Source organism: Pogoniulus pusillus, chromosome 18, assembly GCF_015220805.1.
Source record: "Pogoniulus pusillus isolate bPogPus1 chromosome 18, bPogPus1.pri, whole genome shotgun sequence".
NCBI lineage: Eukaryota > Metazoa > Chordata > Aves > Piciformes > Lybiidae > Pogoniulus > Pogoniulus pusillus.
In genome coordinates, this window is record NC_087281.1 from 14,139,170 (window position 1) to 14,254,820 (window position 115,651).

Below are 115,651 nucleotides of genomic sequence, written 5' to 3' on the forward strand. Positions count from 1 at the left end.
TGTGCTATCTTTCCATCAGACTCAGTTGCAGAGTTTTCAGGAACAGGGCTGTGTATTTTTCACCCTATACATCAACAACTGTTTTAATTAAATGACTGAATAGTACAATAATTGTGCTCGTTTGAGCTGAGCTGGGATATTTTGCTGAGAAGAATTAGATGATAGGCTGTGAGAAGGAAACAATGGTGATGTCTACTTCACTCATAGGCTTGCTGAGATGTATAAGAACAAGAGCACAAACATAGATAACAGAGTCTGTCTCTGGCTTTTTGGGGGCTGCACTTTTCTCTTTAGCTTGCTGTCTGACTAATCCTTCCGCTTCCTAACTCCCCTGGCCGACCCTCCAAACTCACCTTGAATGTATGGCAAAGTCTGGGGTAAGGTAGAGGGGTGGGGAGAAGGTAGAAGGGTGGTTGGGAGCCCCTCCTGGGCACTCTGGTTTCTGGGAGGGCTGTTGTGTTTCTGTATGACCTTTTTAACTTGTCTATTTCTGTCTATAGCTGTAGATATTGTAAATATCTGCTTGTATGTTTATTGTGCTAAGCTGTAAATATAGCTTCATTCAATCAATTTCCAGATCATCTGAGCCTAGTCTGAGTGATTTTACTTAAGTAAAATCTTGATCTAGGGTAGGGTGTCCCTGCCCATGGCAGAGGGGTTGGAACTGGATGATCCTTGTGATCCCTTCCAACCCTGACTGATTCTGTGATTCTAAGTGCATCTTTATGCACGCTCAGAGACTACATGATGTGTATGGTAGAGGTGGGTAAGATATGTAACTCACTGACCTAATTGTAGGTGTTATTAATATTATACAACTTCATCATAAGTTGCTATTTCCTAATGTTCTGGCACAACAAGCTGAGGATGAGTAGGTGAACAAATTACTGTGAGGCCAGTAAGGGTGGGGATTTACATTGCCTCATCTGCCTTGCTGGGTCTTTGTGGTGTGTGTGAGGTTGTGCACTGTGCTTTATTTGAGAGGCAAGTTCAGTCTCTTGCCTTTGTTGTGGTTATGATAAAAGCATTTATCTCCAGTCTATCACAACTACCACAATGGGAGCCTGAGCAATCAACATTTACACTCTCTCTTGTAGCAACTTGCTTCGTGCTGGTCTGCTTGTAAATCTACTTTGGTGTCCTTGTGCCTTGCCAGAACAGTGCAGATGTGCCAGGAGGTAGGCAAAAAATGGGCAAATCTTTTCTGCAATGGCGGTTTGTCTGTCTTTACAGGCCTGGACTGCCGTGCATGTTGAATTAAAACAATGCAGAATTTAACACTTTGCTTTCACATCAGACAACTTGATTTTCCCTCAATCAGAAAACATGAAGGAAAAGAGGTAGCCTGAGCCTCTATCTGCCCAGCCTCCAGCAGGATCTGCAGTTTCCAAGTGCTATTTTTATAACAGGACAGCACTGCATGTTTTGTGCAGTTTAAATGACTGCACTGATTTCTACATGTGCCCAGCAGGATGATTCAGTATGATATTACTGAGTGGTATTTGAACAGTTAGAGTGGTAAATTAAAGTCTGTCAAAGCCTTGAAATGCTACTAAGAAGGCAAAATAAGGCATACGCACATACTGTACCAGGAATCTGTAGTGTATGCCCATTTGTAGAGGATTATATCAGCTAAGAGTTGTGTTGAAATTCCAGATAGCAGTGCCCTTGCCTTCCTGGGTCGCTCTGTAATGGTTATTGTCCCCTCCTTAAGTGGTGGTGAAAGTCCCTGGTGCTGTGCCTGTCTGCAGCACTGGAAGGCAAACTGTGGATGTTTCATTGTGAGCACATACACAGTTTTGTGCAAAAAGGAGAGGGGTAGATATAAATTGCCTTTTAAATGTTGCTTAGACAGAGGTTTTAGAACCAGTTACAGAAACAGTGTTGGGCCGCCAAGGAAGTTCCTCAGAGACTCAATGACTATTGACGTTGAGTCCAGCATCAGTAAGTTTGCAGATGACACCAAGCTAGGAGCAGCTGTCAATCTGTTGGAGGGTAGGAGAGCCCTGCAGAGGGACCTTGCCAGGCTGGATGGGTGGGCAGAGGCCAATGGGATGAGATTTAAGAAAGCCAAGTGCAGGGTTCTACACTTTGGCGACAACAACCCCAAGCAGCACTACAGGCTGGGGACAGAATGGCTGAGAGCAGCCAGGCAGACAGGGACCTGGGGATACTGGTAGAGAGTAGCTGAAGATGAGCCAGCAGTGTGCCCAGGTGGCCAGAAGAGCCAGTGGCATCCTGGCCTGGATCAGGAACAGTGTGGCCAGTAGGACAAGGGAGGTTATTCTTCTCCTGTACTCAGCACTGCTCAGGCCACACCTTGAGTGCTGTGTCCAGTTCTGTGCTCCTCAATTCAAGAGAGATGTTGAGGTGCTGGAACGTGTCCAGAGAAGGGTGACAAAGTGGGTGAGGGGCCTGGAACACAGCTCTGTGAGGAGAGGCTGAGGGAGCTGGGGCTGTTTAGCCTGGAGAAAAGGAGGCTCAGGGCTGACCTCATTGCTGTCTACAACTACCTGAAGGGAGGCTGTAGCCAGGTGGGAGTTGGTCTCTTCTGCCAGGCAACCAGCAACAGAACAAGGGGACACAGTCTCAAGTTGTGTCAGGAGGAAATACAGGCTGGATGTTAGGAGGAAGTTGTTGTCAGAGAGAGTGATTGGCATTGGAATGGGCTGCCCAGGGAGGTGGTGGAGTCACCATCCCTGGAGGTGTTGAAGAAAAGCCTGGCTGAGGCGCTTAGTGCCATGGTCTAGTTGACTGGCTAGGGCTGGGTGCTAGGTTGGACTGGATGAGCTTGGAGGTCTCTTCCAGCATGGTTGATTCTATGATTCTGTGACACCGCTAGAGAGATGCTGATTTTCAAGAGGCAAGAACTTGATCTCTGCTGTGGCTGCTGAGGTGTTTGGACCTCTGCTTCATCACATCTTTAATGACATTTTCTGGATCTGGATGGTTGAATCCTGTAGGAACAATAAATCCTTGCTTGCACTACTGTGCTCTGAGGTTTGCAGAGCAGAGTGGCCGTGTGTGCTTTTGTGTAAAAATCCTGTCCTCCCTGCGGTGCAGGGGGCAGGCTGCCACTAACATCAGTTGCATGAGGATTTGCTTTGCTCTGCCCAGGCTCTGGAGATCACTCTCTGCACAAATTAATTAAAAGATGCCTTAGGTAGGTGTCCAGCCGGCACAGAAGGATCCCAGCTCTGTTACCAGTCTGCAATCCTCAGTTTTCCAGCTGTCACTATGTAATACGGTCTCCCCCTCACGTAATTCCTTCCTGTAGTCCAATAGAAGTCCTTTAAAGAAGAAAAAAAGAAAGACAGAGGAACAACAAGCAAGTAATCCTGTCATACGATCTGCCTCAGTAGTTTGGGGCCTGTTTCTCTTTCAGGGGCTGTGAGCATGCTTTGAGGTGCACAATAGAGATGCCTTCTCCATTGACTGTGGAGCTCAATGAGGCAAACTGGGCAGCAGCCCCAGTAACAGCAGCAGCAGCAGCAGTGGTGCAGCGCAGTAATGGGCCCAACTGTTAACTGATTTAACACTCTGCCAGCTGCAGTCCCTGAGCTCAGAGAGGAGCGGCATGCCTTTGAATATTACCTTTCAGCCAATTAGACATATGTCACTTTCATAAAACCTTTGGTGTGTGCTCCTGTCCGGGGGAGGATCTGCTGAGGAGAAGGAAGCAACGGCATTACCTGCCTGCCTCCCGCCCTCCTGGATGCCTGGTCCCTCCCTCAAGCAGCAATTTCTTCTTGCTTCTGCTATTATTTTCTGCACTGCTGCAAGTGCCTGGAGTGGGTTATGAGAGAAAGAGAAGTTCCAGGGGTGGGGTTTTTTGACAGTGTTTTAGGCTGCATGGGCTAGGAAGACTTTGACAGAAATGGTGGGGTTGAGTCAGTAGATTGAAATGAGATTTCTTTCATTACCTAAGCATAGAAGGTTAACATCATCATCGTCATCATCATCTCAATTGGCCTGAGTTTGTTTCACGTGTGAAAAAAACACTCAGAGGAACACTGGATCCAGGTGAAGTAAATGAGTATTCAGGTGCCAGAGGACAAAAGCCAAATGTGAATGTAAGGTACAAGTGACACTGTCAGTAGTCAGCTGCAGGTCAGGGAGAGCACCACGAGCTTTCTCCAAAGGACCAGCAGCAGCAGCAGCTGCAGCACTGATCTGGGCTAACCCCCACAGCTGCTCCACAGTCAGTGCCTTTAGGAGTGGGAGGTATGCAGGAAATGGATGTCGTGGATGCTTATTCTCAGAACGAGTGTAGAAGGAGAAAGTGTTTATACTGGGCATAGAAGAGATGTGCTACTTTTTATTCCTTCAGATGGAAGATTTTTATTTCAGTAAGACTTAAAATCTTACTTTAGTCATGTCAGTTTCTTTAGGCTTTTCATATTAAAAAAACACATTATTAAAAAGCATATTAAATCATCAGCTGTATCACGAACAGTGTGGCCAGTTGGACAAGGGAGTTTATTTTGCCCCTGTACTCAACACTGGTCAGGCCACACCTTGAGTGCTGTGTCCAGTTCTGGGCTCCTCAATTCAAGAGAGATGTTGAGATACTGGAAGGTGTCCAGAGAAGGGCAATGAAGCTGGTGAGAGGCCTGGAACCCAATCTAGTTCATTGCACGACTGTGCAAAACCTTGTGTAAGTTGGCAGGACATGGTGTCACCAAGGATGGAATTGAACAGCTGGGTCAGGGAGAGAGTAGGACCACTTATTTTCTATGTTAACACTACTTTATTGTCTCCACTGAAGTCTGTTGCCCATTTTTAGCAGCTGGATCACCTGCTAAAAGAAGCTGCTTGAGAAGATCTCACAAAGTACAAGTGTCTTGTCCAGCCAACAGCCAGTGAGCTAAGATCAGGCATTTCTCTTGCTGATAGTTCTTGTGTCAGATTTCTTAGAAAACTCCTTGCAGGTTTTGCTAACTCTAGGCTTTGGATCTGGTAACTTTCTCAGTGGGGTAGTTCAGTGTTGCTAAGCATGGTTTTGATGATGATCTTCTTTTTATCTGAATACATAGTTCATGGGTAAAAAAAGAGACTCTGAACACAAGTTCATGGAACTGGTTGTGCTAGTCTGAGCCTAGCTGGGATATTTTAGTGAGAGGAATTGGATTATAGGCTGTGAAAATGAAACAGTGGTGATGTCTGCTTCGCTCATAGGCTTGCTGAGATGTATAAGAACAAGAGCACAAACATAGATAACACAGTTGCTCTTTGGCTGCCTTCCTTCTCTCTCTCTAACCTGCTGTCTGTGTTACTAATCTTTCTGCTTCCTCCCCCCCATGGCCAATTCCCCAAACTCACCTTGAACATAAGGCGAAGTCTGGGATAAGGTAGAAGAGTGGGAAGAAGGTGGAAGAGTGGTTGGGAGCCCTCCCTGGGGACTCTGGTTTCTGGGAGGGCTGTTGTGTTTCTGTATTACCTTTTAACTTGTCTATTTCTGCATATAGCTGTAGATATTGTAAATATCTGCTTGTATATTCTGCTAAGCTGTGAATGGAAAGCTTCATTCTTAGTTTTCAGCTCGGCTGAGTCTAGTCTGGGTGATTTTCTTAAGTGGGAGGGGGGTGGGAGTGGGTAACACCCAAACCATCACACTGGTAAGTTTAAATACACCATTAAGAAACAACACAATATTTTTTCCCTGTGGAAGCATGTCACATACTTCCTTCACAGGTCTTGTATAACATTGTCTTTTTCATCCTTCTCTGCCAAATCTTCACTGAAGTGATCTTGCAAACTGTGTTGTTTTCCATCATCAGTCATTTAGTTGGTATGGTTTGGAACTTCCATGTGTTCTTGCATTCAAATCCATTACAAATACACAAGTATCCATCAGTTTGGCAGGAATGGATATTACACATCTGTAACTCATAAGCTTCAAGACAAGTTTTGGGTGATGATGACTCAGGCATCCACTGAATGTCCAAATTCCCTTTGGCATCAGTTGTTGAGCCATTACTTGTTGGATCTGGCATAGTGGGTTTACATTGCAGGAATCGTCTCCAAATTTCTGATGAACAGCCTGCATGCAGTTCTTGCTGGAATAAGCAATCTTTGCATGGGGGAAGCTGTCTGGAGTCAATTACATCCCTTTTGGCAAAGAGTGGTTGATAATGGCATCAGTTGTTGCACTTTTAGGGACAAACAGATGGCATGTGAATTCTTGTCATTACTGAAAGAAGCCTGATGAAAGCTCCTGGGGTTGTCCAAACACTGAAAACTTCTATTGGTAATGGCATTTTCTTCACATGAATTCTAGAGCTCCCAGTTTTCCTATGTCTGAAAACAGCAACAACAACAACAACAACAACAGAAACACTAAGAGCAGTGCATCCCAAAAAGTCTTGCAGATCAGTGGGTACTCTGCATGCACTGTCTCCAGGGGAATACACTGTTGTGTTGCCATCACTGAGTGATGTTTTGTGTCTCATGCATTAGCCAAGATCTATGTTACTGTTGGATTTTACTCATCATTTGAGCATGCAGTGTAGCATGCATCTTCTGGGCTGCTCAATTCAAGAGAGATGTTGAGATACTGGAGTGTGTCCAGAGAAGGGAGACAAAGCTGGTGAGAGACCTGGAACACAAACCCTATGAGGAGAGGCTGAGGGAGATGGGGATGTTTAGCCTGGAAAAGAGGAGGCTCAGGGCTGACCTCATTGCTGTCTACAACTACCTGAAGGGAGGCTGTAGCCAGGTGGGGGTTGGTCTCTTCTGCCAGGCAACCAGCAACAGAACAGGGGGACACAGTCTCAAGTTGTGCTGGGGGAGGTCTAGACTGGATGTTGGCAGAGAGAGTAATTGGCATTGGAATGGGCTGCCCAGGGAGGTGGTAGAGTCACCATCCCTGGAAGTGTTGAAGAAAAGCCTGGCTGAGGCACTTAGTGCCATGCTCTAGTTGACCGGACAGGGCTGTGTGCTAGGTTGGACTGGATGATGTTGGAGGTCTCTTCCAACCTGACCAATTCTATGATTCTATGATTCCTTCTTTAATTGTGCTCTGAAAAGTCCCATTTTCTTATGACAATCTTTGGTTAGTAGGAAAGAGAGAATCACAATAAAATAGAGATGTGATATACTTTACCTCTGTGATTTACACACCCATGCACACCATCTTTTAAGCAAGACTTAGATGAAGTTTGGCTTGCTGGTAGAACAAGAGAAAAATCTGTCTTTTATTTGGATGCTGTGGCCTGCAGTGGTGTCCTGGAAGTAAATGCTGGTAGTGGATCCTCTTGTATTTCTCTCCACGTTTGGTTGGTACTGTCTGGTAAATGTTTAACAGTGTATTAACTTTTTGACTTTCCACACCTTTGTTTGGTTCAGATGACCAGAGATGCCTTGTTAACACCACTCAGCCTTTGCACCAGTCTTTGTTAATAACACAGGCAGATGGGATAGTGATGATCTTAGGGGGGGCTCTGGTAGACTTTTTTTTTCCCCCATCTGACTAAATAAACTAAGTCTTAGTCAAAGAGGTTTATCCGTTGCTCTGTTCCTGCTGATGGGCTTAAGTCTTCCTTCTATCCTGCTAGCATTGTATGAAGAGGCCATGTGCATTTGACTTAATTCAGTTCTGAGGAGTGAAAAGGCTGCAGCTTACTCTCACTGCCTATTTTTGATGTCTGTTGTCCTCTGTAAAACTCCTCTGCACAGCACCACTCAGATTCTTATTGATTTTTCACTTGCTTGCTTTCAGCTCTGTGTTCAGCACTAAATTATCTTTGGCAAGCATATCCATCAACAAGTTGTCTGGATACATGGTCTGTTTTCTCCTTGTCCTGCTGGCTGATATGTAACCCAGTGTTGCCTTCAAAGCTGGTCTCCTGGACTCCAAAGGCTTTATTTCTCAGTGGAAATATTATTTAGTGGTTCACATTTTTTCTTGCTTTGAAATAAAATATTCCATCATAGCTGGATTAACAAAGACACTTTCTGATGAAGGTAAAGGACACTTGATATATACAGAGTGTTTCTGTGCAGAATATTCTGTCTTATATTCTTTGGTGCTGTTATTTTGTCTGTCTTTAAAGTACAAATAGAAACACCACCAGTAATTCAGCCAGTTTCTCTACAGCTGTTTCTTTGCTGTATTCCTTACTTGCTCCTCAGCACGTGGTGTATTACATCTTGCAAGCAATTACTAGTGCTTTGTCTTTACAAGCATTTGCTGGGGAGCTTCTTTGCTGTAAGGGTCACAGAGCAGTGGAACAGGCTCCCAGAGAGATTGTGGGGTCTCCTTCTATGAAGATTTTCAAGGCCTGTCTGGATGTGTTCCTCTGTGATCTGTGTTTGTATTGTCCTGCTCTGGCAGTGGGGTTGGACTTGATGATCTCCTTGGTTCCCTTCCAACCCCTAACATCCTGTGAGCCTGTGATATGGTTTGAGGGCTACAGGTTTTAAGTTTTGGGCTTTTTTTTCTGGTAGCAGGCACATTTGTACTCCTTGGATCCATGTCCTTTGTTTTCCTAGAAGTTTCTCCCTTCTCCTTTGATCTAATGACATTGCAAAATATGTATTTTTGGCTGTGGCTCCTCTTAATTCTGAATCTGTGATGCTTTGGTTTTGTTCAAGCCTTTAGTCACACCCTGAATCATAGAATCATAGAATCAACCAGGTTGGAAAAGAACTCATCCAGTCCAACCTAGCACCCAGCCCTATCCAATCAACTAGACCATGGCACTAAGTGCCTCAGCCAGGCTTTTCTTCAACACCTCCAGGGATGGCAACTCCACCACCTCCCTGGGCAACCCATTCCAATGCCAATAACTCTCTCTGTCAAGAACTTCCTCCTAACATCCAGCCTAGACCTCCCCCAGCACAACTTGAGACTGTGTCCCCTTGTTCTGTTGCTGGTTGCCTGGCAGAAGAGACCAACCCCTACCTGGCTATAGCCTCCCTTCAGGTAGTTGTAGACAGCAGTGAGGTCCCCCTGAGCCTCCTCTTCTCCAGGCTAAACATCCCCAGCTCCCTCAGCCTCTCCTCACAGAGCACTTAGTGCCATGGTTTAGTTAATTAGCAGGGTTAGGTGTGAGGTTGGACTCGATGATCCTAGAGGACCCTTTTCCAACGTGGTTAAACAGGGCACAAGTGAAACCACCATCCTCACTGCAGATGTGCATTTTCACAAGATGTGCAGGAATTTAGCATCTTGAAAATAGAACTTCCACCTTCATCAAACCTTGTTGAAACTGCCAAGTTAACTCAGAGGCCATTAAGAGAGCTGGGCATATGTAAAGATAGGGAAATGTGCACAAAATTGTCAAGCAATCCTTTTTTCAGTGAACTTGGTTTAAAACTGAGGTCAAACATAAAGCTCTTATCTCTGTGCAGTACTATCCCATCAACTCCCAATGACTTTGCTGCAGTTGTGAATCCTTGATGCTTTGGACACTTTCTTATATGCTGATAAGTGTATTTAGGAACCTGATGTGGAGGTCACTTTTTCTGTCCTTTGAAAATGTGAGGTACAATGAATATGGACCTAGTGTGAGGTACAATGAATATGGACCTAGCTCTTCAAATGCAAGATATTGTCCCATTTAAAACAGGCACTGCATGCTTGAACTAATTGGTTCTTCTTGCCCTTACTTCCTTTTATTTGTTTGGTTTGGTTTTAATGCCTTGGAAAACCTGAGAGCCAAACATAGGCACCCTGCCTTGTCTTTGAGCAGGATAATCAAGGTAATTAGCCAAGACAACTACTCAGTCTGTGCAAAGCAGAGCTGAGGAAAACAGGAGAAATTTCTCCTGTGAAAGAGATAGTTGAAGTTAGCTCCAGCTTCTCAGTGACTGCTGTCAGCTTGAGAATTCAGCCGCCGTGCAAACGAGAAAGGACAAAGCCAAAGCGAGAGGAAAAAGGAAAACAAGACACTTAAGGCTATCCCAGTGGGGATTAGATGAAGATCCCTTTACAGGAACTCTTGACACTCCAGACGCAAGCTTAAGAGACTCTCCTGAATTAGACGTGTCAGAAAGCAGAGCTAACAATAGCTGCTGGACCCAGCAGGCTGAGCCATGCTCCCCAGAGCCTGCACTGCCTGACAGAAATTAGTTACTGGGGCAGAAGAGGTGAAAGAAGGGGAGAGTCAGAAACAACCACCCTGCTCCTCTCAGGCCCTGTGAGCTACATGAGCAGGATGCACTCCTTGTGGGTAGCTGTGATAACTCCCATTTAGAACAGTGCTGTATGACAACTGCTGCCAGTAAGAGGTGCAGCAGTGTTTAAGATCTTATCTGCCACAAGCAAGTACAGATTTTCCACCTGAACTAAGTCATCTGAGGTGCTTACAGATGGTGGAATAAACACCAAAATGGTTTGGCTGTAGAGGAGAGCTGTGGCAACAGTGAAGAGTTAACATCCCTAACAAGGTGGCATTTTGTATTTCCATTGCAGTGGCATATTTCAGACCGTGGCAGCACACGTTGGTGCCACACATGCTTGTCGCTTTCATGGCAGCCAAAGGCTGATGGACCATGGGTGCCATAGCTGTTTGGCCTCACTGCTGTTGCATCTTGGAGGACGTGTTGGGTAGGAGTGCTCCAAGCACTTCCATCATTGCTGGTGGAAGCATTCTCTAATGTATGGTCTCCAGGGGATTCCTGCACACAGTGTATCGTAGCAGCACTTGTAAAAGTGTTTCAGTTTCAACCTGTATCAAGAAATGAAGGAATGGTTTGGAGCTGTGTATCTTCCAGAAGCATTAGTTCTTAGTTCCAGAAAAGAAGAGGAGGCTCAGGGCTGACCTCATTGCTGTCTACAACTACCTGAAGGGAGGCCGTAGCCAGGTAGGGTTGGTCTCTTCTGCCAGGCAACCAGCAACAGAACAAGGGGACACAGTCTCAAGCTGTGCTGGGGGAGGTCTAGGCTGGATGTTAGGAGGAAGCTGTTGGCAGAGAGAGTGATTGGCATTGGAATGGGCTGCCCAGGGAGGTGTTGGAGTCACTGTCCCTGGAAGTGTTCAAGCAAGGCCTGGCTGAGGCACTTAGTGCCATGGTCTAGTTGATTGGCTATGGCTGCGTACTGGGTTGGACTGGATGATGTTGGAGGCCTCTTCCAACCTGGTTGATTCTGTGATTCTAAGTGTGCTGTCATGTATTGATATTCAGCAGTGTGTACAGCTGAGAGGATCCACACAGGGAGGCTAGGGCAGGAATCCTGGCAAAAGAAGACTGCAAAATGTGTAATTCAAGACGTTAATGCCATTGTGTTCAACTTCATCTATTCTGTAGAGTGTTTTATGATGCTCCTCTAAAGCACACCAGGATTTAACATTCATGACCCCTTGTCATTAACTCCATCAGCTACTGTTTTTCCAACGCTTCCCTTCATGTGAGTGTCAGATTTTTCACTTGCAAATATTTCCAGAACAACCCTTCTCATCCAGAGGAAGCAAAAGGTAATTGCTCTCCTTAATGAGTGTGGACTAAAAGAGGAGGAAACCTTCCTGTCCTCTGTGAACACAGTTCAGGTCCATCATGGGTACTGTTTGATGTGCCTGAACTTCTTCAAATGAACTGTAAAGCCTGGGTCCTGCCTCTGCTTTTTGAATGTCTCCTTTCACAGCTATCAAGTGCCAACTTGCCCATTGCAGCTAAATTCCAGTTTGGAGTAATTGGACTAGTTTGTCCATATTTTGTCCTAAACTGATGGCTAGCACTTTTTATGCAAACCTGCTTTCTTGTGCCCCAGAAGCCAAGGGCAACCTCATTTAAACAGCTGTGTTTTGCATGGCATTACCTACAGGCTGAATCCAAAGGAGTCCTTACTCCAGCTGGTGTTCCTCTTAATTTCATTCAGTGTTAATGTTGTGAGGAGAAGATTTAAGTAAGGACTGTGAATCCTAAGTATAAATTAAAGCAGGCTCTGGTGCTAGTATTGAATTTCATCCCTTCTCTTCAGATTTGGGACACCAAAAAGGCTATTGTGTCAGCACCCAGGTGCAGCAGTGGGGTTTTGGTCTGTGTGTTCCTCAGATAGAAGAGTGTTGTGGAATTCCCAGGGTTAAAATACTTTGTATAATGATATTTTCATTGTTGTGCAATATCTTTAATAGGCTAACAGCAAGGCTAGTGATAAAAGTGCCATGGTTTGGGGTTTCTTTGATTACCAATAGGTAAACATACTTAAAAATTAGTTTCAAAGGTTTCAGTAAGAGTCCTGAGAACAAGGAAGCTTCTGAGAACTAAAGTGTGAAGCTGTAAAGTCTTCATATGCTAAAAAAAGAGGAATCTTAGCACTTGAGCATTTGTCATTTATTCATCTGTCTTTTAAGGGTCGCTTCAAATGCAGCAAAAGCTGAAAAGAGACAGCCTCTCAACAGTGCTTTTCCCCCCTTTACCTTTCTTTTCTTTCTTCTCCTTTGTTTTCTTTCTTCTTTCCCTCTTTCTCTTCTTTCTCTCTTTCTTTTCTGTTTAATAAACACACACTAGATACAAATTTAGCCAACAAAAGGTTGGTGTAGAGTGCATGTATGTATAATGTATATGCAAAAGGCTTATTCAAAATACAAAGCAACCCCAAGATCACTCAGTCCAACCTATCACCCAGCCCTGTCCAATCAACTAGACCATGGCACTAAGTGCCTCACCCAGTCTTTCCTTGAACATAGAATCATAGAATCAGTCAGGGTTGGAAGGGACCACAAGGATTATCTAGTTCCAATCCCCCTGCCATGGGCAGGGACACCCTACCCTAGAGCAGGCTGCCCACAGCCTCATCCAGCCTGGCCTTAAACACCTCCAGGGATGGAGCCTCAACCACCTCCCTGGGCAGCCCAGTCCAGGCTCTCACCACTCATGCTGAACAGCTTCCTCCTCACGTCCAGCCTGAACCTACCCACCTCCAGCTTTGCTCCATTCCCCCTAGTCCTGTTACTCCTTGATAGCATAAAAAGTCCCTCCCCAGCTTTTTTGTAGACCCCCTTCAGATCCTGGAAGGCCACAAGTAGGTCACTTGGGAGCCTCCTCTTCTCCAGACCAAAAAGCCTCAACTCTTTCAGTCTGTCCTCATAGCAGAGCTGCTCCAGCCCTCTGATCATCCCAGTGGCCCTTCTCTGGACATGCTCCAGCATCTCCACATCCTTCTTGTAATGAGGGCTCCAGAACTGGATGCAGTACTCCAGGTGGGGTCTCACTAAATCGGAGTAGAGGGGGAGAATCACCTCCCTCGACCTGCTGGCCACACTTCTGATGCAGCCCAGGCTCTGGTTGGCTTTCTAGGCTGCAAGTGCACACTGTTTCCTAGATTTCATCTTGCCTGTCACAGCCAATTAATCAAAGTTTATTATATGCAAGTGCAAGCGCATCACGAAATATCACGTGGTGGCTATAATGGTATCTAAACACCTCCAGGAAGTGTTAGTGAAACAGATAAAAAAACCTCCTGGTCTTTCATTTGCTTCCTTGTCATGCTTTGCTACAAAAATAACTTTTCCCATCTAGATTGACAGAACAACCTTGTGATACATGCTGAAGACATATGCATGTCTGCACATACATGTCTGAAAGCATGCATATGATGCATTGCACCTCTAAGTCCTGCAATCAAACAAAGCCTGAGACTTATCCTCATATAGGGTAGGGTGTCCCTGCCTATGGCAGGGGGGTTGGAACTAGATGATCCTTGTGGTCCCTTCCAACCCTGACTGATTCTATGATTCTATGACCCCCGCAGTGCACAAAATCCTCTTGTGATTCTAATATATACATAGAGCAGACAACTAGAACTTCTTCCCCACAAAGATTTCCAGTGCCTCTCCATTTACCTGTTTTCTGAGAAGCAAGCAGAGGTGAAATCCATGTTACCAGGAGGCATGCTGGTTTCTCACGTCTGATTGAGGGGATTGCCTTTGGCTTCCCCTGCAAAACCCACCAGCCAAACACAAAGCAGTTTCTAAGCATTTTTCACCCCTAAGCTCTTCAGCAGCCTGAGACACCTTTCCTTGGGGCAGCAGTTCTGCTTGCAAAAAGCCAATCATCTCATCAAAGCCCCACACTCTGGAGAACGTGGGCTGTGCCACCATGGGGCTGCTTTTCAAGGAGGCATCTGTGCTTAGCATATGGCAACTATTTATTATAGCTGTTGCATTGAGAAACAACAATTCCCATGATAATTGTTTCTCGTATATCAAGATGCTTCAATCTCTGTTTCCCACAACATTCTGCTTGTCTGGTATGTGTGTGCCAATGTCACCACAGTCCTAGCAGACAGTTGTCTATGTTTTGTCATTACTGAGGGTAAACAGACATGACTTGAGTGGGAAGGAGAGCGGGGGAAGTGGACTGCTAATTTAGTCTGGCTTTAATACTGCTCTGTGAAAGAAGAACTGAATGATTTGTGGGCGATATTTACAAACCTCCCCTCCCTCAACCCACCCATCCTTTTTCTTCAAGCACACATTGTTTAAGGGCATTAATGCTTATTATTTGCCAGAATGCAGTGCAGACACTGCTTGGTTTTGCAAAGGGATAGGGAAATTTTCTGCCCCTGCCACCAGCTAGTGGCTCTGTTCATTATTCCAGAAGAAATACCCTTGTGTTCACTTGAAAATATATAACTTGTATGGACATTTGCTCACACATGCATCCCTACACTTTCTGCACCTATATACAATATATACCTTTCCTCCTTTTGCATGTGGTAATTACATACATACCCTTCATATGAGGGGTGTCAAAATCCCTACCTGAAAAAGAAATAGAGAAAAGAGAAAAGAGAAAGAAAGGAAAAAGGAAAGGGAAAGGAAAAAGGGAAAGGGGAAGGGGAAAGGAAAGAGGGAAAGAGGAAGGGGAAAAGAAAAAGGGAAAGAGCAAGGGGAAGAGGAAAGGAAAAAGGGAAAGGGGAAGAGGAAAGAAAAAAGGGAAAGAGGAAGGGGAATAAGAAGAGGAGAGGGAGAGGAGCGGGAGAGGGAAAGGAGACACACTATACAGTAGCTTCCCACTCTCGTCACCAGCATGACCTCAACTTTTTCCTGTCTGACCTGGCTATGATGTTCCTTTTTACTTTGAGTTTAGAAAACGTTGCAGGCTCACAGGATGTTAGAGGTTGGAAGGGACCCAAGGAGATCATTGAGTCCAACCCCCCAATAACATTACAGGGACCAGTTCTGAAAACAGGTATGCCATTGCAGCAGTTCAGTGTCCAGGCTCATTGTTTGCACCAATCTGCAACTCTATAGACTTCCAGCACCAGTGGTTTGTCCTGTGCCAGGTGAGATTTGCATACATGACATTTGATAATGCTTCCTCTTACAATTTTCTTGTTTTGTGGTTTTTTTGGAAGAGAGAAGGGAAAGGATGTACCTTTTAGTAATTAATGAAAGCACCTGGAAATGGCTGAGCAAAAGCAACAGCTAACCATTTCCACAGACAGCCAGATCCAGTCCTGAGAATCTGTAAGCACTGAAAAGCATTATTCAATTCAATTAAATAACCCCCAGGATATAAATTAAAAGCTAGCATTTAAGTTTCATGAAGCAATCAAGGATTAGGTAGGAAGGTTGTTAACTCCTATGGTATTTTACCATAGCTCATGCTGCAGCAAAGCTCAGGCATAGCCAGGATTCAACCTCAGCCCATTCTGTGTGTGCTTGAAGCAGAAAGAAGAGCCTGTTAGCTTTTGAGAAAGTAGGTTCTGTTCAAAACACAGCATTACTCCCTTAAAAAGGACCCCACCTCTTCATGCCATGGTGAGAGCTTCAATGACACTCAGCGTTTGTAAATCTGACTTTTGTCCATTTGTGCAGCACTGATGTAGTTACATTAACCAGAAGACATTCTTCTGTGCCATGTTACTGTGTTAAGTTCATCTGAGTTGAGCCAACTTGTCTGCTTTCATGCTAAAACCTGGGATCAAACGATTTTGCTTGTGCGTTGAGGTGGCGCAGCTCTTAGTGACGTTATGTGACTTCTGCTTCCTACCCTGCTAACTGGGTCTTGTATTTGCATGTAAAAGTCTGACTTCATAATGCTGCTTTATTTCTGGCTTTGTGCAAGCTGTTTCTAGTTGAATCAATAGCAAAACGGCTCCTTAAGGCAGATAAATATGTAATTAGTAGAAATAATGGAGCAGTAGTCAGTCAGCTGCAAAACTGATGCTTCGTCTAAACGTGTGTAAGGCACTTTATTTAGTTGGCATGTTGCTAACATCTATTAAGTTAAATTATGAGAAGTGTTTTGAGGCCTTTCACACAGAATGTGAAGCTTTTCATTCCTTATTTACATGTGTGAATATATATGCGTGGAGATTTCAACCCCTGAATTAACTCCGGAGGAAAACAAACCACCAAATAAACACAAAGCCTGGGTTTGTGTTTGGGTTTATTTTTTTTTTCTCCCCCCCCCCCCCCCACCTTTAGAAAGCAAAGAAGCATCCTTACAGAATTTTCTGATTAATTTATTCAAAGGACTTAATTGATGTATCACAACACAGTGGTATAATTTACATGGCATTAAAAGATGGAATCGCTGAGTTCTATGTGCTGACAGCAACTGAGAGAGCAGAGAGAAGTCAGTCTTTGATGGTCATTTTTATGACACTGAAAATGTGCTTTTTGTGTAAACCTCATCTCAGGCTCTTGGGTGTTCTGGCTGTTGAACAATTATGCAGTGTTTTGTTAATACACTGGCTGCTCTGATCTGAGCAGGTGGAGAGGCAGATAGACAGACAGGTAGGTAGATAGATAGATAGACAGGCAGGGATTTACTTGGGGCAATTAATGAGGCACTGAAGTGATTCTGTGATTCTATGATCCTTCAGGTTTTGGATCTGGGCACATCTACATCTCTACAAGAGGGCTAAACAGCGTAATGTGGGGACAGCTGAGACATGCCCAAGACCTATGCAATGTCATCTCTCTATGCTCTGCAGCCCAAGGCCCTTCTCTACTAGCTACTCTGCCAGGAACTGAGGGAGATGAGAGGTGAGAGGACAATAAATGGCTGAGAGGAAAATATCTCTATTCTGGACAGACTGAGAGCTGGGCACAGAGGAACCAGATGCAGTTCAACAAGGACAAATGCAGAGTCCTGCATCTGGGGAGGAATAACAAACTCCACCAGTACCGGCTGGGAGGTGATCTGCTGGAGAGCAGTCCTGTGGAGTGGGGTCTGGAAGTCCTGGTAGGTAACAAGTTAACCATGGCACAGCAATGTGCCTTTGTGGCCAAGAAGGCCAATGGGATCCTGGGGTGTATTAGGAAGAGTGTGTTCAGCAGATCAAGGGAGGTTATCCTCTCCCTCTACTCTGCCCTACTGAGACCCCATCTTGAATACTGCGATCAGTTTTGGGCTCCCCAGTTTAAGAGGGACAGGGATCTGCTGGAGACAGTCCAGCAGAGGGCTAAGAAGATGATTAGGAGACTGGAGGGCATGGCTTATGAGGAGAGGCTGAGGGATCTGGGGCTTTTTAGTCTGGAAAAGAGAAGACTGAGAGTGAATATAATAAGTGTTTATAAATATCTGAGAGCTGGCCAGGAGCAGGGGTGGGGGGGCAGAACACAGGCTCTGCTCACTTGCTGCCTGGGATAGGACAAGGAGCAATGGGTGTAAGTTGCAGCACAAGAGGTTCTGCCCCAACACATGGGGGAACTTCTTTACTGTAAGGGTCACAGAGCACTGAACAGGCTCTCCAGAGAGGTTGTGGAGTCTCCTTATCAGGAGGCTTTCAAAGCCTGTCGGGATGTGTTCCTCTGCAATCTGGGCTAGATTGTGTGGTCCTGCTCTGGCAAGGGGGTTGGACTCAATGATCTCTTTGGGTCCCTTCCAAACCCCTAACATCCTGTGAGCCTGTGTTCTATGTATGAGAGTATTTCACTAGCAGCATCAGAAAAGTTGGAAAAGAATATAGCTCTTTGGTCTTCCACTTCTCTTAAAAACACACAGTACTGTGTCACACTGTCTCATAAAGATGCTTTTAGCACTTGAAACTTCCTATGCCTTCAAAGAACAACAAGGATTTGAGACAGATAAGTGGGAATTTACTTAGCCAAGTATTGCAGGTTTTGTTCAGTGATCTGTAAACCACAGACTCTGAAATGAGCAAGGTGTTGTGTGGATGTTCCATATAAGTATTTGTTTTAATTTTCTTTAGCAGAAGCTGTCAAGTACAGCATCTCCTACCCTTCAGAGCTTGTGCTCCTGCAAGCCAGGGATTTGCTCAGTACTCTTTAACTTAGCCTTTGCCTATTATAATGGTGCAAAACACAAGTTGGTTTTACTCTGGGAATTAAATTTTGCTGCATTCTATTCTTGGTTAGCATCAGTTGCTTCCTAGTATCAGCAAAGATTCTCATGAAATGTGTGTGTCTGGTTCAGGAAAAGGTTGGTAGATTTAACAAGGAACATTAAACACTGATTTAATAGAGCAGTAGGCTGGACTTCAGTATGCAGTGTAATTTCAGCATTGCTCCAGGGTAAGTATTCAAATATTACTTCTTCCCCCTTCACCCCCCCCCATTCCAAACTAAATGAAACAGATGCCTCTCAATGCACTTCTTTGGTAAACACACTCTGAGAATTTTCCACCCGATTTTAAGTGAGTATTATGGCTAAAAATACAGAGTGTAATGGAGAAAACAGATGCGGTTATAATTATCCCAGTGCCCTGCATATCAAACATTAACTACTGATGGTTCAGATCAAAACAAAGTGGAGTTTGATGCAGCTGATCAGACTACCAGTTCAGGTTTCTTGACATAGAATCATGGAATCATAGAAACAACCAGGTTGGAAGAGACTTCCAAGATCATCCAGTCCAACCTAGCACACAGCCCTACCCAATCAACTAGACCATGGCACTAAGTGCCTCATCCAGGCTTTGCTTGAACACCTCCAGGGATGGCAACTCCACCACCTCCCTGGGCAGCCCATTCCAATGGCAAATCACCCTCCCTCTGTCAAGAACTTCCTCCTAACATCCAGCCTAGACCTCCCCCAGCGCAACTTGAGACTGTGTCCCCTTGTTTGTTGCTGGTTGCCTGGCAGAAGAGACCAACCCCACCTGGCTACAGCCTCCCTTCAGGTAGTTGTAGACAGCAATGAGGTCCCCCCTGAGCCTCCTCTTCTCCAGGCTGCACACCCCCAGCTCCCTCAGCCTCTCCTCACAGGGCTGTGCTCCAGGCCCCTCATCAGCTTTGTCACCCTTCTCTGGACACCTTCCAGTATCTCAACATCTCTCTTGAATTGAGGAGCCCAGGAGTCAAAGTGTGGCCTGACCAGTGTTGAGTACAGGGCAGAATAACCTCCCTTGTACCACTGGCCACACTGTTCTTCATCCAGACCAGGATGCCATTGGTTCTCCTGGCCACCTGGGCTCACTGCTTCATCTTCAGATATGGAGTGAGCTTGCTAATTTCTAAGGCAATCACAAATGCTTATCATAACATCACAAAGAATGTGTAGTGTTTCTTACATTCACTACTGCTTGTTTGCATGTGACTCTTGCTAGGCAGGCATGGAACTCAAAGGGTCTTGGGGCATCTATCTTTAATTGTTTGAGTATTTTAAATCTATAGCCTGAATTGTCCATGTAGTTTTGCTGCCCACAAAAGAAGTAGCCAGATGTACTCTGTCTTCAGTAATATAGGAATTGAAATGCCTTGAGAGGAAGTTTGAGGTAAGATCACTGAAATAAGTCTTGCCTGTGGCTGTTGTGGGAAATTCCACGTGGAAGCTTATGATCTGATCTTCCAAGATGCTGGTGTATATAGCAAAAGCCAGAGTACCTAGTGTGTATCCAAGGTCTTAGCCCAGGATGGAAGGCTCAGTCCATTGCAGCTGCCTCTGATTGCTCTTGTTTTGCCAACACACAGCTGGAGATAATTCCATTTTAAAATATAAGTGTCTGATAAATGCCTGCATTATCATCTAATCTCCTCTGCTATTTTTTTCCTTCTTCTCTTCAGCTGGAGTTTCACTCCTGAAAATGTGAAACTGAACAAAGTATTTGTACCACAATCCTGTCAACTAACTGGAGGTATCTAACCTGCAGTGTCTTTGGATGTTCACCCAGCATTAGCTGTTTGAAAGCTAGGCTGCTGCAGATCCAAACTGCTAGGTCTATCTTCCTTTGCTTGTCAGTCAGGACACAAGAGATATTTTCAGAGAGCAATTCAGTCCCTGGGGGAAAAAATGGTGGGAAAATTGTTTCCCATATGTGTCTTTTTTGCCTCTGACTGAAAACAGAACCTACAGTGCTAACTTAATCTAGAAGCCTGACTTTTGGTGCCTTGGTCATCTAAGTTGTGTGTTACCCGAGTTAGCCATATAGTTCCCTTTGCTTCTACTCAAGGTAGACTAAAGACATTCTCTCCAGAGGGTAATTCAGTTCATCTGAATTTAAGGGTTTTGCCCTTAAGAAGTGCTGTTTTAATTTTGACTATTAGATTTAGGCAACTCAGCATTAGGATGAAAAATATTGTCTTGCTGCAGCCTTAGTCTAGAGGAGAGGGAGAGAGAACTTGTTGCAGAGCCCCAGAGCTTTGCCTGCTCATTGGAAATCTCTGTGGGACCTGTAGTTCTTCCGAATAATGAAGTCTGTGTTACCATCTGTGGAGCACAAAGCTCCTTACCAAAGAGTTCTCTTCATGGAGTGAAAATACAGGCTGTGTTGATTAGGAAATAGTCTGCTGTGACATCTCAAAGCAGGCTCCCATGCCTGTGGACTTAACAAAGCGAGCTGCTTCAATGTTGAAAACTAGATATAATAGTAAGTAGTCACTTGCCAACACACTCTTGCATGCAAGTGGCCTTGCTCACAATAACCCTAGTCACATTAACACAAGTTAGGTGTCCCACCATCCTCCCATGTATGGATGAATGTGCTCGTCTCATTCAGTTGTCCTAAAGGTTTGGGACCTATGATCAAGATGCTGTGCTTGGCCTGTTACTTCCTCCTCAGCTGGTTTGGCTTGGACCAGAAGCACACTTGTAAGATAAACTCACTCATTTGGAGAAGTGTGACACTAAGACAAGGTAGCCAGAGGATAGTGGATAAAATAGGCAACTAAAGTAAACTGCTTTTCATTGCCAGGTAGGTAAGGTTTGGAAACTGGGCAAACTCACCTGTGTGAAATGTATGAGAGATAGGCCAGGGCCATGCTGCCTGTTTACCTGCTTTCCATCTCCACCAAGGCACAGCAGTTTATCATCTTTCCAAAGTGAGAGCTCTGCTCAGTACAGATAAATGGGCTTAAATTTAATGGCCAAGAATGCTTAAGAACACACATGCTCAGGTCAGAAAAATGTAATGGGCTTTCTTTGGAGGTCTCTGCCAACCTGGTTGATTCTACGATTCTATGATTCTAGGTTTGAAATATATCTGTCTAGATACAGCTTTTCCCATGGTGTTTGGCCATCATTTTATATATGTCAAATGTACTTATGGGATGGTATTCTAAGAGTTGTGGAGGGAGGCAGAAAAGGTTTGCTTTTGTGCAAACTCCTTCAGAAGTGGGATATAATACTTTGTGTGATGGTTTGGGTGTTACCCACTCCTCCACACTTAAGAAACTCACCCAGACTAGACTCAGCTGAGCTTTATATTTACGTCTTAGCACAATATACAAGCAGGTATTTACAATATCTACAGCTATATGCAGCAAGTTAAAAAGTAATACAGAAACACAACAGCCCTCCCAGAAACCAGAGTCCTGTGAGTTTGGAGAATCAGCCAGGGGGGTTAGGAAGCAGAAGGATTAGTCACACAGACAGCTGGTTAGAGGGAGAGAAGTGCAGCCCAAAGCCAGAGAGCAAACTGTGTTATCTATGTTTGTGTTCTTGCTCTTATACATCTCAGCAAGCCTATGAGTGAAGTAGGCATCACCATTGTTTCCTTTTCACAGCCTATAGTCTAATTCCTCTCACTAAAATATGCCAGCTAGGCTCAAACTAGCACATACTTCAAACTATGCTGTAAGTGTGCTCATCCAGGAGAAAAGTGCAACATGTTAATATGAAAAGCCATGTGCTCTGTTCCTGTTATAGGAGAAAGACATGAGTGAGAGAGGCTATTGGAAGATGAAGGAAGCTCCCAGGGCACAGTTGAGACCAGGTCAGACTGGACCCGAACACCAGACCCTTCACTTCATTCTCCAGCACTCCGCAGCAGCAGCAGCAGCAGCAGCAGGAGCAGCCACTGTTTTCTTTCAGCAGTAATCACTGGGCTAGCCTTTCATTAGCGGCTGACACTAATTAATCTGCCATGTGCTCCTCCATGCACACCAGATAAGTAATCACAGATTTTGCTAGGCATATGGCAACTTTCATTACTTGACCAAATTTTCTGATCTTCTGTTAGATACCTCACCCCTTGCACAGCTCTGAAGCCGTGTCATAGCAGGCTGCTGAGTGTTCCCAGCCACAAACAAGAAGGATTCTCTTTGGGTTTGAAAGTTGTGGTGTGCATAAAAATCCATTGCTGTTTTCTGATCCATCTTCTACTGACATCAACTTTCTGTCTGGATTTTGAGCAAACACAGTCAGAAGAACAGGCTGCAGGTTTAGTCTCATAATGGGCAGCAAATTTCCTCCCTCATCTTAGAAGCCTTTTGTTTCTCTGCAACTTCGCAGCATCTTTTAGGTCTCAGGAGGGGAATTACAAGTTGTAAATTTCTTTACTTCTTGTCCCTTTCACACTTCCAGGAGTGAAAAATAAAATGCTGCCCAACTAGGCCATCCCTCTGTCTCTGAGTAAACATTTGTGTGAGGGCTCCCACTCTTGCCAAGGTGTTAGGATAACATTCTCATGCTGATTCCTCTGCCCTCCTTCAGCATCACAGTGGTGGAGATCCATTTCCGAGGCTTTGAAATGGCTGTGCTCTCACCTCATCTCATACACATGGAAATCAGGTCACCAGAAGGAGCCAGCTTGAAAATCCCAGGGAGAAGCCAACAGGCCAGGTTAGGAAAGTATCACCTTCACTGTATTTATTAATGGTGAAGAGCTTCAGGCAGCCAGAGGCCACAATGAAAAACATAGAAGTACAGAATGCTTTGGGCTGGAAGGGAACTTTAAAGATCATCTGGTCCAATCTCTCTGCAGTAAGCAGGAGCACCTTTAACTAGATCATCTTGCACAGAGCCCAGTCCAACCTGACCTTGAATGTTTCCAGGGATGTGGTTTCTACTACTTCTCTGGGCAGTCTGTGCCAGTGCTTCACCACCCTCATTTTATATCTCTATCTATATCTATATATTTATATAGAAATCTTTTATCTAATCTAAATCTGCCCTCTCTTAGTTTCAAACAACCCTTGTTCTGTCACAATAGAATCACAGAATCAGTCAGGGTTGGAAGGCACCACAAGGATCATCTGGTTCCAACCACCCTGCCACAAGAAGGCACCTCCTCTTCTCCAGACTGAGCAGCTCCAACTCTTTCAGCCTGTCCTCATAGCAGAGCTGCTCCAGCCCTCTGAGCATCCTTGTGGCCCTTCTCTGGACACGCTCCATCATCTCCACATCCTTCCTGTAATGGGGGCTCCAGAAATGGATGCAGTTAGACTCTGGTGAAAAGATTGTCCCCATCTTTTTTATAGGCCTCCTGTAAGTACCAAAAGGCTGCTAAAAGGTCTCCATGGAGCCTTCTCTTCTCCAGGATAAACAACTCCAACTCTCTCAAGCTTTCTTCCTAACAGAAGTAGAGTTGGATGGTGGCTGAGGGCTTGGGTCTCTTTCCTTCAAACTCTGCTGACCATTTTGGCATTGTTTCAGCAAAAGCCAGTGCTAAGTATTTAATACTTCTAACTCTTTGTTTATTTTATACACCGAGGACAAAGAATCTCTTATCAGCAACTGTGTGATGGTTTGGGTGTTATCCACCCTTCCACACACTTAATAAATCACCCAGACTACACTCAGCCCAGCTTGGAAATTAGAATGGAGCTTTATATTTACAGCTTAGCAGAATGTACAAGCAGATATTCACAATATATACATCTATAGACAGAAATAGACAAGTTAAAAGGCAATACAGAAACACAACAGCCCTCCCAGAAACCAGAGTCCCCAGGGAGGGCTCCCAACCACCCTTCCACCTTCTTCCCACTCTTCTACCTTATCCCAGACTTTGCCTTACATTTGAGGTGAGTTTGGAGAGTTGTCCAGGGGGGTTAGAAAGCAGAAGGATTAGTTAGGTGGCAAGTTAGAGGGAGAGAAGTGCATGCAGCCAGAGCCCGAGAGCAACTCTGTCATCTGTATCTGTGTTCTTGTTCTTATACATCTCAGCAAGCCTATGAGTGCAGCAGACATCACCATTGTTTCCTTTTCACAGCCTATAATCTAATTCTTCTCACTAAAATATCCCAGCTAGGCTCAAACTAGCACAAACTGTTTCTGCAAGGGCTCAGAAACAACAGCCGACAGGGGACCTGAGTCTCATGGAGCAGCACACATGCCCAGACTGCCCTTGTCAGATGAGAGACGAAGGGCTCCACGGCATACAAGTCATGTGGGTATTACAGCAACACATTTGTGGCAAGACAGGCCAGTGCCATTAACCACACCAGGGATTTGTCTCCATAGTTGTTTTGTAAGACACAGAGGAGGCTGATGTGGTGTACAAGTATCTCTTGCTTCTGCTGCTTCTAATGAAACAGAGGAATATGCTGCCTTGTTGTGTGTCATGGAGGCAGCCAGCTCCTGTGGCTGCACAGCAAGGAGAACAAGGCTTCAGAGGGCATCCTGGAATAGTTATTCCCCAAACCATGCTGGCAAGCCTTCCAGCTACCAACTGTCATATTCTGCCTCTACTATTGAGCCTGCTTATTTTCTAAGCTAAATTAGCAATGAATCATTCTGCTGATTTAATTGTACTTAAATAGGGGGCAAATTCATTTTGGCAGGAGAAGGAACAACTCATGGCTGCCACAGCTGGTCTGAGAGGAGCTTCCAGTGCAGACCCGGGAGCAGGTCTGCAGGTTAGGAGGGTTATGTCAGTCCTTAAGTTTCACAGCTGGGATTCAGAAACTCTTTTTCTCTTCATTACCTAATTGCACAAGCAGCTTAATCTGGGGAGGCAACCCTTCTTTTGTTTTTTTTTGTTCCACTTGTGTACTCCTGCCATGTCCAGGGAAGTATATAGGCTTGGGTTTGGTTGCACTGTCCGTGTCACTGTTTTGTTCTCTGTAAAGGTGAAGCAGTTCAGCAGGAGCTTGTGTGTGAAGTGTTGAGTGTGTCACTAAACCCACATCTCTGAAAGCAAAACTGAACACTTCTGTTCACTCCTGATCTGTAAGCCAGCGCAACTTGGGTTAGATTTGAAGTTCCTCTGTAGTGACAGAAGATAAGGTCTGCGCTGCTTGTTTAGGCTAAGGCAAATTAGGTACAGTGAAAGCCCTGAGGGGAAGGAGGAAAAACTACTGCGAGAAAGGCAATACCTTCAGTATTGTTCTATCTCTGCAAAAGAGAAAGGAGGCAGCGACCAAAGCCCTGATCTAGATTAGATCCAGAGGTCTTGTTGGGACTGCAATAAGATTATCTTCAAAGCTTAAGTGTAGCTTAAATATTTGTTTTCTGATCTTGGGTAGAAGCTGGTTTGGCTTAAAGATATTGCTTCAGGCACATCTTGAATACAAAATACCATGAAATTCATATTTACCTGTGATCAAAGGAGCAGAGAGAAGTGGTTTTAAAGATGAGAACTTTAACACTGAATGAAGTTATGCAGAAATCCCAAGATTAGTCAAGTAGGATATCTTAGTCTATTCCAGCACGTTTAAATGCCTACTAGCCTGGGCCTTTTGAGCAAGTATCCATTGATTCATTAGAAAGAATCATCAAAACAATGGTCCTCATGGCTCTTCAGAAGCTCCTGTGTTTAAAAAACTGAAGTAAGAGTTGGATTTCTGCCTGAAATCTTCTATTACAGACACTCTTGCCCAGGTGAAACCCATGGTAAAACACATAATTGTGCTATACCTCAGCCCTTTATTGTCATTAATTATTTGTTTAGAGGTATCTGATGAATTCTAAGTAACTTTCTCATAACGGGGGGGGGGACACAGCACATGCAATAGCTCTCAGAATGGGGAAGTTCCTCATTCTGTGTGAGCTGTCACACTCCCGAGGGGTGCCTGGTTTGGGCTGGGGGGTTTTGCTAATTTGTGTTTGTAGAGCTGCCTTACATCAAAAGGGAAAAAAAAGGGGACAAACTCTTTAAACTCTTCTCTTGCCTCTGCCACTGCCGTGAAATATGCTTCCAAGAATGAGAGCAGGTCAAATTAAGCAGCGTTGGTCTAGAAGTGCTGTGGGGTGGGTTACAAGGGCATTTCCATTATTTGCTGTGGTTGTTTGGTGGTTGTGACATTTAGAGGGTACTTTGAAGAAAACAGCCCAGCCACTAAATGACAGCAGAGAAAGGGGAAGGGAAGCAAATGGAGAGGAGGGAAGTTTCACAGTGGTTTCCTGACAAGATGAAAGGGCAAAGAAAACCCTGTGAGTTCATATTCAAAAAGCATTTTGGTGGGCTCCGTTTGAATGAGGAAACCATTCCTTGTCGTGCTTCACTGCTCGGTCCTGTCCAGGAGTACACTTCACCCAGCATGTGTTTAACTGTGTTGAGTGCTGTGTTTAACACCACAGTCGATTTTGTAATGTGTGATGAGGATTATTTTTACAGCTGAGCTTCTTAAGGGGCCCAGATGTGGTGTGTAAATCCTGGTGGGTGCAGCCTCACTTGTACTGAAGAGTGAAATGCTAATCTTCACCAGGGTTAATAAGCTACACAAAGATATCAGCATCCAGTGTTTAAGCATAAAAAAAGCAGCCTGGGAGCCTGGTGTCCTCTACAGGAAACCAATGTGAGCATGTGGAGGGGTGGCAATGACAAGAAGACGATTCTCAGCACAGTTCTGGTCATGTCATCTTTCCTGTATAGCCTCCAATGTCACAGCCTGCAGAGGAGACAAAATAGTGACTGCTACTCCAGATGTACACTGTGAGAATTCAGTGTTCGTGCACAGCTTTAACAGATTGGGAAGCCTCAGGGCTCTGGGATGGGATAATGGCATATATATTGTGAAGTACTTAGCTAAGAATGATGAGACTGAAGATAAAGTATTAGTCTGGCATGAGAGGGAGTCTTGAGGGAGAGCACATTCCTATTTTGAGTGCAGCCTTGGGAAAATTACTTAACCTGTCCTCTGCATCTTTATTGCCCAGCTCTAAACCCAAGCTGATGTGTTACTGTCTTTTTACAGGACTGCATGAGCAAATCAATCAAGCCTCTGAGAAGCACTCAGATTCTACAGTGCTATAAATAGAGCTGGACAGGAAACTTCACAAATCCTTCAACTTTAATGCACATATATAGAACTGACATTCATTATTTCTATGGTAAGTGTGCTGCTGTGGGATGAGGCTTCACATCCAAATTGCCATTAACTCATTTCGTGGAGAGGCTTTCCTTTCCTGGAAAACTGCTCAGAGCTGGGGTGCTTGGTTAGAAAAAGCCATTCATGTTCAAAATATAAAACCAAATCTGACAGTCTCTGAGCATAGTAACAACAGGAGGAACATGATGCAAAATTTAAATATGGACTGATCCTTGTAGAGAATGAAAGGCACAAGAGGAGGAGAAAAGAAGGGGGGGGGGAGGTTAAAAAGAAAGAGAATCTTAAAAGGCCTGCATATCTATCACCAAATGAGTCCTTTCCAAAGCATATGGAAAAAAGCATCACATAGAGCACAACACAGCAGGCTAGGTGTAGACTGACTACATAAACCCATCCCCAAAGCGCTGAATGCTGCAACCATGTGGGATGGTGAGGTGTGAAACAGCAAATTTAGAGAAAGGAGAGCTATGGCAGCAGCAGCATCAAAAAGTAGAGACTAACAGAGCTGTGTTTAAGAGAAATTAGAGGCTGGGAGAGAGGGGAGGGAGAAAGTGTTGATCCACTATAAGATTATCACACATTTCTAAAGAGGTCTGAAAGAGCTGACTTCCTGCTGTGGGGTGCCTCTCATACTGGTGTGAACAAGCATCATGCTATCACCTGCAAAGTCTTTAAGTGCAAGTGGTGACACTTCAGTATTCACAGCCTGCCTCAGAAAATCCAAGGGAAGCAAAAGAAAGATGAAAACCATGCAAGTCAAAAGAGTGCTGCTGCTCCCATTGTTCCCCTTACTGCTTGGTTAACTGGCAATCCCTTTGAGCATCAGAGGGGTCACATCTCACCAGATGTGATCTGCCTGCATTCCGGGGCAGAACAGGACTGCCAGTGTGGAAGCAGCTCCCCACGCACACCTTTCATGAAAACAGTGCAAGGAAATCACCTTACTAGACAGGACCTGAGAGCTCTCATGATGAAAGTGTGGTTTTAGCAGAATATATACCTGTGAGCACAGCTGCCAGCAGAAATGATGATGCTGTGATATGGCTGAACAGCTCCTTTTACAGAATAGGCGAGGACTGACACCACTTGAGAACATCTTGAGCGGAGTTAGAACTTTATAGGCACCTGAGACTAGGTCTGAGTTACCAATGGGCTGGGTGATAGGTTGGATTTGGATGACCTTGGACGTCTCTTCCAACCAGGTTGATTCTATGACTCTATGAGTGGTAAGAATGGCACATCTAGACCCTTTACAACTAGGGCCTTGAGGATGTAGGTCTAAACCTCCCCATGAGCTCCTGCTGGCCCCAGCCCATTGGCTTAAGAACTGAAATTGCTGTCAAGTACATGAAGAACCAAAGCTAAAGGTAGCCACTGTAGCTGTGACAGGAAGGAGCAGAAAAGACAAGACTGGATGAGGCAGTCTATTTGACCAGATAGGGCTGGGTGCTAGGTTGGACTGGGTGATCTTGGAGGTCTCTTCCAACCTGGTTGATTCTATGATTCACAAACAAGTATAATAATTACTATTATGAACAGGTCATGCAGCAGAAACTGAGAAGAAATGAAAATTAGCCTGAGTTTTTGACTCCAGATAAGAGAGTTGATAAACAGGTTCAGCTGTTGATCCTCAACATAGAACAGTGCTGAACTCAGGAAAGATGTTACTCATGTTCATGTGCTTTGCTGCATGCATTTCTTGCCTCCTAGATGGTGTTGCACCACTGAGCTCTCCCAAAGGCAGTCTTGGGCTTCCAAGGCATACTTTGCTATCTCTAGCATGAAGCAATGGGTTGCTAGTGCAGCCTTGTTATTGCACTGTGTTACAAATGTGCCCCCAGAATCTGGAACAATCAGGGCCAAAGTCTTTTATTTAGGTGATGCAACAGGCATAACAAAGCCTGTATTATTTCCCAGAATGTGATGTATAGAATCATAGAATCATAGAATCAACCAGGTTGGAAGAGACCTCCAAGATCATCCAGTCCAACCTAGCACCCAGCCCTATCCAATCAACTAGACCATGGCACTAAGTGCCTCATCCAGGCTTTTCTTGAAGACCCCCAGGGACGGTGCCTCCACCACCTCCCTGGGCAGCCCATTCCAATGGGAAATCACTCTCTCTGTGAAGAACTTCTTCCTAAGGAGGATACGCTTTGAGCATGTGCTTGTCTAGTTTTAATACTTATTTCTGATTTGGATAACCAGTCCTATGAAAGACAGAAGGAAGGATAAAAGCTAACTTTGTGATTTGCAGATTTGCAGCCCTACAATATCCTACACCTGTTTTCAGCAATAAAGAAGCTCATTTATTTGTGGGAGACAAGACAGTGTCCATAATCACCAGCAAAAAAAACCAAAACCAGCAAACAAACCAACCCCACAACCCTCCCAAATAAACCAACCAACCAAAAAAAAACCAAACCCCAGCACCAAAAAAAGAAAAAACAAAACAAACCCAAACAAACAGGGAAAAAAAAAAAAACAAACAAAACCCCCCAAACTGCAACAACGAAACAACTAAAAAACCCCAACCAAACAACAACAACAACAAAAAAAAAAACCCTCAGGCAAACTGCAAACGCTTTTTACCAGCAAGTCAAGCTATTTATCTTTTGAAACAGTGAGATAGTGTAATTGGCTGATACTTTCCTGAGAGCTGTTTGAGGTTGTCCTCCCCTGCATTTCAAGGGGAAAAAAAAAAGGGTTTATTCCTCCTTTAAATGAAAACTGGGTTTTTTTTTTTCAGTCCTCATTTATTCATTTATTTTTTTTAAGCTTCCCATCTCTGCTAACTGTGGGAAAAAAGGCTTCACTTTGCCGGGGTACAGCATGCATTGTAAAAGTAATTCAATTTTACACCATACCAATGACATGATCAAGGGAACTCTGAGCAGGCTTTGTGACCAAGAGCATTTAACAAGTACGTGAAAAGCTTCCAAAGAGCCTTCATGAGAGAAAGAAAGGTAATAACAATAGGAGAAGTAGTTTGATAGTGGTAAATTAAGAGTCATAGGAGTGCCTCTAATCAGGGTAGACTTTTAAGAAAGAGAAGCACTTTTATATCTCTTGAGTATAGGCCTGAGTGCATTAAGAACTGTTGGATTTGTGTTGCCAAGCACACAAATCATTGTGGCACTCAGCACTTGCTCCTCCTTAGACTGACAAATTCAGCCCTGCAAAGGCAAAGACTTTATGGGTAAAATAAGCAAAACTGCAGATCTGGACCATTTGGGAAAAGAATAGTGCATCTTTGTAGGTTTTAATCAGTAGCTAGATCCTTTCAGAGGCTGTTACCCTCCCTTCTGCTCAGTGTGGAAACTTCCTGGCAGCTCCAGTGCAAGCATAGAAACAGTTTTGTGTGCAAAAGCAACAATCAACCATTCACTCATCTTACTAGCTTGTGAGTCATCTTACTAGCTTGTGAGTTCTGTGCAGTCTGAGACAGATTCTCTCCTGAGCTATACCTCACTGAAGTACATGGGGTCATTAAATGGTTTGAGTTGGAAAGGACCTTAAAAATCATCTAGTTCCAGCCTCTCTGCCATGGGCATGAACACTCTCCAGTAGACCAGGTTGCTCAAGGCTTCATCCAACCTGGCCTTGAACACTTTTGAAGAGGGGGCATCCACGACCTCTCTGGGCAACCTGTTCCAGTGTCTTACCACCCTTACTGTAAAGAATTTCTTCCTAATAGCCAGTCTTAATCTACCCTCCTCAAGCTTCAATCCATTCCTTCTCATCCTATCACTGCAAGCCTTTGTAAAAAGTCCCTTCCTAGTTTTCTACCCTAGAGCAGGCTGCCCACAGCCCCATCCAGCCTGGCCTTAAACACCTCCAGGGATGGGGCCTCAACCACATCCCTGGGAAACCCATTCCAGGCTCTCACCACTCTCATGCTCAACAACTTCCTCCTCACATCCAGTCTGAACCTACCCATCTCCAGCTTTGCTCCATTCCTCCTGGTCCTGTCACTCCCCGATGGCCTCAAAAGTCCCTTCCCAGCTTTTTTTTAAGACCCCCTTCAGATACTGGAAGGCCACAAGAAGGTCACCTCAGATCCTCTTCTGCAGACTGAACAGCCCCAACTCTTTCAGTCTGTCCTCCTAGCAGAGATGCTCCAGCCCTGTTAGGGCTAATTTTGTTGTTTCTCATACGTGGCTTAATCCACACCATTTATGTATCTGTTCCTATGAGAAATGATCAGAGTTTGTTTTGCCTAGGAACAAAAAGGTTATAACTTGTCTTTGTTAGCAAAAGGGGAAAAAAGAAAAAGGAATTCAAGTTGAGCCTGACTCACTTTTGCAATCGACAGGGACACCTGCAGGAAGACAAAATTAACACATTGGCATATTGGGTGCTTTCTGCTTTATTTGTTCACAGCTTGAGCCTATTACCTAATAGAGACACAAGAAAATGGCCCATCTGTTTGCAGTGGGCAAATGTGTGCGTGCTGCTCTCTGGGGCTGCGTGGGAGAAGGCTTGCTTTTCAAGAACGTATTTACTTTATGCTCTGTTTTCTCAACGGTGTGTATAACTCAATATGAAAAGGCTAATTTGTTTAAGAAAACCCAACCTGACTTCTCCAGTTAATTGCTTACAGAAAAGCTGAAGGTGTCACATAGATTCTGCGTGCCTCGCTGAGTGAGCTGGAGTGGCCTCTGCTGTGTGACCGGCAACGAACCGAAGGAACCAGCTCGATGGCAGCAAACCGCTCATTGTTCAGCTCTGCTCGCTCTGGTGGGGCTGCAGCTCTTGGAAAAGATCAAGGATGTGTAAGGAGTGGGGAGAGAGATGAAAAGCTGTCTATCAAGGAGTGGGGGTGAGGCAGCTGGGAGGGAAAGGCTGCTCAGGGGCATGTGGGGTTTGAGATATGATTAATGTTTTGGCAACAGGTTAACAAGAACAGGATCTGGGGACAGGGAGGAAATGCCTATGTGTTCGTTTGCAACCAGCTTCCAGCTGGAACAGAAGCCTATGCTCATGCCAAAGTGAATCTAAGCTTTTGCATGTACATGAGTGGCAACAAGCTGTAATAGATCCAGGTGAAATTTGGAGACCCACATTCTTGTTCCACCAGTGGGAGCTGCTGTGACTGTTTAGTAGGTTCTTTTGTGAGAAGATGGCCAGGGATCATTTTGGTAAGAAGCAGCACACTTCACTTAGAATCAAAACCACTGAACCAAAGGAGCCAGCTCGATGGCAGCAAACCACTCATTGTTCAGCTCTGCTCGCTCTGGTGGGGCTGCAGCTCTTGGAAAAGATCAAGGATGTGTAAGGAGTGGGGAGAGAGATGAAAAGCTGTCTATCAAGGAATGGGGATGAGGCAGCTGAGAGGGAAAGTCTGCTCAGGGGCGTGCAGGGCTTGCAGCCAGCTTCCAGCTGGAACAGAAGCCTATGCTCATGCCAAAGTGAATCTAAGCTTTTGCATGTACGTGAGTGGAAACAAGCTGTAATAGGTCAATGTGAAATTTGGAGCCCCACATTCTGCTGAGCTTGTTCCACCAGTGGGAGCTGCTGTGTCTGTTTTGTAGGTCCTTTTATGAGAAGATGGCCAGGGATCATTTTGATAAGAAGCAGCACACTCCAAAGAGCATCAGCAGTTGCTGCATTTTCTCTCCAGTTCCTTTGCAGCTCAGGCTTTTCAAACAGTTTTTAGTACTCCTAGAGTCAAACCCACTGATGACAGAGGTAGTCTTTACTTCTCTGTAGTCTGCAGGGACAGAACTGCTTGAAGGTATTAGCTATGCTAAGCCTCTTAAATAACTATTAAACACATAAAACTCTTAAATCCTGTGTAACAAATGGCAAACAATAAGGAAAAGCTGATCAACCATTAAACAGCAATTTAATCTGTGCAATTTGCATGATTTTCTCTAACAGAAGGAGGCTGTAGCAGAACAGCTTTCTGAAGAAAAGCAAAACAACTGCACAAAACAGGTAAACAATTTGGACTGAGAAGTTTGCTGGTCTTTGGCAAAATCTTGGCATACGGATGAAGAGTGTGTGATATAATTGCAAGGGATGTGATGTAGAGGGACCCGAAGAGACCAAAGGCAAATTGAGAGTGTTTGTGTCCAGCAGATCAAGGGAGGTTCTTCCTTGCTCCTTTTCCTCTACTCTGCCCTACTGAGACCCCATCTTGAATACTTCCTTCAGTTTTGGGCTGCCCAGTTTAAGAGGGACAGGGATCTGCTGAGAGAGCCCAGCAGAGGGCTACGAGGATGATGAGGGGACTGGAGGGCATGGCTTATGAGGAGAGGCTGAGGACCTGGGGCTGGTTTAGTCTGGAGAAGAGAAGGCCGAGAGGGGATTTAATAAATGTTTATAAACATCTGAGGGCTGATCAGGATGAGGGGACAGGCTCTGCTCACTGCTCCCTGTGATAGGACAAGGAGCAGTGGGTGCAAGTTGCAGCACAAGAGGTTTCACCTCAACACAAGGGGGAACTTCTTCACTGTAAGGGTCACAGAGCACTGGAACAGGCTCCCCAGAGAGGTTGTGGAGTCTCCTTCCCTGGAGACTTTCAAGGCCTGCCTGGTTGTGTTCCTCTGTGATCTGTGCTAGATTGTGTGGTCCTGCTCTGGCAGGGGGCTTGGACTCAATGATCTCCTTGGGTCCTTTCCAACTCCTAACATCCTGTGAGAGCATGATAAAAAGTCAGTTTTGTGATCAGACTACAAACTCCATCCCTCTCTATCATTTCAATAGACATATGTGTTAGCATCCTGTACCTGAGCTATAGTCCTAGTAACTATGACAGCCAAACTGCAGCTACCCATGTGTGTAACACCTTCACATTTTGAGAGATCAAAGGGTGTTGACTTCTGAGCAGCCTGTTTTACAGATGGCCGCAAGGCAAAAGAGCCACCAGTTTCCAGGGCTCAGGGCCACTCCACCCAATAGCCTCTGCCTCCTCTGGTGCTCCTCCAGAAGCTGTTTTCTCTGGTTTACATTCTGAAATGTGGGGTTGTACTTCTGGAAATATGCCCAGTGCATTGTGGACTCTGTGATGCTAATCTAAGCTCACATAATGAGCATGTAGACATCCCAGGGACAGTAGCTCTACAACTTACTCATAAGTAGGTAACTGAGTGCTGTTTGGCACTACAGAGCCACCTGCTTAGGTACAGCCCCTGCACACGATGAATTTACACCAAGACCTCATTAACAACTTAGTGGTTGGCTGCAAAATACCTTCTCCTTTTTTTTTCCCCTCTCTTTTAAAGGAATGCCTCTATTATGTTCCCAGCAATCTGGTAGCCATCAACACCTTGCTGATAAACTGGAAATCTTCACCTTCTTCCATCCTCACCTCTCAAATGACCCATGAAAGAGTCTTGGAGATCAAAGAAATCCTCTTCCATCCTTATCCTTCTGAAAGAGAGACTGATGGGATTTAGCACCGGTATGAGAATATGAGCATTTCTAATTGGGGAGTGGTAGGAATGGAAAATGATTAGGACTGATGGTGGTGGTGGTGGAAAAGCTCAGATGAATTAGCTGAGGAGAAGGTGCATACTGAATTGTGGTCTTCATAGGAAGTGTGAGAAGACCAGAGAGAAATTACTTCCTCTGCCCCAAATAAAGATTGAGGAGTATTTGCATTCAAAGGAGTTGGGGTTTGCACGTATCTCATCTTTTCAGCCACTTTCTTTTAACTAGAAATCCTCACTAATTAATTGTTCTGCAAGTTCTGCTCCTGCACATCACCTGTCTGAAGGGCTTGCTGGTTTTCCTTGACCTTGCATTTTGCTGTCCAAAGCCAAATAAAATGTATACAGAAGTTAGATGAGAGGACTAGAGGATTCTAAGAGGTTTTTCAAAGATCCTGCAATTCAAGTGTAGTCCTGTGTGCTACAGAAAGCCAAACAAAATGTCCAGTAAGAGTTATCCCCCCCCCTCTTTTTTTTTTTTTGCCCCAGCAATTTTAGGCTTTATCTTGAATTCATATTAGCAAACAGCAACCTGGGGGGGGGGGGGGGGGGGGGGGAGTTCATAGCACCTTAGGCAGACTGAAGTGGAGCTGATGAATAATCAGTGATGGAACAGCTGTTATCCAGAGATAACAGAAGACTTCAGGCTGCAGATGTGCATGGGTCAAGGGAGACAATGTTGTGCATGAAAAAGTCATACAATGGAGTTCTGTGTATTTTCTTCAGATCTGAAGAACAAAGAAGGAACGACCTTTTGTCTGCTGCTGTCATTCCCTGCTTCACCATTTTAAGGTAGTTTTCTCTCTCCCCTCCCCACCCCCACCCCCTTTTTTTTTATCTCTCTTTTTTTTTTTTTTTTCCTTTTAATGGGAGGTATTCTAAAAAAGAGCCCTGCCAATCATGCCCTGAAATAGATGAGCCTTTCCATGGGCAGAATCCTTTTAAAAAAGCTTAAATATTCTGAAAGTCCAAGCATTTGGCAGTCAGTGTAATATAGTGCTTTGGACACCTGTGATTTGGATGTATTTGTTTCAAAGATGGGTTCATTTTTAATCACTGAGTATGACAAGTTTCAAAGGACAAAAGAAAAAACTAAAGAAAATGAGGTTCTTGGGTTCAGTAAAAGCTCTTTGCAGCCTCCATCAGTGGTCAGTAGTGCTGGGTAAGCAATAGGGCTAGCAAAGGGAGACTCAAATGTTTCAGTGTATCCTCCTGGCGTTTGTCAGTCTGTGATTTAAGGACTTGTGTGTTGCAGCTGTGTCTGTGTTTTGTGTTGAATTGCATTCATGGACTATTCTTAACTACATTTGGGGGGATTTTTTTAATTGTTTTTTGTGGGGTTTTGGGGGGGTTGCTGGGTTTTGTTTATTTTTCTCTTGTTAATCAATCCAAAGTTTCACAGTTGATAGAGGCACCTCTGCTTGCTTTGGCTTTGCTGTCACATCGTTTCAGGTGATGCCCGTTATTGTTTGTGTTCTGAGAAGCAGTGAGTAACTGGACCCTGTTGTCTCTCCGTAGCTGTCAAAATGTCACTGTTGTTGCTCAATTAGAGACACTGCCTGCTTAATCTCTCCTTCTTCAAAAACCATCTCCTGCTTTTAAGTATCTATCTTTGCATGATATTTTGCTCGACATCCAGCACAGCCAGGGGAGCACGCGTGGAGCAAGGGTTGGTTTGTGTCATCGTTCTCCAGCACATGCTGAGCTTGCTTTGGTTGTGGGGAGATCTTGGCATGGCATCTGGAAGGGAGCAGGCAGCTCCTCCCAGGCCCTGCTGCAGAAGTGCCCAAACCTCTGGAATATAACACCGTGCCAGGGGAAGGCAAGCGGGGACACTTGTGTAACGGTGTACTGTGGAGTCAGGTTGCCCAGGAAGTCAACAAGCCTCGCCTGAGGTTAAGCATAAACCTCTCTCTTCCTCTGGCAGGAGTACAGCTGTGAGAAGATGGGAGCCCCAGAGCAGAGCTCTGTGCCAGCTCTGTGCCCCGGAGCAGGGCTTGCTGCCACCTGCAACCACCACAGCCCTAATTTCTCCCCTGGAGCTGGCTGCAGCCAACAGGCTGTGTGTTTGGCTGTGAGTCCCTGTCCCAAATGCCCCCCACCCTGCTATGGTGCTATTATTTATTCCTTTCCTGAGAGCCTTAATGAAAGGAATACATTCCAACAGCTGGGATTTTTTTTAAGGAAGCTGAGTGCCCACAGATCACCTCTTCAGCTAGGCAGGGGTGTACTCATCCTCTGCGGAGCACCCCTCATCTTTTAAAGAGAGAGAGTAATGTTGGACTGAGTTGAGAAATGTGAAAGCAACAGCAGTTATGCCCAGCTGAGCTTGTTATATTTTATGGTTCCCATCCTCAACAGATGGCAATGGCTTCTGTTGCTCTTACTGTCCATGGGAAGCCAGTGTTTGGAAGTACACTCCCAAGACTTCTATTTGGTTTTTGTCTGTTAGAGTCTTTGGTAGGTAGGATTTTAGGGGTTTTTGTTTGGTTGTTTGTTTTTGGTTTGTTTGGGGGCTGGGGGGGAGGGTATTGGTTTTGATTTTTTGGTTTTTCTGTTATTGTTGGTTGGTTGTTGGGGTTTTTTCAACTGTTTTCCTCCACAATTCACTTTGGGCTCACCTATTTTCACACTGCCGTCACCCCTTTTGCTTTCTAGCACCACACTAACACAACACAGACCCAAAGGATGTTTTCTTCCTGGCAGGATGCTTCCCATGCCCATTGAATGCATTCAATAGGAACACTTTGCTCTCTCTTTTCTACCACAGAAGAGTGTTGTTACTTCTGTGCTACTCACATAATTGAAACTGGCCAGTCCATCATACTTAAACTGCCCAAGTTTGATTTCTTGACTGTTTTCAGATCCTAGGATGACTGATCTTCCTCTCTGCTTGACAGAGAAAGTTCATCCACAAAGTACTAAATAAATACTTTTCAACAAAAAGTTTATTCATCCACCTACAAATCTGATCTCCTTTCTCCTACCCTTGCCATTTTGTTTGGTGGAATTGATTTTTTTTTCAAGGCTGAAACTTGATAAAAAATCAGTTCATTCCCAATTATCCACAAAAGAGGCAAACTAGAATGACATGGTATGAATGGTTGGTTGAGCCTAGCTGGGATATTTTGGTGAGAAGAATTAGATGATAGGCTGTGAAAAGGAAACAATGGTGATATCTGCTTTACTCATAGGCTTGCTGAGATGTATAAGAGCCAGAACACAAACATAGATAACAGAGTTGCTCTCTGGGCTCTGGGGCTGTATGAACTTCTCTCTCTAACCTAGCTTGCTGCCTGACTAATCCTTTTGCTTCCTAACCCCCTTGGCTGACCCTCCAAACTCACCTTGAACGTAAGGCAAAGTCTGGGGTAAGGTAGAGGGATGGGAAGAAGGTGGAAGGGTGGTTGAGAGCCCCTCCTGAGGACTCAGGTTTCTGGGAGGGCTGTTGTGTTTCTGCATTACTTTTTAACTTGTCTATTTCTGTCTATAGCTTTGGATATTGTAAATATCTGCTTTTATATTGTGCTAAGCTGTAAGTACAAAGCTTCATTCTTTAATTTCCAGTGGCTAAGTCTAGCTTGGGTGATTTTTTTAAGTGTGGGGGAGTGGGTAACATCCAAACTGTCACAATTGGTTACAACAGTCATCTGCTGAAAGGAGGGACAAGAGCCATCACTTGGTGAGGTGCAGAGCATGGCAACTGCCACTGTTTCTAGTAGGAGAATAGGCTGCTGAGCTCCTGTCAGGAATGTACTGCTTTAAATTCTTCTTGAGTTATTTTTTCTCTTGTTAAAGGGCTCACCTCTTAGGGCAGTGACTCCCAAAGTGAGTAACAGCGTGCACACACAAGATAAGTTTGCTCTTGTAGCTCAGCTGTTTTGACTTAGAGTATGACCACCATTAAGCTACTGTGGTGACACATGTCACTACTGCTTGTGGAGAGTCATAGAATCATAGAATGGTTTAGGTTGGAAGGGACCTCAAAGATGATCTAGTTCCAACCCCTGGCCGTAGGCAGGGACACTCCCCACTAGAACAGGTCACTCAAGGTGACCTTTAAATCATGCTCCAACTTGTCCTTTCCAGTTCCAAGAGATTCTGTTCATCTCCTGTGGTGAAATGTCCTTGTTTTTTTCCTGAACTATACAGCCTACCACAAATTTTATGAAGACAAAAGTCTGATCAGGTTGGAGCAGGACTTCCCAAACTGTAATGGACCATGTCAAGTAGTCTGCAAAGACGTATTAACACAACACATTGACATTCTCTCTCTCTAATGTTTCAGTTAAAAGTGCTTTGAGAAGGAGTGCAACAGGCTGCAGGAAACACCAAGGTGCTCTGTGGCTCCAGAGGAGATGGGGACCATCAAACTGACAGGTCAGGTTTGCTCTCAGAGCATGTTTCTGTTGGTCCCCACTCTTGGGTGACCAGTGCTTTCTGCACTCCAGACTCCCTGTTTCTTGCCTTTCCACATCTGCACTTCACCTGTAGAGCAACTTCACAGGCATCAAAGCAACCTCAAAACCTGTTTTCCTGAGGAGCTGGTCATGTCATACTGTGCACAAAATAGACGCCTCCAAAGACTCCAGTTCCAAGAGCCTCTCACAGCCATTGACTCAAAACCAATCTCCCCAAGAAAAGATCCTACTGATGAGATGTCTTCTCTTTCATTGCTGGTAGACAAGGATAAAATGGAACACATCAAACATGTCTAATTTCCAAAGACAAGGCTGTAAAATGTCACACAAAAGATATATATATATATCCATTACTTTTACCACTTTTATTACCTCTCTTTCTTGTCTTTTCTTTGCTCTTTATTCAGCTCTTGGAGGAGCCATTGTGTAGGAGAATCAAGAGCACATTTCTGTGGTAGGAAGTAAAGGAAAATACCTTCCCTGTTTTATTTCACGATGTACTATGCTCATCCCTTGCCACAAAACTTCTTATGAGGATACTGTTCCTCATGTGAAACACTTTTCTTCCCTGCAAATGATCAGCTTTGTATTTGTTTTAAATCATTATTTGTCAAAATGCCATCAAACCCCCTTGGTGTAACATCCCTCCCCCCTTAAAGCCCACCTCTATAGAAGTACTTGCTTGGATGGCTCTAGCATGGGGCTTCAATGTGGTTCAGAGCTTGAAAAGAAAAACAAACCAAGAAAAATGAAGCACCAAACAGAACAAAAGACACTCCTGTGCTTGGACTTTAAGGAAAAATGTTGACTACACACAAGTATTAGTAACTATTCTAACCGAGAGATAAGAAGGTATTGATCTGCTATTGATGGGCTATAGGAGAACTGCTTGCAAAAGGTAAATAGAGGAGGCCTGGAATTCCTCAGACATGACCAAGCAGTTGTTTAGAAATAATGCTTACAAAATACTGCAATCAAGGAAGAGCAGAAGCACACAGGAAAGGCTGCAGCTGAGATGAGTGACTGCTGACCAAGGCATGGAATAATAGAATCAGTCAGGGTTGGAAGGCACCACAAAGATCATCCAGTTCCAACCTCCCTGCCGTGGGCAGGGATGCCCTACCCTAGAGCAGGCTGCCCACAGCCTCAACTGGCCTTGGCCTTAAACACCGTCAGGGACGGGGCCTCAACCACCTCCCTGGGCAACCCAGTCCAGGCTCTCACCACTCTCATGCTCAACAACTTCCTCCTCATATCCAGTCTGACTCTCCCTACCTCCAGCTTTGCTCCATTCCCCCATGTCCTGTCACTCCCTGGTAGCCTGAAAAGTCTCTCCCAGCTTCTTTGTAGACCCCCTTCAGATACTGGAGGGCAGCAAGAAGGTCACCTGGGAGCCTCCTCTTCTGCAGACTGAACAGCCCCAACTCTTTCAGTCTGTCTTCATAGCAGAGCTGCTCCAGCCCTCTGAGCATCCCAGTGGCCCTTCTCTGGACACGCTCCAGCATCTCCACATCCCTCTTGTAATAGGGGCTCCAGAACTGGATGCAGTACTCAAGTCGACAACCAGGTGATCAAGAGCAGCAATGTCAAGTAGGCTCTTCTGGATTAGAGCCTCTTCCCAGCGGGAATTTGGCCTAGACTTCCTGTAGCCCTGCAGAAGAGTTGACAACTCTGGACTGGCGAAGCTTAATCAAGGAGACACCAAAGGCATCAAGGAGTGACAGGACTAGGGGGAATGGAGCAAAGCTGGAGGTGGGGAGATTCAGACTGGACGTGAGGAGGAAGTTCTTCAGTGTGAGAGTGGTGAGAGCCTGAACTGGGTTGCCCAGGGAGGTGGTTGAGGCCCCATCCCTGGAGGTGTTTAAGGCCAGGCTGGATGAGGCTGTGGGCAGCCTGCTCTAGGGTAGGTGTCCCTGCCCATGGCAGGGGGGTTGGAACTAGATGATCCTTGTGATCCCTTCCAACCCTGACTGATTCTATGAGTCTATGCTTCTAACCCTCCCCAGGGGTGGGGAAGGCAATCCTTCCTTCTCCTTCAGTTTCTCAAGCAAAACAAAAAACAAGGCTTACTCTTTTTAAGGGTTATTCAGGAGCTCACTGAGGCAGCCAACTCCATAGCGTCTGGCACTGTAAACTAGTCAAGGAAAAATTAGGAACTTCAAAAGTAAGGCAGCAGCTAAGTTTCTGGTTTAGGTTGGAGCTTTTCAGTCATTACTTTGAATTTATTTTTTTTCACAAGTGCCCAGTCCTGTTCAGTATCTTTATTGATGATCTGGATGAGGGGATTGAGTCCATCATCAGTAAGTTTGCAGATGACATCAAGCTAGGAGCAGGGAGGTGGTGAAGTCACTGTCCCTGGAGGTGTTCAAAAAAAGCCTGGCTGAGGCACTTAGTGCCATGGTCTAGTTGATTGGACAGGGCTGTGTGCTAGGTTGAACTGGATGATCTTGGAGCTCTCTTCCATCCTGGTTGATTCTGTGATTCTATGATTCTATTTTCACTAAGTCAAAACAGTTGATATCTCTCCCATATTCCAAACAGAATGTAATAAATTGAAGCTGGCTCAAAATACCTGTGAGATACTGGCTCAAATGCCATTAAAACTCCATGTCTTCTGTGGAGATGAAGCTGGCTCAAAATACCTGTGAGATACTGGCTCAAATGCCATTAAGACTCCATGTCTTCTGTGGAGATGAAGCTGGCTCAAAATACCTGTGAGATACTGGCTCAAATGCCATTAAAACTCCATGTCTTCTGTGGCAAATCGACTTCAAGGCTGAAACATATCTATTTTGTGGGATGCTCTGGGCTAGTAGTTGATGGGTGGATGTATCCATGGGCATGCAGCTGCAAGGTCAGTGTGAATCTTCAACTAAGCAAGTTTACCTTTATCCAGAAGAGCTCCTGCTTTCAGCAGTGAAGGCAGATTATATATTGTGAAACTGTTAGAGAAAACCCAAAACCTAGATTTTTTTTCTATAATAAAACCTAAGTTTGAAAATGCACTAAGCCCACAGCAGCATAGATGGCATAGAGCAGCAGCAAATGAGTGCAATAGAGGGAGTTCAGTTCTCAACTGTGCAATTATTCAGAGGACAAAAGTCTTCTCTTTCAGAAAGGATGAAGGTTTCTGATTATTTTAAGACCAAATCTGATTTTACTTAATCTGTTTCATCACAAATTCACTTTTTTTTTTGGCACCTATTTGTAGCATATATCTGGCATGCCGATTAGAAGAGACAGCTGTGCTGGAGAAACCAAGCTGCAAAATAACCGTGTCTGCTGTTTAACACCAAGCACAAGGGACAGGCATGACAGCTTGTTTCTGAGCTTATCCTAAATCCTTTGCTCCTCCCTTAGTGTCAGGGGGGCTCACAGGCAAACTGTGCTCCCTCCAGGTAAGGGAGGGTATTGGGGTACAAGGCTATCTCAGCCAGCTCCCCAGTGTTCGCCTCTGTGAGTGAGAGGTCTGCAGTGACCCTGCCCCACACGCAAGGGAGGGGGCTGCGAGCCAAGCCTCAGTGCCTGCGGGTCCATGGCTGCGCAGCAGTACTCTGCACATCCGATGTGATCAGCTTTGTTTGCGAGTGCCGCTGCGGAGATTTGTCACCCGCTTCTTCAGCGCATCGTCACGCTGCCGTCCTCCCCTCTGCTCCCTGCCCTCCATCCCCTTATCGGTGCCCCCCTCCACCTTCCCCCTACTCGATTGCACTCAACAAGACAGTCTGAATTTTCAATATCTACTTTTTCCCCCCCCCTTCTTTTCCTCCTTCTTTTGTCTTCTGGTAACAGCGTTTGGCATTTCCCGGACAGCCCGTACTCCATAAGGCCTCAGTGTCTGAATGCGAGGACGGCTTGAATGTTGCCTGCTGAGACTGAAGAAGAACTTGAGTGAAAATAATCCTCTCTTTTGTTCCGCTTGGGTTGCTTTTTGTTTGCCTGACAGATGTTCAGCCCCTGTGCGTGTGCACGGAGCGGCTCCTCCGCCAGGCCCTCTGATCCGCCAGCTTATTGATTTCTGCCTATCTGTGCGGCTTGTCTCCAGCCCTTACAGATGCAAGGGCTGTGGCCCGGGCAGCAGCCTCTCTCCTTTGCACACAAATGGGGTGATCCTCTATTGTGAGGGGCCGGCAGAGGAGAGCTGGCCTTCGCTGCCGCCTTCAGCCCTTGTGACAAAGTCGGGCCGGTTCTGGAGGGCAGAAGCGAGACGCACATCTAGCACCAAGCTACGATGCTGCCCTTTGGCATCTGACACGCTAATCCTGCCCGAGCAAACGGGAAGGGAGAGGAGGCTTCAGGCTGAAAGGCCTGGGAGCCCTGCACTGTGCCTGGGTGTTATTGCAAGTTCGTATTTCAGTCGCCTGGCTGATGGACACAGGGATCAAAGCGGTCACCTTGCAAACCTTGCTGTTGCCCTGCTCCTCCACCATGGTGTTGCTGTCCACCGTTTCACCATCTGACATAACCACACAGTTGCTGCTTCCCAGACTTTCAGATGGTGATTAGTGACCTTGTAAGCCACTTGTGATGCTTTTCTTCCATCTTGCTTTTTCTGTTTTGGCTTGATTCTCTGTCTGCTGAGTAGTGGTGCAAAGACTGTTAGCAGAAAGGTATCAGGGTGCTGTACAAGGGAGGCACACTGCAGACCTGCTAGATTCATTTTGCTTTTGACAGCAGTTTGGCTTTTCTTTAACCCCTGACATATGCCTGTAGAGGTCTGAACTGCCGCTGGTATAAGTGCTCTGGATGAGTGTAGAAGAGGAGGAGAATGTTTGGTTATGCTTGGTATAGAAAAGGAGGCAGACGTTTGGCTATGCTCAGTATAGAAGAGGAGGCAGACGTTTGGCTATGCTCAGCTGTCTCCCCTCTGTAAGTCCATGCCCCTAGAAAGCAGACACTGCGTTGCCTGCCACATCCTGTGACTGCAGCTCTTCACTGATGTCTGTAACGCATGTGTGGAGTGGATGCACCCTCAAGGTGTATCCCTTTCTACGAGGCCAGGGCAAGGGCTTGTAAAGGGCAGCTCCAGGGTGTGTCTTTCATCCTGCCAACCCATTATATGCCTTGCACCAGCAGTGAACTTGCTGGCTGCAGACCAGCTTTACTGCTTTCTACCACATCATCCCACCTTGCCTTCCCTTTCCTAAAGCATATTGCATATTGCTGCGCCTATCAGAGCCTCCAGAGCTACGGCTGCACGCTGTCTAGGAGAAGGATGTCCTTGGATTTCACTGGTGCTACTGGACACTAGGTTGTCATTGAATGCCACAGTAATTGAGGGCACCAGTTTATTGAAAACTAGCTAGCTATGTGTAAATAATTGTTGCTTGACAGAATGTTTTACCTGCAGAAACAAATACAGGCACTTTTGTAGTGCTACCCAGCTCTCCTCCTGAAGAGCTACTCTTTGTTGTCAAGAGCTGGTGTAACTTGTTAAGGCAAAGTGCCCTGTGACATGTCGTAATCTGCTGGATCTTCCTGTCAGATATGTTTTACATGGTGTCAAGTGATTTATACTAACATGAAAGCCAGGGGTTTGCAGCCTGTAGTGACCTGTGTGGCAACTCCAGATGTGTTAAAGTTAGTGGGTCTGAAACTGACACCACAGTACAGTGCCTCTCAGTCCTCAGTGGATGCTTCCCACCAACTGCTTGCTGGGACAAGGCTCAGCCAGAGCTGATGGCAAAGGAGGTGCCTCTGTGTAATACTCCTCTAAATAATGTCTAGCAGTAGGCTGGGAAGAGAGACCTTGACAGCATCCCCAGGGCAGCACATGTTCCACACACACATGTGAGCCCTTGCTGACTGTATCATGCCATGGTCTAGTTGATTGGACAGGGCTTGGTAATAGGTTGGACTGGGTGATCTCAGAGCTCTCTTCCAACCTGGTTGATTCTATGATTCTATCTCAGTGTACTTTGGCAGCACTAGAGGGGTCTCTTTTACTCCTGTGAGTAAGACAAATGAGTGCTCCTCTCAGCACCAGCTCAGGTTTTGAGATACCCTTCTCCGATGCATGTGTAACACAGTTCAGGCAGGGTCTTTAATGTAGGGGGGAAAAAACACTGACAAAGCCACAGCAGTGTCAGTAGCCAACAACTTAATTTTGGATCTTCCTTTCACATAGGTAAAAATGAGGAAAGGGGGCTCATTTGAAAAGGTGAAAAGCTTTGTACAATGCTCCCTGGTTTGACAAGTGGGGTCCCACCAAGCCTGCTGGACCTTCTATTTGGCATTTCTTTCAGTCAGCAGGCAAGGACTGTAACTGCTGAGAATTCATTCCATGCACACCCTACAAAGAGAATTTTTGCCTTGGGAATATCATCCAAGTTCTTTATTAGCTGTTTTGTGGCTTGGTAGCCTTTAAGCTGCAGGTCTCAACCTGCTACAAACAAGGGGCTTGGGGCTAAGCATTCACCTGTAGCAAGCTGTGGGGCTGGACAAACTCCTAGTTCAAACCAGGAGGGGCAGCAGGTGATGTGTGAATGATTCACAACTGGAGGATGAAGAGGAGATAAAATTCCAAAATGTAGATCCATTTGCCCTCTGAAATCCAGAGACTGGGTGACAAAAACTTCCTCTGGCTTCCGGGAAATGCCTCACTGATGTGGGAGGATCCACGAACACAGCTTTGTGCATCGGTCAGTATCCGTAGGACAATGTAATGTGCAGCCTGAAACGAGTGATTTTGTACCTCCAGGTTTTTGCAAAGGCCACGTTTTAACTCTCTGTTGGCACTGTTAGACCAATGTGGTGGCAGTTATGTAAAGCAGTTACAGTGCATAGGTGGTACCTGAAACCCAAGCTGTGCCCACGTTGAGTGTTAGAAAACGAGAACCAGTATTTGGACTAATTCCTTTGTCTTGTTTCTGCCTTTATCCTTGCAGCCCTTCTTGCTCTGCACAGCCTGTGGGGGATGTTGTTGTTTTTAAGGCTGTGTGAGAGCTATTCTGTGACTTTTCTTTTAAAGCAGTGCTTTGAAATTCTGCTGCTTCTGTAGTGCGGTTTGAGCGCAGTTGCGTCACTGTTGTGATGGTCTGTCAAGCCACCTAATTGGGTTGTCTCATTAAAACTTGCCGTCAGCGCTTACAAGGCAGCAGACCTGTAGTCCAACACTGTAGTTAGAGCCACACTGGCTGACCAGGAGCCTGCACATGGGTTGGGATGTGGATGCGTAAGTCAAGGAAAAACTGCCACTCTCGTGAACACATTCCGCAGCTTCTAACTCAAATGTAGCAGACAACCTCCAAATTTACTTTCTCTAATGATACTAACTGGAGCAATTGAATTAAAATCAACAACTAAGTGGCTTTTAGGCTCCAGTTCAAAGCCATGACTACTTCTAGGATGTCAAACCGTACACTTACGGACCATCCACTAGTCCTTATTGGATAGCTCAACCTCAGCGTTCTTTATGTTAGCAGGAGTGTGAGGAGGAAATGATGCAAGAAAAGGACAAAGTTGTGCTCTCTTTAATAGAAATTGAATCCTTGTGTGCTAATTTGTGCCTAGCTGGAATATTTTGGTGAGAAGAATTAGATGACAGGCTGTGAAAAGGAAACAATGGTGATGTCTGCTACACTCATAGGCTTGCTGAGATATATAAAAACAAGAACATAAATATAGATAAGGGAGTTGCTCTCTGGCTTTTGGGATGCATGCACTTCTCTCCTAACTTGCTGCCTAACTAATCCATTTGCTTCCTAACCCCCCTGGCCGACTCTCCAAACTCACCTTGAATGTAAGGCGGAGTCTGGGGTAAGGTAGAGGGGTGGGAAGAAGGTGGAAGGATGGTTGGGAGCCCCTCCTGGGCACTCTGGTTTCTGGGAGGGCTGTTGTGTTTCTGCAATAATTTTAACTTGTCTATTTCTGTCTATAGCTGTAGATATTGTAAATATCTGCTTGTACATTGTGCTAAGCTGTAAGTATGAAGCTTCATTCTTTAATTTCCAGTGGCTGAGTCTAGTTTGGGTGCTTTTTCTTCACAAGTGTGGAGGGAGCAGGTAACATCCAAACCTTGGAGTAGCTCCAAAATGCATTTTGACTTTGAGTGCAAACAGTTAATGATAAAAGCCTTTACCTGTGCAGGTCAAAATATTAAATTACTACAAGAGCATTCTCCTACAAGAAGTCTATTTATTCTTTCATTTTAATCTCAGCCAGGTAGGTAAAATGACTGCACTTACTTCAGGAGTCTGATTCACTGTCCTTTGTATATTTTAACTGTAATTCTGATTTCTGACATCATAGTTATATTTATCTGAGAGCATGAATTGTAGCTCTGAACTCCAGGAATGCACAAGGACTGAAAATGAATGAAGCTTTTCTGCTAACAAAGGGTTTAAATTAAAGTCTCTTAAATGTTTGTGCAGCAGTATTATGGGTTAAATTAGGCATGTCAATACCTGCATAGAGATGCTGCTTTGGCCACTCTGACTCCCCAGCTGCTCAGAGAAGAGCATCTTGCCTGTTCATTGCTTCACTGAGTTTGATGGAGAGTATCCTTTGATAGAGAAGCATATTAACAGAGATGAAGGGCACTACAGCCACTGACTTTAAAGGCTGCAGGGCCCAGCAAAACACATCTGAAGGTTTAGAGGTAATAGCCTGTACTGAATGATGAACCTGTCTACTCACAGCTCTAAGCTCAACAGCTCTGCACTGAGGGCCTGGAGAGAGGAAGGGGGAAACTGAGTCCTCGTGTTTCTGCAGGAACACTTCAACCATGACCACGTGCACATTCTGGCTGAAATGAACAGCTTCCAGGAGATATTGGCCTCCCAAATGATGTCTTCTGAAAGGTAAGGAGGGCAGATGAAGCTTTGTTATACATCAGTCTAACAAATGTGTAGCTCAAGCAGAGTCACGTATCACACTGGTTTTCACGTGAGCTTGTGTGAATGCTGCTCAGAATCACTTAGCATGCTACAGGGTGTAGGCAGTGAGGTTTTCCTTCCCCTCCTTCATCCAGCCATCCCCATGCTGGAGCTATATGTGAAATCTCCACATTTGGGTGCATCTTTTAAAGAGCAACTTAATGCAAAAGCCCCACTATGTACAAACTGGACACACTTTGAATCATCTTTTAAAATGGTTTTACTTCAACTTTTGTGGGTTAGCTCAGGGTGAGTACTTCTCTTGGCTTTTGTGAAAGGAAAGTTCATTTAAACATGAGGAGGAATTTTTTTCACTGTGAGGGTGACAGAACACTGGAACAGGCTGCCCAGAGGAGTTGTGGAGTCTGCCTCTCTGGAGATACTCAAAACCCACCTGAACATGTTCCCGTGTGATCTAGTATAGGTGATCCTGCTCTGTCGAGGGGGTGGGGTGGGTTGGACTCGATGATTTTTCAAGGTCCCTTCCAGCCCCTGACATTCTGTGATTCTGTGAAAAGCTGTAAAACCCCTGACTTTGGGAACTATTTTAAATCACAGAGTGAAACCACACTGCATGGCTCTTCCAGAGACAAATTATCTTTCATTTCAAAAACTCTCATCTAATTGTCATTAATCAAGCCATTCCCTGCACTAATAAGACAAAGGCAGGGACTGGAATGCCATTCCAGCTCAGGCAGCTGTTGCACACGTCAACCAGTTTCAAAATGCTTGCCAAAAGTTGTAAATGCAGTTCTAATGAGATTGACTTGTCTGCAACTAGCAAACAAATACCAGCCGCACCAAAATGTTTGTTTGCCGTGGGACTTAGTGGAGATTGTGTTAACCATCCATACGTGTCAAGAAAAGTTCAGATGGAGCATAAGGTGGTGACACTGGAATGCAGCTTTCTCCAAAATGATTGCTTATATAAAACCTGAGGAAAAATCTCCTCCTTCTCTTTACTTCCCATCCTCTCCATCCCTCATCAGGACCCTTACCTTTCTGGTATTTCAGGGCACGAGGTTCTTTGCAAAGGCTGAAGAAGCAAGTTACGAATATGTTTTCTACTTGAACATCTGAGGATGTGCTCCCAGTAGGGGACAGAGTCCCAAGGCACTCACAGTGCCTCAGCCACAGTACCTCACCTCACAGTACTCGCACCTCCCAGGTACACCCATCTGAGTATGGTTCCACCGGCAGCCCAGGTGGGTTGTGAAGAAGAGGAGATAGCTACCCAAGTCACCCAAAGTCTGCAGTATGACAGCACAGCATCAAAAGACCAACAAACAGCTAGATCACCCACCAGGTCTGACTGCCAAGCTGATTACAGCCATTTGTACAAAGCCTGCTTAAACAGGCACTGGGTGAGAGGGGCTGGAACCCTGCTCAGCTAAGCCATCGCAGTGGGCCGGGCACTGCAGATGTCCTGTACTTACACATGGGTGAGCACCCAGGTGAATCAGCACATTGGTGGCTTCTTGTAGAACCACCAAGGACATCACTGAACTTGTGTGGCTGGAGAAAGCTAAGCAATAAAAAAAAATCTACATGTTAGAGAAGGCAGCTCTTAGGTAAGCCCAAAAGCACTGTGAAGTATCTGTCACACTGCAGCACAACTTGCAATCTTCTACATCTTAGAATCATAGAATCAACCAGGTTGGAAGAGACCTCCAAGATTCATCCAGTCCAACCTAGCACCCAGCCCTAGCCAGTCAACTAGAATGGCACTAAGTGTCTCATCCAAGCTCTTCTGGAATACCTCCAGGGATGGCAGCTCCACCACCTCCCTGGGCAGCCCATTCCAATGGCAAATCACTCTCTCTGTCAAGAACTTCCTCCTAACATCCAGTCTAGACCTCCCCTGGCACAACTTGAGACTGTATCCCCTTGTTCTCTTGCTGGTTGCCTGGCAGAAGAGACCAACTCCCACCTGGCTACAGCCTCCTTTCAGGTAGTTGTAGACACCAATGACGTCACCCCTGAGCCTCCTCTTCTCCTCAGTAAAAATGGGAACCCAGATTTAACACTCCTTTTATGATTCATTGATCTGCAGTGTAAAAGCCTGATTGATTTTTTGGTATTGTGACTACTCCCTTACAAGTATCCTTTTATTCTGTGTTTTGTGCCAAATAATATTAGTTATTGCAGGCTCCAGCAAAGTCCATCCCTACCCCCACTTGAGCCTCTGAAATGAACAGTGAAGTTTGAACTTTACCAGCAACTGTTAGGAAAAGGGCCAAGAACAGCCTAACAGGAAAGATACTGAGCATTGTTTGTTTGTTTTTTCTGCTAAAGCATGTTTGTGTAATTATGAATACGTTGCTGGAATTGCTTGGAAAAGGAAGCACAGATAAAATGGTCCATACAGTTTAACTGCATGGTAGAGCTGAACGAAGAGAGAAGCCTGGTCTCACTCTGTTGCACTCACAGGGACAAAACCCCTTCTCAAAAGGAATTTGGTTTGAGCAGGCAGATCAGGAGAGAAATCTTTAGTTAACTTCAGGCCCATGTGTCATATTGTCTGGTTTACAACTGCCCCAAATGGCCTAAAAGCGAAGGACATTCACGCTGAACAAAAGCAACGGCTGAAAGAAGTTGAATGTTAGAATTTCCAAATCCCTCTAGTCAAAAGTTGGTTCCTAACACTGGATCAAGAGCCCTGAACAAGGCAGCAATTACTTTATGCTCCTAAAACTATCTCCTACAAGACTAGAGAGAGACAGGACTAACATATTTCACTCAGATTTACATGAATGCTTCTTTAATCATTCCTCACTTCTCTCCAAGATTGGATTGGTAAAATCCAGAATCACCAAATTAAGATCACTTGCCAGGGCAGCTTTCTCTTGCTTTTCAGGATGGATGATTTTAGGGTATCAAAAAACCAGTTGATTCAAGTGTTGGAAATCACAACTCTGTCCTCAGAAGTAGATAAATGAAGGAGTGAGTTGCAGTAGGACAACTTCAAACTGCTATATTTCAAATGATGTTTTATGATTCCCATGGAAATAGCTTAATCTAGGAAAATAGCAAGGAAAAAAGAAGCAGCAGCCTGCTGCTTACTCCCATCACTCTGAGGCATATGTAGTGTTACAGGCATATCTCACTGTAAGTGAAAAACATCATTCTAGAGTGAGAAAGCTCAAAATGTTGTTTTATTAAATCCAATACTATGCTTCAGCCTTAAGAATACCTTAGGTTTAGTTAAAGGAAAATAGAACTTATCCTTGACTGAAAGAGTGAATGATACAAGAGATGAAACATTTATAGTGCATTTGCACTGTTTATTTCCTGTCAAGCACTTTCATTTTCCATAGCAAACAAGCTCCCTCCCCGTGCACAAAATGGGTTTAACTCAAAACAATATTGATGACAACAACATCCAAAAATACAGCAAGCTCTACTTTATTCCAAACCTAGTTTTCAAGGTAAATTCTGACCTTGTACTGTCCGCTATGGAAGCAACGATATGCTTCCATTTGGCTGAGGTCAAAAGAAAGCCTCCCAACTCCTCAATAAACAGTACCACAAAGCACATTAGAGTGGGAAGCTGGTAAAGGATGTGTAAAGGACTATTTTTACCCGTAGCGTGTGTAAGCGCCTGGGAGCCTGCGCTAGCAGCTAACTACTGCCATCGTCCGGTGGCTCTTAGTATTGCTGTAGATGACGTCCAGCTGTAACTGCTATTCTTGCTGTACACCCGGGTTGGCGCTTGAGAGTTCTTGAACAAAGTGCTTAGAAAAGCTCATCCAAATTAGTCAGATCCAACAACACAGCTCTCTTTTTGAAAAGACATAAAGTGTTTAACACTAAGAAAAGGCACTGGGGCTGTTCAGTCTGGAGAAGAGTAGGCTCCCAGGTGACCTTATTTTGGCCTTTCGGTATTTGAAGGGGGGCTACAAAAATGCTGGAGAGGAATGTTTTAGGCTATCAGGCAGTGACAGGACTAAGGGGAATGGAGCAAAGCTGGAGGTGGGTAGGTTCAGACTGGACATGAGAAGGAAGTTGTTCACCATGAGAATGATGAGAGCCTGGCCTGGGTTGCCGAAAGAGGTGGTTGAGGCCCCATCCCTGGAGGTGTTTAAAGCCAGCCTAGATGAGGCTGTGGCCAGCCTGATCTAGGGTAGGGTGTCCCAAGGAGGACACTCCTGGGTTGCCCAAGGAGGTGGTGGAGTCACCATCCCTGGAGGCATTCAAGCCAAGCCTGGATGAGGCACTTAGTGCTAGTCTAGTTGATTGGACAAGGCTGTATGCTGGGTTGGACTGGATGACCTTGGAGGTCTCTTCCAACCTGGTTGATTCTGTGATTCTTACTCTGCCCAACAGTGGCACCCAGCGGTCAAGTGTTTCCATGAACACTTTGCAAATCAGCTGTTCAAGTTCCCACTCACCGATTTCCTAAACACGACTAGACTGTTCAAATGCACTATAGCTGTCTCAATTACCGAGGTTCAAATGCTACCTACTATTTAAACAGTCTAGAAAGTCTAAGACCACCATTGCTGGTGAAGAACCAGCAGGAGACAGAAAAAATGTGCAGCACCCAAAATGCCACAGAGAAGGCAACAACTCTCTCACCAGGAGACAGGGTAGGGTGAAACCATCAGTGAAATTTATCTTTGAGAAAACAAGTATGCCATCTCAAGCTGCTAGATATTTTATATCTCCTTTTCTAACTTGCTACAGGCTGTAAGAGGATTCCTTGACAAGAGAAGACTATTTTCTTCTTAAGGATGCAGCTCTGCTTTCTACAAGGTCCTAGCACCCAAGCCATTTTCCCAGGAGTTTGATACAGTGCACCAGACACTTTTGAAACAGTTTTCCAAGAATCAAAAGCAGTAGTAGGACTGAAAACCAAACCAAAACCAACCCAGAAATTAAAAGGCATCCATGACTCCATACCAAGTTATTTTCCATCAGTAGCCAGAAAAGGACAGTGCTTCAGATTTTAAGCACTCCCTCTACAGAAGCACACAGAGGTAAGCCCAGGTTTAAACTTTGAAAGATTCAATTTAACATCTGTTCCTTTTAAACAGAGAACCTGAATTTTGGGTGACTCATATTTATAGCCTCTGTAAGTAAGTACAGAGGTCAAATGTCAGGACAGCATGTCAGAGAGACCAAGGAGAAGATACAAAAAGCAAGCTATGAAGCATGAACACAACAAATGCTTTTCTCATTAAACAGAGGCTGAACAGAAAGCACTATCACAAAAGTCTCTGGGCCTAAGTTTTAATGAATTTAAACTTCCCCAAAGGGGATTAAACTGACACTGGAATGAGACTGATCAATAGATTACAATGAGACAAACGAAACAGTTGTAACTCTTAGCTGCTTCTTTACCATGAACTGCTCTGGTTTCTAAATAACCCACTATGATTTCTGACAAAGACAGAAAATATTCAGTATTACAATAGTTGGACTTCTTGAAAAAGATTTAATAAGACAAACATCTTCACAATACAGGTAAATTGTACATTATAGATTATGGGTTTGCAAGTGAACTGAATTAGTCTTTTCGTAATTGGACGCTTTCCTCTTTAATGCCATCTTTTGTGACAATGCAAATCTTAATTGCATCCCCAGTGTACACATCTCTCTCAGCAGCAGAAATAAAGACGTCTTTAACCAGCTGCAAAGCCTTTTCCAAGGTCAGAGGTACGTGTTCCACGTTCTGCATGTTCTTGAAGCCAATCTATGAAAAGATGAAGGTGTATTTTAAAGGCAGTATGATCTATCTAGCATGAAAGCTGTTTCAGTCTCTGAACTAGAATGAACAGATTTAGACAAAGTGGTCTTAGATTGGTCTTAGAAACCTAAAGCTGCCAAAAGTTATTCCTCTACACAGTTTACATCTGCATGGATCAGAACTTGCCGTTCTTAGGAATGTTATGAGCAGCAGATCCAGTACACAGCCTGCTGATTCAACATATAAAAGATCAAAATGAACATTCAGATGTGATACAGATCTGCAAAAAAAAATTCTCATTGGGTAGTATCAGAACTGTGCACATTTGTAGTGAGGAACATTTCTTTAAAAGCAAATGTTCTGAAACATAACTAGAATCCTAAAATAACAGCTTATATTGGAGCATAACAGGTCCTATTCAACAGTGCATTTTAGCTGATAAGCTTAAGTGTCTAGTCAAGTACTGTTAACAGGTGAGGGAGGGGAAGAGTCACTTAAACTCATAAGCAGTAAAAAGCTATTTATGAAAAAATTGTTTCTGCAGAAGGCTTTTTATTTGCTTCATATTTAGTTCAAAACTAACTCAAAGCTGGGAATTTGGAAGTTCTATAAACAAAAAAAAAGAAGGAAAGCTTTTATTCTTTCTCAGCTGCAAAGAACTAAGAGCTCTAATTGCTTTTATAAACACTAAAGCTCTGTTGACATCAGGCATAACTGACAAAACCAACACTCAGCTCAGAAAATAAGTAAAACATGCTTTAGTATTTCTCTCATAAATGAGTAAAATATGCTTTAGTATTTATCTCATAAATGAGTAAAACATGCTTTAGTATTTCTCTCAGTCAACAATTAACAGTTTCCACTAAATAAGAAAATACTCTTCATGTATTTTTAGACACATTAACTTGCCAGCAGTTCTATGCAAGAAAATGGTGTCCAAGTTGTTTGAAAGTCTTAAGTTTTGTACCAGCATATGTAAAGTAGTAATATGTACTATATATACTTACTAATTCTATCTTCTTACTTTAGCATTATTTTACGCCATGTAACAGGCACATTTTTGTTATCGGCCAGGGAAAAAACCCAAACAAACAACAGAAAAGCCTCAAACAGCTTCTACAGGGAATATAATTCCCCAATTCAAATATTGATCTCTATTTTAAACAGGCAGTCCACTGTTTGCAGCACACTAAAAATCGGAATAGATTCTAAAGCAAAACATTGATTTCTCCTGAGAAGGCAAAGCCATACAGTTCAGAAACTTATGGATTAACAGTCCTACACATAACGCATTTAAAACTTCTCTCAGAAGCAGTACTTCCCAGAAGTAAAATTGTATTTACTTTGAATGTCACAAATCTCTACTGAGAAAATGAGGGAGGATCCAAAGGAAAAAAAAAAGAGAGAGAACTGTTTTACCTGGTTATCAAGCAAGGGCTGCAACATGGCACTTGCTGATCCAGCTGCTTTGAAAGAATCTCTCTGGTATGAACCCACTGGATCAAAGCTATATACTGCTCCCTTCCCTGAAAAAGAAACCCAAATGTATTTAATCATAATCCAGAGTGATGTTCCATACTGGTAAGCATTTACATGAAACACCCTCCCCCCACCATAAGCAGTCTCTAGAGTACCACAGATCCCAGCAAACTTTCACCAAGTAACTGTAGCATGTTCAAATGATGCTTTGTAGAGTAGGCTCATTATGGTCGTGGTCTCGTACTATATGCAAGGTTACTTTCAATATTTAAGCTATAACTGTGCTCTTACAGATATTTTCTACTTGTCACAGGAAAAGTGCTGATGCAGAATAATGCAAGCAGGAGAATCCAAGCTGCGCCAGGGGAAATTTAGGCTCGAGGTGAGGAGAAAGTTCTTCACTGAGAGAGTCACTGGACACTGGAATGGGCTGCCTGGGAAGGTGGTGGAGTCGCCGTCCCTGGGGCTGTTCAAGGCAGGATTGGACGTGGCACTTGGTGCCATGGTCTAGCCTTAAGCTCTGTGGTAAAGGGTTGGACTTGATGATCTATGAGGTCTCTTCCAACCTTGGTGATACTGTGATACTATAACATGCTAGAGTACATCAAGAGCTTTGCTGGTGCTAAAGCTATCACAGAGAGGCAGTTCAGGCATTGTTCTTGAATTAGCTCCAGAAATCATGCTTGCATGCCTTTTCATCACCTTGTTCTGTTCTCTGACATGCTTCCTTCTGGAGTCAGGCCAGGCTGTATAAAGCTTGTTAGCTTGTGCCAACATCAGAGATGGAGACACACCATAGCTCTGAATCATGCAGATTTGATGAAGATACGCTAGTCAAAACACAGCACCTGGTAAAGCCCTGTTCAGACATGCTGCACTCAATTTAGTAAACTGGCCAGTGTACTTGTCAGCACAGCACAGGTAGCTGAACAGCTCTGATAAAGCCAGCACACATCAGGAAGTAATGCTAAATCACAACAAATTAAGCCCATGCATGCAAAACTGCACTCTGACTCTTAACTGCTATAGAAGCACCATAATCTGAGATTTAGCACTACGCAGGGCAGACTAATCCCTTTCCAGATTCCACATATCATAGACATGTCTTAACAAAACTGGGAAAGCAGTATAACTTAATGGCAACAACAAACTGTGGGGAATAAAAGGCCACTTCTGAGCTCTTGCTCAAAGACAGAGAACACAGTACCTCACAAACTCAAGTCCAGTAAGTACACAAAGGGCTGGACATCAAACTGCAGAAGTCATGACTTTCATTAGAGGTTATTTAACCCTTTAAAATATCACTGTAGAAACTTCTGGAGTAAATCTTCAAATTTAATAACCTCTACCACACTCAGAGGCCCAAGTGAAACATACACATTCCACTCCTTACATTTACATGTTAGTGGTATATAAAAGGATATACAGGTTAGGGGAAAACCTGCTGGAAAGCAGCTCTGGAAAAAGACTTGGGAATCCTGGTGGACAACAGTATGATCACAAGCCAACAAAGTGCTCTACTAGCCAAGAAGGCCAATGGCATCCTAGAGTGCATCAAGAAGAGTACATCAATCAGGTCAAGGGAGGAACCCTGCCTACTTTGCCCTGGTGAGGCCTCATTTGGAGCAGTGTGTCCAGTTCTGCCCCCCCCCCCCCCCAGTTCAAAAGCAACAGTCAACTGCTTGAGCGGGTAAGGCAGAGGGCTATAAAGATGATCAGGGAACTAGAATATATCTCTTACAAAGAAAGGTTGAGGGACTTGGAGGTTTTTAGTCTTGAGAGAAGACTGAGGGGACCTTACCAATGCTTATGAACACTTTAACTGTGGGTGTCAGGAGGATAGGGCCATTTTTTTCCAGTGGTGCCCAGTGATAGGACAAGAGATAACAGGCACACGCTTGAACACAGAAGTTCCATCTAAACATGAGGAGGAGTTTCTTCACTTTGAAGGTGGTGGAGCACTAGAATGGGGTGCCCACAGAGGTGGTAGTCACCATCTCTGAAGTCATTCAAAACCTACCTGGATGCCATCCTGTGCAACCTGCTCCAGGTGAACCTGTTCTGGCAGGGTATTTGGACTAGAAGATGTCTAGGGGCCCCTTCCAATCCCTATCATGCTATGATTCTGTGATCTCCTTTGAAGACATAATTAAGAAATGCAGCAAAGCTCTTATATAGTGTTCCAATCTCAAGTAATGAGATGTACATGATATGACAGATTTCACTTGTAACCAAGTTATAATATAGCTTTTAGACTTTCAGACCCCTAAAATTGGAAGATCAAGTTAGTTAGTAATGGTAAGTAGGAAACAAGTGAGATGCATACTATGAATGTGACCTGTGTGAGCACAGAAATGTCTACAGGCAGGTATAAGGAACAGGAACACAAGCTTTCTTGTTCCATCAGTACACTTGAGATGTAAGAGGACAGCTATTCACCCACAGACATTTAGCTACTCTCTTTTTCCCTTCTTTATCTGAAGTCTTACCTTCTTCATCAAGTCCACCAATGATGTTGTAAACATAGTAAGGAAAGAAACGCCGAGAATACAGAATTGTAGAGAGCATTGCTGCAATAGCCCCAGTAGTCATGGTCTTGTTATTGGAATGCTTGTACATCTGCAAGTGGAACAGCACATCCAAGAAGAAAATCATTGTGTTTTACACTTCTCCATTCTTTAAATTTGTGATGTCACACTTTGTAAGAACACACCATCAATTTCCTAATCGATTGCTTGATTTTTCACTAGCAACAGTTACATTACTAACACTTGAAGAAAACCAGTAAAAATTGTATTTGCAACATGTATTATTGGTCTCCAACATGATATTAAGAATCTAAGTTCTAAAGATAGTAAGATAGCTACCTTTAATCTTGCTTCAATAATTTTAGTAAGGGTAAGGCAGTCACCATGAAAACCAGTGCATCCAATGATCGTTTTCTCTGTTCTGTAAAGGTAAAATCAGAATTAGTATGAACTATGCCACTTTCTTACACAGCAGATTACAGAATCATAGAATCAACCAGGTTGGAAAAGACCTCCAAGATCATCCAGTCCAATGAATCACCCAGCCCTGTCCAATCAACTAGACCACGGCACTAAGTGCCTCATCCAGGCTTTGCCTGAACATCTCCAGGGATGGTGACTCCATCACCTCCCTGGGCAGCCCATTCCAATGCCAATCACTCTCTCTGACAAGAACTTCCTCCTATCATCCAGCCTAGACCTTTCCTGGTACAACTTGAGACTCTGTCCCCTTGTTCTGTTGCTGGTTGCCTGGCAGAAGAGGCCAACCCCAACCTGGCTACAGCCTCCCTTCAGGTAGTTGTAGACAGCAATGAGGTCACCTCTGAGACTCCTCTTCTCCAGACTAAACAATCCCAGCTGCCTCAGCCTCTCCTTATAGGTTTTGTGTTCCAGGCCTCTCACCAGCTTCATCACCCTTCTCCACATGACTCCAACAATCAATTTTGCTACTATCCTTTTCTCTGAGAATACTGCTTTAAGAAAGTGATGGATCATTCCACGTGTGTGACATACTCAGCAATACAAAATATCTTTCATCTGCTTCAATTCTTGTAAGATCCAGACTTACAGCTTGTAGCATTTTGGACTGTCTCGGCAGTGAATTTCATAACCTTCGCTCAGTCGTGTGTCAGAGGCAACGATAGAAAAGTCTTCTCCAGCAACTGCCAACACAGTCCTTCAAGAGAGAATTCATATAACCGTGACTTACAACACAGATATTTTCCCAGGCAACACAGCAGTCCTATATTCAGACTCACAACTCGTCAAGGGGCTTATACTCCTTTCTGTGTTTCCAACTATGCACATTCCTACACGTGACTTAAGCCTGGAGGAAGAAGATACTAGACATACTGAAAACATACTTGTAACAGTTAGGACAAGGCTGCTTTCAACCCAGTTACAGATTTAAAAGCTGGTGATATGCCCGTTACATGAGGTTCCTGATTTACTCTAAAGAAATAGCCTGTCAGCAATTGGAAGATACTCATTTTGTCCCACAGAAGTCCCGGGAATCCAAGTGCGCCAAAAGCGACATGGACATGCAAGAATACTCCCAAAAAGTTGCAAGTGCCTTCGGGGTGCTCGGTCCAAGGCAAAGTCGTGCCCAGGGCCTCGCTTTCCCCCGAGCTCCTCCGCTTTCTCTAGAAACAGGCGCTGGCAGGGGTAAACAAACTCTCCCAAGGGCCCGGAGGAGACAAGAGTAACACAATACCGAGCCCTACCACTGCCCTCCTCAGAGCCACGCACACCCCCACCACGCCTGCGCCTCCTCACCCTCCGTTAAAGGTGTAAGGCGAGAAGCGGTACTGCTTGGGCGCGCCGAACTCGTAGCCCATCTCTGGCCTGACGTCCACAAACCCAGCGGCAGACAACATCGCAGCGGCCCAGAGCAGTGCTGTCTCACGGCAAAATGGCGGCACCGGAGCCGGAAGTGACGACTCACCGCTCTAGGAGGGAGCAGCCTCCTCTTGTCTGCTCTGGAGGACCTCGAGCCCTGCGTGGGCGGGCGCCGGATCGGTTGGGCCCCGCGCGGGCGGGTGCGCAGCGTCCACCGGCACTCTGCCCTCCCGTGCTCCCCGGTGGTGGGCCCGCCATGGGCTCGGTGAGTGCCTGTCCCCCGCGGCCTTTCTCAGCCTGAGCATGGAAAGTCCCACCGCTGTCAGCGCCCCTGTGTTCTGAGTGCCTGGTCGAGGAAGCAAGCAGGTTGATGGCAGCTGTGGTGAGGTGATCTAATGGTCCCTTGTGCTTGGGCAGATGAAGAGCAGGGTGACTCCTGCTCTGGAGAAGCAGAGGATACCTTGAGAAGCACTGTAGCGTAAGGGTCAGAGCACACAGGGTCCCTGAGTTGAGTCATGGGGTGTGACGCACCGCAGCTAGAGCAGAAATCGGGAACGACTGGTGCAGCATGGCAAAGATGCCATGGGAGAAGAGTGCGGGAACAGGGGGATGTAGAGAACATGTCCCTCTAGAAGGGAAGAGTGCCCTTCTATTCTGGGAGAACCAGAGTACCTCCTTTCTGAGTAGGACGGGCTGAGAGAGCTGGGGGTGTTCCGGCCTGGAGAAGGCTCTTCGGGGACCCTATAGTGGCCTTCCGGTACTTCAAGGGAGCCTACAGAAAGATGAGGAGCGTTTTGTTAGGGTCTACATAGGATGAAAGGCAATGGTTTGAGAGGGCAGACTTGAGTGGGAAATTCTTTGCTGTTAAGGGCGGTGAGACACTGACAGGTTACCCAGAGAAGTGACGGATGTCCCCATGAAGTGTTCAGACAGGTTGCATGGGGCTTTGAGAAACCAATTGTGGCAGAAGGCAGGAACTAGGCGATCTTTAAGGCCTCCTCAAACAAACCAGTCTACGATTCCAGGAACCATTGCTGAAATCCATGTGTGGGAGCTGTGCAGAGTGAACCCCGTGGCGGTAGCCCTGCAGGTTGTGCGACTTTGCGGCAATGAGCAAAGGTATTGTGATTTGTACAGCCAGGAAACATGGAGCAACCTTCCAGCACAGGAACCCGTGGCTAGGCCTGACACAGGCGTCCCGCGTACTGCCGCGGAGCACTGTTATTGGGCACCCCTGGCCGCCGAGGCAGGGTGCCGGCCCGGGGACGTGCGGGCTCCGCTCCAGCGGTCGCCTCTCTCCTCGCCACCACCGAAGATGGCCGCGGGGCAGGCGGCGCGCGCGGAGCGGCAGTGGCGTCACAGGGATGCGCCGGCGGCGCGGGCGCAGCCTGTCTCCCGCGGGCGCCGTGAGGCGGTGGGGTGGCGCCGGGAGCCGAGGTACTGTCCGCGCCGCGCCCGCCTTGCTCCCGCTCCGCCGCTCGGGGAGGGGGCCAGGGTTGCTAGCACCGATGGGGCCGCGCTGGCGCGGCCCAGGGCTGGAGGATGGGGGCGGTGCGCGGGGCCGAGCTCGCTCCGCGCCTTCTCGTAGCCTAGGGCCCCCCGGGCCGGCCTGAGCCGCGGAGGACGGTGCGGGAAGGGGGAAGGGGACCCAGCGGTGAGGAGGCGGCGGCGGCAGGGCCCCCCTCGCGAGGGTGCGGCGCATCTCGGGGGCGAGCGGCAGGCGTTGGTATGGAGGGCGGCATGGCCGCAGGCGCTGCGTGGTCACCCTTTCTGCCTGTGTGGTCGCGGGTGGGGTGCAGTGGCAGTGGCGCGGCCCTACCGGCGGCAGCAGCTGAGGGCTTCTGGGACCGGTCTTTGGGCGGGTGAGCGGCCTGGACGGCGCAGGTCTCTTCACGCCGGAGCTGGCGGTGTGTTGGGGAGCGAACCTAAAAGGGGGCTCGGAGTCTTCTCTGGGATGTGTCTTTTGGCCGTGGACGCTTCTCTCGACAAAAGCGTTCTCCAGCGTTTGTAGGGGAGAATGTTTCTCTGCGTAGGTGGTGTCCTAACTGCAGGTTCTAGCATGCCTGGTATCTAGGCTTTTTACTAAATATCTGGGCTGCCGAGGAGTTAACTTTCGTTTCTTCTAGGGTAATGTTTAGGCTTCTGATAGACTCCTGTCTTCAGGTTGTAAAACCTGGATGCTCTGCTTGATCCCCTTGGTGAGGATAAAGAAGATAATATCTTATGAGGAAAAAGAGTAATGCCCTTTCAGCTGCAGTATAAACAGTAACGCAATTCTGAGCTCTCATACCTTAAAGGGCGGGGGGGGGAAGGAAGAAGAAAAAAAAATACTGAATAGGCATTCTTCAGATGTTGAGGTGATCTACCTCTTGCCCTTGAGTATTTCTGGGCAATAGGTAGCCAGTTAAGAAAATTAAATTAATGGAAAAAAAATTGTCAGGATGTAACATTTAAAATTCCTACATGTGTTGTTTATTTCCATAACACAGCAACAGAGGTAGGTTTAAACATTGTGCATACTTTTCACTTGTGTACCCGAAATTGGCTTTGATATATTTCACAGGAAGAGCATGCATGCTATTTGAAATAGCTTAGTGCTTTATTTGCATGGAATCAAGTGGAAGAGGATTTCCTAGTTTTGATTTGACCAACAGTACTTTTATGATAGAAGAAAAAAAAAAACATTTTTGGAAGAACCAAGCCTTGAAAGTGCTAAAAAGTTACTGACAAATAATGTGTCAGTAAGCCTGTGAGTTAGTAGTCAGGGGAGTTAAATTTTCAAAAATCAGTGTTTTTGCAGCTGAAGCAAAGCTTGGAGTAGATTGAGCATTAACAGCTTAAATTGTTGGTGCAGGAGCATTCAGTTAGATAGAAGCCTGCTCATGTGAGTCACGTTATCTGCCAGGGACTTCAACAGAAGTATGTTGTAAAACTTCCATAGAATGTGTCCAAAAAAGGTGATTTTTATGGGTTGTGTACATCTATGAATGTTGTTATATGTATTCATATGTGGCTGTCTCTTATCTAACTGGGCAGATGATAGGTTTGCTTTTGCCTTTCTGTTTAGATACTATTCTTAAAATACTACTTCTTCTCTTTTCAGGCTTTGATTAGTATTTTAGACACCTAGCACACGTTTCTCTGGAGCTGATGTTTTGCTAACACTTTCAGCTTGGCCTAAAAAGCTGCTTTGCTGCAATGTTTTAAAGGGTTCAAACCCTCTAGGTTTTGAAGTTAGTTAATTGAAAGAAATACTTCTGACCTCACCAAAGAAATAACTGGAATCATGGATCAGAACAACAGCTTGCCACCGTACGCTCAAGGATTAGCCTCCCCTCAGGTAAGAACAGGATAATACACAACTATCATCTGGGTTTCTTTGTGAAAATGTTTTCCATTTCTTGCATATAACTTCAGGTTTTCTGTTTGATCTGCAAAATTCTGCTAGGTATTGAATAATGGTAGTATAAAGCAGAATTTTAAACCCGCCAACATGTATAGCCAGAGGTATAAGAAACATGCATATTTGATTCTTTTAAGTTGAAACAAGACTGACAAGTTAGAAATATTAATCTTGGTGGTTGCTCTTTAACATCCATAATGAACCTTTGCAGTGCTATGAATGCATTTGGTATGATGGGTATTGATGCATTTTTTGACTTCTCCTGAAACTTTCTGTTAAAATGGAGTCAAACAGATTTTGTGGTTTCTGCTTCATGCTTATAGGGTGCGATGACTCCAGGAATTCCAATTTTTAGCCCAATGATGCCATACGGCACAGGACTGACACCACAGCCTGTCCAGAGTACCAACAGTCTGTCTATCCTAGAGGAACAGCAGCGGCAGCAGCAGCAGCAGCAACAACAAGCAGCACAGCAATCCACATCACAGCAAGCAACACAGGGAACATCTGGTCAAACACCCCAGCTCTTTCACTCACAGACTCTTACCACAGCCCCTTTACCAGGAACCACACCTCTCTACCCCTCTCCAATGACTCCAATGACTCCAATAACTCCTGCAACACCAGCATCTGAGAGCTCTGGAATAGTACCACAGCTACAGTGAGTGTGCTGTGTGTTAGTGCAGTATGTCCTTTCTCAAACAGTCCTTTAAAGATGTGGAACCAAAGCTGCATTAAGAATTGGGTATTGCATTTTTGTGGGAAGGAAGGTCATGACAATTTATGGGTCTCTAATGATATGAGTACTTTTCACTTGTATTTTTAGTTTAGCTTTGTTACCACTTAATATAAGCAGCTTTTTGGTGATTTGTCAAACATATATCTTTTAAGCATAAAAATGGAGGATGTCATATATATCTTCATTTAGCAGCTCTGCAACATTTAACTGTGGACTTTATAGCTAAAGCATGATGAACTTCTAAAGTAGTTTTGAAATACCAGATTACCAACTTGGATATATATACCTGGAAACATTCTTATTTATAATTGTCTGGATATTTGTGACCTGTTCACAGAATGTAGGTCTACTTTGCAAACTTCATTGTGTATAGAACTTTGTTAGTGAAATATTAAAGTAGAATACAGCTGAAAGAAAATCAGAAGGGTGGAGGTGAAGAAACTAGTGGCTAGTGTAGGAGCTAGAGCTGAGCTGTACTTAATATTCCACATTATTTTTTCTTGTTCATGTTCATGGCCACAGCTGAGTTTGTAGTAAAGGGACAACATCTAGAACTAGTTTTAGGTTTAGGTATGAAAACATTTTTGCTGAACTTTACTTTTAAAGAGACTTGCAGTAATTTATGTAAGGCTTAAAGAGATTACATGATTTTTGCACTGAAAGAGTACTTCTTTTTTGCCTTGCTGAGGACCTTTAGATTTCAGAGTTTTCCCAGGAAAAAAAAGTTTCTAGGGAAATTCTACATCTAAGAGCTTCTTTTAAACTTTCTAGAAATGTGCTATCTTACTGTCTGGCAATGGATTTACCTCCTGGTTCGTTCCCACTCTAGTCCTCCTTCAGGGGCCTACCATAGAGAATTTCAGGCAGTACTATGACAATCTTACTTTCTCCTGGTTGCAGTAGCTTCCATGATAGTGGTAGGGGCTTTTGCCATCAGAATTTTTTCCTCCAAACTGAAATAGCAATTCTTAATCAGAAGACACTTTTCATAATAGCTGGCAGGTAAAGAGGAATCAGCAATTTGGCCATAGGAGCTACTGCCCTACAGAAGTAGGCTTCTGATCTGAAACACTACTTGGGACTCCTGTCAGGAGAAAAAAAATGTCATTTAAATTCACTTTAAGAAACACTTTTTTATTATTAATAAAATAGTAAAAAATTAAGCTGGGTTAAAAATGAATGAGACATACAAGTTCTTTATTTGTCTTTTTAATACATTTCTTTGAAATGTCTTCAGGAATATTGTATCCACGGTGAATCTTGGTTGCAAGCTTGACCTGAAAACCATTGCGCTTCGTGCTCGAAATGCTGAATATAATCCCAAGGTAAGAGAAATGTATTAGAGCTCATCTTGTAACAGACAATGGCAAAGGCACAGGTTGTGGGTGTAGTTTGCTCTAACAGATTGAAAAACCTTCTGCTATAAATGCAGTTTTATACTATAGTTAAAAAGTAACTTTAATAGACTTAGTTTATTAAACTATTTTATACTACATATAGTTAAAAAATATACACTATATATGTAACTCTATATAAAGTTAAAAAATAACTTTAAGAAACTCAGAATATTCTGTCAAATTAGTAAAAGGCTTTTTTTTTAATGCTGATGTAGTTGTGTTTTACACCAGGTTGTAATTTGGTAGATTTAGGAAGAACCTAACCCCCAGGGAGGTGGTGGAGTCGCCATCCCTGGAGCTCTTCAAGAAGAGACTTGATGAGGCACTTAGTGCCATGGTCCAGTTGACTGGATATGGCTGGGGGATAGGTTGGACTGGATGATCTTGGAGGTCTCTTCCAACCTGTTTGATTCTATGATTCCTATGATTCTTTTAATGATTCCTAACAGCGTAAGCCACTGGCCAAGTTTTCCATTGTAGAGGTGGCCTCTGCTACTGTTCGTATGGGTGTGCTCATAGTGCTCTGAAAGTTCCTTTTGCCTATTACTGTGAAATGATGAGGTCTTGTTCTTGTATCTCCCAAAAAAGAGAAAGGAAGGAATAATTCAACTCCTGGGCTTCTGCCAGAGCCACACTTGTTCTGTATACAAAATGGCTTCCTCCACCTGGCTGCTCCCCTAAAATTCTGGTGGTTGCAGCACAGTAGCTTGTTTTTACCGTCTTGCTTTGTCTCTGAGCTCTGTTCCTTCATGTCGTCTCTCAGTACTCCTGTTATCTCCTTGCTTCCAGTGACTAGGTTTGGTGTCAGCAAAATGGAAGTGATTTATTTTTTCTTTTTGCATGTCAAGTTCACAGTTGCCAGGCGTTTCTGTACAGCAATCTATTAAACCATGGAATTCTTTTAGCTCAGGACCTGGAGCATCCAATCAGGAAAATTATATTGCTTCATTTTTCTTTCAGGTTGTTTATCTTGGATATAATATCTTTGCAACTATGGTAGTTGGATAGTATTTCTCGTAAAGGTTTAAATGGTGTGTAGTTGAACTGACCTGGGAAGGCTACATTTTTCCTGGGTATGGAAAACCCAAAAGGTTTCACCTGGGTTGTTTATTTTGGTATTTGGGATTTTGTGGCAGTTTACTTGAACTCTGATCTCAGATGAAAGCACACATGCAGGCATATGAGATAAGTAAGTGCTGGTCTCTTTTGTATCAGTGATGTTGTTACATATGCATAAGATATTAATGCACCAAAAATTTAAGCGTGCCATGATGACTCTTAAAGTAGGGTAGGTGGCTGTGTAAAACTTGCAGGCTAGAATAATCAATATAAAATGCTTGTTTGCTGCAGCAGAGAGAAAGAAGGGTTATGTAACACACTCCTGACTTTTAGTCAGTACATTCATCTAGCAAAGAAAGATGTTGGTTGGCTGTATTATTTAAGCCATATTTTGACAAATGTGCTATTAGGTAACTCACGCTACTGCCTTTGTTATGTCAGCAGAACTGTCTTTGAGACTGTGTGGTGAGGTACCCCAAGTTAAACAAAACAGGCAAATGGGATTTTGTGTTTTTTGGTATGTCCACTTCAGTTTCCAGTATCTCTTGCTTCAAAGAGTTTGAAGAATATTTTGAAATGCAGCCAGAGATGTTGCAGTACTTAAAATAAAATGCCAGAGCTAACCAGGCTGCTCTGTTCTACTGTGGTGATTGAGGTGATTTCTGTTTACACAGACTTTGATCTCTAGCTGTTTGCTAGACACAGAAACAAAATAGATCATGAAATTTTCACCCTGGTTATACCAGATTAAATTTCAAGATGTATTAAAGAATTACCTTTTAAATTGTATCTTTTTTGCTGTGTTTCAAGTGTGTTGTTTACATGTTGCACATGCAATAATGAGATGAACTTAGGAAAATAGGAAAATATTAGTAAATGTCCTTCCTGACGCTATGTGTTGCGATGGTTTGGGTGTTACCTGCCCCCCCACACTTAAGAAAATCACCCAGACTAGACTCAGCAGAGCTGGAAATTATTATGGAGCTTTATATTTACAGCTTAGCACAATATACAACCAGGTATTTACGATATATACAGCTATAGACAGAAATAGACAAGTTAAAAGGTAATACAGAAACACAACAGCCCTCCCAGAAATCAGAGTCCCCAGGAGGGGCTCTCAACCATCCTTTCACCCCCTTTCCTCCCCTCTACCTTATCCCAGACTTTTCCTTACATTCAAGGTGAGTTTGGAGAATCAGCAAGGGGGGTTAGGAAGCAGAAGGATTAGTTACACAGACAGCAGGTTAGGGAGAGAAAGGAGGCAGCCAATGCCAGAGAGCAACTGTGTTATCTAAGTTTGTGTACTTGTTTTTATACATCACAGCAAGCCTATGAGTGCAGTAGACATCACCATTGTTTCCTTTTCACAGCCTATAATCTAATTATTCTCACCAAGACATTCCAATTAGCTTAAAAGTAGCACAGCTGTGTATTTTGAATTTTAACCATTTAAACATTTCAGGTAAAGTGAATGATCCATAAGGATGTTTGAACTTAGTATTTCTTTGCAGTACAGTGTAACTTATTACTTAGAATATGCAAATTAGGTTTTAATGTCATTATTACAGCACTGTATAACTAATAAACTCAACACTCCCATTTCAGCGTTTTGCTGCTGTTATTATGAGAATAAGAGAACCACGTACTACCGCACTTATATTCAGCTCTGGAAAAATGGTGTGCACAGGAGCAAAAAGGTATGTACAGGCATTACAAGCAAACTAATTCAGGCTGTCTTTTCTCTTGCACCATGATGCTTTAGAAGTACTATTACTTGTATACAGTGTTTGTATATATACAGCAAAGAGGTATAAGTAAGTTGTTTCCCAGTGTGGTGGTTTGGCTGTAACCCACCCCCACACACTTTAGAAATTGCCCCAGCTAACTCAGATGGACTCTGGGAATATAAATGGAAGTATTTATTTACAGCAGCACAATATACAGGCAGATATTTACAATATATACAGTTATATACAGAAATATACAAAGGAAAAGTAATACAGAAGCACAACTCCCCTCCCAGAAACCCGAGTCCCCAGGAGGGGTTCTCAACCACCCCAGCCCCTCTCAACCTTACCCCAATCTTGAGAAAGAATAGAGGTGCAGCCAAGAGGTTAAGGAGCAAGGTTAGTGGCAGTGAGGTTAAGGAGATATGGCTCAGTCTGAAGGCAAAAGCAGAGTGAGAGCAAAATGGAGAATGTTATCTAATGTTTACTTCTTGTTCCCACAGTTCTCAGCGGGACTGTGAGAGAAGAGACACAGCCATGTTTTCCTTTCGTAGCCAATTATCTACTCTCTCTCACCAAAACATTCTAGCCTGCTTCAAACTAGCACACCCAGTTATTTCAAATAGAACTGATAAACATTTCTGCAAGGTGTACTTTCATGACTGAAAGGACTTCCCTATACAAAGAGAAATGGAGAAGGCTTAGGAGTGATCTCATTGCTGTCTACAACTACCTGAAGGGAAGCTGTAGCCAGGTCTCTTCTCCCAGACAACCAGCAACAGAACAAGGGGACACAGTCTCAAGTGCCTAGGGAGGTATAGGCTGAATGTTAGGAGGAAGTTCTTCAGAGAGAGTGATTGGCAGTGGAATGGGCTGCCCAGGGAGGTGGTGGAGTCACTGTCCCTGGAGGTGTTAAAAAAAAACCTGGCTGAGGCACATAGTGCCATGGTCTAGTTGATTGGATAGGGCTGGGTGCTAGGTTGGACTGAATGAGCTTGCAGGTCTCTTCAAACCTGTTTGATTCTATGATTCTGTTTCTGAAGTTTTTTCATACAGTTTGATTAATTGTTTTTCAAGATTATTACAATCATATTTTTGGCTTTGCCAGTATCTGGTTTTCTTTCTAATAATTAAAAAAAAAAAAAAAAAACTACTATGCACTGGAACTGTTTAACTTGTGGGGGCAGTGGTAGAGGAAGAGGGATTTTATATATTCATCACAGGTTGAGAGTCTCAAGGCTCTGGTCCCTACAGTCTGATGAGCTCTTAACATGATCATAGGAGCAGAAGAACTGAAAATGAAACATAAGCTCAACACCAGTGGGTAGGAGAGAAATTCTGTTCTGGTCTGTTAGGAAACCAAAAGTAATAAGCTAATAAACAGATGAATGAATGGAGGTGTACAGGAAGTACATTCTCTGCCTGGTGACACTTTAAGTTGTCTTGGCATTAAGAGCAACCACTGCTATTCACAAAACTGAACCATACTGAGTTTTGCAGCAGCACATAAGACTGTTATGTCAAACTCAGGCTTGAGTGTCTGGAATGATTTGGGCGGATAATTTTGGCAGTTGATGGATTTTTAATGTTTTTTTTTTTTAAATACACATTTTCTAGCAGCAGTAGTTCAAAGTTGTTCTACACTTGACAACATAACAGTTTTCGTGTCCCGTTAGAAGGACATGGGTCAGTGTTTCAAGAGTGTGAAATATGTGGATTTATAATTTCCTGTTTCCTGTCTCTTGAAGAGCAAGTACAACCTTAATGGTGTCCAGGATCCTAGTAATACAAACCAGTGCTAGTTATTAATTTTGCATGCAGAAATTTTGCATGTGAGCTTCTCCTCTCCCTCAACACAGATGTTCTTTTACCAGTTTCATATTTCTGGCTTAATACTATTTGCTTCAAGTAATAGTTATCTGAGGAAATAATACAGATATCCTTTTCTCGTTTCAGTGAGGAACAATCCCGTCTGGCAGCAAGGAAGTATGCAAGAGTTGTTCAGAAACTGGGCTTTCCTGCAAAATTTTTGGATTTTAAAATCCAGAACATGGTGGGCAGCTGTGATGTGAAATTTCCCATTAGATTAGAAGGATTGGTACTCACACACCAGCAGTTCAGCAGGTAAAAAAACCTCAAGTGCTTGCCTATGTATGCATATTGAGTAGTTTATTAGAAAGTAACATCTGCTTAGGTAATTCCTTTGCACCAGAGGGAAACCTGCATCTGCTCCATCGTTGCTCTGCCTCACATGAAACTCAGGTTTGCCCAGTGTGATCTTTGCTAGTCCTTCTGAACTTCGAAGTTTACATCTGTTGTACCTTCCTGCAGTCAAAAGACTGGAACAGGTGTCTACAAGCACATTTAACCACTGTCACTCTTTTCTTCTACAGCTATGAGCCAGAATTGTTTCCTGGCTTAATCTACAGAATGATCAAGCCAAGAATTGTTCTGCTTATTTTTGTGTCTGGAAAAGTCGTTTTAACTGGTAAGTGAAGATGGCATCTTACTCCCATAGGTTAGATTTATATGGCATTACAGAGAACCATGTAAACTGCTTGATCCTTTAGAGTTGGGGCTGTTCAGTCTGGAGAAGAGCAGGCTCTGAGGTGACCTTATTGTGGCCTTCCATTATCTGAAGGGGGCCTACAAAAAAGCTGGGGAGGGACTTCTTAGGATATCAGGGAGTGACAGGACTAAGGGGAATGGAGTGAAGCTGGAGACGGTAGGTTCAGACTACACACAAGGAGGAAGTTCTTCAGTATGAGAGTGGTGAGAGCCTGGAATGAGTTGCCCAGGGCATGGCAGGGGAGCTGGAACTAGATTATCCTTGTGGTCCCCTTCCAACCCTGACTGATTCTATGAGATAAACACTGAGAATAGATAGTACAGTATTCTGTGGGGATGGGAAAGCACAAAGGAAACCACTTTTAGGTAAATCCATATAAGCAATGGTCATGAAACCTAATCAACTTTGCAGGTGCCCAAAAGGCTGTAAGAGCACAGGTAATATTTCTGTCAAAATCTGCCTCTCTTTCTGTGTGCTAGGTATGAGTGACTCTGCTAACTCTTCTTTGATAGCTTGGTTTGGAGGCTGCTGCCATTCTCCTTTCATACAGCAGCCAAAGAAAGGTTTCCCTCTTCCTATGGAGAGAAAAAAAAACTCCAAAACTCTCATATAAAATGTGTGTGTCCCTGCAGTATGGCAAGTGGCAGGCCGCTGTGGCAGTCTTCATTGCTAGACCTTCTTTGCTCAGATATTTAAACTCAAAAAAAACCCCTCCACCAGTCAGGCTTTTCTGCAGAAATCCTATGGGGCTGTGCTTGGCAGTTGGGTCTCCTGCAGGAATTATGTATAGACAAATCCCATTTGTGAGTATAGCTTAAACATGGAAATGCTAATGAAAGTTGTGCCAGTTGCCAGAATGAACAGGTGTTGAACACTCTCTGTGGAATGTCTATTTTTAAAAAAAGGGGAAAAAACTCTAGATGCACAGGTTTTATATAGACTCACATGCAAATCTGAAAGCTATGAGTGCTGGAGAAAGATAAAAATGAAGTTAATTGCCTCTCTCTTTCTAGGTGCTAAAGTACGAGCAGAAATCTATGAAGCGTTTGAAAACATCTATCCTATTTTAAAGGGATTCCGAAAGACAACGTAACAGCTTCCACATTTCTCAGAGAAAACAGGGGTATGTTTTACAAGGTATTGCTTATGGCACAGCATGAACATGAGACTGACTTCCAGTGAAACTGCAACACCAGAACTTGGACTATTTCCCAGTTAGTGCCTACTTTCCCTGACGCTCAAGGGGAACTGTATTCTTGATTATGTCTACTGAGTTACTGTGAGTTGCTTTACTGGGCTGTTCCTGGAGCAGTCCCTCCAAGTTTTATTTATATTCTAGCTTTTAAATAGTTTTAATGCCAGTTCTATTAATAGAAAAAAAAATCCTTAAGTTGGTTTAAAAGGCAAATGAAACTGTCATTCAGTGTATAAACCACTTAAATTGCCATGTATATATGTTTTAACTTCCTTCCATAAGACCATGGATTTTATAATTTTCAGAACGTAAGCTTTTAAATTTTTTCCATTTTAAATTTCTTTGGTGCCAGACACATTCCCTCTTTCCAGTATTAAGCAAGACAGAATAAATTTATTAATAAAATGGCTCACTGTATATATATATATATATAATATATACCTTCCCTCTCTTGCCTCCTTCAGCTCCACGTGTACAATAAACCCTGTTTATACAATTATGGGAACTGTCTTAATGAACTGTAAAATTATCCAGCTGCTAGGCTGAAATGCAGTGAAAAGGTTTCTTCTGACAATTTACTCTGGGTTTTTCAATAGCCTGTGCACTACTGGAAATAAGTGACTTGTTATTGTGAGATAATCTTAACACCATGGCATGCTTACTAGCAGTCATGTCCTTGGCAAGATCTATCTCTAGTACATTAAAACAATAGGATTAAGTTAATGTTCAAGTATGTATCGCCTTATGTTTGACATAAGGGATTGATGAAAGTCTTAAACAGCTACACTTCACTGAATTGCAACAGAAGATCTCAGCTTAGCTTCCAGAATTTATTTGAATTACTATTTTGTATTTTACCAGCTCTGACAGTCTCACTATATTAGTGTTCCTGTAAACCATCAAAGTTCTCCCGACTCAAGTCAGCGTGTACATAGTCTTCCCTATGCTTGAAGCTTAATGGGCTGAGAACTGAAAATAAATTTTTTTCCTCCAGTCAATTTCCAGTAATAGTAACCTCCTTTCTGTAACTTGCACATTCTTTCAAACAGCTTTTATCTGACACTAACCCAAATGTAGCTATGGTCTGTTTACTAAATTAGTGTTCCATTCCACACAAAATGTTTTGGCTGGCTTTGCTACCGCTCTATTTGCAAATCCTTAGCAGTCTTAATCCTTCAGTCTTCTTCAGTCCCCCCCAGAGTGGCATAGACTGGTGGTTCTCCAGGTATTTTAATAATTGGTTTAATGGATCTTACCTGAAAGCTGCAGTTTAATAATGTAGCTTTGCCAGAACAAGTTCAAGGTACCCAAATACTGCACTGCCTTCAGGGCCACACCGCTCTCTGCTGTGAGCTAATGAATGTAACTGTGTGACAGTCCATGCTTTTGCAAAACACTGAAGTATTGCAAACTTACTTACCTGCATAACTCAACTCTGCAGAAGCACTTGGAGGCTTAACTGTGGGATGATTTCAATAAAATCAGTCAAGCACTACTATAGTGACCTAAGATGCTGTTCGTTGTTCCAGGACATGTACCAAGACTTAAAATTACCCTTTAGAAATTAAGATCTGTGATGACAGCTTTTCTGTAAAGCATTCCCCACTTCCCTCATTTGAGTATCAACATCTAAATTGGTTTAAAAAATGTATCAGTAGGCAGAGTTTCAGAATCACTTGTAAGCAGACACAGAGGGAAGATGTAGCTAAAATAAATTCTACACTCAGACACACAGGAAGAAAGACCCCAAAAAATCACCTTTTCTGCAAATGTAGCTACCACCAAAGGCATAGTCAAGCAACTACCTCAGTAAATTCAGCATTATGTTTTTACTTTTGTCTTGCCTCAGCTATACAGCAGTCAAAAAACAGAAGAATCTCTCCACAGTGCACTTAATTTTAAACTTTACCAAGGATGGCAGACTGGAGATAAAATTCAGCATGAAAACTATTAATTCTTGCCTCTAGCAGCAAGACAAACACATTCTGGTATGGCTGTTTCTGCATCACAGGCAGACAGCGTTTAAATCAGTTAATAGCTTTTAAGTCAAATACACAACTCTTGTGCATTTTACCTTGAATAACCCCTCAATTAGAACATTTAACAACTGCCAAGTTAGTTTCAGTGCACCTTTTGAGAAGCAGCAGCAGTAAAAGGCCACAGGTTAGTCTTGGTTTTGACTTCTCTACCCTTCTTGAGCATAAGCAATCAAATGATGTTACAATAGCCTGTTTCTCCCTGTGAATTATTGGCTTTGGCACAACAAAAATCCTGATGGATAAGTTTTAAATTCTTGAATTTAGTCACAAAAGATACTTTAACAATCAAAAAAATACTTAATATTTATTTAAAATATTCAAAATTGAGATGTGAAGTGAAACTCACTGAACACATGCTTCAGTACTAGGTTGAAGTAAAAAGCTCCTGTGAAGCACAAGAGAGGTTATCATGGTCTGCTTTTAGCAGTTCTGTCACTGTTGTAAGATGCAGTTATTTGCAATGGGTACAGTTACCTGTTTGCAAAGTGCAGAGGTGTACTGAAACAAGGCAAGTACTCCGTTTAGATGACTCAATGTAGTGGCTTGATGGAAATCAAACAGAGCCTGCAGAGAAGTCTTGTTTCCATATGAACTCTTCCAGGTATTCGTTTCCCCCACCGCAGTTGTCAGTGCAAGTGTACACTGCCAATGTTCCCCAGTCAATGCTCTCTCCAAGGCTGTCAACCTTAAGGTGGTTCAGGAGCTGTGGCATAATCTTCAAGGAAAACAAAAATTCAGAAGCAGGCTGCAGCTCTCTACCCTTTCCCTGCATCACTTCCCAAAGTGTCCTGCCTTCACTTAATGGTCTCTTCAACCAAAAGCCCATTCAAAGCTAAGTAACAGCAGCTCAAATAAAAGGAATTTGGAATTCCCAAAGCAGTATAATAGATGCACAGAAAATCAAAGGCATGATCCTACCTCTCTACAGATAAAAGTTTTATTTGACCAAGTGTTGCCTGATTTTTTAAGCTTCCTTCCACATGAAATTACCTTCATAACTATGTTTTGCCTTTGCATGGGTTTAAGTGCATTGACTATACATATGCTCCTACCATTCAAAATTCTACAGCTGAATACTTCCACATTCAGACATGTCCAATTCATTCACATTGTGAAGGCTTTCTTAATAAAATACAAGACGGACTAGTTAAGAGATGGTTCCACATTCACAACTGCAACATTTTATAGACAGGGCAAGTTATCAGATGAGAACCTACCTTCTCTATGTGCAAGGTTTACCAGAAAAAGCAGTTACAGTGGTAAACAAAGGCTCTGTGTGTTTTAGCACAGCTTGTACCAATTTCAGCTATCTTGCTCTAATTATAAATCAACACCTACACAATGTTCTAAGAGTCTGAACTACATTACCTATATTATCAGTAAAATAACTTACATACCTGGAATTCAAAAATCCTTTTGGCACCACATAAACAACTTGGGATGTCTTTTTCTTCAGGAATATTTTCACCTGATACCCAGACTGGGCCTTTTCCTCCTCTGCAGTATCTAATAACCTGAAATAGAACACAGATTCCCAGGAGTCTCTTTCCATCTTGGCTAAAAAAAAAACCAACCCAGTATTTACTGCACAGACAAAGCTGTAAGATGCTGCAGAAAAATGTCAGTTCCTTTACATAAATACCCATGGCAATGTCTACCAGTTCCAAAGAGTATTCTAAATCAGAGGTTCCTTATCTATGTTTCTTCACTATTTGGACCACAAAGGTTTTCATACAGCTTCTTTCTTTTTCTTCCCTTAGTGATCCAGGGATAAATTGCAATGATTTTTACTTCTCTCACTGAGGGATGCAGAAATGCTAGGTCATGTATTTTACAGTCTTGAGAGGGGAGGAAAAACAGATTGATAATCAGCACACAAAGGTGTACAGAAAAGTCAGGAATGCTACCCAGCTCTTTCTGGTTGCAATTCTGCATCTAAATGCAAGGGCACTGTCCTACTGTCCAAGAAGGGGAGGTATTTTCAGGCACTCCTATCATTTGTTCTGTTACTGTCTAAATAGTTCTATAGCAAATCAGGCATTATCAACAAGAGGACACTTAAGCAAATCAACCAGTATCAGAACGGTCAGAGAGGGAAGTGATGCACCAAGCAGATGAAGGAACTCAGTCTCCTAATTTCTGAGTGTGCACCTTAACCCCTCAGCTACCAGGTAAAACATGAAGACACATTCTTTTCCCACCACTTTCATAGACTTAGGCCTGTGTTGCCTCTGAAGGGGACCAGAAACCAACTTTTTGTTTGACCACATGGCCCTCTTGTGTCAGCAAGAAAAAGCGTGGGGGAGATCACTAATTACTCCAGCCTTACAAAAAAGCCAAACCAACCTCCCCACGTGGCTGATAACACTGACAGCTCCTCTCTGCAATTTTGGGTCTGCTGAGAAGGAAAGCCAGCAGGACCAAAGGCTGGGAAAGTTCACCTTTGGTTAGAACCACTTCACAGGATGGCAGGTCCTTCCCACATCACGTTGGCTTCAGCACCTGTGTGCCTTCTCATCCTGCCCAAGATAGACAAGCAGGTGCTAAATTCTTACTTCAGCATGAAATATGTAAGGAAAGATATGGTATGTTGGTCAAGACGTATGGAGGATGATGAACATCCCCACTGCTGTTTCTAACTGGGCAGTGAAACATTTTAGGTGCAGCAGGATGCCTGTTAAGTTCTCATCTCCTGACCTGCTCTGGTTCAGCAGCTATTTGTTCCTTAAACATCTGGAAGATCTTGTCTTCTTCAGTCTCATGTTTTGCCATTGCATCCAATGTCTCTTCATCTAAGGACTGAAATGCTTCACCTAAGTAAGAAGACACAAACACAAAGGTTACAGGGTAATGCAAGACAGCTGAAAATTAAACAGTATTTCACCTTATGTGTATTGTGCTCTGAAGAATCATTCTCGGTGCAAATCACTTCAATAAAAGACTCTCTGTGTTGTACTAAGATTCAGTCACACACAGATCCACTTAGTAGTTCTAGCTGTATCTTACACACAGGTGTCAGTACTGGAATGATGGAGAGGGAGGGAGTTAATCTACCAAAGTTTGTGGCTCCCAGTAAGTATAGCCAAGAATGCTGATCCTTCAGAACCTGAGAAAGGGCAGCCATGCTGTGTGCGTGCCACACCTCACTCAGTATGTAGCACTAAAGATGCTCCAAAGTTCCACAACACAGGGCACCGAGCAGTCTCATGACAGCTTTAGAGGACAGTACAACGTGGCTGGGAGTCCAGCAGCTTTCCCTGTACCGCCACCAACTCTCTACCCTAGGCATGTGCAAAGCTGGTGTGGTGTGTGATTTGGGAGGGCAGGGAGGAAGAGGCCTGTGCTTAAACTACTTAACTCAAGGGCAGTTCAAATAGCCTCAGAAAAGTTTTCTTCTAGCAAGCACAAGGAGATTTTCCATAAATTAAGACGAACTGAGCCAAGACAATCGAATCTAACTCAATCTCCTAATTCCCAGTGTCCAGCAGCAGGTGCCCAAGGCCCTGTTTCTCTCACTGGATTTCTCCTTAGCTGCCGGAAGCATAGAGGGGCAGCGTCACTCCCAGCTACCTGCAACTTTGCAGCAGCAGCTTCAACAGCTCCTGGGCCTTTGAAAGCCTCTGGCCTAAAAGCAACTTACATTATGGGATGTCTAAAAAAAACCTTGCATCATAAATGACTGCAGATGCAGACTTTTATCACCGGTAACTGAAGATGAACACTTAAAAATCAGAGTCCTCTATTTTAAAGATGTTATACAGGCTTCATAAGGAAGAAGCACAGGCAGCATTTTATTTCTTACCTGCACTTCCTGTAGCTCCCAGTTCCTTTTGCTCTTTCGGGCCCTTTGATGTATCTACATCTCTTTGTTCATCAGTGTGATCTACACTGCTGTCAAGAGGAGATTCTGGTTCCTCAGGTTCTATCAGAATTTCATATTCTGGAAAAAGGAAGTCGTTGTGCTCTGGAACTGCATCTGCCACATCACCTACAAAGCAGAAAACAGGTAACTCTTCACAAAGTCATCTCATGTGCCATGTCCTTTTCCCCAGAAGCTACACGGCAAACTACACTGCAAAAAAAAACCCCAGCACAAACATTGCATGAGCAATAACAATTTACATCACTGCTAGACCTGATTTAAAGATAAGGAAGAATTTATATTAACAACAGTATAATACTACAATTGGTGACATGTTGCTTTGAATCTCTACATCCAATAGATGTAAGACTGAGCAGTGTTAGCAGCTGCATTTCAAAAACCCAAACCTGCAGTTCAGCAGCTCTGGACAAGTCAAGCATGTGTCAGGTGCCCCAAGGCCACACCATTTTTCTTATTGTTTCGCTTCATACTGTGAGCAGGCAAAGTTTCCACAAACGCACTGACTACCAGCATTGTGCTAGTAGCTTTCAGCCGTTTCAATTAAACGTTTCAAATGCCGTCTTTGTTCCTTGATTTGCACAAATCGACTTCCCTTTACTTCCAATTCCTACAAAGGTTTCGAGACTTCCATCCCACACTGACAGGAAAGACATCACGCACAGAAAGCTTCATCACCCCACTACTAATGTGGTACTTGTGAAGACTGAAAAACTACTTTAAATACTGTGTACTTGTTCCTTTAACAAACAGCAAACAAGCAAGCCTTCGAATGAGACCAGAGAGCAGGGGAGGGTACAGTGAAAGAAAAGGGTCTCTAAAATACAACACTCATGGGAAGTACTCTTCATCTGCTGACCATCAAAGCATCCTGTGAATGCATCACCTTCCTGTGTTCCTTTACAATTCACAGATAAGCTAGCTTCAAACGTTGAGCGTTAAGGGACATAATCAGCCTCCATTCTGTCAGCTTTTTATGACAGAATGTGGAGAGAGGTCTCTGAAAGAGGCCAAAGATAGCACCAGAACGAGAGGACACAGCCTCAAGCTACGCCAGGGGAAATTTAGGCTTGAGGTGAGGAGAAAGTTCTTCACTGAGAGAGTCATTGGACACTGGAATGGGCTGCCTGGGGAGGTGGTGGAGTCGCCGTCCCTGGAGCTGCTCAAGGCAGGATTGGACGTGGCACTTGGTGCCATGGTCTAGCCTTGAGCTCTGTGGTAAAGGGTTGGACTTGATGAACTGTGAGGTCTTTTCCAACCTTGCTGATACTGTGATACTGTAAATATATAAGCCTTCCAAAAATAAAGATCTAACATTCCTGTCTCGCATGGGCTGCCCAGGGAGGTGATGGAGTCACCACCCCTGAAGTTGTACAAGGCTGGATGAGGCACTTAATGCCATGGTCTAGCTGGCTGGATAGGGCTGAGGGATAGGTTGGGCTGAATGATCTTGGAAGTCTCTTCCAAAGTGGTTGTGATTCTGTGATCTAAGAGACAGCCACGCATGTGAAAGATTTTCTCATTTCAAATCCCAGGGCAACACAGAACACATGGCTTTGTTTTCCCCTCAGCTGCAGGTCCCTACCCCACTAACAAGGCAGCTGCGCAGGCAGGCGCCGCCGCCGGCTTTGCAGCGTTCTCTGGCGAGCACGGCGAGATCAGCGCAGGTGTCGCCAAGGGCACGCTCGCGGCGCGCCACCCGCCCCCAGCACCTGTGACCCACCTGCGGCGGCGGGCTGCCCGCAGGCCCGCCGGTGTCCCTGCCGCCAGTCCATCGCCTGGTGCTCGGGGCCGCAGTAGGTGGCGCGGCGGCAGCGCCCGCAGGCGCGGGGGCCCAGGCAGCCGCAGACGCGGCAGAGCGCGGCGCCGCAGCGGAGCCGGCGGCGGGGCGCGGAAGCGGCGGCAGGGTCCGGCGGCGGCGCCTCGGGCGGTGGGTCCTCGGGATAGGTATCGTTCCGCCGCGGCAGCTGGCTCCGGAACACTGTGCGGGGCGAAAGGCGGCAGCGGTCAGCGAGACGGCGGCAGCGGTCAGCGAGACGGCGGCGGCGGCCCCGGCCCCTACCCTTCGCTCACTCCTCCCACACCGCCCGCCCCCTCCTCACCGCAGAGGGGCCCCCGCGGGCCCGGCAGGCGGTAGCAGCTGGCACCACGGCAGGCGAAGACGAAGAGGGTGCGGTGGAAGGCGTCGGGGCGGTCCGGCAGCGGCGCGTACAGCTGGAGCAGAAAGGCGCAAGGCTTTTGGCAGCGGCCGCAGCGCAGGGCGGCGGGGCCCGGCAGCCCGACCTCACCCAGCCACGCCGGCCGCCCCCCGACTTTGCTGGGGAAGTAGGCGCTGCTCAGGCGCCAGGTACCCTCCGGCCCCGGGGCCACAGCGAAGCCCAGCTCCACGCCGGCCGCCATGTTACCGCCGGAAGGGCGGGGCCCCGCCGGAGAAGCCCCGCCCCGGCCCCGCCCCCCGGCCCCGCCCAAGTCCGGAACAGCGACAGGCGGCGCCTGAGCGGCGAGGGCAGGGAGGGGGCGAGAGCGAGAAGGGACACGGCAACGCTGCTTTAATGCGGTTCTCAAACGTAACATTCATGAAGTAATCAATGCCAAGTTGCCTGAAAAAAACCCACAAGCAAACAGCCCCCCCAGACCCAAGCCAAGTTCTGATTATTGCCCGAGATTTGATTTGTGCTCTTCAGTAAATAAAGGCCTTCGGTTACATCGAGCCAGCCAGCAACGCGTTCGAAAGAGTCCTTTTAAAAGCGAGTCCTTTAACTTCCCGCTGCATTTCCACATCCATTAGATATTTGAGATCACACTCCACGTTACAAGGTATTTAAGTAGTCGTTATTGTGCACAGCTCGTTAAATAATCATAAGGGGAAAAAAACCCAAGATGTTTAATCTGTTAAAAAAAAACAAACAACAAAAGCAAAACGACACAGGATAAAAGTCGAACCCTCAGTGGACAAGGGAAGAGGTGCCCCGCTTAAAGAACACCCCTCCACGTCCAACAGCCGCAGGCTGAGCCTCTTCTGCTCCTGTCTCTGCTCCGTCTGGCTGGGTGGTGGTCAGAGCCCTCTGCTGGCGCTTACATCCAGTTACAGCATCAGCAACAACTCAGAGCCGTGCAGCCACAGGTTTCTGTGCGGCCATCCTCGCGTCTACCAGAAACAGATCAAAACAAAAAGGGTCAACACTGATCGAAATGCTATAAAACTCCTTTAAGCTACGTTTTGCTTTATTTTCCTCTGTCGCTGGGTTGTAAACTATTTCAAACAAAAAAAAAAAAGGAAGACTGAAAGCTGCAGTCAGCGACACCAAAATTTGTAAAAAAATATCATAAGGATTTTTATACAGATAAAGCTAGGGAAAAATCAACTACAGCTAGCATATGTGCATTGGCCAAAGTCATTTTTAACCTGAAAACTTATCTCTAAATTAATTACAGAACACTTACCAAACATGGCCAGGACCTTATTAACAGCTTCTTGATTTACGCTGTAAGTGAATCCATTGGACCTGTGATTTAGAGGGGGAAAAAAAAAACAACCAATTTGTTTCTTCAATTATTTTTTCTTATGTCAGGCATTTCTATATAAATAATCTGAATTAAACATTCTCATAATTACATATTTTTCATCCTACTAGCACACATACTAATTTTAAGGACATAGAATCAAAGAATCAACCAGGTTGGAAGAGACCTCCAATATCATCCAGTCCAACCTAGCACCCAGCCCTGGCCAATCAACTAGACCATGGCACTAAGTGCCTCAGCCAGGCTTTTTTTGTACACCCCCAGGGACAATGACTCCACCACCTCCCTGGGCAGCCCATTCCAATGCCAATCACTCTCTTTGTGAAGAATTGTACTCAAGGACAGTTATGGTTTACTTTACCCTTTGACTGGTTCACAGTTCTCCTCTCTCTCAATTTTTATTAAGGGACAGCAGCAGGAAGGTGGTTTTTCAATTTTTGAGACTCTGAAACTAAACCAAGTTTTCACCTGATGTCAAATGCTGCTGCACTTAATTGATTTATTTTTTTTACCTAAAGGAGGAATTTAGCTAAAGACATCTATATGTCCTAGATGGTGCCATATGTGCCCAGACAGCAAGAACAACTGCCCTACTATGGGGCATACAGAGAAACTAAAGCAAAAGCTTGCAGATCTTGGGTAAGCCTTTTCTTCTTCCAAGTGCTTTTTTTCTTGGGGGGGATGGGTATTTTTTGTCATTATAAAAATGGTTAAAAATAACATTTTAGAGATGTTTCCTGATGTTTTCTATTATTCCTGTAGGGCTCCCTTCAGAAGGGGTTCAAACAAGAGTAAGAAGCAAAAAGAGAAAGAAGCTGTTAGGGTGATCTGTGGCAGTAGGTATGGGGAGAAAAACGGAGGGTGCGAGAAATGGTTGTCAGAAACAGTGGGAAAAAACTGAGCCTCCTGGCAGGTGGCAGCAGAGACACAGCCACTGACTTCACAGAAATAAGTGTTTAGCTTTGAGACAACCTTTTGAGCTTACAAACCAAGACTTAGAGACCTGTTTGTGGACAGCAAGTCCAAAAATTACCTAAATTGGTAACCAGATCTGTACCTTGGAAGTGTTCAAGAAACATGTGGACCTGGTGGCTTCATGGGACATGGTTAAAATACCACAGTGGTCTTGGGGTAATAGTTGGACTCGATGATCTCAGAGGTCTTTTCCAACTAGAACAATTCTCTGGTTCTATTTAGCAGAGTAACTTGGCAGAAGAAGTAACAACAGCACTTCTTGCAGTTTCAAAGAGCATGAATAAACCTTAACCAATTCATTTCTTAAGCACAGGCATATGGAAATAGCTCAGGGTCATCTGCTACCAACTACATTCTGAGAGGCACTCAGGCCAATGTGGGATCTTCTTGCATCAGAGACTTCCATGGTTATGCTTTCAAATACAGCAAGAAGCACCACAGCACAAATTAATTTAATAACACAAAATGCACATCACTGTATTTTCGTAGATCAATACTTATTTTTTAGTCTCAGGCTTATAAATTGTGAACTGCATGAAAAGACTTTAATGACTAAGCTTTCTCTTAAAACATTTTGACATGTCAGTGCTGAAACCCTTGCAAAATTAGTAGTATTCCTGCTTACTGCTTACATGGCTGGATGAAACTTATTGCAACACAGAGTAATTCTTCTATTAAAAATAAGCAGGACTCTTCTCTTTTGCTTACTGAAGCCTTCGGGGAAACTTTGAAAATCAAAAGGTAATCAGCAAGGTCTGTTAGTGAGTTAATTTTGTTCCTTGGTTTCAAAGGAGTGTTTTCACTACCTGGAGGTGCCATTCTACAGACAGGTATATGAGTGAGTTAGATAATTTTGTTATTTGGTTTCACAGGAGTGTTTCCACTACCAGGAGGTGCCATTCTACAGGCAGGTCTATGAGTGAGTGAGTTAATTTTGTTCCTTAGTGTCACAGGAGTGTTTTCACTACCAGGAGGTGCCATTCTACAGCCAGGTCTATGAGTGAGTTAATTTTGTTCCTTAGTGTCACAGGAGTGTTTTCACTACCAGGAGGTGCCATTCTACAGCCAGGTCTATGAGTGAGTTAGTTAATTTTGTTCCTTAGTGTCACAGGAGTGTTTTCACTACCAGGAGGTGTCATTCTACTTCTGCAATGTGAATAGAAAGGAACTACCTGGGTCTTCTCCACTAGTTGGGTAAATTAAATCAACCTCCAGCTAACTGGTGCTTAAGCAAGTCAGGGTTCTGCTTCATACTGGCAGCTCAGAGATTATGGATTTCCACTTAGACCACAAACTGACTTCTACACACCGAAGAGCCAACTTTACTTACGTTTTCTTCTTCTTCACTGCACCTACTTGCACAAGAGCTGCCAAGGCATTTTTCTGCATGTCAGAAGACAGTGCTTCATAGCACTGTGTGCTCCCTATAGAGAAAGCAGAAACAAGCTTTATCATTGTCCAATAACAGTAAAAAAACACTTGTAAAATCATGCTGCTTAACAGCTATACACACCCTTCTCAAGAAGCTGAAAAACAAAGTTGCGGACTCCAGGTATAAACTGCTTCTCAGTAAAGGCTTCTTTTGCTTCCTGTGAGAGGTATCTAAAAATTAACTAACATTGGAGGGAAAAAAGGTAAATTAGCACCAGAGATGAGATGCAAACTCATATGCCATACCTGGCAGGGCAGCCTTCATAAAATGAATTAAGCGAGAGCACTTTGCAAGACAGAACAATGCACCTGGTAGGCACACACTCCCCACGATGCTTATAAACTCAGAATACCCATCACATTACAAGGGACTTAGTGCATTAGTCACTTGGAAAAGTCAGAGCCAAAAGCTAAAAGGGTGTTTTTAAAGATATTTGTTACTGTAATTTTTCAAATCTTGCACTTCCCCACCATGAAAACTGTCACTATTTATACTGCAGCAGTATCACAGCCCTCCTAGTTTTACTAGAGAACAAGGGTAAATTTCTGAAGAGCAACATACCTGATAAGCCTCCACAAAAGGTCTGAACATTGCCGACAAGAAAGATACTACAATGTTTCCTTTGTCGGTAGGATAAACCTCCTGTTGACTTGTTTGAATGGCATCACATTTTGTGAGCAGAAAACATCCTTCCTCAAAATCCTAGGAGAGACAAACATAACTGAAAGTTGCCTTTTCCTACAAAATCAACAACAAAACCCAGGGAGCAGGACACCACTTGCATTTCTGAGCTTGGTTCTTAAGACACTGAAATCAAAACTTTCAGTTGCTCCCAATGACAACTAAACAAAATGGTGCTAATCAGCCTTCAAAAAAGGGATAAATTCTCTTCTATATAAAAACGAGATTTTAATATAGTCTCAAGTCTTCAATATTCTTATGAAAACTATGATTTGCCCATGGCAGTGGGGTTGGAACTAGATGATCTTTGTGGTCCCTTCCAACCCTTGACTGATTCTGTGATTCTATGATTATCTGCTGTTAAACCAGGCAAGACCACAAATATCACCATCAGGCATTTGGTCTCAGCACTGAAAAAAAACCCACAACACATTTGATTGGTCTTAAATCCAAATAAAAGCTACACATGGGAGTTATGAGCTTATATTGGGTGTGACATTGAACTACTTTCTTTACAAATAAACGTGTGCTCACCTGCATTTCAAACTGGCTGGATGAGAACCAGCTCTGACGCAGCAGGATGTGTATGAACTGACACAGCAAGAGCTGCAGAAAGCAAAGTGATGCCCACGGTTTTCACAGCTTGCCTGCAGCCAGCAGTGTTAGGAGAGCATGCAGACATACTGCACCCTGTAATATGGCAGTATGCATGGACAATACCAGCTTTGTCTGTTCTCACTTCAAAAACTCTCATAGGCTGCATTGCCTCAGCTTTGTAGAAGATTTTGGCTGCAGACATTTAAATCAGGCCTCACTGTAAGCATCAAGCTGCACCAAGGGAGATTTAGGCTTGAGGTGAGGAGAAAGTTCTTCAATGAGAGAGTCATTGGACACTGGAATGGGCTGCCTGGGGAGGTGGTGGAGTCGCTGTCCCTGGAGCTGTTCAAGGCAGGATTGGATGTGGCACTTGGTGCCATGGTCTAGCCTTGAGCCCTCTGGTAAAGGGTTGGACTTGATGATCTATGAGGTCTCTTCCAACCTTGGTGATACTGTGATTTCGCTCATAGTACTTGCAATGTACTATCTGAATCTACACAAGCTAAATGCCAGCACAAGGCTAGTACAGCTCAAACATGAACCATCACAATATTTCTTTTAAAAGGTTGCAAATGCACAGGAACACCAAAACCTTCAGAGTTCAAGGTCTAAGAGGTACATTAGCCATTGTATAAACATGACAGAGTAGACACTGTCCAAGGAGAGGTGGGTATAGAGGCATATAGAACAAGGTGACAGTCTCAAAGTTGTGCCAGAGGAGGTATAGGCTGTATGTTAGGAGGAAGTTCTTCCCAGAGAGAGTGACTGGCAATGGAATGGGCTGCCCTGGAGGTGTTGAAGAAAAGCCTGGATGAAGCACTTAGTGCCATGGTCTAGTTGATTGGATAGGGCTGGGTGCTAGGTTGGACTGGATGATCTTGGAGGTCTCTTCCAACCTGGCTGATTCTATGATTCTATATTTTAAAAGACAAGGCTCTGGCTATTGGAACAGTTCTCCAGCAGCCCAGCCATCACAGACCACATGAATGAAGCTACACAAAATAACTGATCACAGCTGCACTAGGAGTCATCTACCCAAGCAGGACAATAGGTACTTAAATTCAGAATTGCTTACTCAATTGCCAGATAATGAGGCCATGCAATGTTTAATCCCTAATTGGTACAACACCTATAGTTTAATTTTGTGAAAGAGTAGCAGTAACCCTCTGTTACACAGTCTGCAAGAGCTGTTAGGAAAAATCATCCTGGTGTACCCTCAGTGAGAATTCCTGTTTTGTTTCTGAGCTGACTGAACATACACAACCCATGACAAAACTCAATTAAATCTACATTAACACTTTTTTTCTCCACAACTAAGGTCTCTCCCATAACTACAGAGCAAGAGGACAGTATTTATACTTTATTTAAAAGCTTTTAATTATACACACACATCTGTGCTGGAAGACATTGGTAGCTTTACTGAAAAAAAAAACCAAATTTATGCTCCAGTTCATTTTAACAGTTCAGGATTGGTCAGGTTTGTTTGTTTTCATAGAATCAACCAGGTTGGAAGAGACTTCCAAGATCATCCAGTCCAACCTAGCACCCTGTCCAATCAACTAGGCAATGGCACTAAGTGTCTCATGCAGTCTTTTCTTGAACACCTCCAGGGATGGTGACTTGACCACCTCCCTGGGCAGCCCATTCCCATGGCAAATCACTCTCTCTTTTTTACTGGAAGGGGAAAAAATACTGCATTTGTAACCTTATGGATTCAAACAATATTTTGCAACAACTCAAATGACACCCCCCACCTCCTTTTAAGTTCTTCCACTTTACAGATTGAGTTGATACCACTGTAGGTCTTTACCACAAAGCACCTGCTCATCAGAGCCTTGAAATCAGTTGCTATTCCAGTTGGCTATGTTACTGACTTTATTTTTGTATAAAGCATGTTTTTACCTTCAGTGAAATTCCAGGAAAGAAGATGAACTCCTCAGAGAAAATATCTCGCAAGAAGCTGAAGCAGCTGTAGACTTCCTCTGAAAAACAATAATTGTATAGTGTTGTTCTAAAAAGGAACTAAGAACGTAAAGTGAGCAGCTATTTACTCCTTGTTTTAGAGGGACTACCCACTTCAAATAAAATCTGGACATGGTATTAAAAGCATACATACTTATACAGCAGGAATCACTGAAAGTGAAGACCAAATACTCAAAGCACTTCATTCAGCTGTTACCAAAAGGAAAGTGCAGGGGGTTGTAGCTTCTCAGCACATGCATTAAATACCAAAGAGTCAGATGCTGCACAAGGGGTTGTAGCTTCTCAGCACATGCATTAAATACCAAAGAGTCAGATGCTGCACAAGGGGCTGTAGCTTCTCAGCACATGCATTAAATACCAAAGAGTCAGATGCTGCACAAGGGGTTGTAGCTTCTCAGCACATGCATTAAATACCAAATAGTCAGATGCTGCACAAGGGGCTGTAGCTTCTCAGCACATGCATTAAATACCAAATAGTCAGATGCTGCACAAGGGGCTGTAGCTTCTCAGCACATGCATTAAATACCAAAGAGTCAGATGCTGCACAAGGGGTTGTAGCTTCTCAGCACATGCATTAAATACCAAAGAGTCAGATGCTGCACAAGGGGCTGTAGCTTCTCAGCACATGCATTAAATACCAAAGAGTCAGATGCTGCACAAGGGGTTGTAGCTTCTCAGCACATGCATTAAATACCAAATAGTCAGATGCTGCACAAGGGGCTGTAGCTTCTCAGCACATGCATTAAATACCAAATAGTCAGATGCTGCACAAGGGGCTGTAGCTTCTCAGCACATGCATTAAATACCAAAGAGTCAGATGCTGCACAAGGGGCTGTAGCTTCTCAGCACATGCATTAAATACCAAAGAGTCAGATGCTGCACAAGGGGCTGTAGCTTCTCAGCACATGCATTAAATACCAAAGAGTCAGATGCTGCACAAGGGGCTGTAGCTTCTGAGAACATGCATTAAATACCAAAGAGTCAGATGCTGCACAAGGGGCTGTAGCTTCTCAGCACATGCATTAAATACCAGAGTCAGATGCTGCACAAGGGGCTGTAGCTTCTGAGCACATGCATTAAATACCAAATATTCAGATGCTGCACAAGGGGCTGTAGCTTCCGAGCACATGCATTAAATACCAAAGAGTCAGATGCTGCACAAGGGGCTGTAGCTTCTCAGCATGTGCATTTAATACCAAATAGGCAGATGCTGCACAAGGGGCTGTAGCTTCTCAGCATGTGCATTTAATACCAAAGAGTCAGATGCTGCACAAGGGGCTGTAGCTTCTCAGAACATGCATTAAATACCAAAGAGTCAGATGCTGCACAAGGGGCTGTAGCTTCTCAGCACGTGCATTTAATACCAAATAGTCAGATGCTGCACAAAATGGAAGTTTACATTCTGAAAACCTTTTTTCAAGAGTCAAGTATTGGAAAACACTGAAATACTTCAGAAACCGTAGTGAGAAGACAGACTGAAAACTGGCTGCGCTCTAAGCAAGAGTGAGCTTTGTGTGATTTATAACGTATAAAGTTGGTCTGCTAAACACCAACAAAATAAAACAACACTTAGGAACTGGGATGAGCTCATCTTGACTATGTCCTTAGAGCAGAACAGATCTACTTTCAAAAGTATCAAAGTTATGGTGAGCAAACAAACCCAAGCGAAATAGCTCCGTCCCTCTCAGCACATCCACTTTGTGCCACAGGACACTGTCCAGATTCTAACAGTCTCAAATGCAGAGGCTCCTGCTCTTCTGACAGCTGGCAGCTTAAGGAGTAAAGCTTTTGGAGCTACCCAACTGTACCTTTTCTGAAGCTGCGTGTCATCTGCAAGGCAACTACCACCAGAGATGGGCGGACAAACACGTTCAGCAGCTGGTTTCTGTACGTGGCACACATGAGGATGGCCAGAGCGCGCTTGAAGACTACTTCCCCTACAGCTCCATCTTCCACTCCTTTGTCATTTAGGACCACACGGCCATCAACAAGGCGAGCGATATTGGAATGCAGGGTGAGGCCAGACACAACTGCCTTTTTGGCACACAGGTTATCTAGAAGGAAAACACAACACAGGAAGATGCCAAAAGGAACATTTGTTAAGTCTTGGAGTTAAAGACTAATTATTACACCAAACATTCAACTAGAAAGATATTCCAAAATAAACCACACCAGAAATTAGCAGCCCAGAGTATGAGATAGAGAGAACAAATTTCAGACGTTTTTGTAACTCAGTGACTGAATTCTGCCACTTGCTAACAACGACAGAACAAATATTCAACCATGTTGAGAGAGACCTCCAAGATCATCCAGTCCAACCTAGCACCCAGCCCTAGCCAGTCAACTAGACCATGGCACTAAGTGCCTCAGCCAGGCTTTTCTTAAACACCTCCAGGGATGGCAGCTCCATCACCTCCCTGGGCAGCCCATTCCAATGCCAATCACTCTCTCTGCCAACAACTTCCTCCTAACATCCAGCCTAGACCTTCCCTGGCACAACTTGAGACTGTGCCCCCTTGTTCAGTTGCTGGTTGCCTGGGAGAAGAGACTGACCCCCAGCTGGCCACAACTTCCCTTCAGGGAGTTGTAGACAGCAATGAGGTCACCCCTGAGCCTTCTCTTCTCCAGGCTAAACAACCCCAGCTCCCTCAGCCTCTCCTCATAGAGCTGTAGCCTGATCCTATTTCTTCATGCAGCAACAAGAAGGATTCTTGATCATACACACAAATACAAAAGCAAATGGTTTAAGCCTATCTAGAGTGAAAAATCAAATGTACTTGAATTGCACATTATAATTCTTTGTTGGCTTTACTACTTATGTCCCAAGGCTCTAAAATTAACTGCCTGTGGCACCTTGGCTCATGAAGGGAAGTTTAAAACAGTTGTTCAGAAAGGAAGGAGAATCAACCCTTCAGCAGCCAATATATACATATAATGATATGTTAACATTTACACTCTTGTATGTAATTAAAACCAGCAAAGAAACCTTCTCCCCAAAAAGCCATCACTGTTTTTGGGAACAAAGCAAATTTTCAAAATAGACAGCTTGCAGTTTTGATTTTCTCTCACCCATTTGTTTCTGCTAGTCTTTGCCACAATACCACCTTAAACTGTCATTGAAACCAAGTAACAAACATACCATTACACCAAGTTAAAAGACACAGATGAAGTAACTGCCTGTGATGTATCTAAGGTTCAGAAAGACTGGCAAAGCAAACCTCAGTGCTCTAATACCAGTACCTTATCAGTTCCTCCTCATTCCACACTTCAGGATGTAACAGTGTAATACCTGTTCTGCTTCCACCTAATTATTTTTCAAAGTATTAACTTCTGACAGATTTTTGTCTCTAGGTTTTAGCATATCCTAAAATTCATTTACAACTCTAAGGAAAACATTCTGTAAAGTTGTCACCATACACTGCTTTCGCAGAAAATGCAATTTATCTTTCATAAGCAAAAAAATGAATAGAAATAACACTTCCTCTGCATACCAGGCCATTCAATGAATCCTCCAAAAGTCTGTGTTAGGCCCTTAAGCCACAGGGTCTTTTCTATTAGAAGGTCAAAATCCACGGCTGGCAAATTCTGCAGCAGGACAGCAGCAACTAGCACCCACGGGCTCAAAACCATGTTTTCTATTTGCAGGAGCTCCATTTTGTAAGCTACATCAGTGACAAATTCTTGGATATCCTCAGATGGCTTTTGGGGAAGATGCCTGAAAAGAACAATGCAGCTTGAAGAAAAGAGCTCCAAAAAACTGGAACAGAAATCACACCCTCCTTTATTTCTTCTATATTGCTCCTAGTTCTTTTGTTGCAGCTAACAATTGGAAGGTGATTCAACCTATGTGCTATATAGAACAGAGCAAAAGCTCAGAGTGAAACACTGGTAGTCTCATGACAGTATTTCAAACCCAATCTCTGTATCACTGTTGTACACTTGCTATCTTAAAAAGGGCAAGTACTATGCTTTATAGAACAAACTGCAAAAGCCACCACATTCAGTCATAGCTATGGGTCCCTGGTACACAATCACATAACAGCCCACAGTAATAATGCAAGAAGGGGGAAACCCACTAAATTCTGAGAAAAGAGAGCTTTGCCTGGCTCAGGCATCATCACTGAATTTGGAAGTGGCATCATCTTGACAGTATGACACTGTGCAAGTAATCACCTATTTCAGACACATCTTGTCACAGGCATGATAAAACTCTGCTCAGTGGTCTAAGTAGGCAGATGGAGGGGAAGCGAGACCAAAGCTGAAAACAAAGTACAAGAGAATATCTCAACTATTTTACAGAGGTGAGGACTACACAAATGCTTTTGCTGTGCATCCACCATGGAAGGATGTGGTACCTGGGAACCAAATTGTATGGACACCGATTGATCCTCCCAGATGCCAAGGTTCTAAGCGACACCGGCTGGCCGACATAGATATGTATGGTACCAAAATTGTCATTGAGGATTCTCCTGGCTCTTAACAACCCCTACAAAAATGGGAAGAGCAGAACTCAAATTTTGGTGCTCCAAGGTGTGTATACATTCACCAATGTTCTGCTCTCAAGGAATTTACATACAGAGGTAGATTCTTTGGGTTTGGGGACTCCTAGGAGTTCATATGCATAGAGAGATTCTTCCAGTATCCTCTCATAGCTAATGCTGATGGGGACAAGGTATGTGTCAAAGACTTCACGTTTAAAAAAGGGTTCCATCACAATGCTGAGAAGACCTGCAAATTGGAAAGAAAGAAAAGAAGGAAAAGTAGTGAGAACATGACTTTTTTGAGGAGAGAAAAGCAACTTCAGTTTAACTTTGAAAATGGTATATTCAAGTTTTAGAAACTGCTCGTTAGGACACACTGTGCCTGTTCCCCTTTCAAGCAAGCAGAAGCACAGGACTCTGCCCAAGCTTTGAAACACAAGGCAAATGTAAGCAGTGCACTTGGGAGCTATTGGTGCTCTTTCCTGCAGCACTGCTTTGCTCTTGCACAGCATCTTCTGTCTAAAGATTCCCCATTACTTTTACAGACAGCTTATAATATTTCTCTGCTCATCTGTGTGAGAGTCCAAATCCTCTCTCCCTCGGTCATCAACAAAGGTAACTATTGCCTTGTCTCTCCCTTAATAAAGATTGCCATGGTCTCTCCCTTGTAAATCAACAAAGATAAAGAGTGTCTTTGTTAACCTCCCGAGCTCAGACGAGGTGCCTGACCAAAAGCTCAGGGATGCAAATCAAGACAGTGCCTTTGTGGACTTCCCAGACCCTAGCCAGCTTGAATGCCCAAGATGTGCACATCTTATGTCAGCTACCCCGAAGAGAAAAGGCTTATGTATATTTGCGGTATGGACAGGTAAGCAGCACAAAGAGGGGGCAGAGGCCTCCCCCCGTGTTGCTGCTGGGCCCCTGCGAATGGATGAATACAGAGGAAGGTTTCCTGGGGAGCTGCACCTGGACACCCATCTGAAAAACTGTATAAAAAGACATGTGCAATGCCTGCCAAAGTGTGCACCTCCAGAGCCGCACCTCCACCAGAAGAGCTCCTGACAAACTCCACGGAAGAACATCCCTGGGCCACACACCTGTCATTCTTAGTCCCCCCCAATCTGTGGCTGATGGCAATATAAACCCTGCTCTTTTCCTTCCCTGCTTCTTCTCTTTTTATCCATTGTGCCCTCTCTCTCTCCCCCCGCTTCTCTCTCTCTTCCTATTTTGTTCAATTTTATCCTTTAATAAATAGTTTTGTGGTGATACATGGTCTCATTTGCACCTTAATTTCACAACATGGAAATCCATAAGAACACATCTTGCTCCTCGGGACAGAGATATTATTAATCTCTCTTCTCTGGACCTTGACAATCTGGAACCACCTATTTGCTAGAAAGAAAAAGGTGAAGAGTCCTGCAATTAAGTACACAATGAGACAAAGTGGGAGAAAGCAGTAGAGTACAGGTGTGTATCACTGTTCTCCATATGGCCTGGAACTCCAACTATAGTGTTTTCCACTACTCTGACAGATCTCACCAATTTCCCACCACTTTAACATCCCTCCCTGTCTAAAGAACATACAAAGCACATGGCCACTCATTAGAAGTTCCAAGTTTTCAACAAACCTACCAAACTTTGGAGGCAGAGTCTTGGCAGTGCGGCTTCTAGTCCCTTCAAGAAAAAATTCAATTGGGGCATAGCCACTCTTCAAAAGGAAAACAAGAAAGAAAAAGCTGGTCAGAAAAATAAACACATTTCCTCTTTATTGCCCACAAGTAGTTTTAAGCACTTAAAACACAATTAACCTTTTTTCTCTAATGGAGGCCACGCATGCCTAACTCAAGTCACACCCAAGCCTTTATTTCCCCATTATATTTGCCACACCATATAGTTTAAGAAAATAGGTCTGTAATGAGATATGAGCACATGATTTACAGTAAAGAATAAGCAGCAATTTGTTTACTACCTACTGCTCAACTAAACAACATGGAAGAGCATGGATGCTCTTCACCTACAGCAGTTTTGAGGTAAAATGCATTTAACCAGATCGCAGTGAGGACTTGCAATCACACAGCTCTAACAGCAAGAGCATTTCACATGAACCATTCCAGCAGAGTATTTCTCAAGCACACATTTTGAGAGTCCAGTAATTTTTTTTACCCTTAACATATTTTTCACATATTCAGCAAACACTGCCCAGTAGAGCCTGTTGCCACCAAAGGAACGTCGCATAAAAAAGGCACCTGCCCTTCGTAGCAGCTCACCAACTATCTTCATCCCTAGGAAATCTGAAAAACAATCAAATGAAAAACAAAACAACATACACAAGATTTGTTAGTATCAGCCAGCAGAAGCAATCACTGCCACTAATACACTAATTCAATTACCAGAATAAAGATGACCTCTTTCAAGGATTCTGTTGATGTAAATACTTCTATTTGCTTTCAGACTGTCTAGCAAGGCTCACATAGACATGAATGGCATACTGTGTTTTCCACTTTCTTTGTTGTAAGCAGCATTTACTTAGAGCAATTTGCTTTCATAATCTAGATATTCAGACTTTGACTGTAATAGAGGCTATGTATTTGAAGAACATTGCCTTGCTCATCTTCAGAAAGATCAGTTACCACTGAAGACACAGAAATTAACTGACCAACTACATTATATTACACTATTTATGATCCTGACTCATCACTCTGGGAGGTGCACACCAAACAACCTTAAATATTTTAGAGTTCTAAGCAATGCTGAGCAACACTTGCTAAAGCCAAGGGACACTTAAACTTCTTAGGGAAACATTTAAAGCTAGTCTACATAGCTGGCCATGTGCTGCTTCAACCTCCTTGACAACTCAATCCATGAAACACTTGAGACCAGATAGTCATTCAGCAAAATAACTTCATATTTCCTGCTGACAGACTGCCTTGAAGATGCCATGAAGTATGTCACACACACTTTTACAAGGGAGAGAGGAGAAAAAAAAGATCTGAAGAAGTGACTACACGACCCTGTGCAGCAATAGCACTTGTCAGAACTTCCCATGTGCAGGGCTCCATCTTTTTCTCATATTCTGCTACTAACCTCCCTCCCTCACCACAACATAGATTCTATTCCTTCCCTTACTGCCACACTACTGCTGCATACTCAACCTCCCAGCTGGGATGCTGCATGCCTAATACCCCACCACACACTGCCACCCTGTAAACTGGGACCAAAATGCATCTTTCCATGTACTCCAAGCCCGCACTACCTCCTAAGACCCAAGACAAAATCACAATCCCAGCATCTGTTAGATTCCTGCTAATGTGATGTGTGATCATGTACTCTGGTGTTAGTTTACCTTTCCTCAGCTAATCCACACAGCTCCATCTGTATGCTTCTTGAAGCCATGTGATAACTAACAAAGTTGAGGCACCTATGTCAGGAAAGGATCTCTCCACCTAGCACCAGCACCACTTTGAAAGTGAGTTTGTAAAATTGCATCTGGTGAATCTCTAACATAATACACAATAAGTACAACTACAGAAGAGTTTAAAATAACACAAACATACAACAGCATAATGGAGCTGCAGGCCCCTAATTCTGAAGAATTTGGGACCCAAAACACACTAAATACTGTAAAAAAGGTTAATCAGTAAAAAAATCCCTCTAAGCTAAACTAATGGCATCTCAAAAAAAAACTGTTTTGAGGACCAAAACTTAAAAATATGATAATCCAGAAGTCACATGCAAGCTGACTCTGAACAATACACAACAGGTAAGCAGCTGCAACACCTTCAAGAAGATAGCTATTTGAAACATCAACTTCTGAACACATCAGAATCTAAACTGCATCACCCAGAGACAAGATAACCACTAACTCAAAGGCCAGCAAAACCTCATTTTCCTTAGCAAGCACATTCTCCCAGATTGTGCTGACTTTCTACTGGTCTTCTGAACCTCTTGACTGGAAAAGTAGACTACAGTAAAGCAGTAGGATCTCACATCTACACCAGACCCGAGGCTGTCTGCCTGCTTAAAAGATCTGGTTGATACAAGCCTTCTAGGATCAAGTTTTTCAGTTCAGAGCTGCCAGAGTACAGACTTTCAAGAAGCACATGAAGTTGCAGTTTTCAAGAAGTATTTCCTGCAAATATACTGCTGTCATCTGCTTTAGAATTAAGTGTCTAAAATAATGACCTCTGATGTGAAATTTAATTTGCCAACCAGCTCTGCTCTCAGCTATGCAGAGAGCAACAGTTCTGCCAATGCTTCAAGCCAATCGGCCACATCAGCTACAAGCACAAGGTCGCTGGCACTTCACACCTTGCTAATATGATTGCACTTCAATCTGTATGAGGTATCACGAAATGTTCTGCATATAAAGTAGCTCCTAGACAAGTTTTTGCCTGTTCCAGGCCAAAACCCAAAAAGACATCTTCTTCACGACCACCATTTTTGCCCTAGCCTTGGGGCTACAGTGGGGGGTATTTCTGGGCAAACTTGTGAAAAGATTGGGCTCGGCACCAATGAGAAGCTTGCAGACATTGTAACCATCTCACCCAAAGAGGTTTTAACAGTCGGCATTTAGAACAAAAGTTAAACACAACCACATAGGGGCTACCAGTGCCCTTGCTACCAATTCTCTGAATCCTGAAAACATTCTTAAAAGAACATACTTGCCTATTCCTGCAGCAATGACAGGCAAAGCTAAGTCATACGTATACAGCAAATAAGATAGCATCAAAAAGTCTACGTAGCTTCGGTGACTGGGCAGCAGTACAACTGGATGCTCCTGAATGGCATGTTGCAACTGAAAAAAAACATCAGCACAAACAATACTGCTCAAATATTTACAGACTGACTTCTGAAATTTGCAAATACAGACCTTCATGGGGCTTAAGGAAAACAGAAGCTGATTGTTTGAGGGTGGTTTCACTGTCCATATAGTCTTTTTCATTATGAAAGCATAGGAAACTGGATCAGTAGTTTCTAGATCAGCAACTTGTGGTTCCCAAGCACCACGAAACTCCCGGGCCACCTCATTACATGATACTCTAATTCAAATTCATTTTGATGGGAATGGGAAACTTGATAGGGGCTGCAGGGCTGACACTGCTGTTTTCCAAAGAACGCAGTGCACCCTCCAGAACATCATCATCCTGCAATGAAACAGGGAGACAATAGCTTCCCAGGAAACTGAGGCAAACTCAATGCACCTCCTGACTCAGAGGTGCACAACGCTTCACCACTCTTAGCTGTACGAAGATTTTGCAGAACAACCAATCCACTCACCCCAGTTCAGCTAGATGCATTATTAAATTTATAGCATCAGATAGAAAAACTCTCTCCATAGAAGACCTATCAGAATCACTGACACATGGTATTCCTTTTCCACAGGAAGCATTTGGAAAGTCCTGCTGACTGTTTGCCTCTAAAATACTTCTATTGAATCGATCTTCCTCCCTCGCCTCTTACTAAGAAATGCAGTAATAAATGCTGTAGTGTAGCTGTTCAGTTGGTTGGGTTTTTTGCAGTCTTTTTTTTTTAAGGGATATTTTTCATATTTGCTACTTGGAGTGAAGATTAGTCCTTTAAAAAGTGACCAATACGAAAGTATTAGAACTATTCCCCGCCTTGTCCCCAGTACTTACTCTCTGCATTCCTTCTTCATTCACACAAACTCTCTGGAAAAGCTGTTTAAATATTTTGCTCAGAGTAAAGGCAAAAAATCTGACAGCTCCTAACTGCATACTGTGGCCCATCTCATCCAGGATCTCTGTAGCTTCTTCTTGAATAATATCAAGTGATTCTCCTGTTTCTTTTGCTAGCTAAAGAGAAACAAAAGAAACAAAACAGCAGTGAGATGTGGTTCCCTTCTCCTTGCCTATGCACACCATTCTCTATGTTATGGCAATATGACAGAATTGCTGCTATTACTACAAGAAGATTTTAGGTCACAGGCATGCACCTAATCATACATAATATGTTAAGTGCCAGCCAGCAAGAGAAAAGCAGATTAAAGTTGTTTAAATTAAAGAATAAGCTTAGATGTCAATGGCAAGGAGGAGTGTGTGCAACAACTCCTCCTCCCCCAAAAAATACCATCTGAATGTTTTAACCTGTATCATCTTCAGTAGATTTAAGTTCAAAATACATTTCCTGTTGTATTGGTCTCAAGAAGGTTGTGTGTGATTTTCTTTGACTAGTAAAATAAAGCCTATGTTTGCAGAGATATTTGCAATGTAAATCGTTGAAGTGAATTGGGGTTATATTTTAAGACTGGGCTGAAGAATCTCAGCTCTATAAGCTTCAGCTTCTTTATGTATTACTCTGGCAATGGCTACCTGAAATGCATACAAAGCACTGTCTCTACCGACCTTGCATATCAATGATCTCTCTGACGTTGCTGTGCACATTCCCTTTTGAAGTGTCTCAAAACAGATTTAAATAATGGTCATCCCTCCTACTTGATAGTTTGCATACAAAAATAACTGGAGAACTAGGCTTTTAATGTTCGTGTCTTTTAATGAACACAGAAAAGGAAAGAGAAGGAACTGCAGAAGAAAAAGTTCCAAAACAGCATAGCTCTGTTAGAAGCCAGGCCTGCTGACCTATTATTTGTGTTTTGTGACATATGAGACAATTCATCTCCTTCAATCTACCTCTATATATCACCTTACTAACATATGTACTGGTTCAATTGTGGTTTAATAAATGCATTATCCTTCATCCTGTGTATTTCCACATGTAGCTGTAACTCAATAATCACTTAAAGAAGTAAAAATCTGCTTGCACCTGAGCCTCAGAAAAATCTGTCTCCCTTAGGAAGTCACAAAATTACTTTTGTTATCCACTAGGAAAAAAGATTTTCTCATTCACCCTTCAGCCTCCCCACACGATTGATCCTGTGTGAATTATGTGCACATCCACTATAGACCTAAGCACTTAATTTTCCACAATTAGGAATAAAAACCCCAGACCAGTCACACATACAAAGATAAACCAAATGTACTTAATTTCACATGCTGACCATTAGTAACCTCAGCAATTTGTAACAAGAACAAATTATATTACGCCTGTGAGCAGCTGTGTAAACTCTGCCCCAATAGGAGGCATATTAGCTGCAGACTGTTGTGCACATTGCCCATGACAGCCTCAGTTAGAAACTTCCAGAAATCTCTAGTGTAGTGCTGGTAAATACATTTCTATGGCAGATCTCTTCAACGATGTGATGCAAGCCAAGAAAGCATCCATCAAAATAGCTTTCCATCAGAAAGCAGTACTTCAGAAGAAAACATCACACAAATGTCTTTCTGTCAAATCCTTTGTAACACTCATTCTGGACTAACCATAACATTTTACATACTTCTATAGACCTAGATTTTTTTTCATGAATACTGACAACAGTCACTCTGTTGGAGCTACTGCCACATACTCTTAGTTCAGTCATTTCAACACAATGTAAAATATGAGCCAGTTTAACTACAAACTATTTTACTCATCACGGAGTAGTAGCTTCTCTTCACCTTTAAACAAAAATACAGTTACATCTTAGACATTGCCTCTAATTCAAAGAATTCTGTGTGAAATTTAACTCTCATTTTAGGGGAAGTAGTTTTAATGCCTGCTTCATTCTTTGAATTAGAAGCAACGTCTAAGGTGTAACCGTGACTTGCTTCTAAATCTCCTGCAAGATATCCTCAAAGTAAAAAAGTGTCTACTGAGCAGGAGAGTGCTTACATCTTTCACAATGTACTCTTTGTGGAGAAGGAAGAGGAGAAAAAAAGCAAGCAACTCAAGCACAGCGGATATGAAGCATCATACATGCAAAATCAAAACACTACTTCATGAATAAGCTATCTCCCCGTGGCAACTTAATGGTAAATCAGCATTTGCTATTTCTGCCAAGAGTACTGATTTATCAGGTTACTGATTTATCAGGCTGTCTTTCAAACTACAGCTACCCACATCTGACAAAGTCAACAATATTCTTTTTCTTGCTGCCGCACAAAGCTTGACTGCTCAGTGTCCAGACTCACCTGCTTGATAACATATTGAACTTGTTCTGACTGGAGAACAGCACTTTTAAGAGCATTTGGCTTGCAAGGTGCAAGTCCCTTGTAGATCACAGGAGTATAACATTTCATTGCATATCTCAAGTCACTGGACAATCGTCTTTCCTCCAAGATATCTTCAAACTCATCTCTTTTCTTTGATGTGAGCTCTTTCTGCTGGGAACATACAAATAGAGCGTGAGACACTATCTTGAGCCATTCAGTGCTCTGCTTGGCTACAGTACAAAAAATAATGGTATGCAATACTTCTGAAATATTTGAGGTTTCTTTTTTTAGCTTTCTATAGCACCTGCATTCCACATTCTGAGAGCTTGAACAAATACTACCTTCTTGCAACAATGTGGCAGAAAGAAACTAAAAGGAGAAAAGCAAACAAAGCACCGAATACACACTAAAAAAGAAACCACAACACCAAGGAAAAAAAGCAAACAACCAAACGGAGAACCTTTCTGAATGCAAAGATCTCCAAATCACCCTATGCAACATGTTATTTAATTCTGCCCAGCAGGAAGAAGTTGAGAGCAGGCGTGGGCTCTGAAAGCTAAAGCGCGTTGCCTCCAGCCTCTCCACGGTTAAGAGGTATTAACTAAAACACCTTTGATTCCAGCTCTTGCGGTCGCATGAAGACAGTGCCACGAAGGGCATTTTTAACACCCGATCATCAATGCATACATGCTAAACCCCTGCTACTTTAAGCTGCGTCAGAGACCTTGGTCATTTCTGCTGCCTTTCACCAAGCTCAGACACAAGGTACATAAACCACAGCCAGGAATGAACAAACTCCACAACTCCATTATCAGCCACGTGAAGATCAAAACGTGGTATGGTACACGTGAAGATAAACAGAGCACAGCTTCTGAGTAACCAGTGCCACTGCTGAGCAGGAAAACAAACAGTGCATCAAGAACTAATTGTGGCTTTGTCCTGCTGTAGAAATCTCAGTCACAAAACTCTTTCCCTTGACATAGCAGGGATCTCCTGCTTTGGCGAGACATGTCTCCTGTTACTTCCTCTACACACCACGATTATCATCACCATCATCATCATAGAATCAACCAGGTTGGAAGAGACCTCCAAGATCATCCAGGCCAACCTAGCACCCAGCCCTATCCAGTCAACTAGACCATGGCACTAAGTGCCTCAGCCAGGCTTTTCTTGAAGACCTCCAGGGACGGTGCCTCCACCACCTCCCTGGGCAGCCCATTCCAATGGCAAATCACTCTCCCTGTGAAGAACTTCCTCCTAACATCCAGCCTAGACCTCCCCTGGCACAAATTGAGACTGTGTCCCCTTGTTCTATTGCTGGTTGCCTGGGAGAAGAGGCCATCCCCCACCTGGTTACGATGTCCCTTCAGGTAGTTGCAGACAGCAGTGAGGTCACCCCTGAGTCTCCTCTTCCCCAGGCTAAACAACCCCAGCTCCCTCAGCCTCTCCTCATAGGGTTCGTTTGATAGGAATGACCACTAAAGTCTTTCCAAAATTGAAACTGTATCTCTCTAAACTTCAAAACAGCAGCAGTAGCCATCAGAGAAGCAAAGCAACCGCAGCAAGCTTCCGTGAAACACAAATATCTAAGTATTGCTTATGAGCAAGCATATTTATTAGAAGCAGCAGCTAAAAAGTAAAACTGCTTATATCTTCCTCTACAGCATGTCGAGATATGCTGTCCTTCCAGGACACAGCACCACTCGAAGGGTAGCACAAGCAATCCTTTCATTATGTGTTCTCTCTCTATATGCAACCTGTGCCGAATCAGTCTGATAACGAAGGATGAAATCTACTGTTCCATGGGCTCATAAGTGACCCTTCTTGGTGCTGACAGAAAAACCAGGCCAGCAAACACACGGGAGAACACCAAGAACAGATATGCAAAATGCTCGGCCGCGGCAGCTGAGTTTTCAGCCTTGGGAGGGGAAGTCAGGTTTCATCGCAGCTATATCAGCAACGCTATCAAAGCAGCTGACAGTGAGAGCAATTAGGAAGCAAACACTTAGTTCCTGTCTATTCATCGAGGCAAGAAGGCAAAACAAAAGTCAGATGAGGAGAAGCTCCACTTAAGAACACAAAAGTCCTTCAAAGGCTCAATTGTATAGAAAGCAAATTTAATTTTAGCAAAGAACACAAATCCTACTATAACGTTTGACCTTCTCATATTCTTTGCCTCATACAGTATAGTCAGATTTAGAGACCACCCTTCTACTACAGTACCATTTGGTAGATCACCTAACTTACTTTTCTTTCCACTACTGTAACTTTGAGAATTGTCCCACAGGAACTGTAGAATGACCTCTCCAGGGACTTTAAAAACAACTCTCTACAAGGTATTAATCCCATGCCTATATTAGTTTAACACTTTTATTGTTTATTTTCCTGTATAGTTTAGCGTTACAGTTTTCCATCTCTTTCTCCTAGAGGTTTCAACTAGTTAGCTATTTGTTGCCATTTACATGGTATATCAACCCCTTGATTAAATACAAAACAGGGGGAAAAAAAACCCAACTTTGTGCTCTGTAATAGCAAAGGAAGAATAGCTCAGAACAGCATCAGAAAAAATCCTGGTTGGCTCTAAGTATACACCTGCTAAAATCAGTAGGTGGCAAGTCACTGCTTAGGAAACCTAAGCAACATTTATGTCAATTACCAAAGTTTAAACCCTGCAAAATGCAACTACGTGAAACTCAAAACCCCCCAGCACTCAGCTTGGCTGTCATCAGCAACATCAACAGCCACCGCGCTGCTACAGCCGTTCCCCAGCACGGCTCTGGGAAGCAGAGTTTTGCAAAGGACGCAGTCAGTTGAAGTCACCTCTCTGCCACTGCTCATTTGACATTTCCAGATTTGATAAGCTCTTTGCACGGCAGTAGTTCACGCCCTGTCCTGAAGCAGGGCTGAGGAAGCCAGAACACACACTATACCAACCACTGAAGAACACTGCTTTTTACACGTCGCAGCCAGGCTGTTCCAGACTCAGCTGCTGACTGGTAGAAACCCTGACAACAGAAAATTCAGTTGTCTGCACCGTTACTGCAGTGGTGGTGAAGTAGAAAAGGAAAGCAGCAGGAGCCTGGAACTCCTCTGCTTCCATAGAACCTCTAACGGGAATAAAACGGGGGTGCTCATGATGCATCTGGGATACCAGCACACAACAAAGCAGGCACAAAAGAGACGTCTGGACATTTCTGCTGAAACTAGAAGCTGTTTCCCCTTCTCCCCAGTCCCCTACATCAAATGCAAGTAAAGAGGGTTTAGCATCACACAAATGCCCTTGTCTGGGGCTGACATCGGAGTAGCGAGGAAAAAACAGGGACAGCAAAGTAATTTCCACCACGTAACATGTGAAAGCCTGCTTCAGCCACTCCAATTTCACGGCAGTTTTCTAGTGCTGAATTAATTGTCACTGTCAGGTTCCCGTACTGCTCGACCGCAGCGGAGCTGGCCTTGGAATGTGCCCTATGCTCGGATGCCTTCTGCCTCAGCCCCCCTCAAGGTGAGTTCCAGCCACTTCTGGCCTTTAAGCTGGATGGCGGTTTACAGCGTGCCTGAGGGGGAAAGAGGCGCTCAGGATTGAGGGCGCTGTCTGTCGTCGCTGACACGACAGGCACCGGGGAAGCAAAGAGGAAGGAGAAACAAGCTGGCAGGGCTTGCCCAGGCTGCGGCTGCGGAAGGCGAGCTTGGTGAGGAAACGTCCAGCTCCCTTTTGGCCGCAACCTGCCCACTGCTGCGAACCGACAAGAGACCTAGTCCCCTACGGAGGCTCGTCGAGAGCAGCCCCGGCACCAGGGCCGCGGCGCGGGCAGGGCCGGGGGAGCCGTGGGTGACACACCCGCGCCCAGCCTAAGCCCCGGGAACCTGCCTCCGGAACGCGGCCCTCGAACAGCGGGTACGGGGAGCTGCGCCAAACGCCGCCGCTATGCCTTAGAGCGAGCAGCACCGGCACAGCACAAGGGTGAAAGGGACAGCCTCTCTGCCGCGGCACTGCGCCCCGCTCCCCGCTGCCGCCTACCGAGAACATGGGCGCTCCTCGCCGCGCCCGCCCAGGCGCCGCCGCTGGCGCCCCCGCCGCTGCCGCCATGGTCCTGCGAGCTCCGCCGCGCCGCCCTGCCCCCCGCTCGCTCGCCCTACCCCGCCGGGGCAGCCTGGCGGCAGCGGCAGCCTCCCGTGGCGCCCATGGCCGCGGCAGCCCGGCGCGCTGCGGCACCGGCGGCACAGGGCGGCGGCACCGCGCGAGGGGCGGCGCCATCTTGTGGGCGACGGCAGCCGCTCGGGGTCAAACGTCCTTCCGCTCGGCCTCTGGCGGCAGCCATGGGGTCGCGGGAGCCGTGCCGGCGGCTGGAGGCCGTGCTCGGTGCCCTCTACGACCTGGGTGGGTGAGCAGCGCCGCGCCGTGAGCTGCCGGCGGGTCAGGGGATGCTGGGCTGATGCTGGCGGCGCTACGGCCTTCCCTGGGGCATGGTGAGGTGAGGGGGCTGGGCATGTTCACCCTGAAGCGGAGCGGCGGCGGCCGCGTACAGCTGACTCGAGGCATGTGTTCCGGCCCTCAGGTGAGGCATCTGGTGTCCGGGATGGTGGGAAGCACAGGGAGGCGAGCGCACGGGCAGCCGCAGCAGAGGAGGAGAGCCGAGGAGCGCAGGCAGCTGCGGGCAGTGCCGGCGGAGCGGCGGGCGGGCGGCGCGGGGCCCGAGACTTCTTCGGCGAGCTGCGGGCCGAGCTGGGCGCTGCCGCTGCCCCTGCCCCTGCCCCTACCGCGCCGCCCTCAGCCGCGCCGCCGACTGTGGAGGTCGTCGTGTTCCGCGGGAGAAAGAGGAAGGAGCGGCCTAACCCCTCTGCAGGACCCTCCGACGGTGCCAAGGTAGGGCCGGGCGGTGGATAGGCAGTGAGCCTCAGGCTTGCCCTCTCCAGCAGGTGGGTGCTGCTGTCTCCTAGCAGGGCCCTTCTTCTAACGGGATGCGCTCAGGTGGTGAATATCTCGCCGGTTCTTTAAACGCCAAACGGGAGACCTGACCGTGAGCAGATACCGCACTGGGATGTGCATATGCGGTGGCTGTTACAACCTGAACAAGGCTCTTTTCGTTGTTTTGTTTAGTTGTTTCGGTTTGGCTTGTTCTTTGTGGTTTCTTCTTTTCCGGCTCCCTATTCTGCCACCGTAAATTGTGAGAGGTCTTTCATAATCCTCTCTCCCATGTGTGGTTCCTTCCGTTTTACTAAGACAGCTGCCTAGAAATCTGGGATCCTTTGACAGTCAGCTTGATGACATCCAGCCTTGCTGATTCCTAACGGGCTTATTGGAGGTGCAAGCTGAAGCAGGGGAGGAGACAAATCTTGAAGATTTTTTTTCCCCAATTTCAGAAAATCTCTGATGCATATTTTGTGTTTTAAGCAGAGATATCCCGACAGAATAAATGGAACTGCAGATAAGAAGTGAGGGAAACAGGAAGCAAAGCCTCTTGGCTACTCCTCTGCCTCTGTATTTTGTGTGCCATCCTTGCCAACAAGTGTGGACGTGACCACATCAGTGGGCAAGGGAAGGGCAATGGATGTCATGTATCTGGATGTCTTCAAGGCCTTTGACATAGTCTTCCACAACATCTTTCTCTCTCAAGTTAACCTCCCCCTATGGCAGGGGGTTGGAATTGGATGATGCTTGAGGTCCCAGCCCTTCCAACCAGCTGAGGGAGCTGGGGTTGTTTAGCCTGGGGAAGAGGAGGCTCAGGGCTGACCTCATCTCTGCCTACAACTACCTGAAGGGAGGATGTAGCCAGGTGGGGGTTGGTCTCTTCTGCCAGGCAGTCAGCAACAGAACAAGGGGACACAGTCTCAAGTTGTGCTGGGGGAGGTCTAGGCTGGATGTTAGGAGGAAGTTGTGGTCAGAGAGAGTGATTGGCATTGGAATGGGCTGCCCAGGAAGGTGGTGGAGTCACCATCCCTGGAAGTGATGAAGAAAAGCCTGGCTGAGGCACTTAGTGCCATGGTGTAGGTGATTGGACAGGGCTGGGTGATAGGTTGGACTGGATGATCTTGGAGGTCTCTTTCCAACCTGGTTAATTCTATGATTCTAGAAAAAGATACTGCTGCAAATCTGTGTGCTCTTCACTGCAACTCGTTTTACACTTACACTGGTTTAAAAAACTTACAAATCGGCATTTAAAGTGGTATTACTTGATATATTAATCTGAAATGTTTTATTTTGTTTATAGGCCAAAGTAGTGGATGAAGGAAAAAATGTGAATGAACAAGAGTTTAACTTCGAAAAAGTAAGTCAAGAGGACCTTTCTAATCTCAGTGTTTTAGTGTGCAGGTATGTGTGTTTGTATACTGTGGGGTTGGTGGGAAACACTTCCAGAAGTCCTTGTAGGTGAAGATTTCCTAATAGGTAATCTTGGTTGCATGCTGTGACAATGGAGGGGCATGCTGGCTCCTGTCAACTGCTATCTGTGAAGAGAGACATGTTACAACTCTGTGATTTGTCTTTCTCGTCTTCCAATGAGAATTTGAGGAGAATCCATGTATTTCATCTGTGTAAAGCTATTTGAGTATCCATGATGTTTATGTAGTGGGTTTGGGCTGAACTGAGGTTAATTCTTCTTAGAGCATCTTTCTAGTGGTGTGTCTTGCTTGCTGCAGCTGAGTGTTGATTACACAGCAGTGTTCTGGCTACTGCTGAGCACCTAGGCTGGGTTTTTCCAACATCACCCAGCTCCAAGGGTACACTGAGAGGACACGGCCCAGCCAGCTGACTCAAACTGGCCAAAGGGATATTCCATACCATGTGATGTTGGCTCAGATACAAGAGCAAAGTGAAAGTGGCACAGCCAGGGTGAAACCACCATAGTTTATCATGGCTTTTTCAGGTCCAGAAGTCCTGGATTTCTCATCTTGTGTGGGAGAGGGAAAAAAAGTGTATTGGTATCTGCTTTTAAAACAGCAGATTACTTTTTTTTCCCATTTATCTTTTGTTTTCTTTTTCTTTTTTTCTTGTCTATTCTTACAGGAATCTAACTAACCTAGACCTTCTTAGATACTGATTTGTTTGCTGTGCAGGTTGTTTTATATGCCTGATCTCTGCTCAGGGACCTACTGTGATCCAGTGAAGTCTCACAGTGGATATTCTATGTGGTGCTCTGTACTGCTGAGATTTAACCACTGACTTTAATGAGATTATGAATGCACCACTGAACTTTTTTTTGCCAGACTACTACATAATGTCAGCTATAGAATCCTAGAATCAACCAAATTGGAAAAGGCCTCCAAGATCATCCAGTCCAACCTCTGTCTGTATGTGTGTACTCAAACCACTCTGCCATTTACTTACCTGTGTTCTCACTTCTTAAGTGCTGTGCAACAAAGGAATGAGGACACTGTAAATGCTGGGTGCTGTGGGTACAGCACAGCATGGTTCATTTTTATGTGGATGAAATCCCTTCTATGCATCATTCTATGTGAAAGGAGAAGGACTGAAACTTGTCCAGCAGTCCTCACCATCCAGAGATTGGATGGACAGTGGTTAACTGTTCTGCAGTATAGCTCCAAACGTGTTTCTATAGCATGCTGATTTTTTGTGTTAGCCAGGATTTGCTGTGGTCTATCAAGCATTATTTTACAATGAGTTGGACAAATTACTAAATGCTTGCAAATTTCTTTAATGTTCTAGGCTCGTCTGGAAGTGCACAAGTTTGGAATCACTGGCTACAAGAAGCAGGAACAGCGTGTATGGGAACAGGAGCGTGCTATCATGCTGGGAGCCAAGGTAACTGTTGCTTCATTTGTGCTAGGCAGTCACCAGCTGTTGCAGTGCAGGAAATTAGTTAAAAGCACTGGGGGGTTTTGGTGCTGCTTTTTCAAAACACAGAAGCCTCTGCCCTGACTCTTCTCCTGATTCCTCCTTATTAATACATTTTATGTTTGGTTATCACAGGATATTAGGGGTTGGAAGGGATCCAAGAAGATCTTTAAGTCCAATCTCCATGCCATAGCAGGACCACACAAAATAGCACAGATCACAGAGGAACACATCCAGACAGGCCTTGAAAGTCTCCAGAGAAGGAGACTCCACAACTGCTCTGGGGAGCCTGTTCCAATGCTCTGTGACCCTTACAGTAAAGAAGTTGCCCTTTGTGTTGAGGTGGAACCTCTTGTGCTGCAACTTACTCCTATCCTTGTCCTATCCCAGGGAGCAGTGAGCAGAGCCTGTCCCCTCCGCTCCTGACCAGCCCTCAGATGTTTATAAACATTTATTAAATCCCCTCTCAGTCGTCTCTTCTCCAGACTAAAGAGCCCCAGGTCCCTCAGCCTCTCCTCGTCAGGCATTCCCTCTAGTCCCCTAATCATCCCAGTAACTCTCTGCTGGACCCTCTCCAGTAACTCTCCCTGTCCCTCTTAAACTGGGGAGCCCAAACCTGAAGGCCATACTCAAGATGAGATCTCGCCAGGGCAGAGTAGAGGGGAAGGAGAACCTCCCTTCATCTGCTGGACACACTCTTCTTAATACACCCCAAGATCTCACTGGCCTTCTTGGCCACATGGGCACATTGCTGTCCCATGGATAACTTGTTATCCACCAGGACTCCCAGGTCCCTCTCCACAGGGCTGCTTTCCAGCAGATAACCTCCCAGCCTGTACTGGTGCAGTTTATTATTCCTCCCCAGGTGCAGGACTCTGCACTTGTCCTTGTTGAACCTCATCTGGTTCCTCTGTGCCCAGCTCTCCAGTCTATCCAGGTCTCGTTGGATGGCTGCACAGCCCTCAGCTGTCTCAGCCAAGCCTCCCAGTTTGGTGTCATCAGCAAACTTGCTGAGCAGACTCTCTGTGCCCTCATCGATGTCATTGATGAAGATGTTGAACAAGACCAGACCCAGCACTGATCCCTAGGGGAACACCACTGGTCACAGCTCTCCAGATGGATGTGGCACCACTGATCACCACTCTTTGAACTCTGTCTTGTAACCAGTTCCTAATCCACCTCGTTGTCTGCTCTTCCATCCCACACTTCCTGACCTCTCTCACTAGAATATCATGGGAGACAGTATCAAAGGCTTTGCTAAGGTTATGCCTGTTTTCTGAGACATTTGGAAAACTGATCCAACTATGTTCTCAGAGATGTTGTATGAATGAAATATCCCTGATTTGGGTGCAAAACATTTACAACTAATTTTTAATCAGGGCATTCAGAACTAAAATGTTGGAAGGACTTGTTTTTTAAAAGCTTCCCTGTCTACTGACTTCACCAAGAAAGATATGATTTCTCTGTCTACCTTACATCCCTTAAGTCCTTTCACCCAAAAGAAAATAAACCATTTCTAATGATTCCATACCACCACCTGAAAAATATTGTCTGTGCAAGTGTGTAGTTTTTTAACTGAATTGAAATTGGTATCTCTCCCAATTTGTATTGCAGCCCCCTAAAAAAGAACATGTGAACTACAAGACTTACCAAGAGAAAATGAAAGAGAAAAAAACTGCAAAGGATGATGATAAAGGAAAGGTTTGTGTGAAATTTCCTGTACAGCAAATAAACACTAGTCCAAGAGTCTGACAGATAATACCTCAGGCACAGGAGTGCTCAAGCTTGACACTCACTGCTCCTCATGGAGTGAACTCTTGGCTGCAGCAGGACTGATCTCATCTGTGAAAACTCATTGTGTGTAGTACGAAGGGCCCAGAGTTAGGGTTGTATTGTGGTGGGTTTCACTGCCTTATCCTTTGAGGCTGATAGACTGATGGTGCAAAATGAGCAGGTTGGTTTTTTTCTTGCCACTGAAGAGATTAAAAAATGACCAATTAAAGTTGCATGGTGTCTAAACCCAGAGAGCTGGATCATCAGCTCATTTTATATCAGCATAATTCCATCTAGGATCTTGCTCATTATTTAAAGCAAGGGCGAGGTTTCTGTTGCATCCATTCATCTGGCTCCAAGCCTCTCTAGAGTCATCTTATGTAGGTGGGAGCAGGCTGTGGAGCAAGTAATTGCTCCTTCAGCCTGTTTCCTGCCACCCTCTTTCCTGGGGACCTACTTCTCCTCTGTCATGTGGCTCAAAGTGCATCCAGTGCATGACCAGACAGGTCTGAACCCTGTTATTTGATAAGTATGTTCAGTGAGGCGACCAGGCACACCTGCCAGGTAGCAAGTCCATTTTTTAACCCAAGGACCTGTCACATGCCCAAGAAGCAAGATTCTCTCCTCATCCAGCTGGATTTGTGCCTCCTCACATGGCAGGTGCGGCATGTTGATCGTGAGAGGGCCATACTTCCCATAGGGTGACAGGAAGGGCTCTGGGCATTCCTAGCAATGCCTCTGTAACATGTTGCTTCACTTGGCCTGTCAGAAGGTCTCCCAACCTGCTTTGTATGCTTTGTTCTCCTGTGAAGCAAGCTGTTTTGTGTGCAGGTGGTTATTTAGCCAAGATGCTCTGTTCCTTTTCTGTTAAAGTATGTATCTTTAAAAACAGGAGCATAAAGGTGATTCTATGAAGAAGAAGAAGAAGAAAGAACAGAAGGAGAGGTGAGCTGCTTTTACCATGGTTAAAATTAACTTGCTTTTGCACAGCCTTCCCAGTGTATTTCTCCTGTGAAACTATGCACTTTTATACCAAAAGTCACGCAGGTCACAGTAGAAGAAATGTCTCTAACTGCAGAAGAACTCAGTCACAAAATGATGATATTGCTCTGTGTCTAGCAGTTTTAGAAGTTTGAGTTACACTCCTTAACTGCAGATATGTTAGTTCTGCTCTGGTATGTCTAAAACAGTAGCTGGAGGTGAAATAGATGGAAATCCCTGTGTGCAGACCCAGGATGTGCCACTAAGTCCTGAGAAATAATTCTTCCAAAACAAGCTACAGTATACAGAGGCTTGAAAGGCGAAGTGGCATTCTTAATCAGTATAGCAGGTTCACTGAAAGGTGCTCTGTTTCTTTTTCTCTATCTCAAAGGTCTTTGGGATGAGATTTAACAAGGCCAGGTGCAACACACTTTGTCCACAACAACCCCAGGCAGTGCTACAGGCTGGACACAGAGTGGCTGGAGAGCAGCCAGGGAGAAAGGGAGCTGGGGGTACTGGTAGATAGTAGACTGGAGATGATCCAGCAGTGTGCTCAGGTGGCCAAGACAGCCAATGGCATCCTGGCCTGGATCAGGAACAGTGTGGCCAGTAGGACAAGGGAGGTTATTCTTCCCCTGTACTCAGCACTGTTCGGGCCACACTGAGTCCTGTGTCCAGTTCTGGGCTCCTCAATTCAAGAGAGATGTTGAGATGCTGGAAGGTGTCCAAAGAAGGGCAACAAAGCTGGTGAAAGGTCTGGAACACAGCCGTGTGAGGAGAGGCTGAGGGAGCTGGGGGTGTGCAGCCTGGAGAAGAGGAGGCTCAGAGATGACCTCATTGCTATCTACAACTCCCTGAAGGGAGGCTGTAGCCAGGTGGGGGTTGGTCTCTTCTGCCAGGCAACCAGCAACAGAACAAGGGGACACAGTCTCAAATTGTGCTGGGGGAGGTCTAGGCTGGATGTTAGGAGGAAGTTCTTCACAGAGAGAGTGATTGGCATTGGAATGGGCTGCCCAGTGAGGTGGTGAAGTCACTGTCCTTGGAAGTGTTCAAGAGGAGACTGGCTGAGGCACTTAGTGCCATGGTCTAGTTGACTGGATAGGGCTGGGTGCTAGCTTGGCCTGGATGATCTTGGAGGTCTCTTCCAACCTGGTTGATTCTACGATTCTTTGTGTTTCTAAACTTGTTAAAGTACAAATCATTCTGTAATGTGCTGAAATTCCGAATGGCTATGCAGGTAGCAAATGTTTGTCACAGTTGTGTATTTTTACCTCTTCCTATTTCAGGAAAGTCAAAAGGAAGAAATCAGTGCCTAGCATTTGGCACGCAGGACAAGTTGGAAAATTCAGAGATGGAACCTTGATTCTGCAAAGGAATGACATAAAGAAAATTAAATCATCTAGAGTTATCAAATAAACTTATGGTACAGTGAAATGGACAATATGAATAAGATAGAACTTGTGTTGCTACCAACACAGGCTGATGGGGCTTCTTTCCTTCCCACCCCATTCTGATTTTTTATATGCTATTTGTTGTTGCAAGATTTTCTGTGTTCCCATTTTTTTCTTGGGAAGAATGTAAGTATTTAACATTTTACAAATAAAATTAGATTTTTTTATTAAGAATGTTACAGAGAGTATTTTTATTAGTCAATACATGCTAACAAAAAAAAAGAAAGAAAGATAGAATCAGCTTATTGGACATTTGCCCTAAAAGGCAGAGCTCTTTGCTTTTCTCTGGAAGGGATATAAGTGTGTGGTGGGGTAACTCCCAAACCAAGCTGAGAGATCTGGGGGTGTTTAGCCTGGAAAAGAGGAGGCTCAGGGGAGACCTTGTTGCTGTCTCCAATTACCTGGGGGAGGCTGTAGCCAGGAGGAGGTTGCTCTCTTCTCTCAGGTGGCCAGCGCCAGAACAAGAGGGGACAGCCTCAGGCTACGCCAGGGGAAATTTAGGCTGGAGGTGAGGAGAAAGTTCTTCACTAAGAGAGCCATTGGCTACTGGAATGGGCTGCCCGGGGAGGTGGTGGAGTCGCCGTCCCTGGAGCTGTTCAAGGCAGGATTGGACGTGGCACTTGGTGCCGTGGTCTGGCCTTGAGCTCTGTGGTAAAGGGTTGGACTTGATGATGTATGAGGTCTCTTCCAACCTCGGTGATACTGTGATCACAGGTGTGCATCTTATGTGAGTGCCTTGTCTGCATTGTAACATAATCCTTTTAAAGCACTGATTTATAACAATGAGAGTACTGATGCTGAATTTGTTGGCAATGTTTTAAGAATTTATTTAGAAACTGTAAAACAGCATAAACTCATAGGTCAGGTTTTCCAAAAGGGTAATAATAATAATAATATTACTACACAAAGTTTTAGTGGGACCAAAAGACAAAAAGCAGTTTGCTTCTGAGTCAAAAAATACAAACGTTTGCTACAGGTTACAAAATTACAAAAAGTTTGTATTTTCCTCTTGATCTGGTGACAGACACAGCAGAGATGTATATATTCACCAGCTCCTAACTCATACCAAGCGATGAGAAATGAGGATAAAAGGGGGGAAAGAAATGTGGTTAAGAAGAAAGCACAGAAACAGCTTTTCATCTTTCATTTAACCAGAAGTGAACACCTTTAGCTTAGTCCTTTGCACGGTTTTGGTTGCCAACATTTAAGTTAGTGTTATTCATGCTTCATCTAACAATCAGGAGTAACAGCAGGTTTACCTCATGCATTTATTTAACATTCATCACGTTATGTCTTCTCACCATGCTACCTAGAAAGGTTAGTGGTTTTATTGACAACACTTAAAGGAAGTGGAGGATGAAGAAATGCAATTGGAATCCAGGAATGTTTCTATCTACTGCTTCAGAGGAAAAATGCTAGAAGTCCTCTAATTAGCATAAAAATGAGTTTGCAATTAATTCTGCATGGATCCATTTGCAATAACAAAAAGGTCACTTAACAGAAGGGGAGAACGCTGCTGAGTGCTTCTGGCAGTAAAACGCACATCAGTCTCCTGTATTGTGCAAAGAAGCAGGAGCCCTGCACGTCTTTTCTCTGGGGCTTGCATATGGGCTGCTGCATGTAAGAAGACCAAGTGCGTCTTACTCCGGATCAACTTGTGCTTCAAGGCTGCTGCTCCAGCCAGGGTGTGCAGCATTTGGTAGTGCTGGGCAGAGGAATTGCCAGAAATGTTGTCAGTAAAAACTAGAAGCAGCTCACTTGAAAAACTCCAAAAAAAAACCCCAACCACCTCCCCTAAACTTTCCATCCTTGTTTAATAACTTTCAGTGACAAGTGTCGCAAGATCACAGGATGTTAGGGGCTGGAGGAGACCTCCAGAGATCTAGTCCAACCCCCTGCCAGGACAGGACCATAATCTAGTGCAGGTCACACAGGAATGCACCCAAATGGGTCTTGAAAGTCTCCAGAGAAGGAGACTCCACAACCTCTCTGGGCAGCCTGTTCTCAGTGCTCTGTGACCCTTACAGTAAAGTTGTTCCTCATGTTCAGGTGGAACTTCCTGTGCTGTAGTTCATACTCATTGTCCTTTGTCCTATTGCAGGCTGCAGATGAGAAGAGCCTGCCCCCTTCCCTCTTGACACTCAGCCTTCATATACTTACAAACATTTATTAGTTTTCTTTTCACCAGACAAAAAAGCCTCAGGTCCCTCAATCTCTCATCACAGGGAAGTGCTCCAGCCCCTTAATCATCTTTGTAGCCCTATGTTGGACTCTTTCAAGCAGATCCCTGTTCCTCCTGAACTGGGGAAGCCTGAAACTGAACACAGTGTGGTTACCATAATCTGTTGAAGGACTTTAATCTCCCTTCCAAAGCTGATCTACCCAAGATGCTTCCTATTTTCACGTTAGCTCGCTTTGCTCAAAGTTGAATTCTTGACATCGTATTTAAGCAGAATGCTACAAAGCTGTTAAGGCCCAAGTCAAACAACTCTATTTCCACATCTTTCTGTGAGAGAAGGATCTACTAGGTAAAGAGCTGCATTTAGCATGTTGTTGGTACTTCATATCAATTCTCACAGCAATGGATAATCTGAATTGAGGTCCAAAAAACGTGCTACCTCTTGTTGGCAGCTGCAAACACACTGTTTTTTCATATGATGGTAGTAGCAAGTTAGCCTTGATCTCATCTCTCCCTTATTTAAGATATATTTTGTAAGGAAGGAAAAAAAAAAACCCAAAACCAAGGTATCTCATTTCTTCCTCCTCTAGAACAGCACAGAAACCTGAATATTGGGTGCTCTCTGCCAACCTGTACTAACCACACTTGGGGGGAAAAAAAACAAGCAACAAAATGAACCCAAAAAGCCTACACAGCACCACGACAGAACTCTTATCACTGGCCAAGAACAAACTATGGCAATACACTATCATGGCATTATTTACAGTGCAGTGAAACATTATGCACATAAGAAATTACATGTGATGCTTTTCCTCTTAAGCTCTGACATATGTAAGCTAATGCTTATTTAGTTTGTTCAGTCCAATATGTTTTCCTCTAAGTACCTTTAATTGAATAGGCATGGATAGGGGGTGACAATGCTGTTTGCCTATTTTTCTATTGCTTTAGAAGTCAAATTCCTTTCTGAATTCATGATACATTACAGTATGCTACTGTCCTCACTGGCATTTATTGTATAGGACATACATTTCCACATCAGAAGTGGAAATTGTGATGAAGCACTGCATGTCCTGAGGAGTTTGATGGTGCTCCTGATGGCAGACTTCTCTTTGTTCCCTCTACACTTAATCAGGAAATTTGCAAAGAGCCAGGAAGAAGATTCACAAAACCTAAGGTTGGGGTTCACAGGGCTAGATGAAAATTGAGTTCCTTCTTGTTCTGCAGGACAGAAAGTTTACCTGCTGTATTTATGTAGCAGCTGTGCAGAAGCTGTAAACTGGTGTATGCAGAAGTCAAGCTTTGTTATGTTTATTAGTAGAGAGCTTGTTTGTCTGTGGGATTTTCTTTAAACACTAAGTCAGTTTACATCTACCTTGTATAGACTGTGTACCATAGCAGATGGGGTTCATCCCAGTGCAAAAGGCTTTGTTCCCCTGCTTAAAAGGAGCAGCCTGGCTTCTGGGAGTAGAAGAGTCCCATGAAAGGCAGCTCCATGTGGGTCCAGGTGCTGGAGGAGCTTGGAGTCCTCTCTAGGACTACTGTACAAACTGTACTAGCTGTACAAACACCCTAAGGAATCAAAAAGGAATCAAAAGCATACAAAGCAGTCCCCTTGGGTATCTATCTTCAGCCCCCAGGGTTCTCCCTAGATGGTCAGCAATGCAGTTTCTGTCAGGACCATAGTACTAACTGCTGACTCCCTCCTGCAGAAGGGATTTGCAGGAAACAAAAACTCAGTGTTAGGTGATGCTGTTTAAGAGGAACATGCAAACTGCTGGTTTTACACATTTATAATGTGATGGAACTCAGAGGAGTTACCTGCAGAGAAGCAAACTACCTCCAGCCTGAGCAGAGAAGTGGAAGTGCCTCACTTCTCCCCAGATGACGTGGTTCTACAATGGAAAAATCGTGCTCTGCTCTGTGTGTGTTCAGATGGCCACTGTCATCTGGATCCTCTGCACAAACATTAATGTGTGCAGTAGTTAGCTTACTAGCATAATTCTAACTACTTAAGCATTATTTCTGTTAGTCAAACTATCAAAATATATCCAGCTGAAGTCATGAGACTAAACTCCATCAGGGTAAACGGTTTATTGCTATGGGCCATGCCAAACCCAAGTCCTT

At 44.4% G+C, this 115,651-nt stretch overlaps 5 protein-coding genes and 2 long non-coding RNA genes across 16 annotated transcripts; 4 read left to right on the plus strand and 3 right to left on the minus strand.

Annotated features, from left to right (window-relative positions):
• The first annotated feature begins 31,810 nt into the window (after positions 1–31,810).
• On the plus strand, positions 31,811–37,744 carry LOC135183459 (uncharacterized). 3 transcript variants are annotated; one of them, XR_010305570.1, is made up of 7 exons: positions 32,545–32,627; positions 33,237–33,293; positions 34,583–34,761; positions 35,516–35,581; positions 36,242–36,275; positions 36,717–36,863; positions 37,496–37,744. It is a non-coding gene; the product is annotated as an uncharacterized LOC135183459 (long non-coding RNA). The 3 variants fall into 3 exon arrangements; XR_010305571.1 differs by lacking the exon at positions 32,545–32,627 and adding an exon at positions 31,811–31,880 and having other exon boundaries at positions 36,717–37,744; XR_010305569.1 differs by having other exon boundaries at positions 36,717–37,744.
• Positions 37,745–38,765: 1,021 nt separating this feature from the next.
• LOC135183460 (uncharacterized) lies at positions 38,766–53,214 on the plus strand. The gene is made up of 3 exons (XR_010305572.1): positions 38,766–39,169; positions 47,850–48,011; positions 52,773–53,214. It is a non-coding gene; the product is annotated as an uncharacterized LOC135183460 (long non-coding RNA).
• A 92-nt stretch (positions 53,215–53,306) lies between these two features.
• PSMB1 (proteasome 20S subunit beta 1) lies at positions 53,307–59,718 on the minus strand. The gene is made up of 6 exons (XM_064158488.1): positions 59,559–59,718; positions 58,852–58,959; positions 58,122–58,203; positions 57,744–57,873; positions 55,195–55,301; positions 53,307–53,781 (listed from the first exon to the last, which is right to left on the minus strand). Exons 1-6 carry the CDS (start codon positions 59,657–59,659, stop codon positions 53,596–53,598), a joined length of 714 nt encoding a protein of 237 aa, XP_064014558.1. The 5' UTR covers positions 59,660–59,718; the 3' UTR covers positions 53,307–53,595.
• A 25-nt stretch (positions 59,719–59,743) lies between these two features.
• On the plus strand, positions 59,744–72,711 carry TBP (TATA-box binding protein). 6 transcript variants are annotated; one of them, XM_064158482.1, is made up of 8 exons: positions 59,744–60,008; positions 62,725–62,961; positions 63,348–63,685; positions 65,001–65,088; positions 67,828–67,919; positions 69,906–70,073; positions 70,343–70,437; positions 71,532–72,711. In XM_064158482.1, exons 2-8 carry the CDS (start codon positions 62,908–62,910, stop codon positions 71,609–71,611), a joined length of 915 nt encoding a protein of 304 aa, XP_064014552.1. In that variant the 5' UTR covers positions 59,744–60,008; positions 62,725–62,907; the 3' UTR covers positions 71,612–72,711. The 6 variants fall into 6 exon arrangements, with proteins under 6 accessions (XP_064014552.1, XP_064014553.1, XP_064014551.1 ...); XM_064158483.1 differs by having other exon boundaries at positions 59,744–59,886; XM_064158481.1 differs by lacking the exon at positions 59,744–60,008 and adding an exon at positions 60,657–60,740.
• An 812-nt stretch (positions 72,712–73,523) lies between these two features.
• Positions 73,524–80,206, minus strand: PDCD2 (programmed cell death 2). Of its 2 annotated transcripts, XR_010305568.1 has the most exons (7): positions 79,735–80,206; positions 79,356–79,613; positions 77,555–77,740; positions 76,450–76,565; positions 75,150–75,266; positions 74,227–74,467; positions 74,030–74,137 (listed from the first exon to the last, which is right to left on the minus strand). XR_010305568.1 is itself a non-coding variant. In XM_064158480.1 (6 exons), exons 1-6 carry the CDS (start codon positions 80,204–80,206, stop codon positions 74,306–74,308), a joined length of 1,311 nt encoding a protein of 436 aa, XP_064014550.1. In that variant the 3' UTR covers positions 73,524–74,305. The 2 variants fall into 2 exon arrangements, 1 of the variants encoding a protein (XP_064014550.1); XM_064158480.1 differs by having other exon boundaries at positions 73,524–74,467.
• On the minus strand, positions 80,165–103,621 carry GNPAT (glyceronephosphate O-acyltransferase). Of its 2 annotated transcripts, none has more exons than XM_064158479.1 (16): positions 103,370–103,621; positions 99,331–99,519; positions 96,943–97,119; positions 95,972–96,101; positions 93,470–93,597; positions 92,939–93,014; positions 91,402–91,553; positions 91,181–91,311; positions 90,317–90,540; positions 88,634–88,879; positions 86,745–86,824; positions 84,126–84,266; positions 83,646–83,745; positions 83,463–83,556; positions 81,077–81,138; positions 80,165–80,780 (listed from the first exon to the last, which is right to left on the minus strand). In XM_064158479.1, exons 1-16 carry the CDS (start codon positions 103,604–103,606, stop codon positions 80,737–80,739), a joined length of 2,211 nt encoding a protein of 736 aa, XP_064014549.1. In that variant the 5' UTR covers positions 103,607–103,621; the 3' UTR covers positions 80,165–80,736. The 2 variants fall into 2 exon arrangements, with proteins under 2 accessions (XP_064014549.1, XP_064014548.1); XM_064158478.1 differs by having other exon boundaries at positions 99,331–99,522.
• Positions 103,622–103,702: 81 nt separating this feature from the next.
• On the plus strand, positions 103,703–111,522 carry C18H1orf131 (chromosome 18 C1orf131 homolog). Its single transcript, XM_064158487.1, has 7 exons — positions 103,703–103,818; positions 103,908–104,215; positions 105,561–105,617; positions 107,015–107,110; positions 108,758–108,844; positions 109,809–109,861; positions 111,184–111,522. The coding sequence occupies exons 1-7, from the start codon at positions 103,785–103,787 to the stop codon at positions 111,311–111,313; spliced, it is 765 nt and encodes a 254-aa protein (XP_064014557.1). The 5' UTR covers positions 103,703–103,784; the 3' UTR covers positions 111,314–111,522.
• The last annotated feature ends 4,129 nt before the right edge of the window (positions 111,523–115,651 follow it).

What these genes read in the sequence shown, in the direction of transcription:
- GNPAT (XM_064158478.1), bottom strand. Translation starts at nt 103,606, where the DNA reads ATGGCGCCGCCCCTCGCGCGGTGCCGCCGCCCTGTGCCGCCGGTGCCG. An exon ending in GAGGAGCGCCCATGTTCTCG is followed by an intron (nt 99,523 to 103,369) that starts GTAGGCGGCAGC and finishes GTATGTTCCCAG; the next exon opens with CAGAAAGAGCTCACATCAAA. An exon ending in ATGTGAAAAATATGTTAAGG is followed by an intron (nt 93,015 to 93,469) that starts GTAAAAAAAATT and finishes TTCCTTTTGAAG; the next exon opens with AGTGGCTATGCCCCAATTGA.
- TBP (XM_064158482.1), top strand. Translation starts at nt 62,908, where the DNA reads ATGGATCAGAACAACAGCTTGCCACCGTACGCTCAAGGATTAGCCTCC. An exon ending in AAGGATTAGCCTCCCCTCAG is followed by an intron (nt 62,962 to 63,347) that starts GTAAGAACAGGA and finishes TCATGCTTATAG; the next exon opens with GGTGCGATGACTCCAGGAAT. An exon ending in GGAATAGTACCACAGCTACA is followed by an intron (nt 63,686 to 65,000) that starts GTGAGTGTGCTG and finishes AAATGTCTTCAG; the next exon opens with GAATATTGTATCCACGGTGA.
- C18H1orf131 (XM_064158487.1), top strand. Translation starts at nt 103,785, where the DNA reads ATGCTGGCGGCGCTACGGCCTTCCCTGGGGCATG. An exon ending in GACCCTCCGACGGTGCCAAG is followed by an intron (nt 104,216 to 105,560) that starts GTAGGGCCGGGC and finishes TTTTGTTTATAG; the next exon opens with GCCAAAGTAGTGGATGAAGG. An exon ending in CTATCATGCTGGGAGCCAAG is followed by an intron (nt 107,111 to 108,757) that starts GTAACTGTTGCT and finishes TTTGTATTGCAG; the next exon opens with CCCCCTAAAAAAGAACATGT.
- PSMB1 (XM_064158488.1), bottom strand. Translation starts at nt 59,659, where the DNA reads ATGTTGTCTGCCGCTGGGTTTGTGGACGTCAGGCCAGAGATGGGCTAC. An exon ending in AGTCCAAAATGCTACAAGCT is followed by an intron (nt 58,204 to 58,851) that starts GTAAGTCTGGAT and finishes TTACCTTTACAG; the next exon opens with AACAGAGAAAACGATCATTG. An exon ending in AGCCCTTGCTTGATAACCAG is followed by an intron (nt 53,782 to 55,194) that starts GTAAAACAGTTC and finishes ATCTTTTCATAG; the next exon opens with ATTGGCTTCAAGAACATGCA.
- PDCD2 (XM_064158480.1), bottom strand. Translation starts at nt 80,206, where the DNA reads ATGTTACGTTTGAGAACCGCATTAAAGCAGCGTTGCCGTGTCCCTTCT. An exon ending in CCCGCGGGGGCCCCTCTGCG is followed by an intron (nt 79,614 to 79,734) that starts GTGAGGAGGGGG and finishes CGCCCCGCACAG; the next exon opens with TGTTCCGGAGCCAGCTGCCG. An exon ending in CGGGCAGCCCGCCGCCGCAG is followed by an intron (nt 77,741 to 79,355) that starts GTGGGTCACAGG and finishes TCTGCTTTGTAG; the next exon opens with GTGATGTGGCAGATGCAGTT.